Source organism: Perissodus microlepis, chromosome 7, assembly GCF_051167445.1.
Source record: "Perissodus microlepis isolate ML-2025 ecotype Zambia chromosome 7, ASM5116744v1, whole genome shotgun sequence".
NCBI lineage: Eukaryota > Metazoa > Chordata > Actinopteri > Cichliformes > Cichlidae > Perissodus > Perissodus microlepis.
Genome location: NC_140467.1, coordinates 29,351,222 through 29,494,198, shown reverse-complemented (window position 1 = coordinate 29,494,198; position 142,977 = coordinate 29,351,222). Strand labels below are relative to the sequence as shown.

The window sequence follows — 142,977 nt, the reverse complement described above, 5'->3', positions numbered from 1 at the left end:
TATCAAAAAACCAAGAGGTTTAATTTACAAGCAAATTAAAGGCACACAGGTTTTCTAATTATATGAATAATGAGAAATATGTTCTTCTTATTTTAGCCCTGCTGATTATTTCCAACTACACCCTCCTGCACTGTAGCCAGTCGTCCTTGTTCTACTCTGCAGTCTCTGTGAGCTCAGCACATGAACCAGCTCTCCACCTGTTGCAGGTTCTGGTTAGGGTGACGCTTTAAGTCCCAGCAGAGCAGAATAAAGAAGCCATTGCCAGCTGCAGTCCAGGAGGGTGGAGTTGGAGTCCATCTAAACATGGGATGAGAAACTGAAAGAAATGAAAAACTGTCATATCAGCAACCCAACCAGTGTTTCCCATTAATGTGAGTTTTTCATAGTAACATCTCTAACTGATCAGCTAACCCTATAGCAATAATGTGAGCTGTTAAAATTCTCTAAAAACCAAGAAAAAGTTCTCCTTTACGAGAGGCTACACTGGTGGATTCATTATGAAAGGAAAGGAGCCCCACAATTCACAACACACAGTGTTCTACACTTTATACTTACAAGCTGCTGATATGTTTCTGACCTACAACGACAGGCTGTTACACTTAGACCTAAATTCAATATGCTGCTGTAATAAAATCTGCTTCCTTGCAAGTTGTTGCTTTCTGAGAACAGCAAATATTTGTGAGTCTTAATAAAGGCAGTTGGTGCAGTGGGTCATCTCTCCAGGGAGACGGGAGAATATGAGTGGACAGGATGAGCAACTAATGTAACTATGACAAACATTTCCACTTTTAAAAGGCAACAAATGTCTACACTTGGAGGATGATCCTAAAGCATATCCACCATGATCCTTGCATGGGTCTTCAGTAAGGCTGTTACAGTGTAAAAACTAGAGCTGGCTAAGTAAACGATACAGGATCCTCTCAAAAAACAGTTATTACAGAGTGTCATACACATCCCTGATTATGTCGAGATTTCCCTCCAAAGGTGAGATTTACAGCTTGTTTAAACTTGTTCACTGGGCTGCTCCCACTAGTGACACCTTGATATGACGAGCACTGATGGTCTGATAGAAAGGAGCAGATGTACTCCTGAGAAGAAAGCTCAATGTTAACATGACCGTTGCTCACTGCAGGAATCCATCATGCTGTAAACATTACAGAGGAGTCTGTTTCAGGTATTTATTGAAGTCTCATTAAATGGACAAGCTGTCGCCTCGTTCTCTTTCGGCAGATTTGCAGACGTGGGTGAAAAAAATGACCGTACATGCCGGCGTTCAAGTTTGAAAATCCTGGGATTTCTTGGGCAATTTTTTCCAAACTAATGTCTGATTGTGTGAAGTGATTTTAGTGAAACTTCACTTTTGAATTGATTGAATACTTTTGTAGTATGCAGTATTTTTTGTAGATGCTTTGTGTGAGCTATTCTACTTGCTGTTATAGGTTTTGTTTGACATTTTGGCTGCTGCTACAGTATTTTATCAACTTTTGGGAAAAATAAAGCATGTCTCATAACCTATGAGTTACTGACTCAGAGAGTCAAGTCAGGTCAGTTCAAACTTTACCAGCATTCATTTTCGTGTATTTTTAAAGTTTCTATCTCTGCAGCAAGAGGAGCTGAAGCGACTACACGACAGTGAGCTAATTTACTCAGAATCTGATCGGTCTGAATGCCTGCAACAAGATCAGCTGCACTCACTCCTTGAATCGTCTTTGGATGATACACCCAGTCATACCAAAGCTTGGAAAATAACCATTTGTGTTCTAGGATATAAATGTCATGGATTTGAAGAAAACATTGCGCAACCATTTTTTCCCAAACCACAACATTTTCTAAACCTAACTCATTAGTTTTGATAACAAGTGACTTCTTATCAGTAATTAATGATACATTAACGATCACCTAAATTGAGTGTAAAAATCAGTCATGGAATGACCCGACTTGTGGTCTCTGGTGTGAGCAGTGAAATGATTGATTCGACTGAAATTAGGGCTGTTCCTGACATCTAATTTGTGTTTTGTAGCAGGAGAGAAACTAACACTAGGAAAACAATGAAAACTGGGCACATTCCAACAGAATGCGCTTAAACATCGGTCGTACAAATACTACGTGGGAATTTACGAGCCATTTGAAATCATTATTCACCTCCCTCAATAATTACTGTTTTAAATGTCACTGAAGAGTGGGAAACTTTGTATAATGTGTTACGCTGCTCACACGCAATGCTAAATTAATTTGCCGAGCGTTGCTAAGTACGGCTAGCACATGTAGCTCTCCTTCCTTGCATGCTTCCACGTGCCTTGTGGTTAATGTGGTTTTCATTTTGCTTCAGTTCTTATGTCAGCTTACTCTGACACCGCTGATGTCCTGCAAACCCGATCTGGTTGGTGCGGATGCCAAACTTTGCACATTTACATCCTCTTGTCAGAAAAAGGAGGGCCCTCCGTCTGTCAGAGCCCGGTTAGCGAAGGTTGGCTTTTATCAAAATAATTCACTTAACCAGCTGGCATTTCTGGCGCTGACCAGCAGGAGCAGCAAATTTAAAAGTCAAATTTGTCAAATATGTATGTGGACACGATGAAACTGGACAGATAAGATTTAATTTCATTAGATTAGAGTTTGAGGCTATTTCATGAACTGTGTTTAGGGTTGCCAGGTTGGGTTGACAGATGGGTTAAATATATAGATTTCTTGGAGATGGTTTTGAAATAGGAGAGAAAGCTGGGAAATATGAGAGTGCACGTGTAAGCAGAGGACCATGGATTTATTTATTTATTTTGTTGACAGCAGTTTGAGAGCGTTTTTAGAATATTTTATATTAAATATTAGAGATAAGTGCTGCACCTGTCTGAATGGATTGAAGTCTTTGTATTTTAATGTTTCATTTCTCCTCTCTGTGTATCTGGCTTTACTGTGTGGGTAAAACAATAGTGTGTATTCTATATATAACAAGTGTTGTTGGAGCTTTACCCCTTTCAGTTTTTAACCTCTTCTCCGAGTCCAGAAAGACAGAAACCTCTAGTCTGTTTCCACAAAAGGGCAACACATGGGTCTGAAAATATTTTTGCTGAAAAGAAACACAGTGGTTGAGTTTGAGTTACACGGAGAGACAAATAACCAACACAGTGACAAGCATCACTGTAATTCCTGAATCCTTTTCATGAATAAAAAAAGAAATTACAAAAACATCCCCTCTATCCTTTAACCTCAACAGTTCAGATGCAGTGTGTGTCATGTGGTGACGAAACTGACCACGAGGCGAGACGCTTGAGGAACTGATTCAGCTCAGGTCCACCGTCACCTCGACTCTTTGCTTCCTTATAATTTAATCAGAGCAGCATATTGGGAAATAAGAGAAAAAACCCTCAGAGTAGGAAAGAAACAGCAGTCAAGGTCATGCGTGAGGAAGATTTCACCACAGGAGAGGAGTGAAAACGTCAGATAGAAGTTAGTGTGATAATCACAGGCTGCACACAGGTGATTATCTGAGCTCAGGTGACTAACAGCAGCCCAGCACGATGAGTCTGAAGCTTACAAAGACAAACAGGCTAATGTGACATTGATGCAACTCTTAAAGTTAAATCAAGGGACAACAGGCGTCACTTGATGCTTAAGCTAATGCAAAAACAGCTTAAACATCATGAACATACTGGAACTTCTAAGACTTTGAATTGTTATCAGCTTTTATAGTATGTCTGGTCTGAGATGTTGAACCAGTAAGAGCAATCTGGTAGGCTCATATGGATGCATATTGTTATGATTATTTAGTGTCTGTAGCATCATTGTGTCCAGACTTTTCAGTCTGGAGGCAACACCTAAAACAAAGTTTTAAAATAAGTGGTAACTGTTTTATTTAACCCAGCCTACAATCTATTTCTCAACCTTGCTGAATAATGATCATATAAAACAAATTTTACATTCATTATTAATACTGGTAGAAAACATGTGAAGATTATGTGTATGACTTGAGCTTGGGTTTGCTCATTTCAGTTTAGTTTTTACTGCAAAAGTTTACTTTTTAAAATTTATTTTATTTAATCAGTTCCCAGTCTCAGTTTTAGTCTTTTTAATTCTTAATTTGTCTTAAATTATTTATTTTATGCAGGGGTTTTTGTCAAGAGAAGACATTTTAGTAAAGTCAGAATAGACATTACAGCCCGATCTCACGGCAACAAAACATGAAATGGTGACAAAAAAGCAACCTGTTTATTTGTGTTCATGGACACAAACGGTCACGTGTTTTCATGACAGTCAGTCCACGTGATGAGAACTGGTGTTCGGGGAAAAACAAAGCAAACAGAAAGATGAGAAAATTCATGACCAGAAACAAATCAGTAGATTCGAGACTTTGATTATTTCACAAGCTGTTGGGTAATTAAAGTAAAACAGCTTTGTGATGGCAGTTGAGAGTGAAATCTTTAAAAAAAAAAGTGCTTCAAAGCATCATCGGGCAGGTTGTGAATCCACATTTTACCAAATTCACAAAAGCTAGAACTACAGACATGTTTTATTTTATTTCAGTTATCCAAAATCATCTCAGCAAAAATATTTTTCCTAATCTCCTTTTTATCTTTATTTCCATCAAAAAGAGTGAAATTAGTTAGTTTTTAGATCAGTTTTAGCTTCCTTTACCTCCAACCTGCATAGGTGGAGTTTCTGTCCTTTATTAAAAGTGCAAAAAAAAAAAAAGTTCCAAATGACCACAACAGTAGCCTGAAGGTGCTTTATATCATAAGGTAAAGACTACATTAACTCACAGAATTAAAATAAAAATTAGAATAAAAATAAAAAAAATATTAAAAAGTAAAAAGCAAGCAGTTGGCGACAGTGGGAAAGATAAACTCATTTTTAACAGGAAGAAACCTCTGGGAGACCCAGGCTCAGGGAGGAACAGCCATCTGCTGTGATTGGTTGTGGATGAGGGGATGACATATGAGACCAGACAGATGAAAAAACATATTCAGGAACACAAAAAACCCCAGAGGAGCCAGAAAACTACAGATTATAAGATGTGACAGTTTTCACAAACTCATTTTGGTTTTCATTGCACAGCACGTAGTTTGAAACGATGACAGCCTAGTCCTGTCACATGTCATGTAACATTTGAGTGCTACGCCCACAAATACTTTTCCCTTTTTTAAACATATTCAATCCACACAAAAACACTAAAACATTGTCAAGAGCTTGCCAAAGCAACACATGCCATTGTAACCCTACCCAGATAGAAATGTTAGCTAGTCATAAGCCTTTTGTTTTTCAAAAGCTCTATTTTCAGTTCCTTTAAATCCTGTTTACATTTGGACAAAAGGAAAAATACACAAGAAAGGTTATACAAAATGCCCATATATGTGTGGACAGGGCTTAAGAGGTCATGCTAGATTAGCCTGAAACTGTCTAAACATGAAGAGGTGGCACGAGAGTGCGACGGCCATCTTCTACATTTATGCCCCAAACTGTTAAGATTGCACTGCCCTTCACATCTAGCTCTGGGCTTCAAAGAGAGTCTGGCCACCATTCACAGCATGAGTGGGTGGGGATGGATCTGACTGATAACATTATAAATCCCACCCTGAGAAAATATGTTCACAGCTCGTATGCCATGTGAACATATTTTGTTTCACTTTTGAGCAAGTGGGCATCGTTTTTTGAGTTTTGCATCTCCAGCTCCAGTATGAACCCACCACTTATTCCACTGTACGAGCTGGGAAAGCACTGGAATACATCAGCATTTCCATGCTTCCTCCCACCTACAGACATTTAACTCCTTCTTCCAGCCCTCGCCTCAATGCTCCTAAACAAAGCAAGGCGCCTTCCCCACTGTCATCGTTAGTTAGTGAGCAGCGTTTAGAAATCTGGACATCCCACTTTCTTTTACAGACAAAGCAGATGTTTCTAGAGCAACGTCACCTACTTCCAAGGTGCATAAAGAAGAGCATTATTCTAAAAAGGTATAGAAAACAGCCAACCTTACACATTCATGTGCATATCCACCTGTAATCCTCGATGTGATTGGTTGTTGTCTGTACATGTCCTATTTAAAATGCTGGCTGTAATCTGTTTTATAGCTGACTGATGAGGTCAGAAATGTGTTGGTCAAATGGGAAAGTTCTTACTACTGCAAGTTAACTTCCTCCACAGAACTCCAGCTAACATTCGAATGTTTCTCAAATCTGGCTGGGAAGCTTTCAACAACACAACACAAACACAACTCTGACTGTCTTTAGTCCAAAAACAACACAACACTTGAGCTGGAAGTGAACGTCAGCTCGAAAACATTACTTACGTCACTTTAGCTGCAGAAACCAGCAGAACCAGTAGACCTGCTTAATGTCACAATTTAATGAACCACACTGAGAATAAGTAAGTCCAACTTTAACAATGTGTCTTATTACATGTGATTAACCAACACAGTGGCACAAAGAGGTACAAAACCCAATACGTTTTCACTTTACAGACATTTCCATGCATGTGTAGTCATGCTGTTAAGACAAGATACAGGTCATTATTCCCAAAGGTCAGAAGATCCCTGTGTTACAGCAGCTGAAACATTAAACACAGCCTACAGCAAATAGAGTAGTTAAAAAAAAAACAAAAAAACACTATGACAAAACAAAATAGCTCCATGAGGTAAGAAAAACAGAGGAGCTGTTTGTAAAACAGCAAAAAAAAAAAAAAAGGAGCTTAAAAGATAAAAAATAAAAAACTTTGCGAATTAAAAAAAAAAAAGTATAAGAGTATAATAAAATAAAATGGGTCTATACTGTAAATTTGCTCAAAAAAGGGTGTCTGGACCCCAGACCTCTCTCTGCATCTCAGATCAAAAGCACAGTCACAGCTGGAAACTCCCAATCACACCCAACACAGCAGTTTATTATTATTATTATTATTATTATTATTATTATTACTATTATTAATGTTATTTGTGGCCAATGAAAATCACTGCCCTCTGCTGGACACACGACTTCCTAAACGACCTCCAGTGCAGTGTTCCTCCTTATTTATCATCCAACATGTTCACATTTTCCACAAACACTCCCAAATCCGATGGTAACGTAACTACTCAAACTCCATAACTACTTAACTATTTTAATTTTCTACCGCTTGTCACAGCTGCCCCCCTGCTTCTAATCTCAGCACTGTGCGGTGTGTTAGTCAAAAAGCTGGAAAAAAAAAAGATTTTTAAAATAGAATAAAGAAATATGAAGTGCGCAACAGTTCATTAAACCAGCTACAGCATTCAAACCCTGCTTACATGTTACAGTACATGTGACAGTAATGAATATAAATCCCAGTAAGCAGTGAAACAGGCGTCATATCACACCGAAGCTCGTTAATAGAAAGGTCAAACACCTTCATCCTCCTCAATGCTGTGTAAGCTATAATTTATAATAACAGGTAGTTTTCAGTACCGACACTCTGATCAGTCCTCTCCTCTCAGGACTTCATCAGGTGAAGTTCCGTCAACTTCAGACCGGGTGAAACCAGCGCGAGGCATCATTAACACTACCATCATCATCCTCCCCCTCCTCATCACCGTCCTAACCGACCGCGGCTCGGTGTCTCATCTAAAAAAGTCCAGCATGACGAGGCTGGGAGGCGATGAGAGCGGGAATAATGTCTGATAAAGGCTGATACTCACAGAGAGACAGGGAGAGCTGCTGAACCATCCGAGAGCAGAGAGACTGACTCAGAGAGAGAGCGAGGAAGAGCGGCTGAAGTCTCTCTCCATCACAAAGTGACTCACTCTGACGCTTTCTGCTCCTTATCTCTCCAACGCGCCTCTAATGAGCGCCTTTATTTATACACTGACATACTTCACACGGGGAACATATATATGTGATATATATGAGCCGCATAAAGGTTGAAAGCCGTGCCTCACAGGTTGGTAAATTAATGGACCCCCCGGAAAAAGAACCCCCCAAACCGGCTCTTCCTCTAACGTCCGCTTGAGGCTGACTCCCCCTCAATCAGTCTCTTACACTCCCTTACAACCTGATTCTGAGAGGGGTTTGGACTCCACTCTGACCTCACGCATGACCTTTCCTGGACAGTAATTTTGCTTTTTTATCCCCGACATTATCTCACACCTGTCACTTTCAATCTGTCATCTCACATAAGTAGGTGTACATGTTCACTTATGCAAAATTTGATATTTTCTACTTTTGAAAGACAAAAGAGGCTCAGCTGTGGAGGCTGGAGGGGTTGGTGGTGGAGTAAATTATTTGACCTTTTTGGTACATAAGAGACCCAAATTGTACAAGTCACAGATGTTTGTGCTTTATTTGATTCATGAATTCAGTTTGATGATTAATGATCCACAGTGTGGTGGCTTACAGGTACGCCTGATCCCAGGAGGAAATCAAACAAACTGAACATGGAAGCAGCTGAAAGTCGCTTTTATTAATAAAAATTACGTCGCTTGGTTAACTTTAGGCATTGAGGACTTGGTTATTCTGAGTCAATAAATTGATGTCTTCTTGCTTTTCCTACACACAATTTGCACGTATGACATAAAACTACACAAGTTATACACAACAAATTTGTGCTCACTGTCCTGAAGAATCTGTATAATTAGTTTCTGTGAAAAACAAAACTTTACTTGCTTTTTTGTGGACTGTAAGACTGGACTGTAATTACACATCCTTCTAACAACTGTGCAAAGAGTCTTTTTTTTTATCTGTTACTCATAACTCAGGCTTAGATACATCACACCCACTGATCGACCGGACCAGTCCCACAACTAAAAAGCAAATATTCACAAAAAAGTCATGAAAAGTAAACTATTGGTTTGTGTTTATGGATTTAAATTGTCAGGTTTCAGTGTAAGTCAACGGGACTGACTCATCCAGAAAGTTGTATATTTTAAAGCGTGTCACAAAGTGTCAGAGTGTCGTTGATGGTTAATTTATTTTTCTTACAGTTAAGTGGAAAAGTGAAAAACCTTAAGCTTTATTTTAACAGTTACTGAAAGATGTTTCAATGATCAGTAGTTCATGTAACAGTAAAAAGTGTGACAGCCAACCCCGGTCCATCCTATATTTATATATATCCCTGAAGTAGGCATTGTGTCCAGACGGATAGGGAATGTGTCGTCATGGCAGCCGTGAAAACAGATTCTTAAGGGAACTGGGAACAGTTACATTTTAACCCAAAAATAAGAAAGTTGTTTTTAGTGTCTCTACAAAGTAACTGATTTTAAATTAATAACTTAGTAAAGAACAATTCAAATGATTTGTGAAAATCTGTCAAATTTTAGAACCAAAACTGGGTCTGTGGTGCGAGCAGCAAAATGATTCCAACCTCCAAATAAGCGTTTTTCACTATTTAAAAGAGGAAAATATTTATTTTGTGTATGTGGCAATAAACAAGTGCATACATGATTGTGGTCAGGTTGAAAAAAATATGCCAAATACAGAGCAATACAAAAGTGGCCCAGACCAATAATCGAGTTTTGAAGAATTTTAAAGAACTCTCCACACTGCCGGGAACATCAGTCTGATGTAAAAGCACCAAATTACCTTGAAGTCGAGCGAGGTTACAGTACAGTGGATCCGACCTTAGTGAGAACAGATGCATCAATCAACAGACAGATTTAATTAAAAATACTATTAAATAATAGATGATAGATGAGTAATGATATGAGATCTGATCATGTTGTGATTTGAAACTGTTTCTGTTGATAAGTAAACATGATTGAGCCTCGCTGTATTCAGCCAACGGCCTAAAGACAAGCTGACAAATAACCACAGTGTGTGTGTGTGTGTGTGTGTGTGTGTGTGTGTGTGTGTGTGTGTGTGTGTGTGTATGTGTGTGTGTGTATGTGAGGACAGATCAGTGTGTTTTCCTTGGCAACCAAAGTAATTACTGTTCTTACCGTAGGTGGAGCAGCCAACACACACATACAAAATGTTCAATGCCTGTTCAGAAGATGATGAACTGAGTCTTCCTTCAGCTCAGGGAAGCGTGCTGGAGACCACAACACAAGCATTTAGATATCTGTAAAAAATAATTGTGAAAAAACTATTTGCCCCCAGCCTGATTTCTTAGTTTTCTTGTTATTTTAACCAACCTCTTTCAGTGCACCCCAGGGCAGCTGTGGCTACAATGTAGCTTGCCATCACCAGTGTGTGAATGTGTGTGTGAATGGGTGAATGACTGAATGTAGTGTAAAGCTCTTTGGGGTCCTTAGGGACTAGGTAAAGCGCTATACAAATACAGGCCATTTACCATTTAACCTGGCCCTGTGCGAAAGTCTTTACCCTCTTTGTAAAATCACTTTTTAGAAAGCTGAGTTCAAGTTCATTGGCCACACCTATTACTGCGAGACCTGCTGAGCCAAGAAATCACTTAAACAGAACCTGTCTGACAAAGTGAAGCAGGTTAAAAGATATCAAAAAGTAACATGACAGTTTCATTCTACTATCTAGAAACATCAAAGCCAATCTGGTCAGTCTGGAAAGTGTTACGAAGCCGTTTCTCAGGCTTGGGACTCCATTGAACCATGGTGAGAGCCATCATCTACACATGGAGAAAACCTGGAACAGTGATGAGCCTTCCCTTCTAGGAGCCTACCAACATAATACAAGAGCGCACCAGTGACTCATCCAGGAGGCCACAGGAGAACCCACAACAGCATCGAAAGAACTACTGACCTCACCTGTCTCAGATAAGTTCATGAGTCACCAATAAGACCGGGCAAAAATGGCCTCCATGGGAGAGTTTAAAGAGAAAGCCACTGCACTGCTGTCCAGAAAGAACACAGAGGCTCGTCTCACGTTTGCATCTTGATGATCCCCAAAACTTCTGGGAAAATATTCTGTGGTCTGACGAGATGAAAGCTGAACTGTTTTAAAGCTTAAAGTCCCGTTACAGTTGGCATCAAACCAACAGTGTTTCAACAGTCAAACATGGTGGTAGTAGTGTGATGCTCTGATCTACTTTATTGCTTCAGGTTGACTTCCTGTAGGTGATGTAACCATGAATTTTGCTTCCTACCAGAAAATCAAGAAGGCAAATATCTGACCGTCAGTTCCTGACCTGAAGCTCCAAGAACACTCAGGTTACGCAGCAGGACAATGATCCGAAACACATCATTCCACCTCTGAATGGCGGAAGAAGGTAAATACAAACAAACAGTATGTACCTGCTGGTCCTGATGTTCATCTTGGGGTTTGTTTTTGGCAGCAGCCCTGCAGTGAGTGGTGGTCTGGAGGTTCCACTATACATTACAACCACATCCATGGTCAAACACAAAGTTTGTTTGGGTAAAATAATTAATTTTAGCTAACTGATACCACATGAACAACATGCGGCAGTGACATTCCTCACAATTTAAAGTGACTTATATAAAAGTGAATTGAATTTGATTGAAACTTGAAAATAACCCTACAAAAGCAACCTTCTCATGCTTGTCTGCTTGATAGATTTGACTGCAGTGACAGAGACTAAAGCTAAAGACACTCCCTGTTTATTTTTATGCCAACATTATCGTTTTACTTTTTAAAAACATCTAGCAAGGCCTCCCAGCTTCAGAGTGATTTAGGAAAATTTTCACAACTTAACAAGCAGAGAAGGGATATAAACTTTTACCTCCAAGATGAGCTGTGGTTTCTATATATGACAGGCTCTCTAACTCTACACATGGCAGACTGAGGCACGACTGAACGTGCAGTAAATCTAGAAGGATGCAGATCATTTGACTTGCCTATGGGGTGTTTAAAAGATGTTGCAGTTACTTCCTGGAGCATCTGCTGGTCACGTAGTGATCAAAACCCTCACCAAAGTCGAGCTGTTACACTAAAAACAGGAAAAATTGTCCGCAGAGTGAAACAGATTTCCCTCAGAGGACAGTTGGCTGTTCAGGTCGAGTTCACTGGAATGCAACGAGGGGGAGAAAAAAAAACTCTGAAACATCTGAAAGCGATCAGCGAACATGACATCATCTGAGCAAACAGGCGTGATGACATCATACAGTGCAGGAGATCGGAGAGGAGACTGCAGGAGACGAGGGGGGGAAAGAGGAGGCTGGAAGGGTTAACTCCTCATATTTGAAATGACGTTGACTGTGAAACATCCAAAACAGAGAGTCCGTTTAATCCGCACATGTTTCAAATACAAAAGCATAACAAGTACATAAAAGCTCCAGGCTTCATTACTGTATGGAACAATGAGTGGAAAGATCTGCGCGGGGGACCTTTCAGCACTAACCATGGTGGCCAAAAGTTTATGGGTTCAAAAGTAACTGGACACGATCCAGTGGAGAAAAGAGCTGAGCTCACTGGTGGATTACAGATGACTGAGAGACTTGGACTGAGATGGAGGTGACAGCACAAGTGATGATAATGAGCCTCAAACACACAATACAAACAGTAACGTGTGTTAGTGTAAGCTGCAGCCACCAGGAATGACAAATGAAGGCAGTGTGGAAAAAACTGCTGTTCCTCCAACGTCCACTAGAGGCAGGCTCTAAAAGTGAGTCAGTCCCGTTTAAAAGTCTAATTTCACAGCCGAAATAAACACGTTTACAGAGAAAGGTTTGGCTATCTACAGACAGTTTGATCCTTCATAACTACATGTGGGGAATTTTTACTTAACATAGTTGTTTGAAAAATTAAAATTAAAATGTGGACTTAGCTGCTAGCTATTTCGCGTGTTCTAATTCCTGGAGATAAAATACTGCTGTTTTGTCAAATCATAAATAAAATGAATTGCTCTCAATTTAAAAATGTTTCAGTTTTTGTTGTTTTTTTATTTTTACAAAAACCATAATCTTTTCATCTAAACCAGGGGTGTGAAAATCATTTTACATCCTGGGCCACATACAGACCTGTTTCCTCTTCATGTGGCAAACCACTAAAACTGCTGCCTAAAGATTTATGAAAAACACACGCCCAGTTACTTAAAGTACATAAAGCAGTTTAAGAACACATCAAACACTGCTCAGTTTTTCTACCATATAAAAAAAAAGTTGCTGCAGTAAATCAAAGAAACCTGTTTGTGAAGCTCACCCTAAGAACAGACTGTGGGGACTGATTCTGTTCTAGAGCCAACCTCATGTGGACGATACAGGAACTGCAGGTGTTTCTCCAGTGTTTCATTTCTCATCTTGGTCAGAAATCACATGTATCCTCGCTGACTTGTTTTTGTTAGTTTTTTTTTCTGTCATTCCAGGAGGGCTGAGGACATGTAGGAGCACAAAAAGAAGGTTGAACTGTTTTTCTGTTTTTATCCATCAAATCCTTTTGTTATGCACAGTAAGTACAGCCAAGCAATTTGAGATTTCAGTGAGTTGAGTTTTTTTTTTCAACTAACAAGTCATCTGAAATGTGAAAGAGTGCCTGACTAAACTGCTGAAGTTAAAGCGATTCATGCCTCCGGCTGTTACTAAAGCATGTAGCTCATTTAAACAAAAGAATCTGTACATGCAGAAAGAGTAGAAGTACCTCAGAAATACAGCTAAGTGCAATTGCTGTGTAAATGTATACATTGCACTCCTAATGTGCGACAGTTCTGGTTGAAACAAACTAAAATAAAAATAAAATACATTTAGAGTGTATATGATACATATATTCTGAAATCTCTTGGTAAGTAAAGTACAAAAAAAAGAAGCTTAAGTTTGTTCTCTTGGTCTCATGCAATAGTCCTGATATACTCCCACATTGTCTTGTACCCATAGATTGGTATATGCTTTTCTTTTCGTCTGAATGTAATATAATTCCTTCCCTTCATAAACAGTCGGAAATGTACGTGTCCTGCAGAACTAGTCAAAATGTGCAAAAATATCTCAAACTGTGGAACAAGGAATAAAATGGAACAAAAATGTAGCACTTTCTCACATGAAGAGGGACACTTAGCCCCCCAAGTGAGAGCTCACCCTCATCACTAATGCTGCACTGGCTCCCTCTAGTGTTCATTACTCATTAAGACAACATCAGCGCAGGAGGTCACATGTTTTTCATGGTGCTTCACTGTCAGTTGGAGCTGTTTCTTTACAACTTTTCAAGTTTCGTTGGTTTACAGCATTGAATCAAAGGTTATTTCAGGGTTTTTATGAAAACAAATCAACAGAAGAGACCTCTCAGCAGCTACATGAAAGAAAGATGCTTAGTGGAGAGCAAAGCTCTCAGTCATCACTAGTGATGGGAGTTTTTATGTGTTTATGTGTTTGGTCACATGACTGCATCACATGACATGACTTCGCTGTCCACACTGCGATGCGGAAGCACCGTCTTCAAATGTATGCGTTTTCGAGAGCGTTATGAAAATACTGTGTTTTCCTTTGGGGAAAACACCGTCTCAGTGTGGATGGGAGGCCAAAATGGAGAACAAACGATGCGTTTTCAAACAAAAACACATTAGTGTGGACGTAGCCTCAGTCAGAGATGGCGAAAGATGGTGATATTCATGGTAAGTGTAAGTGTTAGGTCTGAGCTTGCAGGCCCCGCTGGTTCAGAGACTTATCACCCGTGAACAAAGCAAGACAAACAGAGTTCAACCGGTTTTTAACTTGCACGCAAGGGAAGCCTGGTTGGAATCAGGCTCTTGGAGCTGAAAGTTCCTCCAGCCAACCCCAAAGAACCAGTATTCCCTGCAGCCTTTATTCAGTGAACACACAAGCACCACCCATATGGCCATAAAAGGTTAAAACACTGCGTGTGTGCATACATGTGCGAGCACGTGTGTCTCTGTGTGTGACTTCCTGGTTACAACCGTTTTAACAACATCCCTGGTCATAAAAAGGGTCATCTCCCGCCACCCCTGTATACGGTTTAACCCCTTTAACGGTCCACCATATACAAGCATAGGTGAGCTCCTAAACGGCAGGGAGTGAACATCCCTTACTAGATAAGAAAACCAGAACCTTCAGATGGAATGTGCCTGCAGTTAAACTATTTAGCTATAACCTTCCCCACAACCCTACATGTGGGGGAGGAGAACAGAAGAATATCTAAACATGCAGTTTAAGGCAAGGTGTAAGGAGTGTAAAATCTTTCACAATCAGCTGTTTATCTTGTTGAAATCAGTCTGATAGAAACACAACGAGCAGCAGCACAGCTCAGATAATCCCACTCTGTAACTCTGTACATAAAATCTATTGGAGTTTATGATGTAGATTATTTTGGTTCTTTTTTGAGTCTTTGAGTCGATACACCTACTGAATCTCATGTTACCCCTGAATGTGATCACTTCTCTTTTAGGTGTGAGGGAAAGTTACCATTTAAAAGAAAAATCATTTGCTTGAGTTTACTACATGCATTAGAATAAGTTGAAATAAAGTTTGCATTTCCTTTTATTAATATGTTTTTATTGTTATACAGTATTAAAATGACACAAGGTTCAGTAAACTTGACAACAACAAAACCAAACAAAAAAAACCTCCAACTGGTAGAAATGTTCTCTGAAGCGACGTTTTACTTCTGATTTTGCACATAAACAAGTTGAAGAATTGTTGTTAATATGGACCTTTTACCGCTTGGCAACATATATGTTCTGCTTTGGCCTTCAAAGAGGTACACATGCTTACCATGAAGTCCACTAATTAACCCTTTGGGAGAACTTGTAGGAGTTTTACTGCTCTGCTGTTTCTGAGAACATTCGTTTCTTCTGTACTGACAAAGTGGTGACCCATCCACATGTGCCTGGCATGCAGTATCTTTCTATAGATCCCAGAGCTGTGTTGGTTGGAACAGTGTTTCAGCTGTATCTTTTGCGTTCTTAAAATATGTGGTAAAGGTGGCTCACAATTACCAGAAAGCATGAAGCCAAACAGATTACTCACTATTAGAAAGCTTGTTTATGACTATAATTATCACTTCTATAGAGATTCATACATGCATGATATATAGTGATCATACCCAGCATCCACCAGGTTAGGGCTGGGCAGTGAGTCTGAGACTTTATTGAAAGGAAACATCTTTTACACTTAAAATTATGCCTGTTTAGCGTGTGACTAAAGCAAAACCCAACCCTAACCCTAGTTGACTCAATGATGAACTGGTGGATGATGGATGAACTATACAGCAGTTAACGATGCCTGAAGTACTCACATAAGTTTTAAATGTGTTCACACATGCAGCAGCTACTTGGATGTCTTCTGTGGCAACAAAATGTACGTGGACGAATATGAAAGAGGACTGCCTGGTACATCCTCAGGATGAGTTGCGGTAAAGGTCTCTTCAGGGCTCTGAGGCTGGTATTCATGAAAGCTATCAATTATACGTATGCCCTGCTGGATCTGAAGATGTGGTTGTGACTGCTGGTCCTCACCCTGCACTGTCAGGTTATATGAAGGGTTAGGAAATACATCATTTCCTGGAAAAGACAGAACGCCTGGCTGAGATGTGAGGCCTGTAGTGGGTAAAGTAAGGCGTGGCTGGAGTTTCTTCAGAGGCTTATTGTAGTAACCTTTGGGAGTCTGAGAGAAGGAAAAAGAAGGCATGTAGTCCTGGCCAACAACAGGCCGTGGTGCACTAAAATACTCATGCAGCTCCGGAACATCCCAGACTTCCCTGTAGTGACTCTGATCAAAGTGAAGATGACGAACGGTATGTTCATCCTGAAAAATAGAGAAAATGACCTCACATTCACAGGAAAGACATCTGGATTATGATAGTGAAACCAATAAATAATTGATTGGTACAATAGAAGGATGTATAGATGTAGCATTAGTCAGCCAAACACTCCTTGAATGGCTCCAGAAGTGAGTCAGTACAAAGCATTTTAATTTGCTTGTTTATCACAAAAAGAAATGAATTTTGTGGTATTAAAAGGGGGGAAAAGACATTTTACTGACGCAAACATTTTAACTTGAGTTAAAGTCGTGTTTGGCACCAGAAACTAATTGGTTAGGTATTGTTAAGTGCCCCATCAAAGTTATCCTTTAATGCAGTGGTTCCCAAACTTTTTTTTGCTAGGCCCCCTTTGTTTTACAAGAAAAATGTTCGCCCCCCCCCCCTTCTCGCACGTGCACGCGCGCACGCACACATCCTCCAACCACACACACCCATATTTTGCTCCATTGTGGTTTATTTCACACCTCAAACATTTAGTAAACAATTAAGCAAATGCAAGTAATCTGCAATAAATTACAGGTAGTAATAAAATACACTACTAACTCTTTTACGCTACTTCGCACCTACACGGGTATTTTTGAAAACGCAGCTGTTTCGTCCACACGTAAACGGCGTTTCGAATCACCGAAAACTGAGATTTTTTAAAACTCATTTTTTTCCGTTTACATGTGGACGAGGAATACAGAGTTCATCACGCAACGTCAAAGGTATGTGCCCTTTTTCCACGTCACGCTGTGCGCACATTATTGTTTACATGAGATGAATTGCAGAATGGCAGATAGAGACAAAATACTGTCAATCTGACTATCTTCAGGTTTTCCACGCTTACATATAAACACGCAGTTACTGTCCCTCTATTTAGAAAGGCTGAGGCGTCGGGGTGTGATTATTTTATGTGTAGTTGTTTTTTTAATGTGTAATATTCAACATTGCTATCAATACATTTTTCAAAAAATGCCTCTCTGTGCACAATGGGTTTAAAAACATAAACAACTGTGGGATGCTGTTTGTCCGTGATTTGAAGAGCCCAGTGGTGCTCCTGACGAAGGGGAAACCAATTCTGCAGGGGAGACCTACCTCGGCACTTGTGCAGGTGAAACCAAAGGGCAGACATGCTTCACCATATTTTCTAGTCTTTGGCTTAGAATGAAGTTGGTTTGGAAACATATTCAGCTATGCTTCATCTCCTGCTTTGCGTTTCTGTGGGCGCCCCATGCTAGCAGTGTCCAAGCGTTTTGTCTCCCCCCCCCCTTTTCATACCCCCCCGCAATGGCTCTGCGCCCCCCCTAGGGGGCGGGCCCCACACTTTGGGAAGGTCTGCTTTAATGTGACAACTTACTGTTAGCCACTCAGTCAGCACTGGCTTCGGGATTGGAGGATAGACTTTGTGCTTGATGCTGTTGGGTTAAAAAATGAATATAAATAAATGGGGGGAAAATGAGAATGAGAAAAAGAGAGAGATTACAATGAAAATAAATGTGCATTGCTTACCGTGCCCAGTGTCTGTAGCAGATAATTGTGCTGACAGACAGAATAAGAAAAACTGCTCCCAGGGATATCAATATCAGCATTATCAGTTGATCAGCTGGTGAAAACAATGAATCACATCAAGTAAATCAAAGAAAATGACAAATGTTGACAGTCTTACTAAAGAAAATAGTCCGCATGGGGAAATAATTAACCCACCCGGGGGATTCAAGGTGACATTGATGGATGAATTACCACAAAGTCCAACTGCTGTTGATGCTGTCACCGTGAAGGTGTACATACGGATGTTCAGGTTCTTTGCAGTGAGGCTGGTGGCTTCAGGGTCATCTAAATCAACACAGAGTGACCGCCATTATTACAACATAAATACATGTTTACGATCATCGGGCAACACTGGAGACTTACTTCATTTATCCCAGTCACAAGCTAATCTTTGTGTGTGGAGAAACAAAACCAGGACTTTGTTATCAGTAGAGAAACTCAATAGTGTGATTAAGTGTGTCATCGTCCGAGTGCCAATCAATTTGTAAACAACACGTCGGCAACATGTTCAGGTTACTGTAAAGGGTGCAAAAAAATGGTGTCTAAGAATTTGGAAACTTTTGGGTGATTTGTGTGTGTCTGCAATCAATTCAAAAATAATTTTTTAATGAATTTTTGCATTCGCAATCATGTTTAGCCTAAATCTACAGGCTGAGACCACAAAAAAGGAGGCTTGTTTTGTTTTCTTTTTAGACTACCACAAGGGGGCATTATGTCCATTTGTTAAAACTTGTGTTATTAGCCATTTCCTGATGCAAATACTGGAAGAGGAAGGTCATCATATGCCAGGAGGTAAATACTAACAATGAATTAAACTTCAGCTAACAGAGCACCTATGAAAAAGTGCTGATCCTGTGCTTAATGTCCACACTGAAATCTTAGCTGGCCTGAGTGAGTATGCCTTCATACTGTACCTGTGCTCACGTTAAAAACATTCCCGCTCTTGTCCTGGTAGTAGAGAATATATCCATGGATGGAAGCAGTCTGCTTTTCCAGAGGTATGGGCTCCCAGGATACCTCAACAGCCGAGTCTTCCTGTTTGTATTTGAGTTTAAACAGCTCGCCTCCTATTTCTGGAAAGATGTGACATGCATAAAATACACTGCTGTTTGAACCATCACATTTTGTGAGAAATCACTGAATCAGTCTTACTGGTCTCTCTGATGTAGCCCTCTCTTCTCTGTAGTAGCACCGCAGCTCCCTCAGTGCAGGCGTATATGGACAGCAGGTATCTCCGACCATCTTCAAAGTTCTCTGGAACAACAAAAGGAGCTGTGCTGAAACAGATGCAAATATGATCTGCAACAGTTTTGTAGGCAAAGATGAGAACGTACTTGAAAAAATTGTGGTATGAGTTCTGTTGGGAGACACTTTCATCCACTCGAAGGAGCAATTACCGAAGACTGGACACCAGTCCACTATGTAGCCACAGCTGGCGTTAGGACTAACAGGCCAGGAGAGGAAGAAGCTACCATTGCTGCCAGTGATCCAGGAGGTCTTCACCTCGGATTTATCTGAAAAATGAGCCTCGTTAAAAAACAGTTTTACCTATGACTCTACATGAAAAATGAACATAGCAACTTTGAGATCATCCATTGTTTTTATGACCTGACTGAAGCAGAGTGTCCCACTCCAAGGACTCTTAGACTCTCAAACAAGGAGGTGCCCCCTTATGGGCATTAGAAAGAATGCAGTGCAGTTTTAGGGGATTTGGCTTCCCTTTTAAGATGAGGCCACAATTTCTATACTCTTCATGAATCACCATTTGTAAACTTATAATATATTACATTATTTGAGCAGGGAAATTAATTTGTCAAATTCTGCATTTGTTTTGAAAACCCTTTGCTTACAGGCAAATGCACTTTTAAGGCATTTGGCTTCCCTTCGCAGACCAATAAAATGTGTCCAAATGTATATACTCGCCATGACTTGGATATATAGAATATAAACACAACAATTACAAATTTGTATACTTATAATAGATATAATCTCAATCATGTGATCATGAAAACTGCTATTCCATTTCTGCATTAGTTTGGAAAACCCTTTGCTTACAGCCTTCTGCACAGATTAGATAAAATCAAACCTCTTCCCCAAATGGAAATCAAAGTGAGCTTATCTGTAATGTGTGGTGCTCTGTTAGCTTCATACCTAGATTACTATGGCGTTATTTTTGTGCCACTATTCTCAGTGCACGTAAAAAAATTTGAGCGCACGTAAAAAAAAAAATGCAGGTGCAAGTGTTGCATTTTGAGCAGAAATTTCTTTTGAGCGAAGAAAAGCTAAATTTGAGTGAACAAAATTCATTGCTGCGTGCAAAAAATAAATTTCAGTGTTTGCTATTATCCACATACACACAATAGCAGCCCCTCTCGCTCAGTTTTTGCATTTGCGCTCGCTCGCAATGTGTTGCTTGCGCTCTCAACATTTCTGCCAAATCACAGATTTGGATGCAAAAAAATCTGATTGACTGTTTTGGTCTCCAATCAGCTCGAAATGACGAAATGCAATATCCCAGAATCCATTTCGTCCAAAACTCAAACGAGGCAGTTGCGGAGGAACACAGAGTGGCGGAGTTTGAAATATTACTCTTTCAGGGTCACAAAATAAACTTTGAAGATATTTTCATGCGAGAATGGTGCTGTGTAAACTTCAAATATCTGCTCTATTTATAAAGACATCACATATTTGCATAAGTTCTCTAATGTTTTCGGAGATGCCTGTTGATAAATCGAGCAGATATTTGAAGTTTACACAGCACCATTCTCGCATGAAAATATCTTCAAAGTTTATTTTGTGACCCTGAAAGAGTAATATTTCAAACTCCGCCACTCTGTGTTCCTCCACCACTGCCTCGTTTGAGTTTTGGACAAAATGCATTCTGGGATATTGCATTTCGTCATCTCGAGCTGATTGGAGACCAAAACAGCCAATCAGATTTTTTTGCATCCAAGTCTGTGATTGGCTGGTTTTGTGGCACAAATATAACGGTGTACAGAAAGAGTTGAGCGCGCACGGGCAGAAATGTTGAGAGCGCAAGCAACACATTGCGAGCGAGCGCAAATACAAAAACTGAGCGAGAGGGGCTGCTATTGTGTGTGTGTGTGGATAATAGCAAAAACTGAAATAAATTTTTTGCACGCAGCAATGAATTTTGTTCACTCAAATTTAGCTTTTCTTCGCTCAAAATAAATTTCTGCTCAAAATGCAACACTTGCACCTGCAAATTTTTTTTACGTGCGCTCAAATTTTTTTTTTACGTGCGTTCAGAATAGTGGCACAAAAATAACGCCATAGATTACGGTGGGGGATGATGATGGTCGATGGTGATGAGCTGCCATTTATGTTTCTAGCCGTGACAGTGACCATGTACTCCTCACTGGGGTCCAGCGTGAGTGTAAGACTGTGATTGCTTCTGGACACGTTGGTTTGGTTTGACTGATTTTTGTCTTTGGTCTTTGCCCAGGACACTTTGTAGTCAAAGATTTCTCCATGGCTCTGATTGGTCAGTGGCACCTGTGGAGAAGTAACATCAAGACCTGAAATGGTAACAGTGTCCTCTGAAACATCACTTTCTAACTGTATAAGATGTTGCACTGATATTTTTTCAAATAGGTTTATTAAAGATATTTTTTATTGCATCAAGTTGTGAGGAAAAAAATGAATCCAACATGCAAGTACCAAAAGCTCTAGTTTTTCTAAAGACCACTTGAGGCTGTCTCCAAAAGTAAGTCAGTTTCCAGATTTAGACCTTACCAAGAGGCCTCATAAAAGCCTTGTAAAAGCAAACTTGGACTCACCTTCCAGGAGATTACAGTCTGGTCTTCCTTCACCTTCATCCACACGTCAAGAGCATCTGGAACTGTGGTGCAACCAGACAAACAACATCTGTTACATTCACACATTTTTAAAGTATTTTCTCTTAGAAAAAACAAAACAAAACAACAACTTACCATCACCCTTCGTGTGGATTTTGACACTGTTGCTCCAGTCACCCCATTTCCAGAAATGTTGTGATGTTCCACATCGGACCCTCACGTCATAGTCCCAGTGTGGTATCAAGTCCTTGATGACTGCAGTTGTGAGGCCAACTCCAATGTTTTCAGTCTGGTAAACCTACAAGGACAAGAATTATGTTAGCTGACTTCAGTGAAGACTTTTACTTTGAAAAGCCAATATGTAAACTTTCTTTTTTAATCTACTCACTATGGTATTAGAGTTTCCATCGCTGACATGTACTTGGCATGTGAGGTTGAGATTACTGTACTTCTTCACAGTCCAGCTCCATTTCAGACTGATGTTTCTGGGGTTCACAGTTGAAGCTGCCACTTCGTCTGGCGCGACCATGTGCACTGAAATAAGAGATCACAACAATCAGCTGATCTCTGATTAAAAATAGTAATTTTTCCCTCATTTTTTCCAAAGTTTTACCTCTTTTGGTCAGGTCCACCCTGTCATGGAGCTCGAGCTTTCCCAGAGGATTAGTGACTGTTAAGGTCCAGTTCCTCTCAGCAGCATCCAGCTCCACTTTTTGGAAGCATTTACCCAAATGTCCATTGATGCATGGGCTAAAATGTAAAAATATACACTGCTTAAATATTAACAACAACACAGAGGCACAAACATACAAAACAATATAAAATCAGGAATGGGGGAAAACAGTTTTTCACAAGTCTACTTAGCTGAAAGCAGAGCTGTTGTAGACCATTGCTATCAAGGTTAGCCAAAGTGCCAAAAATTGCACTTTGGCCATTTTTAACACATCAAGTTAACACATCAAGTTAAAGCTACTGTCAGCTATTCCCTTTTCACAAGAGGTTACCAGAGCAGGTACCCCTGTGTTTTGATTTGGAAGACTTTTATACTGGATGCCTTTCATACTGCAACTGAAGAGGAAATTTGTATCTCTTGCTGAAATCAAACCAGTGGCCTTTACACTATTTAAAAAAAACTGGCCTAAAGTTTTCAAAAATGACCTGTGGAACTGAATCTTTGGCTTGTCTTTATTTGTTGATGCATAAATGCATTATTGCTGTTTCTATTTATTATTATTTTTAAATTACAACTCACATTAAAAATGATTTTATCCAGAGAAGAAAATAAAAGCCTTTTGGGTGCATCTGACCATCATGTTGACAAAGGCTGATATCAAACCATTTCCAAAATAAGTCAAATTATCTGTTTTTATTATTGATTCATCTTTAATCTAAACACCAACTGCATACTGTAAGTTTGGGGACTCTGCTACAACAACATAAAACATTTTAATAGATGAAGTTAAATATTACAGTCATGTAATGACGTTTGTTGCTTAACTGCGTAACAGGCTTGTCAGATAATTTGAAACAAATTATAGAAATTAAACAAAGTCAAACATGAAAAATGAAAAAACCACTAAAGGCAGGTAGGTATCATTCAGATCTACAGATAAGATTAACACAAAAGAGGTTGGCACCTCGAGATTTATCATTTTTACTGTTTCTACTCTTCTGTATGTATGTTACTAACAAGTTGCAAAAATGTTTCAGGAGCAAGATTATAGCAGTGTGCAGTTATTAAATTATTAATTTTTATTTTAAAGAATCCTGATAGGTGTTTGATTCTCTTTGTGAATATTAATCACAGTGAGAATAAGGAAGAAATGCTTTAAAACACACACACACACACACACACACACACACACACACACACACACACACACACACACACACACACACACACACACACACACACACACGGTGAAGTCTGGTCAGTTTTAGAAAGACCATTCTCCCACACTCGGAAGTCTGGACTCTGTAGTGAACTTTCCCAGTATGAACTACGGGTACTTGATGTCGAGGAATGCCAGGGAGGTTTTTTTTTTCCAGTTTATATTTCAGTGCTTTCAAGGTTTAAATTTAGCAGTGAGCCATGATCTTCCGACCTCTGCTACATTTGAACAGGGGTTCCTTATAAAGTGCCGAGTGAATCAGTGAATCCTTTGAAGTTGTCAGATTACATTTTATTTACTTGTTTATAAGTAAACAAGTAAATTGCTTCCATAGTGAACCCTGTGGTTGTATTATACCTTCCATGAAGCTGGTATTTTCTTCTGACTATGGGAAGTTCCTCCATTTTCCTTCCTATATTCCAAAAACAATAGACAGATTCCAGATTCCGGGTTTCACACTGAAGATCACTGTCACCAGGGGGGTCTAAATTTATGGCAAATACCAAGAAAAAACCATAAGAACCAGCAATCTGTATTTAGAAGATAAATTTGAAAAAACAAAACAAAACCATCATCTCAACCTGCTGCTTCATACTTACAGCCAGCGTGAAAACTGGCTCCACTGATGTCTCCTTTGGTTGTTTCACATATTACATCACTCCAGTTTTCTGATTGTTGTTCCAGGTGAACAGTCAGGGCATGCACATGTTCACTGATCTTTTTTTCCATGCCTTTATACCCATTTACATACATTCTCCTGAAACCTTTTCCTTCTGGCACAATGCAGCAGAATGTGGCTCTGCTGCCTACTTCAAGTATTTTATCCTTTGGGAAAACTGATAATTCTGCTGGGCTTTGCATCCCTGCCAAACAACAACAATGAGGCATAATAAGCACAACTGTAAAATGTGTAAGAATTATGAAAATCTAAATGATTTGAATTCAACATTAACCAGGTAGTGTCTTTTGCATCCATGGGCTTGATTGGTTGTTGTATTGGGACCTGAGCCGGACTGAATGGCGAGCACACTGCGATGGTAAATGGGAAGTCCATTTCCAGGAATGAGTAGATCCTATCTGTGCAGGTGCCACAACAACTTCACCCTACAACATTATCATAAACACATTAGAGCAACAGCTTTTTGTTTGGAGGCTACAGAAGTGAGGATTATAGTTACCCACAATAATCTCTTACGTTGTGTACAGGTTTGTCTGCTATGAGAAGCTGCAGCTCGTACACGAGGCCATCTCGTATCACAGAGCAAGAAGGGTCATCTTCCCACTTTAACAGGAGTGTCTGATCGTTGTGGGCAAGAGTTACATTCTGAGGTCCACAACACAACACACCTAAAGGAGAAATTCCATGTTTAAAGTGGAACACTGAACAAGTCTTAAGCTTAAAAACAGAATTGTTGGGCTATTTGAACAGCAGTCAGTAAGGACACAGGATAGTGGTGCCAATAGTGTTACACTTTTCTCAGTACTGATGCTCTGTTAAAGCCTCTGGTTTCTAGTAATGTCACCTTTAGTGCTGTTACCTTTATCAGTGGCAATCCACTTCTTGGATCTGATACTACTGGTCATTTCCAAATCAAAACACTCCTTAAACTCATAAAATAAAACAAACACTGAGCCACCACTGCGAGTTAAAAGCCAGTGTGGCTTTTCTCCTGGGTGCTACAATAAAGTTTAACACCCTTAAAAATTACTGTACTGTATACAGTCCTTATATTCCCTGAAACAATATTTGCTCTTCTGTGAACCTAAAACTGGATCTAATATTTGAATCTGCAGCTACTTTTTTTTTTTTTACACTTTTTCTCTCAGATCAATCTTCTGATTTAACTTGACAAGACTGCTCAAAGACATTTTATATCTATTAAAGGACGGTACCACAGACCTTTATGGCAGGGTAATTAAACTACTACTTAAAAAGCAGTCACTTGACCCAGCTAATTATTATAGGCCATTTTCTTTTTCAGAAATTCTTGAAAAAGGTTGTTAAACAGCTAATAATTTATCTGCAAAGGAACAGTTTATATGAAGAGTTTCAGGTAGGATTTAGAATTCATCACAGTGCAGAAGCTGCTAGGCTACTGCTGACTGTAACATTTTATCACAGGGATTAGAGCACGCTGTAGGTATTACAGGTACTGCACTGCAGTGGTTTGAATTAGTGGTGTGCGGATCGATATTGAAATATCGATTCTTCTGATACCAGTCATTTATGTTCTAGAATCAATTCTCATATTAAAATATCTATATTTTAGTACTTTGGGGTAAATTTGTAGTTTTTCATTAACAGGAACAAAGTGGAAAGAAACTATATCATTCAGATCGTCTAAATTGGAAGGAACTATTTCCTCTTACGCCTTTCACAGTCATGTGCGAAACACAGCTGTATAAATGTGTCCAACAATGGCTGAGCATAAATGGAGTCATGTGTGGACGTATTTTACCTCCACAAACGGCTGAGGCGCGGTTTGCAATACATGCGGCAAGACAGTGACGTGTTGTGGCAACACCACTAACCTCGTCAAACACCTCAGAGTAAATCACATCAAAGAATATGACGAGCTTATGTTGAAGCGAACTGAAGAGGAGGAGAGGGACAGGTGCTGCTAGGGGAGACAGACGTCTCTCAGGGAGTCCTGAGAGACATCTGTCTCTCAACATGTTCAAATAGGGCACAACTTCAGGTTTTTTATTTCTACATGATAATTCTACATTATTAAGCAATAAGAAAAAGTAGTCTGATGTCCTGCAATCATTATGAAGTTATATTATTACAATTACATAATACAATTATATATTGTATTATGAAATACAATGAAACATTAAGTTTTTGTACAGAGTATCGGTATCGGATCAGTATCGTCGATACCACCCTGACTTTTACTTGGTATCGGATCAGGAAGGAAATCAGTGGTATCTCACATCACTAGTTTGAATCATATCTGTTTAACAGACTGCAGTCTGTTCGCGTAAATGGAAAGTCCTCTTCACACACTAATAATTATGGAGTTCCACAGGGTTCAGTGCTAGGACAAATTCTGTTTACATTATACATGCTTCCCTTATCATCAGAAGGCATAGCATACATTTTCACTGCAACTTTATCTGTCCATGAAGCCAGATAACACACACAAATTAGTTAAACTGCATGAATGTCTTAAATACATAAAGACCTGGATGGCCTCTAACTTTTTGCTTCTAAATTCAGATAAAGCTGAGGTTTTTGTACTTGGCCCTGAAAATATGGTAGCTAACCAGATGCTTGATCAGGATGGCATTACTTTGGCCTCCAGTAACACTGTGAGGAACCTTGGAGTTGGTTTTAACCAGGATATGTTTTGCAATGTGAATATTATAACACAAATATAACTAATTTGTAGGACTGCTTTATTCAATTTAGGCGATATCCCTAAAAATAGAAATATCCTGTCTCAGAGTGACGCTGAAAAACTAGTTCATGCATTAATTACTTCTAGGCTGGACTACTGTAATTCATTATTATCAGGCTTACTTGTGGTTCCTAGAATATAGGATGGGAGGAAGGGCCTTCAGTTTTCAGGCCCCTCTTCTATGGAACCAGCTTCCAGTTTGGATTCAGGAGATAAACATAATCTCTACTTTTAAGATTAGGCTTAAAACTTTATTTTTTACTAAAGCCTATAGTTAGGGCTGGATCAGGTGACCCTGAATTATCACCCAGTTATGCTGCAAGCTGCGGGACTTCCCATGATGCACTGAGTGTTTCTTCTTTAGACACTATGTGTTTATACACCACGGTACATTAAATGCAGTACTTATTATTGTGTAGCTCTCTTCCGTAGAATATGTTTGTCCTGTCTTTCTGCCCTAACCCCCAAAGGTTGGGGTCATTTGCCTTGTTCTGGCAGAGGTTTCGTCCTGACCAAAAGAGTTTTTTCTTTCCAGTGTCACCAAGTGCTTATTCATGAGGGAATTGGATTGGATTGAACTGAATATGAGTCTTTGTGGATCATCCATACACACTGATAACCTTCTTGTCCAAATGTGATCACTTCTGGTTTCAGCATGAACATGGTGATGGCCAAAATGCCGGAGTACAAAACTTGCTCTTATAGATTACATGGTGGCTCCATCAAACTTGTATCTGTGTCAGCTTGTTATGTGCTCACTGAAGTAGATTGACCTTAAGTAAATAGAAACATCTCTTAACTCTTAATATGCTAAGCAATCTGACATAGCAATGTAGAGTTTTCTGGTTCTGTGTCAAACATCCATTCCTGTGCATCTTTTTGTTTTTAAATTCTTTGTGGGAGGAACTCAGAGGGCACAGGAAGTGTAAAACTGGGCAATGACAGCTCTGCTCTACTTCTGCACTTAAGATGTTATGCAAGAGAAGATGGGGAATTAGCATGTGATTGCCTGCATTAAGTGTGAGGATAAAAAGCAAGATAAAAAGAAAAGCCATGATGCAATCATGTGATGTTGTACAATCAATACAGCTAACTGATACTCATGATAGCAGCACAGTGTTAGGATGATGTGTAACTGGACACAGAGCAAGTCATATTATTTATAAAACATTTTCATTAATAATTCTCTAAAATCCAGCCACAGCACAAACAAGGTCAAGAAGTTCACACAAACTAGTGAAAGTAATTACTAAATGATACCTCGGCTTTGTTCTTCAGCTCAGTGATGCTAGTTCAATGCAAACTGTGCATGATATCGATAACACTATTACTCAAAGCCAACCTATTTTCTTTGGAATTCCTGAGGAAAATGATGATGAGGCAAATAATATAGTTTACACACACATACAAAAATAGTTAAAGACAACATTTATAACACCCACTTATAATCAAATAATCTCAAATAACTCAATCAACGAGATGATGTAGACACACTCCAAAGTCCCTGAAAATGAGTTGCACCTCCACTGTTGCATGCTGATGTAAATTAAGCTTGACCAGTAAAAAAGACTCCACATAAAAATGATCTTGTATGCACAGGCAGCTGAAACACAGCATCTGAAATCAATATTTCTTGACTTTATTAAACATATCAGATACCTTTCATACCTGTAGATTATCAAAGGTAAGATGACGACATACTCACCGTTTTCTTGTCCATCTTGTGTACTTTTTCCGAAGAGTGAGAGCAATAACAACCATGCAATCATTATCATAATAATCGTGATGATCCTCTTGTGTAGAACTGTTTATTTCTTGACAGAAAAAACTGTCATGAATCAAGTCGAGTTGTTGTGATAGCTGTGGCAATAAACATCCGCTCGAAGGTGGTTGAAAAGCAGATTTCCAAGGCTTCTTTTATCAAAGCAAAGACATTTACACAAGGAAGTTCGGGTTCTGTTTGAAGACAGACACAGACAGCAGACAAATGTCACTGTTTGTGTCAGGTTACTTCCTGTAGCCTGCCTTCCTCCATAAACACAGTTTGGAAGTGCATTTGAGTTAGTAATGATTGTGAAATCCATGTGGATCCCACCACAGGAAATGGAGCAGCTGTGTTCTTGTAACTGTGACTCACAGCAGTGAGCTCAGACATGCTCTGAGGCTGTTTACATACCTGGAAGTCAATTACTATAAAAACATCATCCAGAGAGAGAATCAACACATCAAGGAAGGTATCATAAATTCAAGCTTTAAAATTTGGAAGTGTGTTCAATCACCACCAAATACACAATGAAGAATTTGAAGAAGTACTGCAAGTGAAAAACAAACAAACAAACAAAAACACTTCACTGTAAAATGATGATAAAGCCAGTATCTATCTATCTATCTATCTATCTATCTATCTATCTATCTATCTATCTATCTATCTATCTATCTATCTATCTATCTATCTATCTATCTATCTATCTATCTATCTATCTATCTAATGTAGAAAGTCCACTCCTAACTCAAAGTCACCAACAACTAAAAATAAATCAAAAATAAACAAACAAAAGATGCTGTTTTAAAGCATTTATTTTAACTCAGTTTCATTTTATATAGTGCCAAATCACAACAACAGCTGCCTCAGCCTCAACTATCATGTGACCCCCTTTGAGCAAGCGCTTTGGTGGCAGCGGGAAAGCAAAACTCCCTTTTAACAGAAACAGAAACCTCCAGCAGAACAAGGCTCAGTGAGGGGGAGGACAGGAAAAGGACGTGCTGTGGAAGAGAACCAGAGATTAATAATAACTAATGATTGAATACAGAGAGGTGTACAAACACAGTGAGTAATAAAGGTGACTGAAGAGGAAACTCTCAGTGCATCATGAGAATCCCACAGCAGCATAGATCTATTGCAGCGTAATTAATGGAGGGTTCAGGGTCACCTGATCCAGCCCTAAGCCATATAAGCTTTATAAAAAAAAGGGAAGTGTCAAGCCTAATCTTAAAAGTAGAGACGGTCTCTGTTTCCCGTCTCTATCCAGTTCAGGGAATTCAGGTGTTCCAATCACTTCCATACGTACAGGTGTATGAAATCAAGCATGTAGACTGCTTCTACAAACATTTGTCAAAGAATGGGTCGCTCTCAAGAGTTCAGTGAATTCCAGGGTGGTACCATGATCGGATGCCACCTGTGCAACAAGTCCAGTTGTTAAAATTTCCTCACTATTAAATTTTCCACTGTCTGCTCTTCGTGGGATTATAACAAAGTGGGAGTGATTGGGAACGACACACACAAATGATCCTTGCAAATGATATTTTTAGCTTGGCATGACTTGCAACGAGGGGGAATTCTGTGGAAAAACACCCGAGTCATGTGATTTATTTCACATTATCTCAATAAATTCTTCCTGTGTCAGTCATTTAAACCAGAGCATGGTTGAGGGCGTTGTTGCTTACACAGACCACAAAGAGAAAGTTCAGCCTTTCCTGTTCACACACTCACACACGCTTTCTAGAAATTCCCGATCAGGGAAAAATGCTGTCGGTCAGGATGTGAGATTACAGTTATGGTTGTGGTGGTGAACCCCACACACTTTGAAGATATGTCAGCTGTTGGGAAATGTTTTGCTTTTCTTATTTCCTGAAGAATATCCTGTAGAGTTCTCAGTGATCACAACAGTCTCCTCAGATTTCAGCATTTAAGACCCTTTAAGTTGGTTTTTGGAGTTACTCTTCTGTAGGATTTAGCTCATTTTTTTGACTTTATGAAAACTCAAGTCTCAGGTTGACTTCAGTTGATATGCAGATTGTGGTCATTTCTGTCACGGTTCTGGGTCATTTTGACCTAGCATTTTCTGTTTCTTATGTTTTGGAGTTTCTCTGTATTAGGATTTATGTCTGATTCTTTAGCTTTCCTGTTTTGATGAGTATTATAAATCGATGTTTCAGTTTGGTTCTGGTCATGAGTTTAGTTTGATGTTAATTCTTCTTTAAGTCTCAGTCATCTCTGGGTTCCATGTGTTATATTCTATAGTCTGCCTCTCAGTGTCAAGTCTGCGTCTTTGTGATTTGTTTCATGTTTTCTGTTTTATTTTGATAGTCCCAGTCTGATGTCAGTGTGTTCAGTTTTACTTCTCCCCTGTCTCGTTAGTCTAATTTCTCCCAGCTGTGTCTGCCTCCTGTTTCCCATTCCCTGATTACTCTCCAGTGTATATAAGCCCTGTGTTTTCCTTTGCTCTCTGTTGTTTAGTTAATGTCTGCTCACCCTTATTCTTGCTGTGTGTTCGGTTTGCTCGCTTGCCTGTTAGTTTACTTGTTTTCCCAGTTTAGTTAGTTTTCTGTTCTTCTTATTTTCCTGTAATAATCCGGGTATCTTCAGTTCACCTCTGCCTCCGCGAGTCCTGCCTTTGGGTTCAATCCTGCCTGCCTGCACAGCACACAGCCATGACAATTTCTTTACATTCTGATCGCTTCAGTTACACTGGGGAGGTTTTAAACATTTTAAACAAGATTATTTATCTAAAGTGCCCATAAAGGGATCATTAGCTGCTCATTCATAACACAAGATTATCTAAATGTTGTTACGCAAAAAAATTAAAGTTGCCCTGATTTCAAAACCAATGTGACAGACTTGAGGTATTGAGGTATACTAGGGGCTTAAACAGTGAATATTCAACAAGAAAGTTTTAAGAAAAAAGAACAAAAAGTCTGTGTGCTGAAAACCACCAAAATTCCAGTCAGAAACTGTACATTCACTGACGTGAGTAGAAAATTTGTACCAACAGATACATTTTATTAAATTTACCTTGAATGGTCATGTATAATAATCCCAAAACAAACATTCAGCTGACAGCTCCCTCTTGTGGTACTGAAGGGTATACAATGCCTTTTTACATGGCAAGACCAAGGTCTATTAAGTTCTCATTAGTGATCATGATAGACTACAGCTAGTAGTTTTGAAAGGGATTTGTTTAAAATTGGGACGATCTCTTAAAGTCCAGACTCATTTTTGGGGCCACTCTCGAGTGAGCACTGTAGGAGCTGTTGGCACTTCAGTGGTGGTTTTCTGCTTGTTTAGGTTGTACATCTTTTACCACCTATGTGGGTTTTGTGGAGACACTAATATGTGTAATTTCAGGAAGGGTAGAAACAAGTTTTTCTTTTTATGATGCACATCAAGTATAGCCAATTAAATTTCGACTTTAGGTTGTTTTTCTTTTTTGCCTTGTTATTTAAGATTTGCCCTCTGAGATCAGCTAACGAGTCATCGAAATGTGAAAAGGTGCCTCAACTACTCAGTTGTAGTTAGAGTAGATTGCGCTTGCAGCTCCTGATGATAAATCTACTGAAATAAAAGTCAATCAGGACATGCAGGAGGAGTAGAGGTACTGCAGAAATACACCAAAGTACAACTGCTGTGTAAATGCACTTGTATACTTTGCACCCCAGACATGTAATGTGTGACAGCTCATTATCATCAGTACTGCAGTGCTGGCTCCATCTAGTGTTCACTATTCATGCAAACATCACCACAGCAGATCATCATGGTGCCGTAATGTTTCTCTCTAAACCAAAACTCTTTGAAGGTAACCAGGCAAAATCAAATCACATTAAAACACTTGAAGCGTCTTGTTTTATTGGTTTACAGCATTGAATCAATCGTAATTTCTTGGTTCTTATAAACACAGATCAACAGCAAAGACCTCTCAAAGCTACATGGAACTATTCACATTTTTTCAATAAGGTAGGGCACTCATAAATACATAAAATACACATAAATCAGTTTGTCAGTTCTGAGATCCTCTATTGTTCATTTTCTCTTCGCTCCAACATGATCAGCTCAGTTTCTGTGGTGATGGCAGTCTGATTCAGACAACAGCACTAAATTGAAAATGCAAACAGCTGACATTTGTACAGAATTCACAGGATTCACATGAAAATAAATCAGGCTTTAGAAAGGCTTTTCTCAAATGTCTGAGTGGAATTTCTAGATACATTTTCTTTATTTACACCGTTGGCTTTTAATTGTCCAACAAACAAAATGAACAAAAAGCTAATTTTAGACTGTTCTAGAGGCCAAGTGGGGACCTCATGGAAATCTCTGGATGACAGGGAGAAATGTGTATTCACTGACAGGTTTCTGTAAAGCCAGATAGACAGCAGAGTGCTGCAGTCACCTGCGGTTTGCATTGAAGATACTGACTTGTCTAAAAACACATTTGCTCTACTCTTCAAAGTAAAAGTTACACAGTTGGAAATGTGTTGTTTGCAATGTAAGGCACAACTTTTACTTTGAAGGAAAAGAGTCAGTTTTTAGCATCACACTTTTCACAGTTTAACTCGAGCTCAGAGGGTAGTTATTGAGTGTCTGCAGGCAAGGCAGTATCTTCCATGCAAACTGCTGGCAACCTGCAATTGCAAGATTTTCGATGCAGCACTGTATAGCTTATCGTGACCAATTTCACCCTAGTAACTTCCATTAGTCACTCCAACCAGCCTGTAATGCAGACCAGGGATTCCATTACCATTACCTGTATTTTTATCAGTGTATGAGTGATTGCTATTTAGGGGGTTGATGTGTGTTAGCAGTCCTCAACTTTTCCTAGTTGCTTCCTCTGGGGTAAACCAATGTGCCACAATAGGGGAGTTTAGGTTAGGGTGTTTCCAATATACATCACTGAATAAAGCACAAATGTTGTTCAAGCTGTTATTGGAGTTTGTATATGTGTAAATATGTCTTCTTTGTATTATATTTTGGTTTGATATTTGTGTATGTCCTTCGACGCATATATTAAACAAATATGTAAGACTGCTTTCTTCCATTTACGCAACATCTCTAAAGTTAGATATATCCTGTCTCTTAGTGACGCTGAAAAACTAGTTCATGCATTTATTACTTCCAGGCTGGACTACTGTAATTCATTATTATCAGGATGTCCTAAAAACTTGCTGAAAAGACTTCAATTAATCCAAAATGCTGCAGCAAGAGTACTGACAGGGACTAGAAGGAGAGAGCATATTTCTCCTGTTTTGGCTTCCCTTCATTGGCTTCCTGTTAAATCGAGAATTGAATTCAAAATCCTGCTTCTCACATACAAGGTCTTAAATAATCAGGCCCCATCTTATCTTAATGACCTTGTAGTACCATATCACCCTATTAGAGCACTTCGCTCTCGCTCTGCAGGCCTACTTGTTGTTCCTAGAGTATTTAAAAGTAGAATGGGAGGCAGAGCCTTCAGTTTTCAGGCCCCTCTTCTGTGGAACCAGCTTCCAGTTTGGATTCGGGAGACAGAAACTATCTCTACTTTTAAGATTAGGCTTAAAACTTTCCTTTTTGCTAAAGCATATAGTTAGGGCTGGACCAGGTGACCCTGAATCCTCCCTTAGTTATGCTGCAATAGACGTAGGCTGCCGGGGATTCCCATGATGCATTGAGCTTTTCCTTTCCAGTCACCTTTCTCACTCACTGTGTGTTAACAGACCTCTCTGCATTGAATCATATCTGTTATTAACCTCTGTCTCTCTTCCACAGCATGTCTTTATCCTGTCTTTCTTCTCTCACCCCAACCGGTCGCAGCAGATGGCCGCCCCTCCCTGAGCCTGGTTCTGCCAGCGGTTTCTTCCTGTTAAAAGGGAGTTTTTCCCTCCCACTGTCGCCAAAGTGCTTGCTCATAGGGGGCCATATGATTGAGTTTTTCTCTGTACCTATGAAGCGCCTTGAGGCGACTTTTGTTGTGATTTGGGGCTATATAAATAAAATTGAATTGAATTGTATGTGGATGTGTATTTTTTTCATTTGTTTCTTACCCCAGATCTGGGTGGTCTCACGTGAAGCGAGTATAAAAGGAAGCCAGCTGCAGTTGAAGGTGTTGGTTAGTGTGTTGGTGTTACGTTTTATTCTAGCCTGCTGTCGTCTCTTTAAATCCACAACTGACCGCTGGCCAAAGTGACACAGCTGTAACCAGTAAGGAATCACATATTTTCCTCTTGTGAGAAATGGTTGACAGGTGATTTGAACGCACAACCTTCCTGCAACAAGGTGACAGTGCTAACTTGCACCACAACACCACCAATGTACAGAACTGAACTAAAATGTATTGCATGCTTTTAATTGAAGCTAAACATGAAAACAGTAGAGCTCCTTTGAACATCTAGCAGGTCACTGTGTGGATGAGGGCAGCTTGTGTTCTATGCAGTAGTTAAGGTCTCTTCAAGTACGTGTGCAAGGCTTAAATGTGTTCACGCATGCAGCCGCTATTTGGAAGTTTTCTGTGGTAACAAAATGTATGTGGACACACAGGAAATGGGACTGTCTGGTTCCTCCTCTAACTCAGTTGTGGTAAAGGTCTCTTCAGGACTCTGTGGCTGGCATTCACTATCAATTATAGGCATCCCCTCCTGGATCTCGGGATGTGATTGTGACTCCTGGTCCTCACCCTGTACTATCAGGTTATATGAAGGGTTAGGAAATACATCATTAATTGGAAAAGATGGCAAGCCTGGCTGAGATGTGAGGCCTGTAGTGGGTAAAGTAAGGCATGGCTGGAGTTTCTTCAGAGGCTTATTGTAGTAACCTTTGGGAGTCTGAGAGAAGGTAAAAGGCATGTAGTCCTGGCCAACAACAGGCTGTGGTGGTCTGAATTTATCATGTAGTTCAGGAACATCCAAGACCTCACTGTAGTGACTCTGATCAAAGGGAAGATGACGAACTGTATGTTCATCCTGAAAAACAGAGAAAATGACCTCACATTCACAGGAAAGACATCTGGATCCATATCGATTATGATGATGCACTATACAAGGAAACCAATAAATAACAGAATAGTACAAATGTGTAGTGGACATTATAGCATTAGCTAGCTAATGCTATAATGTCCAAAACACTTCAAATGGCTCTAAAAGTGAATCAGCAAAAAGTGAGTCAGTGTGCAAACATTTGAATACCCTGTTAATGCGCCCAACTCTACATCTGAAATATATCTGAGAGTTAAGTTGAACTTAAGTTTGGCACCAGAAACTAATTGGTTAGATTAGGGACCAAAAAAAACTTACCGGTAATGCCAGCCACTTTTCAGTCAGCACCGGCTTTGGGATTGGAGGACAGACTTTGTGCTTGATGCTGTTGGGAGAAAGAATGCATTAAAATAAATGCCGGACAATGATTGGAAGCAAAAGTGGACAATATTTCACAGAAAATGTATATGCATTGCTTACCGTGCCCAGTGTCTATAGCAGATAATTGTGCTGACAGACAGAACAAGAAAAACTGCTCCCAGGGATATCAATGTCAGCATTATCAGTTGATCAGCTGGTGAAAACAATGAATCACATCAAGTAAATCAAAGAAAATGACAAATGTTGACAGTCTTACTAAAGAAAATAGTCCATATGGGGAAATAATTAACCCACCCGGGGGATTCAAGGTGACATTGATGGATGAATTACCACAAAGTCCAACTGCTGTTGATGCTGTCACCGTAAAGGTGTACATACTGATGTTCAGGTTCTTTGCAGTGAGGCTGGTGGCTTCAGGATCATCTAAATCAACACAGAGTGACCGCCATTATTACAACATAAATACATGTTTACGATCATCGGGCAACACTGGAGACTTACTTTATTTATCTCAGTCACAAGCTAATCTTTGTGTGTGGAGAAACAAAACCAGGACTTTGTTATCAGAAGAGAAACTTAATAGTGTGATTAAAGGCCATTACACAACAAGTGCTTTGCAAGAAAACGGCACAAAATTCTAAATATTTCAGATGCGAATTCGTATTGTGTACATACACACAGAAAGCTTTGTGTTTTTCTGAAAAATATGTCCTTAAAAAAAAATCACACTGTAAAAGCAATCAAAACATGAAGTGATGATAGCTGGTCCTAAAACTTTGAACCAGAAAAAGAAGAAAAGATTCTGGTTTAAACCAGGAGGTTGTATCACAGCCGCATTTGAACATACTTAAGGATCACAGTGTGATATTTGTTTTGAGCTACAGCGCACTAAATGCAGTGGTCTAATTGGTCAGATCTGTGTCTTTGCATCCATAGAATCAGAAAAATGTTTCATGGTTCAAAAAAAGAAAAGCCATAAGTTCATTGAGCAAAATTACATTGTTGGTGTGAACAACTGTATTAAGAATAGGTAAACCTGAAAAATATTTATAACACACAAAATATTTGCACAACCTTTGCGCGTCCAGTGTGTAAAGGCTTTAAGTGTGCCGTCCTACTAGTGCCAGCGATACATTTATAAAGAAACTCAGCAAAATATTGTGTGCAATAAAGAACAAAAGGATTTGGCTAAGAACATAATTATTAAAACTTTTTTGTGTCAGACACTTCCCCCCCAATCTGATCTTTTCTGCAACCAAGTTAAACTGTTATAATTCTTAGTTAATTTATCCAATTGCAGTCATACTTTGCTTAAATCGACAGACTGACACCACAAAAAAGGGGGACTTGGTTTCTTTTAAACTTGCACCACAAGGGGGCATTATATAAGTCTATGTTCCATCCAAATACTCTTTCATTTCTCAAACTCAAACACATTTTGAGGCACCGCTGACAGTTAAACAGATGCTGGCAAGAATGTTCATGCTGAGGATCCTCGTAGGTGGAGAGAAAACTCATCGTATGGCAGGACGTAAACAGGAAGCTGATCCTATACTTAATGTCCACACTGAAATCTTAGCTGGCCTGAGTGAGTATGCCTTCATACTGTACCTGTGCTCACGTTAAAAACATTCCCGCTCTTGTCCTGGTAGTAGAGAATATATCCATGGATGGAAGCAGTCTGCTTTTCCAGAGGTATGGGCTCCCAGGATACCTCAACAGCCGAGTCTTCCTGTTTGTTTTTCAGTTTAAACAGCTTGCCTCCTATTTCTGGAAAGATGTGACATGCATAAAATACACTGCTGTTTGAACCATCACATTTTGTGAGAAATCACTGAATCAGTCTTACTGGTCTCTCTGATGTAGCCCTCTCTTCTCTGTAGTAGCACCGCAGCTCCCTCAGTGCAGGCGTATATGGACAGCAGGTATCTCCGACCATCTTCAAAGTTCTCTGGAACAACAAAAGGAGCTGTGCTGAAACAGATGCAAATATGATCTGCAACAGTTTTGTAGGCAAAGATGAGAACGTACTTGAAAAAATTGTGGTATGAGTTCTGTTGGGAGGCACTTTCATCCACTCGAAGGAGCAATTACCGAAGACTGGACACCAGTCCACTATGTAGCCACAGCTGGCGTAAGGACTATCAGGCCAGGACAGGAAGAAGCTACCATTGCTGCCACTGATCCAGGAGGTCTTCACCTCGGATGTATCTGAAAAATACTCTTTAAAATTAGATTTTACAACATACTCCACTTAAAAAAGGAAGAGGTTAAATCAGTATATATAGTTAAACCTTGAGAATTTTTCATGGGTTTTGAAAGCAGTTTAATGCACTTTTAAGGCATTTAGCTTCCCTTTGCAGACCAATAAAATGTGCAAAAATGTACATACTCATCATGACTTGGATATATAGAATATAAACACAACAATTACAAATTTGTATACTTATAATAGATATAATCTCAATCATGTGATCATGAAAACTGCTATTCCTTTTCTGCATTTGTTCAGAAAACCCTTTGCTTACAGCCTTCTGCACAGATTAGATAAAATCAAACCTCTTCCCCAAATGGAAATCAAAGTGAGCTTATCTGTAATGTGTGGTGCTCTGTTAGCTTCATACCTAGATTGCGGCGGGGGATGATGATGGTCGATGGTGATGAGCTGCCGTTTATGTTTCTAGCCGTGACAGTGACCATGTACTCCTCACTGGGGTCCAGCGTGAGTGTAAGACTGTGATTGCTTCTGGACACGTTGGTTTGGTTTGACTGATTTTTGTCTTTGGTCTTTGCCCAGGACACTTTGTAGTCAAAGATTTCTCCATGGCTCTGATTGGTCAGTGGCACCTGTGGAGAAGTAACACCAAGACCTAAAATGGTAACAGTGTCCTCTGAAACATCACTTTCTAACTGTATAAGATGTTGCACTGATATTTTTTTTCAAATAGATTTAATAAAGATATTTTTTTATTGCATCAAGTTGTGAGGAAAAAAATGAATTCAACATGCAAGTACCAAAAGCTCTAGTTTTTCTAAAGACCACTTGAGGCTGTCTCCAAAACAAAGTCAGTTTCCAGATTTAGACCTTACCAAGAGGCCTCATAAAAGCCTTGTAAGCCAACTTGGACTCACCTTCCAGGAGATTACAGTCTGGTCTTCCTTCACCTTCATCCACACGTCAAGAGCATCTGGAACTGTGGTGCAACCAGACAAACAACATCTGTTACATTCACACATTTTTAAAGTCTTTTCTCTTAAAAAAAAAACAAAAAAATACTTACCATCACCCTTTGTGCGGATTTTGACACTTTTGCTCCAGTCACCCCATTTCCAGAAATGCTGTGATGTTCCACATCGGACCCTCACGTCATAGTCCCAGTGTGGTATCAAGTCCTTGATGACTGCAGCTGTGAGGCCAACTCCAATGCTTTCAGTCTGGTAAACCTACAAGGACAAAAATTATGTTAGCTGACTTCAGTGAAGACTTTTACTTTGAAAAGCCAATACCTAAGGTTTCTTTTTAATCTACTCACTATGGTATTAGAGTTTCCATCACTGACATCTACTTGGCATGTGATGTTGAGATTACTGTACTTCTTCACAGTCCAGCTCCATTTCAGACTGATGTTTCTGGGGTTCACAGTTGAAGCTGCCACTTCGTCTGGCGCAACCATGTGCACTGAAATAAGAGATCACAACAATCAGCTGATCTCTGATTAAAAATAGTCATTTTTCCCTCATTTTGTCCAAAGTTTTACCTCTTTTGGTCAGGTCCACCCTGTCATGGAGCTCGAGCTTTCCCAGAGGATTAGTGACTGTTAAGGTCCAGTTCCTCTCAGCAGCATCCAGCTCCACTTTTTGCGAGCATTTACCCAATTGATGCATTGGTCCAATGTCGCATGGGCTAAAATGTAAAAATATACACTGCTTAAATATTAACAACAAAAAAAAATCGAAGAACCCAGCAGGACTGCTAATTTTTTATGGAAGCAAATAAAGGCCCTTTCTCTCACCAGCCTCCACCGGCAGATTTTGTGAGCATTTTCCCAATGCTGTAGTGCAAAAGCATAAGTAGCTTAAATCTTTACCACAAAGGCTTCTGTTGGCTTCTCTGTTTACCACAAAGTAAACACAAAGTATGATGCAGTACTTGATACTACTGTGCCTGAGCGTGGTATCCATTTAGCCCATTAGCTTTCATAGTGAGAGAAAAAGAAAAAGACAAACTAACCGATGTTTGTGCATTTTGGACTGTATATAACAAACATACTATAAACATAAGAGATTTTCAGTGGTCCCAACTGCGGCCATTCACATATTCCCGTCTACCTCACTACTCCAACAGAGGTTGCTTCATCAATTATTCAGAAAGGGAAAATGAAATGAAATCTAGTACAACAAAGACATTTATATGTAAAGCAGGGAGTGACTGTATAATAGCGCTGATTCATACTGCGCATTGTTATAGAAGAGTGAACCAACTGGAAGTTTATGGGAAAGAAATATTTTTCTGAAATCAGTAGTCAGATTACATTTTATTTACTTATTCTGACTAGCCTTTCTTTAGTCCCATACTGGAGCTCATTGTTACAACAGAGGTGTTGTGTATTTCCTTTTACCTTCCCTGGAGCAGGTATTTTCTTCTCACTTCTTCAACATCCTCTGTTTTCCTTGTTATATTCCAAAAACAATGGATGGATTCCAGATCCTGGGTTTCACACTGAAGACTACTGTCACTAGGGGGGTCTAAATTTAAGGGAAATTTCAAGAAAACAAAAAAGAAGAACCAGCATTTAATTACAAGGTACATTTGACAAAACCACAAACCGCCCTCAAATGCTACAGTGCAGTGAAAAAGTATTTGGCCTCATTGTGCCAAATTTAAATGTTTCAAATCATCAAACAAATGTTAACAATAGACAAAAAAAAAGAGTAAATACAAAATACAGTTTTTAAGTGATGGTTTTGTTTATTAAGACAAAATGCTATCAAAAGCTCCCTGGCCTGTGTTGTGTGTACAGTAATTCCTTTTTCTCAGTACTTTGTGTCATACTTACATCCAGCATGAAAACTGGCTCCGTTGAGGTCTCCTTTGGTTGTTTCACATTCTACATCCCTCCAGTTTTCTGATTGTTGGTCCAGGTGAACAGTCAGGGAGTGCACATGTTCACTGATCTTTGTAGTTGTTACATTAGTGCCTTTATAGTTGAGTAGATGTATTGTTTTAATACTTTCCCCATCTGGCACCATGCAGCAGAATGTGGCTGTGCTGCCCACCTCGAACATTTGTTTTTTTGGGAGAACCAGTATTTCACCCTGGTCTGAAGAAGCACAGTGATAAGAATAAATGAGACTGTAAAGTGTTTAAGAATGATGAAAAGAACAAATGAATTGAACTTAATATTAACCAGGTAGCGTCTTCTGCGTCCATGGGCTTGATTGGTTGTTGTATTGGGACCTGAGCCGGACTGAATGGCGAGCACACTGCAATGGTAAATGGGAAGTCCATTTCCAGGAATGAGTAGATCCTATCTGTGCAGGTGCCACAACAACTTCACCCTACAACATTATCATAAACAAATTATAGCAAGAGCTTTTTGTTTGGAGGCTACAGAAGTGAGGATTATAGTTACCCATAATAATCTCTTACTTTGTGTTCAGGTTTGTCTGCAATGAGAAGCTGCAGCTTGTACACAAGCCCATCTCGTATCGCAGAGCAAGAAGGGTCATCTTCCCACTTTAACAGGAAACTCTTGTAGTCAAAAGTCACATTCTGAGGTCCACAACGCAAAACACCTAAAGGAAGTGACCACAGGACATTTTATGGTTAAAGTGGAACACTGAGCAATTCCTGAGATAAAAAAGACATAGTTAGGCTGTCAGTGAGTACACAGACTCATACTGATATTTTGTTAATGGCCTCTGGTATATAGCAGACACAAACAGTATCATGAACAAGTATAGTATTATAGGCACGTCCATTATGTCTGCCAGATGGGGTGACTAGGACACTAAAACACTGAGGCTTAAAAATGCAGAGTCCAAAATCAGTGGTTAAATCGTGGTGCCTGTATCATTTTTTGGGAGGAGCTGAGAGTAAATATAAAAACAACTTACTAAGTAGACATTTGAAAGCTCTGCTCTATTTTTAGACTTGACTGATGAGGAATAGCAAGGGAACACTTTAGTTTCGGGGAATAACAGGTGATTTTCTGTACTGATTATGTTTTTTTAAAAAAAGCAAGATGAAAAAGAAAAAGCCACTGTGCAGTCATGTGATGCTGTACAGCTAACTGATGTGTGATTTAAGGGCAAAGATGATGCGCTGCTGGTTTGTAAAGTCTTTTTTCAAAGCCACTTTATCAAGTCATTGAACATATTTGTCCACACATGGATGTCTGCTATATATTTCTTAATAATACACTAATATTTTTCTCTACAAAGCTGAAACAGAGTTTTTGGGTTCTGTCAAGAGAATTAACCACACAGGAAGTGATATTATTTGTCAGATATTTGCATTTAAAATGCTCAAAAACTGACAGACAGGAACAAGAAATCCACACAAATTAGTGGAGGTAAAGAAGATAGCTTGCAGACTTGTCTGCACCAGTCTGCCAGTTACAATGACCTTGGTTCTGAAAAATTGCAAACTTTGAACATTTATGTGAAACAAATTTGAATTATCAATTTGATTCAGAATAGGAATTAAGAAAAAACTATCATTTATACACACGCAAAATGTTTAAAAAGAAATGATGCACATATTCTTTCACATCCACAAAGATGAGTTCTTGGGCCACCTATGACCACACCTCCACCCTCGCATGCTGTAACTTTATCTTGCTGACACGCACTATATTTGTTTGTTTTATGACCAGTAAGAATCTGCACATAAAAAATATCCTGTATACACAACTACAGCGTTTGCTGAAAATGGAGATTTCTTTACTAAAAATATCAGATACTTTCTGTACCTACAGATTGTCACAGAGGTTAGAGGATGACATACTCACCGTCTTCTTGTCCATCTTGTGTGCTTTCTCTGAAGAGTGAGAGCAATAACAACCATGTGATCATGATAATAATAATCCTGATAATCCTCGTTTAGAGCTGTTTGTTTATTTAGATAGAAAAAACCTTCAAGAATTCAGCCGAGTAGTTGCGGTGATAAACATCAGCTCGTCAGAGTGGTTGAAAAGCAGATTCCTGAGGCTTCTTTCATAGAAACAAAAGCATGTTCACGGGGAAGTTTGGGTTTTATTTGAAGAATCCGAGAACAAAGACTCAAACAGGGAAGAGTCACAGTGTTGGTGTCAGGTTACTCCCTGTAGCCTCCCTCCCTTCACATATACAATATGGAAATCCATTTGATTGTGAAATCCATGTGGACCCCACCACAGGAAATGGAGCATTATGTTCTCGTAAATGTGACTCACAGCAGCGAGCTCAGACATGCTCTGATGCTCCAGAAAAACATCGGTCGGGGAGAATCGGGCCTTAGATTCTGAAAAACATGATAATTCCAAACTTGGCATAATGACAGGACCTGCCGGCTCTGATTTTCAGACCAGTTATTGTAAAGTTAATTTAAAATTGATTCTTTGCTAAGTTCTCTGAACACTGGTTCATCCTTCTAGTTAAGTGTTTTTTTTTTTTTATGCATGAATGATTCATAGTTCAGTGTTAAGTGGTAAAACATTTCTCTGAAAACAGCCAGGTACGATGACTGGACTGAAAGTGAGAGCAAAAGCAGACAATGTCCAAAGGAAAATGCTAGAAGACCATGAAAAAGTCTGAAGAACTAATGGTTAAGCTCACTTGACCCTTTATACTGGTGCTGCAGTTGTGACATCACTTTTAGGGCACACTGCTTTTTATGAAGTTAATAACTCGGCACTCCAGCATCAAATCCAAATACTTCTGTGAGTTCTTGCACAAAGTAAATAAGCACCAAAAACCACATATTATTATTATTATTATTATTATTATTATTATTATTATTATTATTATTATTATTATTAATAATAACAACAACATGGCAGACAAAAAGGCTACTGCTGATGCTTTAAAATGTGGAGTCCAAAATGGTAGCTCTATTGTTTACATACAGTCTATAGTCAAAATTATGTCATTTTTATGATTAGCACCCTTGCTAACCCTGCAGCCAAAACATTTCATGTATCCATAAATAAGTAGGTGCCTATCAAAGAAAATTCCTGTTATTCCTGTTGAAAGCTCAACATGTACAAGTATGAGATTTCCATTAGTTTACTCCAATAACTGAAACAAAGAATTATTTATCTGCATAAAAACGGAAGACCATCAGCAAAGGAAACTGAGGCCATGAAGACCAGCATTAACACTACAGTTCTAGGGAAAAATAAATCTCATTAACATGTATGTACATGCACTTTGTCTCTTTTACATTAAATTGCACAGAAATTAGCAACACTAAATCCCTGACCTCCAAACTCATATTAAAAACAATTTTAATCCCATTTGTCAAAATTTTATGGTAGGTAATATGCAGAGGTGGCAAAAGTACAGACTTTCTTTACTTAAGTAGAAATAAACTGTGTTAAAAACACTCCAGTAAAAACGGAATTATTGAAGAAACTTCTTTACTTAAGTAAAAGTGAAAAAGTGCCTACTCTGAAATGTACTCAAAGAAAGTAAAAAGTAGCTCCTTAAAGGACAATTCTACTAACCATTTGTGTACAACTGAACCTTGTATAGTAATGTAACAGTAAAATGATATTTTAACATATCTAGAATAAAAAAAATCTTCTAATCTAAATTCTAATTCAAATCTGGTATGTAGGACACAAGGAAACAAATCATTTAAAAAATACCTACTTTCTGTTGCCTACATGGTAGAGGGTGACTTTGCCTCCATACCAAAACGGTCAAATGAGAACAGTCAGGGTTTACAGTAGGATTCAGCAGGTGGGGAACACTATGATCTCTGTAGTGGCTCAGCAAAGGGAACATATTGAGAAGTTAATAATTAAGTTAGAATTAAGCAAATTAAGCAAATTCTCTTCTACACTTGACGTAACCTAAATCTGACCATGAGTACCACAGCCACTGCACCAGTCCAACACAGAGCTTTACTGTGAGCTCACCACATTAATGCAAGCTAACCTGTTTATCTTTAAGAAAACTACACAGAATTTTCATGCTACGTTTCAATAAAACTGAGCAGAAACTTCACGGTGTGGGTTTCTATGCCTGAGCAGCTCTTGTAGGCCATCACTTTTGTACTTCAAAATCACTGCCTTAACAGTGAATTAACTTTTTTTTTTTGTTTGATTACATACTTACATTGCATGAGAGTTTATTCACAAGAGTGTAACAAAGATCCATAGATTATTTCTCTGCTGTTGGCTAACAGCAGCTAACAGATAAAAACAGCAGTTCTTTCTGACAAAAAAGTTCAGGATATTCTCAACAACTAACCTCAGTATTAATATCATCTGTCAGAAGTGAGTCTCACTAACTCATCATCAGCCCATCCAGTAAACAGTGGAATGACAGCCTACCCGGTCCAACAAAGAGCTTCACGGTGGATCAGGTCGGGAGCAATTTTGCTGTCTGAATTCACTAACTACAGATGAACACTGGCTAGTTTTGGGGGTAACTCTGGGATAAAAGTGTATAATACTGACAAATATTTAATTGACAAAGATCCAGTTTATTATTTAGTGCTGATATTATTCAGATATGTTAAAATATTGTGCATATACAAACAATACTGGAAATACACCACAGAAACACACACAGTATGAGCCTCCTCAGATTTCAGCATTTCAGACCATTAAAGTTGCTTTTTTTTCCTGTCAGTTTTAGCTGAAGTTTCATGGCCAGGGAGCAGCTGTGTACCTGTAATTGCACACACATGGGGGCATAGTGGCATGTGGCTAGCACTGATGGATCACAGTGGGTACTCTTGCATACGCCAGCTTCCTTCTACAGTTCAAAGGGTGGATCAGGTCGGGTTTAGTGGTTATTCTAAATGACCCGCAGGTGTGAATATGAGTGTTTATGGTTGTCTCTCTGTCTGTCTTAGCCCTTTGACAGACTGGCAACCTGTCCAGTGTGTGCACCGCCTCCCGCCCTATAGCAACTAGGATAGGCTCATGCCCCCCTATGACTTCGATAAGCAGAATAGGATGTATGGCTGTACACAGATGTTTTCAGATATGTGTTGCTGATCTTTAACTTTAAACATTTATTTTTAGCCGACATTTATTTGCTGCAACATCAAAGTGGTGTGACTACTTGACTTAGCTGTAGACTTCAGTTACTTGGTTTTAAACTTTGTTTTCTGTTAACACTAAAAGTGCCTTTAAAGGGGTATTTTGCTTACAACTTTTTTTTATTGGTGTGTTTCCAGGATTTTCTAAAAGGTGTTGAACAACAACAATGAAGTGTGGCCAGAGGACACTTAATGGGCATGCCAGCCTTTTATGATCTTGAGGAATAGTAGGGGCTCAAAAAATGAATATTTAGTCTGTTCATTAACAATATATCTGGCTCAGTTGTAAGAATGATTAATAAGAAGTTTGTGGGCTGAAAATCATTTAATGATATTTATCTCTAATGGTCATGAATAGAAACACCAAAACAATTTAAATTTCAGATGACAGTTTCCCTTTAGTGGCCTCAACTGAATGGGCTAAAATAAAACAACCATAACAAATGTAACCTCACGGGGCCGGCCGGGCAGACACAGGGAGCATCACATGTGATCGCCCAATAAGTGGTAAATGTAATTGTATACGGTACTGGTAAATGACACATTCCAGCATTTCCAGAAGGCACATGAAGGGCAACTAATTTTATTGAGATTGTTTTTCTTTGTTAGCCTTTTTATATACCCCCTGACAACAGCTAACAAGTGTTGGGTGCCTTAACTACTCTGCTGTAATTAAAGCAATTTGTGCCTTTAGCTATTGGTGATAAAATAAGTGAAAATAAAAGTGGAAAGAATCAGGACATGCACTAAGAGTAGAAGTAGCTCAGAAATACGCTTAATTATATCCTTATATAGTGTTTGATACACATGCATGTTGCGACCCAGCTCAAAAGCCGCAACATAAAAAAGGAGACAAATACCATAGTGTTAGTGAGAAGATGTTTTTTTTCTTAAAATGGTATACCAGGTTGGCTAAAATGGCTGGTGCCACCAAGGCAAAGACAAGTGAGCTCCCTGGAAGCTTGCCTCAGGTATCCTTTTATCCACACCTGACTAGGTGTGGCCAATTAGCACCAGCTGAACACATTGAGGAGATTAGGGGCTGCAGAGGGACGTAACAATGCAATCATCAACACAGCAGGTCACACAGTCTTTCTGGTGCTGTACTGTTTCTCTCCAAATGAACAGACTTTGAAGGTAACCAGACACAATCAAAGCATTAAAAAAACACTTCTTGTTTGAAGCTTCTTGTTTTATTGGTTTACAGCATTGATTCAAAGGTGATTTCTTGGTTCTTACAGACAGAGATCAACAGCAAAGACCTCTCAGCAGCTACATGAAATATTCACATTTTTTTAATAAGGTAGGACACACATAATCAATCGGTCGGTACTGAAGTCCTCTCTTCATTGTTCATTATTTATTTGCTTCAATATGATGAGTTGAGTTTCCGTGGTGATGGCACAGAGATTCAGACACGTCATTAAAGTAAAAATGCAAACAGCTGTAACTTGTACAGACTTTGCAGTCAGGGTTGCAGAGATTCAACACAGAAAAATAATTCAAGCTTTAGGGGGGCTTCTCTCAAATGTCTGACTCAGTGGAACGTCTAGATACATTTAAAGAAATTTTTAGAATTTCTTAGAGATCGGTTAGCAATGCCCTAGGAACATCTAGGAAAAACTATGTATTCACTGACAAAGGTCACTGAAGGTCACAAACCTAAATCAAGTGCAGGTTTTTGCAGTCTCTCATAATTTGCATGGAAGATGCTGAGCTGGCTGCAAACACTCACCATTTACTCTCTGAGTAAGTGCAACAGAAACAGAAAATGTTCCCTTATAAAGTAAAATGTTAAATGTGATGATCACATTAGTAAGACAAAGCCTTTACTTAGAAGGTGAAGAATCTCCATTTCCAGTTTGTGGCACACTTTTCACAGTTTCATTACAGTTCAGAGAGCAGTTAATAAGTTATTTCTAGACAAGTTCCATGCAAACTTCTGGCAACCTGCTAGTAACCAAAGCAGTTATCAGTGCAGCACTGTATACCCGTTTGTGACCAATTTCTTGTCAACTGACAGTCAGGGAGCACACATTTTTCCATAGCGACCAGTGGTTGTACTCTCTGATGTGTCCCTAGTATTGTGGGACAGAGCCCTTAAAAATTAAGTACCTTGAGGGATACAATGTCCCGTCATGAGAGCAGTGTTTCCAGAGTAAATTCAAATAATGCCCATATGGTGCCACTTGGACACCAACAAGAGAAACCTGTCCTTTTCATGTCTTAAAGAGAGCTTGATGTGAACCAGCCACAGGAATGACTGTACAGTAGTGTCCGAAACGAACAGACCCCAAAGGTTCAACAGCAGCATCTTAGAGCAGTGTTTTTCAAACTCGCCATTCATACTGTATGTGTCACTGATGTGGTGACAAACAAAATAAATTTGCAGGGCACAAAATCTTTGAAAACCACTAATGCTCTGGTCCACTAACATAATTGGCTAACAACAAACAACTAGGATTATAATTCAGGTGTGAGTGTGTGAGCATCTAAACAGAAAAACTTTAATGCCAAAATGTACTCCTAGGATCTCATTTGAAAGGAAACATCTTCTATTTTCTGAAAATGTGCCTGTTTGTGTGAATGAAACTAAACTCACACCTAACCTTAGCTGAGTTGCTGATGACCTGGTGGATGAAGCTAACCAACTATGCAGTAGTTAACGATGCATAAAGTGCCTGAATTAGGCTTAAATGTGTTCACATATGCAGCAGCTAGTTGGATGTCTTCTGTGGTAGCAAAATGTATGTGGACACACAGGATATGGGACTGTTTGGGTACTCCTCTAACTCAGTTGTGGTAAAGGTCTCATCAGGACTCTGAGGCTGGTATCCACTAAAGCTTCTGATGAAAGGTATTCCCTCATGGACCTCGGGCCCTGATTTGAATTCCCGGTCCACACTTTGCAATACCAGGTTGTACGATGGGTTGTACGACGGATTAGGAAATACGCCATTGATTGGAGAAGATGGCAAGCCTGGCTGAGATGTGAGGCCTGTAGTGGGTAAAGTGAGGCATGGCTGGGATTTCTTCAGAGGCTTATTGTAGTAACCTTTGGGAGTCTGAGAGAAGGTAAAAGGCTTGTAGTCCTGGTCAACAACAGACTGTGGTGGTCTGAATTGATCATGCAGCTTAGGAATATCCAAGACCTCACTGTAGTGACTCTGATCAAAATGAAGACGATGACTCGTATGTTCATCCTGGAAAAACAGAGAAAATGACATCACATTCACAGGAAAGATATCTTGGTGCTTAGAGATTAGGATAATGCACTATACAAGGAAATCAACAAATAACTGAATAGTAGAATATCCTGATGTATAGATGCATCATTAGCTGGCCAATGCTACATGATATAGTACTGGCTATCTCAACTTACTGGTAATGTCAGCCACTGGTCGGTCAGCACTGGCTTTGGGATTGGAGGATAGACTTTGTGCTTGATGCTGTTGGGTCAAAGAATGCATCAAAATCTAAACAAAAACAATGATTGGAAGCAAAAGTGGCAAATTTCACAGAAAATAAATGTGCATTGCTTACCGTGCCCAGTGTCTGTAGCAGATAATTGTGCTGACAGACAGAATAAGAAAAACTGCTCCCAGGGATATCAATATCAGCATTATCAGTTGATCAGCTGGTGAAAACAATGAACCGCATCAAGTAAATCAAAGAAAATGACAAATGTTGACAGTCTTACTAAAGAAAATAGTCCATATGGGGAAATAATTAACCTACCCGGGGGATTCAAGGTGACATTGATGGATGAATTACCACAAAGTCCAAATGCTGTTGATGCTGTCACCGTGAAGGTGTACGTACGGATGTTCAGGTTCTTTGCAGTGAGGCTGGTGGCTTCAGGATCATCTAAATCAACACAGAGTGACCGCCATTATTACAACATAAATACATGTTTACGATCATCGGGCAACACTGGAGACTTACTTCATTTATCTCAGTCACAAGCTAATCTTTGTGTGTGGAGAAACAAAACCAGGACTTTGTTATCAGTAGAGAAACTTAATAGTGTGATTAAGTGTGTCATCGTCCGAGTGACAATCAATTTGTAAACAACACGTCGGCAACATGTTTCAGTTAACACCTTAATACTACAAAAGATGCAAGAAAAAACTTCATGTACAGCAAATCAGTTGAAGACGTAATTTTTGACATTTTTTAGTATAAAAGACTTTCAAACGAATCTGATATTTTCTGCCACCAATTTGAAAAGTTATAGCCCTTAATATTTCATCCAATTACAACCATAAAACAGGCATGGTTTCTTTTACGTTTGTGCCACAAGAGGTTGTTATTTCCATTTGTTAGATCTGGCATTATTAACAGTTTCTAAGTCCAAGATAGTGGAAAAAAGTGGGATCGTGGTCAAATTAACCCAATAAAATCATCACATGCCAGGAGGTAAACACTAACGATGGATTAAAATCAGCTAACAGAGCACCTATGAAAAAGTGCTGATCCTTTGACTTCTAACCTGGCGCATCAATTGATTCATTTCAAAACCATACACAGAACATACATTACACCCTATAGGAGGTTCCAGATGAAACTACAGGCTACGTATCACTGTCACATCTGCAATGATTCGTCACCAGGCACGTTTTTGCACATGTTTTGGGACTGTCCTGTTGTATCCAATTTTTGGGTCTTCGTGAACTCTGTGTTATCTGAGGTGCTGGACGTTTTTTATATTCCCAATCCTGGTCTTTGTCTCCTTAATGATACCTCTGAAATCTCCTTAAAACAAATACAATGCAAAATGTTGTTCGCTGGATTCACATCCGCAAAGAAGACTGTTACAAAGCAATGGTTCAGTCCTGACATTTGTATGGAATCATTCTGGATACGATGTCTTATCCGTGTTATTAATTTTGAACATACCACAGCAAAATTGAATAAAGCTCGACCCACGACTGTTGAAGCTTGGAAAATCTTCTCATCCAAAGTTATCTCCTTGAACAGGCACTAACTGTTTTTGACTGTGTTTTTGTGTTTTTTCTTTGCTGTCCCTATGCCTTGTGACCAATGTTTGCTTTGCTACTGCAATTTACAGTTGTGCTGTATATGTCTGTACCCCCCCTCCCCCAACCCCGTTTTAAATCAATAAAATGTTGATCACAAAAAAAAAAAAAAAAAAAAGTGCTGATCCTATACTTAATGTCCACACTGAAATCTTAGCTGGCCTGAGTGAGTATGCCTTCATACTGTACCTGTGCTCACGTTAAAAACATTCCCGCTCTTGTCCTGGTAGTAGAGAATATATCCATGGATGGAAGCAGTCTGCTTTTCCAGAGGTATGGGCTCCCAGGATACCTCAACAGCCGAGTCTTCCTGTTTGTTTTTCAGTTTAAACAGCTTGCCTCCTATTTCTGGAAAGATGTGACATGCATAAAATACACTGCTGTTTGAACCATCACATTTTGTGAGAAATCACTGAATCAGTCTTACTGGTCTCTCTGATGTAGCCCTCTCTTCTCTGTAGTAGCACCGCAGCTCCCTCAGTGCAGGCGTATATGGACAGCAGGTATCTCCGACCATCTTCAAAGTTCTCTGGAACAACAAAAGGAGCTGTGCTGAAACAGATGCAAATATGATCTGCAACCGTTTTGTAGGCAAAGATGAGAACGTACTTGAAAAAATTGTGGTATGAGTTCTCTTGGGAGGCACTTTCATCCACTCGAAGGAGCAATTACCGAAGATTGGACACCAGTCCACTATGTAGCCACAGCTTGCGTTAAGACTATCAGGCCAGGACAGGAAGAAGCTACCATTGCTGCCACTGATCCAGGAGGTCTTCACCTCGGATGTATCTGAAAAATACTCTTTAAAATTAGATTTTACAACATACTCCACTTAAAAAAGGAAGAGGTTAAATCAGTATATATAGTTAAACCTTGAGAATTTTTCATGGGTTTTGAAAGCAGTTTAATGCACTTTTAAGGCATTTGGCTTTCCTTTGCAGACCAATAAAATGTGCAAAAATGTACATACTCATCATGACTTGGATATATAGAATATAAACACAACAATTACAAATTTGTATACTTATAATAGATATAATCTCAATCATGTGATCATGAAAACTGCTATTCCTTTTCTGCATTTGTTCAGAAAACCCTTTGCTTACAGCCTTCTGCACAGATTAGATAAAATCAAACCTCTTCCCCAAATGGAAATCAAAGTGAGCTTATCTGTAATGTGTGGTGCTCTGTTAGCTTCATACCTAGATTGCAGCGGGGGATGATGATGGTCGATGGTGATGAGCTGCCGTTTATGTTTCTAGCCGTGACAGTGACCATGTACTCCTCACTGGGGTCCAGCGTGAGTGTAAGACTGTGATTGCTTCTGGACACGTTGGTTTGGTGTGACTGATTTTTGTCTTTGGTCTTTGCCCAGGACACTTTGTAGTCAAAGATTTCTCCATGGCTCTGATTGGTCAGTGGCACCTGTGGAGAAGTAACACCAAGATCTGAAATGGTAACAGTGTCCTCTGAAACATCACTTTCTAACTGTATAAGATGTTGCACTGATATTTTTTTTTTTCAAATAGATTTAATAAAGATGTTTTTTTATTGCATCAAGTTGTGAGGAAAAAAATGAATCCAACATGCAAGTACCAAAAGCTCTAGTTTTTCTAAAGACCACTTGAGGCTGTCTCCAAAACAAAGTCAGTTTCCAGATTTAGACCTTACCAAGAGGCCTCATAAAAGCCTTGTAAAAGACAACTTGGACTCACCTTCCAGGAGATTACAGTCTGGTCTTCCTTCACCTTCATCCACACGTCAAGAGCATCTGGAACTGTGGTGCAACCAGACAAACAACATCTGTTACATTCACACATTTTTAAAGTCTTTTCTCTTAAAATATTTTTTATTTTAAGATTAAAATAAAATCTTAAAATAAAAAATACTTACCATCACCCTTTGTGCGGATTTTGACACTTTTGCTCCAGTCACCCCATTTCCAGAAATGCTGTGATGTTCCACATCGGACCCTCACGTCATAGTCCCAGTGTGGTATCAAGTCCTTGATGACTGCAGCTGTGAGGCCAACTCCAATGCTTTCAGTCTGGTAAACCTACAAGGACAAAAATTATGTTAGCTGACTTCAGTGAAGACTTTTACTTTGAAAAGCCAATACCTAAGGTTTCTTTTTAATCTACTCACTATGGTATTAGAGTTTCCATCACTGACATCTACTTGGCATGTGATGTTGAGATTACTGTACTTCTTCACAGTCCAGCTCCATTTCAGACTGATGTTTCTGGGGTTCACAGTTGAAGCTGCCACTTCGTCTGGCGCAACCATGTGCACTGAAATAAGAGATCACAACAATCAGCTGATCTTAAAGATTAAAAATAGCCATTTTAACCTCTTTTTTTAAGCTTTACCTCTTTTGGTCAGGTCCGCGTTGTCATGGATCTCGAGCTTTCCCAGCCGATTAGTTACTGTTAAGGTCCAGTTCCTCTCAGCTGCATCCACCTTCACTTTTTGCGAGCATTTACCTGAACGTCCATTGATGCATGAGCTAAAATGTAAAAAATATACACCGCTATTACTAAATATTTACAACTAAATAAATACAGAGGCTAGCAGGACTACAAATTCACTAGGAAGCAAAGTAAGAGTACATTTTAAATTTGTCATTGACTGAACTCCTTATTGCTTAATCAATAATGTTTGGTGCTTTAAAGTTTAGTCTATAGATCCCAAAATGTTTTTGCTTTGATGGTCTTTTAAATCAGAGCATTTCTCTCAACTGCTTGAAACTACTTTTATAAATATTCAGGTTTTTGGGTTTTTTAAGAACTCTGGTGACGAGGTGTACTGTGTGCAGTTTTCACTGCAAATCATATAAAGTGAAATAAAAGAAGAATAGCCCTGAAAACAACTCCAGTGTGATTTCATCAAGGACGTTCTCTTTGTAACTCACTTTGACTTTTGACCTATATGGCATTACATACTGTGAGAAGCATAACTACTGTTTATTCCATAATTAATCAATTTGTTTTTTGGACCATGTTAATTCTGGGCACTTTATTTTAGTTTTCAAATAATGTGTTAACCATCTCTGCGTGTGTGTGTGTGGCTTATGCTTGGATATGCATGGATTTTACAAAGGAGAGTGGGGCACTTTAAAAGGGAATGTTTTGACAAGGCCTGATATGTTGTAGATTTTCACTCTAACTAACTAACTCTAACTAAAAGTAGTAAACAGGGCAGCCTGTCTGTCTGTGATAGCACTGGAGTCTGCATGCTCTCGCAGTAGAGCACTTTGCTTTCTGACTATTATTTTTTCAGTTTTTTTTCCCCCCAATAAATCATCCTGCAACTGAAGTTGCATAGCAAGTGCTAATTTTTGTAACTTCTGACTACAGATCATCGAGATCGTCTAAAAGTACGGTTCATCAACTTTTTGTTCTTCTGAATCTGAAACGGTCTGCAGTGGTTTTTAACAAAGTGTCCAGTGAGGTGTCTTATTTATAAGATTCACACCCTCAGATGCTTCCATACAGGAGACTGTAGATATATTAGGGGTGGTTGGGTCTTATTATACCTTCCTTGGAGCTGATATTTTCTTTCCATTGCAGGATGTTCGTTTGCTGCCCTTCCTACGTTCCAAAAACAATCGATTGATTCCAGATCCCGGGTTTCACACTTAAGATCATTGTCATCAGGAGGGTCTAAGTTTGTGGCAAATACCAGGAAAAACAGAAAAACCAGCATTTATTTACAAGATCAATTTGAGAAACCACAATCTCAAATGCTACATCATACTTACAGCTGGCATGAAAACTGGCTCCGCTGATGTTTCCTTTGGTTGTTTCACATTCTACATCACTCCAGTTTTCTGATTCTTGGTCCAGGTGAACAGTCAGGGAGTGCACATGTTCACTGATCTTTGTAGTCATTACATTAGTGCCTTTGTAGTCATATAGAAACATTGTTTTAATACTTTCCCCGTCTGGCACCATGCAGCAGAATGTGGCTGTGCTGCCCACCTCCAATATTTGGTCTCTTGGGAGAACCAGTATTTCACCCTGGTCTGAAGAAGCACAGTGATAAGAATAAACAAGACTGTAAAGTGTTTAAGAATCAAAAAAGATCAAATGATTTGAACTTAATATTAACCAGGTAGCGTCTTCTGCATCCATGGGCTTGATTGGTTGTTGTATTGGGACCTGAGCCGGACTGAATGGCGAGCACACTGCGATGGTAAATGGGAAGTCCATTTCCAGGAATGAGTAGATCCTATCTGTGCAGGTGCCACAACAACTTCACCCTACAACATTATCATAAACACATTAGAGGAACAGCTTTTTGTTTGGAGGCAACAGAAGTGAGGATTATAGTTACCCATAATAATCTCTTACATTGTGTTCAGGTTTGTCTGCAATGAGAAGCTGCAGTTCGTACACGAGCCCATCTCGTATCACAGAGCAAGAAGGGTCATCTTCCCACTTTAACAGGAAACTGTTGTAGTCAAGAGTCACATTCTGAGGTCCACAACGCAAAACACCTAAAGGAAGTGACCACAGGACATTTTATGGTTAAAGTGAACTGAACAATTCTTCACAGTCATTGTTGGGCTATTTGAACAGCAGTCAGTGAGGACACAGCCAGTGGTGCCAATAGTGTTGTCACTGCCTGAGCATCAAATACTGATGTTTTGTTAAAGATTTTGTTAAAAACTGTTGCCAAAAATGGAGTTCATCTATTCTTCATTTGAGACATCCTTAAAAGGTGAGTCAATTCCCATAGATGTGTCACCCTGTTCAAAATGCCCAGCTTCACAGCAAAACATGTTTACAGCCTCATACAATTTTTTTTTTTTTTTGCGCTTGGTAACAAATTTCACTCGTGCAGCAACTGTTTAAGTTGTATTAAGACTCCTTATTATACGTTTCAGGCCCATTTTGACTAACAAATGGGTCCAAATATGACACTAGTTCTCTCTTGCCTCAGCTAATTCAAGTAGATTTATCTGTTCTCCGTGCTGAGGGTCAACCTGCTTTCATCTGTGAAAAGAACAGGTTGTCAGAATGTCCATCACTGGCAATCTATGGCAGATGCCACTCGGACGTGACGATGGATAACCACCCTAATGAAGTCAGTTTCTGATTGTTTGGTCAGAAAGATTCACTGCCTCTCTTCCTTACTCCCACTCATCTCTGCTATCATCCACTCTTCTCTCACCACCGGTATCGTTCCCTCCTTACTCAAGATTGCGTCAGTCACTCCCATACTGAAAAAACCTTCTTTAGACCCTAACAACTTTAACAACCTCCGTCCGATTTCTAATCTAATAAGTAGTTGCAGTTCAACTTCATTCACACTTGGTTAATATATAACATCTACAAGAGATTTTAATCTGGTTTTCGTTCATGTCACAGTACAGAAACTGCTTTACTTAAAGTCACTAATGATCTTCTAATCGGAGCAGACTCTGGTCATTCTCATCCTTTTAGATCTGAGCTCAGCCTTCGACACCATCTTTCACTCTGTCCTTATAAGCAGACTTTCCTCTCTCGGCATCTCTGACACACAGATATGATTGAACCCCTGGTTTCAATCATATCTCCTTGACCGCTCCCAGTTTATTCAACTGAAATCATTCCGCTCTCGTCTATTCCCGGTCACTTCTGGTGTACCCTAAGGTTCAGTCTTAGGCCCTCTTCTCTTCATAATATACATCCTCCCTCTAGGTACCATTTTCCGCAAATTTGATCTTCACTTTCACTGTTTTGCTGATGACACCCAGTTACATCTCTCCTGCAGACCTGATTCCTCCCTCCCACCTTCTTCCCTTACAGAATGTCTATCCGAATTAAAATTCTGGTTTAGCTCTAATTTTCTAAAGCTCAATGAGGATAAAACTGAAATCCTCCTTATTGGCACCAAATCCAACCTTTTGAAGGCGAACCATTTCTCACTCACCATTGATAACTCCACAGTTTTCCCTTCTCCTCAGGTTAAGAGCTTTGGTGTCATCCTAGACAGTTCACTTTCCTACAAATCTCACATCAGTAATCTCACCCGTTCTGCCTATTTCCATCTACGCAACATTAACAGATTACTTCCTTCTCCTTCCCACACAGTCTACGTCCATTCTTGTCCACGGTCTTGTTACCTCCCGTATTGACTACTGCAATTCTCTTTTGCATGGCCTCCCACAAAAATCCCTCCATAAGCTTCAACTGGTTCACAACTCTGCTGCTCGCATTATCACCAGAACCCCGTCCTACCAGCACATCACCCCTGTTCTTCAGGAACTTCACTTCTTCTGCTCACCTTCAAGGCCATTCATAACCTTGCACCTCCTTACCTTTCTGACCTGTTAAGCACTACCTTTCCTGCCCGCTCACTTCGACCTTCTTCTGTCCAGCTTTCTGTGCCTTCTTTCCGCCTCACCGCCATGGGAAGCAGAGCTTTTAGCTGCTCTGCTCCCAGGCTGTGGAACTCTACCCCCAGATATAAGAAACACTGGTTCTCTCCCCCAGTTTAAATCTCAACTCAAAACCCATCAGTTCAAATCTGCATATTCACTGTGAACCCACTGTTTGTTAATTTTATCCTGTGCATTTGTTTTATTGTTCTTCATTGTGTCATTGTTATATTATGTGTTTTTATCTATTGTACAGTGTCCTTGGGTGTCTTGAAAGGCGCTTTAAAAATAAAATTTATTATTATTATTATTATTATTATTATTATTATTATTATTATTATTATTATTATTATTATTACAGCAGTGGCATGCTGGAGGTCATTTTGTGGAGCTCTGGCAGAGCTCATCCTTGCAGAAAGAAACAGATACAGGTCCTGCTGCTGGGCCCTGTCCAGCTGTCTTACCTGTCTCCTGGAATTTCCCCAAACCTTTCTGATTCCAAGATATTTCCTTTTTTTTTTTTTTTTTTTTTTGGGGGGGGGTCACCATTGGTCCAGCCACAAACTACATGTTTCATTTCCTTTATGCTCCCTTCATAAATACTTAGATCAAATATTGCAGCCTACCCTGTCTAATAATACTGTTTAATACATTCCACATACTTTTAATACGTTTCTATTATTCTGTAATATTTTATTATACATCTTTGTAATTTTTTATATATTTTTGTTTCCTTTCTTCTGTATTGTTCTATTATAATTTGCCTGTAAACAACATTTACATTTCACCTGTAAAAGCCACTCTTCTGTCAGTGATCAATTTTATGTTCTGTCACCCACCCATCGCTCTTTTTTTAAAAAAAAATCACAAGTTTTCTGGGGGAACCTCAGAGGGCACAAATAGTTTAAAAGCCAGTTCACTAACTGGCCACTTGAGAGCTCTTCTCTATTTTTACACAATGACTGTTGAGAAAGTTGGAAGGAAGCATTTAAGAAGTTTTGCAAGGGAAGATGGGAAGTTAGAAGCTGACTGTCTGCATAAAGTATGTGGACATAAAGCAAGACAAAAAGGAAATCAATCATGCATTATTGTAGATGTTGAAGACATAGAGCTAACTGTTGGGTTTCAGCCATCATAGCAGCAGAGCTTCAGGGGCAAACATCATAACCACTGCCATGATGCTGGTTTGTGAAGTCTTGCTTCAAAGACAGTTCATCTAGTCATCAACCTCTTGGTTTTTCAAAGTGGCCATATTTGGGCACACATGGACGTCTAGAATTTAGGTACTGTTCAATTACACCCACAGAAAAATGTATAATTTCTCAGATATTTGCATTAAAAACAAACTGGGTCAAGAAATCCACACAAATTAGCGGCAGTAAAGCCTAGCAGGTAGTTCACAGTCAAAATAGCCATACTTCTAATAAGGCAAAGTGTAATCAAATTTAAACAGGTGGTTAGCAATTAGCAGCTAATGCTCACTGAAATCTGTAGTGTGTGGAAAGCATGATCCCCTGACACGCCTTGTGTTTGTTATATGAACAGGAAAAACTGCACATAAAAATATCCTGCATGCACACCTGAGAGCATTTACTCATTGGAGCAGCTGAAACACGACATCTTCAATCAAGATTGCTTTACATTCAGATACTTTTCATACCTGCAGACTATCATGGGTTAGACGATGAAATACTCACTGTTTTCTTGTCTATCTTGTGTGCTCGTTGTGGAGAGTGACAGCAGTAACAACCATGCGATCATGATAATCCTTCCGTGTTTATTTCTTTGTAGAAAAAAAACTTCATGGATTGAGTCAAATGGTTGCCATAGCTCTGGTGATAAACATTTACAAATGGTTGTAAAGCAGGTTCCTGAGGCTTCCTTTATAGAAACAAAAAACTTTCACACACAAAACACTTTTTTGAGTTTTATTTGAAGACTCTGAAGAAAAAAGTCACTGTGTCAGTGTCAGATAACTCCCTGGAGTCGCTCTCCCTTCTCATGTAAGCTTTGGAAAATCATTTCAGTTCATGATTGTGAAATCCATGTGAGCTCCAGTACAGGAAACAGAGCAGTCGCGTTCTCGTAACTGTGACTCACAGCAGCGAGGTCAGACATTCCTCACTTGCTCTAAGATTGTTTTCAGACTTGAAACTGACTTTTTAGAAAAACACTAGTCAGAGAGAGAGAATCGGCCATCAGACTAAGGAAAACACTTGTTATCAGTGGTTCAGAACAGAAGCAGGGAGGTTTTTTAGGTAAACAAAAACAACACGCCCCAGATTAAATCTCTTAAACAGAGGCTTCTCAGATCTTGGTTAAGGATGAGATTTCTGTCAGTTCACCTATCAGTCAGTATGCTGCAGTTTTTCCAGTAATGAAAGGGAGGAACAGGAAGAAAGGAATACAAGGAAAATTGAAGATAAGGAAGCACAATAAGTGCTACATTAAGCAATACTTCTTATTAAGAGGCTGTTACAAGCTTTTATGTACTCCTTTTGTTTGGCTTTCCTCCAACTCATCCCCTGACAGCAGTAAAACTGACTCCCCTTCCCCAATTCTGAGTAAAATCCTTTCTGCCTCACCCTGCCCTCTGCTTCCTGGAGTGTGGACATTGGTTGAACATGTCACTTGGAGCCAGTAAATATGGACAGTAAATAAAAGTGTTGGGATGTGCCTGGGATGAGCTCTTAACAGTACAGTAGGACTCACATAGACTGCATAAATGGTGCTTCAGGTTTTTTCAGTCTTATTGTCACATGTGTATGAAATCAAATCACCTAGCCACGTAGTTTGCCTTCACAGACATTTGTGAAAGAGCTCACTGAACTGGTCTAATATAGGATGCTACTGTTGCAACATGTCAGTTTCCTCCCTGTTGAATACTAAGTAGTATGTGGTGTTACTGCAAAGCAGAAGCATTTATGAACCACAGGAAGTTGCTGAAGTGCCTGAAAATCACCAATGCTCTGCTTACTCAGTGACTGCAGAGCTGCAAAACTTGCTGACATTAACATCAGCACAGAAACCCGGAGCCAGGGGCTTCATGGCATGAGTTTCCACGGTCAAGCAACTCCTTCAGGTGGTCAGGCACTTAATTTCTTCCATTCATCCATCCTTTCCTGCTTATCCAATTCAGGGTCGTGGCTTTAATGTTCCGTATACAGAAAATGACTGGAAGAAGACACTATGAATACATAAAACATTTAATTAAATAAGGGAGAATAAAACCATAAATCATTCAATAAAATTTAATTTTGTGATTTTTTTTTTTGTCTCTAATATGGTAATAATAAGATAATAACACAACAAAAACTGCTGTTTACACACATACACACACTTCTTAGTCCATGCACAAAGCCACTTTTTAGTTGTCATGAGTGACTGTGAGAAGGAAAATTACCCGAGTCAGTTATCTAATGAAATTCCTCCTTTATCAGTCATTTGAACCAGATCGTAATGACAGGCTTAGTTTTGTTTTCATACAAAGACAACAAAGAAAGGGTTCAGTCTTTCCTTTTCCCACTAAACATCTAAAGAATTCCCTCCACTCCCTGTTTCCACTGAATTTTCATTTCGGAACCACACAGCACTCCAGAAATTCCAGAGAAGGCAAGTGAGTATGTGAGTTTATAATTGCAGTGTTGACTTTAAACTGAGCTACAAGCTGATCTGCAGCTGCACTGAGAGCCGCACTGAGTCACTGGTTTTACTAGACGTGTATTTAGCCACGTCTTCATGTGTGATGTCAGCCGTTGGGAATTTTTTCTTTCTTGTTATCTCCTGTCCACAGAATTATGAAAACACAACAGTCCTATTCTAAGGTGTTCTCACCAATGACACACAGCTTCAAACAGTTTTCTCAGATTTAAGAACATTAAGTTGCTTTTTGTAGTTATCCTTCTGTAAGACTGTGTACACAGATATTGTCGGGCATGTCCTTTTAAATTATTACATTTATTTTTTTGTCACATATACTTACTCCACCATCATGTGGTACAAATTAATACAATTCAGTTGATAAACAGATGTTTTTTTAAAAAAATTCTTAACAGAATAATTTACCAAAAGTGACTTTAAATGGTGCCTTTGCTGCTCATTTACAGCTCTTTTGGGGGGGACGTTTCCAGGATTTTTTACTTGGTGTTTCAGAGAAACAATAAAGTTTGGCCAGAGAATTGAGTGGACAACCACTGGGTGTGACAGAGTTTCATGACCTTGAGGCATACTGTGGGCTCAAAATATGAATATTTATTCTGGACAGCACAGTGACGCAGTGGTTAGCACTGTTGCCTTACAGCAAGAAGGTCCTGAGTTTGACTCCTCCATCTGGGCAGGGCCTTTCTGTGTGGAGTTTGCTGGAGCTTCCTCCCATAGTCCATGCAGTTAGTGGGGTTAGATTGCCTTAGATTTATGCAAAAAATTAAGGGCTCAAAAGTCTGTTAGACTGGACTTTTTTGAAACACAAATATTTAGAAAAGCGTTTGATATATGGAGCTAAAGAAATTTAGGAATCATTATATATGTCTAAATTTTGGATCATAAATTCGTTTTGCAAATCAGAGACGCTTAAGCAGAAAATGTTCTGAAAAGCCGTAAATGAGCCCTTAAAAAATTCTCCAACTTTCCCTTGAACATCTTTATCTAGAATTAGTAGATTCAACCATTAAGTTTCACACAGTTAAAACTTGGACAGAGTTGGGTAATCCCAAATATACGTCAGCACTTATTTTGGTATTTTGGAATAAGTCAGGCCAACAATAAGCTTCAGGAGTAACTTTCCCCAATCAACCCTACTGAAAACTATGTGATCCAGTCTTTATCCAGGAAACCAGTCAAATTAAATGAACTTCATCAGTTCTGCCAAGAAGGTCAAATCCAGCCAGAATTTTACCAGAAGCGTGCTGATGGCAACTAAAAGCATGTGGTTGAGGAAGGAACTTGCTAATGGACAGTTAAACTAATATTAGTAGGAGGGGCTGAAAGGGTGTCTCAACTACTCTGCTGGAGTCAAAGTAGTCTGTAGCTGTTGCTGATAAATCTAATATAATTAAAAGCACAACGAATCAGGACATGCAGGAGAAGTAGAAACGCCTCAAGAAGTACACCTAAGTATAATAGCTGTGTAAATGTACTTTACACTCCTAGCATGCAACGTGTGACAGCTCATCATTGATGCAGAGCTGGCTCCCTCTAGCGTTCATTACTCATGCCAAAATCAACACCGCAGGTCACACAGTCTTCATGGTGCTTTACTGTTTCTCTGGAAACCAACAACCAAGTTTCTGGCAGTAACCAGACACAATCAAAGCATCACATAAAACACTTTGGAAGTTTATTGTTTTATTGGTTTACAGCATTGAATCAAAGGTAAGTTCTTGGTTCTTATAAACACAGATCAAAGGAAAATACCTCTCATCAAATTTTTCACTAACATAGGCTAAACATTAATGATCAGTCAGTCGGTTCTAAGATCTTCACTCTGGTGTGCAATACTTGTTCAATTCAATTCAGTTTTATTTACTAAGCACCAAATCACAACAACAGTCGCCTCAATGCACTTTATAATGTAAGGCAGACCCTACAATAATACAGAGAAAAGCCCAACAATCATATGACCCCCTATGAGCAAGCACTTTGGCGACAGTGGGAAGGAAAAACTCCCTTTTAACAGGAAGAAACTTCCAGCAGAACCAGGCTCAGGGAGGGGCGGGGCCATCTGCTGCGACCGGTTGGGGTGAGAGAAGGAAGACAGGATAAGACATGCTGTGGAAGCTCCAACATGACCAGTTTAGTTTCTGTAGTAATGGCAGAGCCAGTCTGACACACGAACTGAAATCAGCTGATCATAGTGAGAGTGCAAGAACCAATAAACAAGATCGATAGGCAGGCAAACTAGTGATTCCAAGGAATCGTCAGTACTGGATCCAATTCCCATTGCTACGGTTGACTGTAGTTTCCATGGAAAATTCTCTGTAAACACTTTCCATTTAGTTTCCGAGTAAGGGCACTAAAACCGTAAACACAGAAGATTCCTTTCAGAGTAAAAGCTGCATCGTTTAAATGTGTTGGTTGCAATGGTAAGGCAAAGCTTTTACTTTGAAGGTGAACACTACCAGTTTCTGGTTTCTGTCACACTCTTCACAATTTCACAACTGCTCGAAGAGGAGTTATCAAGTGTTTTTTAGAGACCTGCTAGTAACCAAAGCACTACATCAGTTTCAAACTAGCGACTTCCAGAGCCCATTTAAAGCCAGTCAGGAAACACACATTTTTACATGGCAACCAGTGGTTGCCAGATGGTCTCTGACGAGTCTCTAGGGTTGGGCAACTGAGGTGTTAGAAAATAAGGTAACTTGAGGGATACGTTTTGTCATAGGAGCAGTAACCTTTCCTCTTTGTGTCCTAAAGAGAGGCAGGAATGACTGGACAGTAGTCTGTGTAATGAACAGACCACGAAGGTACAACAGTGTCTTAGAGGAGTGGTTTTCAAACATGAAGGGATTCAAATCTCATAGAAAAAATAATATTTTACCAAATTTTTCCTTTTCTGTGTGGATAATACGTAGGGCTTGCATGATTTTAAAAAAAAAAAGAGAGAGAGGCCTCTGTCTGCAGAGATGCAGTAGAATAATAAAGTATGAATAGTTTGAGGAAGGGGGAAAATCATGTGAAACTATGGCTCATGTGAAACTGTGGGGATAGACAACATAGGAAGAGAGGCGCCAGAATGTGTCCATATGTATCTGCACTGTGACCGCTTTCTGACCTGGCCTTAAGCAGGAAACAGGGAAATAAACAGGGCAATGTGACATTTTTCATTTCTGAGAATAGCAGGAATGTGGAGCCAGGATATATGTAGGTAAGAGACAAGACAGCTGCACATACCAATGGCCATAGGATAGTGTGTATGGATTCAGTGATTATAGTCACATGTGGGGGTCAGGTCAAAGGTGTTCTAAATGTATTGTGGGCTTAGAGTATAAATGTAACAGACTGAAGGAGCGTCCTTCAGATCTGCAGGAGCACTGTGCACATCTCCCCATGCGCATGTGTGAATAAGGAGGAACATGGGAAGTGAAGTATTCTGTCTCGTGTCTTACCAGGTCAGAATCAAAGGATTGGAAGCAACAGCTGGTCGCAACAGTCTGTTTAACCACGTACAACCTTTTGATTTTGCACCTAAACAAATAAAAGAATGGGTGCTAATGTATACCTTTTACAGGTTTTGAACAAGTATGTGCCTCTTTGGTCCTCAGAAGGTACAAATCAATTCAGTTCAGAATCAGAAACCTTTATTGTCATTAAGCATCAGCTGTTAGAAGCAGCTCTTGGTAGCAGCATTTATAATACATAACAATAAAACCAATAAATAGGTAACAATAAAAACAAATTTAAAGAATACAAACTATCTAATCAATAAATTCAATTTTATTTATATGCAGCCAAATCAGAACAGCTGCCTCAAGGCCCAGTACATTGTAAGGTAAAGACCCTGCAGTAATAAGAGAACCCCAACAATCAGACAACCCCCTTTGAGCAACAATGGAAATAAAACACTCCCTTTTAACAGGAAGAAACCTCCAGCAGAACCAGGTTCAAGGAGGGGCAATCATCTGTCACAATCTGTTGGGGTGAGGATAGGAAGACAGCTCAAAGACATGCTGTGAAAGAGAGCCAGTGACTGGCTCATGTGACTGAAGCAAAACCCAGCCCTAACCCTTGCCGAAGACGATAATGAAGTTGACTAACTATGTTGTAGTTCAGGGGTGGGCAATTCCAGGCCCCGAGGGCCAGTGTCCTGCAGGTTTTAGATCTCACCTTGGGTCAGCACACCTGAATCACGATTAGTTCGTTACCAGGCCTCTGGAGAACTGCAGGAGCTAATTTAGCCATTTAAATCAGCTGTGTTGGTTCAAGGACACATCTAAAACCTGCAGGGACGCCGGCCCTCGAGGCCTGGAGTTGCCCACCCCTGTTGTAGTTAATAATGTCTAAAGTTCCTGTGTAAAGTTTAAATGTGTTCACACATCCAGCAGCTATGCAGATGTCTTGGTGTTAATAAAATGTATGTGGACACACAGGAAATGGGACTGTGTGGTTACTCCTCTGTGGGTAAAGTGGGGCATGGCCGGGGTTTCTGCAGAAGCCTATTGTAGTCATCTTTGGAAGATGGAGAGAAGGTACAACACATCAGGTCCTGGCTACCAACAGGCTCTAGTGTACAGAAATTATCATGCAGTTCAGGAACATCCATGACCTCGCTGTAGTGACTCTGACCAAAGTGATGATGATCAAACACATGTTCATTCTGAAAAACAGAGAAAATGACCTCATGATAATGCAATATACAAGGAAACTAATAAAGAACTGAGTAGTACAGTTGTGTGGAGTATAGGGGTAGCATTAAGCAGCCAGACAGAAAGTAATTTATTGCACTCCTCGTTGCGTCCATAAACTGACCTGAAACACACAAGAAATATCAACTAACAAAAGAAACAACAGTTCCCCGACAGATATCCCGATTCTCTTACAGATATGTCAATATGGGGTCACTAAAATTAATATTGAATCGGTGTGTGACGTTGCCTAAACAAAGCTGGATTCTGTAGTTTGTGGTTCCCTCCCAAATCGGACCACAACTGACATGTTTAGCCGAATGCTCTCTTTGTGCTTGATGCTGTTGGGTGATAGAATGCATGAAAATAAATGCCAAACAAAGATTTGGAGACAAAAGAGGCAAATGTGCACTGCTTACCACACCCGGTGTCTGTAGCAGAGGATTGTGCAGATGGACAGAATAATAAAAAGTGCTCCCAGGGCTATCAAGGTCAGCACTGTCAAGTAAGCTGGTGAAAATAATGAAACGCATCGAGTAAATCAAAGAAAATGATAAATGTTGACAGTCTAATTAAAGAAAATAGTCTTCAAGATGAAAAAAGTAACCTACTCGATGGATTCAAGGTAACGGTGTTGGATGAAACTGCTGTTTGTGCGTTTACCATGAAGGTGTACGAACTGATGTTCAGGTTCTTTTCAATCAGGCTGGTAGCTCCAAGACCGACTGTATCAAGACAGAGTGACCACCAATATTACAACATAAACACATCTTTATGATCTTCAGGCAACCAGCTAATCTTTCTGTGTAGAGAAACAAAATCAGGAGTCAAACCTTGCGGATTAAATATTTTTCTTCTAGAAATGTTCATAATCAATCAAAAGATAGATTGCTGTGTTTTTTGACTCCAGTGGGACCATGATTTACAAAATGAGCACCACATTTACTTCAGTAAGAGACTTTAATCAATCAACTGAGACCAAAAGCTCATCAGGTAAATGTTTACTGAAGTCAGATCAGTTGAGAAGCAGCAACTTTTTCTTACTTTCATATGACCTGACTTTACTCAGACTGTATAAAAGATTGGACTCATCTGTATCTCATCATGCAGTTTTATTTAAAACCCTATGATTTTTAAAGAAAATACTTACCATCACCCTTCGTGCAGATATTGACACTTTTGCTCCAGTCACCCCATTTCCAGAAATGCTGTGCTGTTCCACATCGGACCCTGACAACATAGTTCCAGTGTGGTATCAAGTCCCTGATAACTGCAGCTGTGAGGCCAACTCCAAAGTTTTCAGTCTGGAAACATTGCAAAGAAAGGAATTATGTTAGCTGACTTCAGTGGAGACTTTTACTTTGAAAAGCCAATACCTTAGCCTCCTTTTTAATCTACTCACTTTGGTATTAGACTTTCCATCACTGACATCTACTTGGCACGTGATGTTGAGATTACTGTATTTCTGCACAGTCCAGCTCCATTTCAGACTGATGTTTCTGGGGTTCACAGTTGAAGCTGCCACTTCGTCTGGCGCGACCATGTGCACTAAAACAAAAGATCACAACAATCAGCTGATCTTAAGGATTAAAAATAATCATTTTAACCAAATTTTATTCAAAGCTTTACCTCTTCTGGTCAGGTTTGCCTTGTCATGGATCTCGAGCTTTCCCAGCCGATTAGTTACTGTTAAGGTCCAGTTCCTCTCAGCTGCATCCACCTTCACTTTTTGCGAGCATTTACCTGAACGTCCATTGATGCATGAGCTAAAATGTAAAAAATATACACCGCTATTACTAAATATTTACAACTAAATAAATACAGAGGCTAGCAGGACTACAAATTCACTAGGAAGCAAAGTAAGAGTACATTTTAAATTTGTCATTGACTGAACTCCTTATTGCTTAATCAATAATGTTTGGTGCTTTAAAGTTTAGTCTATAGATCCCAAAATGTTTTTGCTTTGATGGTCTTTTAAATCAGAGCATTTCTCTCAACTGCTTGAAACTACTTTTATAAATATTCAGGTTTTTGGGTTTTTTAAGAACTCTGGTGACGAGGTGTACTGTGTGCAGTTTTCACTGCAAATCATATAAAGTGAAATTAAAGAAGAATAGCCCTGAAAACAACTCCAGTGTGATTTCATCAAGGACGTTCTCTTTGTAACTCACTTTGACTTTTGACCTATATGGCATTACATACTGTGAGAAGCATAACAACTGTTTATTCCATAATTAATCAATTTGTTTTTTGGACCATGTTAATTCTGGGCACTTTATTTTAGTTTTCAAATAATGTGTTAACCATCTCTGCGTGTGTGTGTGTGGCTTATGCTTGGATATGCATGGATTTTACAAAGGAGAGTGGGGCACTTTAAAAGGGAATGTTTTGACAAGGCCTGATATGTTGTAGATTTTCACTCTAACTAACTAACTCTAACTAAAAGTAGCAAACAGGGCAGCCTGTCTGTCTGTGATAGCACTGGAGTCTGCATGCTCTCGCAGTAGAGCACTTTGCTTTCTGACTATTATTTTTTCAGGTTTTTTTTCCCCCAATAAATCATCCTGCAACTGAAGTTGCATAGCAAGTGCTAATTTTTGTAACTTCTGACTACAGATCATCGAGATCGTCTAAAAGTACGGTTCATCAACTTTTTGTTCTTCTGAATCTGAAACGGTCTGCAGTGGTTTTTAACAAGATGTCCAGTGAGGTGTCTTATTTATAAGATTCACACCCTCAGATGCTTCCATACAGGAGACTGTAGATATATTAGGGGTGGTTGGGTCTTATTATACCTTCCTTGGAGCTGATATGTTCTTTCCATTGCAGGATGTTCGTTTGCTGCCCTTCCTACGTTCCAAAAACAATCGATTGATTCCAGATCCCGGGTTTCACACTTAAGATCATTGTCATCAGGAGGGTCTAAGTTTGTGGCAAATACCAGGAAAAACAGAAAAACCAGCATTTATTTACAAGATCAATTGAGAAACCACAATCTCAAATGCTACATCATACTTACAGCTGGCATGAAAACTGGCTCCGCTGATGTTTCCTTTGGTTGTTTCACATTCTACATCACTCCAGTTTTCTGATTCTTGGTCCAGGTGAACAGTCAGGGAGTGCACATGTTCACTGATCTTTGTAGTCATTACATTAGTGCCTTTGTAGTCATATAGAAACATTGTTTTAATACTTTCCCCGTCTGGCACCATGCAGCAGAATGTGGCTGTGCTGCCCACCTCCAATATTTGGTCTCTTGGGAGAACCAGTATTTCACCCTGGTCTGAAGAAGCACAGTGATAAGAATAAACAAGACTGTAAAGTGTTTAAGAATCAAAAAAGATCAAATGATTTGAACTTAATATTAACCAGGTAGCGTCTTCTGCATCCATGGGCTTGATTGGTTGTTGTATTGGGACCTGAGCCGGACTGAATGGCGAGCACACTGCGATGGTAAATGGGAAGTCCATTTCCAGGAATGAGTAGATCCTATCTGTGCAGGTGCCACAACAACTTCACCCTACAACATTATCATAAACACATTAGAGGAACAGCTTTTTGTTTGGAGGCAACAGAAGTGAGGATTATAGTTACCCATAATAATCTCTTACATTGTGTTCAGGTTTGTCTGCAATGAGAAGCTGCAGTTCGTACACGAGCCCATCTCGTATCACAGAGCAAGAAGGGTCATCTTCCCACTTTAACAGGAAACTGTTGTAGTCAAGAGTCACATTCTGAGGTCCACAACGCAAAACACCTAAAGGAAGTGACCACAGGACATTTTATGGTTAAAGTGAACTGAACAATTCTTCACAGTCATCGTTGGGCTATTTGAACAGCAGTCAGTGAGGACACAGCCAGTGGTGCCAATAGTGTCGTCACTGCCCGGGCATCAAATACTGATGTTTTGTTAAAGACTGTCATATCTATCTGTGCTGGTGGATGAATGAACCTACTATAGCAATCCACTTCTTAGAGCTGATGTCATTAGACATTTTCAGGTTCAAACACTACTTCAGTTCTCGAATTCAAACAATGAGCCACCAACAAAAAATTGGATATCGTATTTGAAGTGCATGTTGTGTTAGCCAGTGTTGAGCATCAAGCTATGAGGCAGAAAATTGTGGTGATCCTGTCATGTGTAATGTCCTGTAATGTAGTTATACCCATCAACTCCCAACTATCCAACTTTAGAGCAGAAATAAACATGTTTACAACCTGATACAAAAGAGTTTTGGCCTCTGTAAACCCCTGTAATAAACAAAATAAAATCAGTTTACATTTGAGAAAAAATACATTGTTAAAGCAGGCACTGGTGTACAAAGTTATCACAGCATTTCCAAAGGTCAAAACTGGAATGAGATGTATCATTAAAAAATAGAGGAGAGAGAGACACTGCAGCACAAGTCTGCCAGAGGCAGGAAGTAAAAGATTTCAAAGACTCAGAGAAAGACCAAGAAAAGCTTCTCTTCTGCAGAGAGACCTTCAAGCCAGACATAAGTATGCTAAGGACACGTGGAGAAAATTACGCATAATAGAAGTATGTCCATTAGTAGATACAACGAAACAAGATCTCTTTGGCTAAATTCAATTCAATTATATTCAGTTTTATTTGTACAACGCCAAATCACAACAACAGTCGCCTCAAGGTGCTTTATATTGTAAGGTAGACCCTACAATAGTACATACAGAGAAAAACCCAGACTGTTTGGGGTGAGAGAAGGAAGACAGGATAAAGACATGCTGTGGAAGAGAGCCAGAGATTAATAACAAGTCTGATTCAATGCAGAGAGGTCTATTAACACATATTGAGTGAGCAAGGTGACTGAAGAAGAAATATGCAATGTATCATGGGAATCCCCGGCAGCCTACGTCTACTGCAGCATAACTAAGGGAGGATAGGGTCACCTGGTCCAGCCCTAACTATATGATTTAGCAAAAAGGAAAGTTTTAAGCCTAATCTTAAAAGTAAAGATAGCGTCTGTCTCCCGAATGCAAACTGGAAGCTGGTTCCACAGAAGAGGGGCCTGAAAACTGAAGGCTCTCCCTCCCATTCTACTTTTAAATACACTAGGAACAACATGTAAGCCTGCAGTGCGAGAGCGAAGGGCCTGATTATTTAAGACCTTGTATGTGAGGAGCAGGATTTTGAATTCAATTCTGGATTTAACAGGAAGCCAATGAAGGGAAGCCAAAACAGGAGAAATATGCTCTCTCTTTCTAGTCCCTGTCAGTACTCTTGCTGCAGCATTTTGGATTAACTGAAGGCTTTTCAGGGAGTTTTTAGGACATCCTGTTAATAATGAATTACAGTAGTCCAGCCTGGAAGTAATAAATGCATGAACTAGTTTTTCAGCGTCACTCTGAGACAGAATATTTCTCATTTTAGAGATGTTGCGCAAAAGAAATGCTGCTTATGTTTGGAGAAAGAAGAAGGGGGTTACAGCTCAAGAACACTGTCCTTCTCATACAAAAAAGACTCCCATGAAGATATCTAAAGATTAAAAGCAAAAAAGCTAAGAAAAAAAAATCCATCAAGCAAGTCTTGATGCAAGCTTACTCTTCCAGGTAAGGAAATCCCAAAAAGTTGATTTTGTTTATCTGGATTGAAGCCCGAAGAAGTCACTTGGATGAGTAATGAAATATTTCTCCCACTGAAACGCTACGTCCAGATGAACAGGATCAACTTTTTGGGAATCCCACTGTAAAGTTGTGAGGTGAACTGAAGATGTGACCATTTGTGTCCATAATAATAATAATAATAATAATAATAATAATAATAATAATAATAATAATATCCTAGAATTTTGCTCAAAAAAGCTGAAGCAGACTTCATGGAGCCTGTTAGTAAAATTAGCCACACAGCATTTTATATTTTTTGTCAGATATTTGAGTTACAAAAAACCCCCAAACCCACCAACAAGAGGTCCACAATTATCAAAGCTAAAGACCAACAGATAGCTCGCAATGAGGTCTGTGCCCATCTGCTAGTCAAAACGACGTTGAAAATGCAAACTTTAAACCTTTATAAAACATTTAAATGGGTTGGTTATAAAAAATGAATTATCAATTAAAAAATCACCCCCTGGGGTGGAAATTACACAAAGGGGAAATTACAGACACTACTTATGCCTTGATTCTGCATCTCAGTGGCTAATGCTCCCTGAAAACTCTGGTGAGTGCAAAGTCAACATAACCTGGAGCTCCACTGCATGTCTTTGGCTTTTAGCATACATAGTAAAGATTATTTGTGCAAACTCAGGTGTATACACAACTAAGAGCTGAAATCTGAAATCTTCTTTACTAAAAATATCCAATCCTTTTCATACCTGAAGACTATTACAGAGGACGACATACTTACCCTCCCCTTGTCCATCTTGCGTGCTTTGTCCGAAGAGTGAAAACAGTAGCAACCATGTGATCATGATCTTCTTCCTTTGTAGACTGAGGCAATGAGCATCAGCTAACAGGTGGCTGAAAAGCATATGAAGCAAGGTTCAGGTTTTCTTTGAAGAATCAGTGCGCAAAATATCAGAGAGAAGAAGAAAGTTAGTGTCAGGTTACTCTGTGGAGCTGTGCTCCATTCACACGCTCACTCTGCAGATCCATTTATATAGTAATGACTGTGAGAGCCAGGTGGACCACACACAGGAAGAGGAGCAGCTGTGTGTTCTCATAACTAGGACTCAGCTGCCAGTTGGGACACGCCTCACCCACTCTGCTGCTTTTACTTGGAACTGACCTTTTAGAAAAACATCAGTCAGAGGGAGTGAATCAGAGCCAACAAACAGATTCAATCCAAACTTCCTCATCGGATTCATCCCTCCATTACACCTGCTGGAACTAGTGTTCAGTACAGTTCTTGTGCAGTGTGGCATACCTCATCCTCTTCTACCCATTTCCTTCATAAAGAATGGCTTCTTGAAAGCCACCCTTCCACTGAAACCATTTCTGATGAGTCTTCTCTTCAGTGAACAGCAGATGAATCAGCTGAAGGGGCAGGTGCACCTCTCAGGTGTTTGCTGGATTTTTTCCCCCCTAGTTCTTAAGGACATGACTTTCAGATTCTGGTCACCTGCTGTAGATAGCTTTGAGGTCTGTCACTTCTTCTGTTATCCACCACGAGACAAGATCTTGCTTGGAGTCCAAGACTGAGTGTGATTGATGGTCATTTGTAGGAGATGAAACTTTTATGTTATGTGTGTTTTTCTGGATTTTTGTTGATATTCTGTTTCTCTCCTTTAAAATTGGAGGCAGTTAATTTCTTTGTGTGTGAGCAAACTTACAAATTAAGCAGAGGATCAAATAATTATTTCACCCAGTGTACACACACACAGACACGCACACTTCTCAGTCCATACAAAGAGCCCTTCTAAGGTCTGAGTGACTGTGAGGGCGAAATCTGTGGAAAATGATGTGTTGTATGATGATGTATTTCTCATAATCTAATCTCTACTTTTCCAGTCATTTAAAAAGATTAATTATCTTTACACAGATTACAAAGAGGCTCTTCAGTCATGACTAACAGAAGAATTCCTTCCACTTCCCGCTTTCCACTGTGTTTTGGCAGCAAGTGACGGTTTAGAAATTTCAGAGAAATTCAAGCATGACAGTCAGAATGTGAGTTTGCAGTTTCCCTGTGAGTGTTTGGTTTTAGGGATGGGGGCAAGGTGGACAAAGAACAGGGTCTGAATGAACCAGAGCTGAACTTCAGCTCCAGCATGAGCCGCACTGAGTCATTGGTTTACTCAAAGTCTTTTCATGTTTAATCCACTGTAATGTTTCGTCTGCTGGGAAATGTCACCTTCTGACTACAGCAATATAAAAACACAAGTGTCCTGCACAGTTCCCACCAGTCACACACGGCAGGAGGCTCCTCTGATTTCTGCATTTAAGAACCTTAAAGGTACTTATTGTAGTTGTGGTTGAGTTAAACTGAGTTTATTGACTCCAGAGGAGCCAAATTCGTGCTCATTTTATGCTTCATCTTTGGCCAAAAATTTGCTTCACGCCGTGTCCTGGAAACCCATCAGGAGCAGCTGTTTGATTCCGTTCGTGGGTGGCCGGTGCTTTTTGGTCAGCATGATTTGAAAGAATAATCATAGGTCACATATTAAATGTTCATGTCATACTAAATGTCCAGTTGGAATAACGTTGGACTCTTTCTCATCCCATTTGTTGTTAGTGGCAAATATTTGGGGCTTTCCAGTGTGACTGTATTCACATGGGCAACACGAGGCCAAGCTTTGCTTCACATTTGGTGTAACACATCAGACTGTTCATGCTTTCATGCTTACTGCATCACGGTATGGTACGGCAGCTGCACCAAAGCAGATAGAGTGAGGCTTCAGAGTGTGGTCAAGACAGCACAAAAGATCATCGGCTGCCCTCTCCCCTCCCTGATGGACATTTATTCCTCCCGCTGCCTCACCAGAGCAGCAAACATTATCAAGGACAGCTCCCACCCTGGCTTCAACATGTTCAGCCTGCTTCCCTCAGGGAAGCGCTACAGGTGCATCAACACAAAAACCCACAGACTAAAAAACAGTTTCTTCCCCAAAGCGATAACCACCCTGAACTCACACATGCACAGATAACACAGCCCCCCCACTTCCCACTTCCTCTATGGACCACCACTGTGCAATACCAATTCTATGTGCAACAACTCAACTGTATATACATAACACTATTTATTACATATTACTTACGGCTTGTATATTGTACATTTTATATATATATATATATGTTTTTCCCTATGTTAATACTGTCCATATGTACATAGCGCTGCAGAACTGTACCCCCCCCCCAGCATGTTTACACTGAGTAGGAGATGCTCTGTATCTCATTGTACAACTGTATAGTGACAATAAAGGCATTCTATTCTATTCTATTCTATTCTATGCTTTCATGCTTATGTAGCTTTGGTTAAAGTGTTTTTTTTCCCCTAGTGCTAACCAAATTATTCACCATCACCGTCACATCATAAAAAGGGCTTGTTATATATTTTCCAACAGCAATTTTAGCACAGGGGAACTCCAGGCCTCGAGGGCCGGTGTCCTGCAGGACATGTCTTGAAGTTCTCCAGAGGCCTGGTAATGAACTAATTATTTAATTCAGGTGGGTTAACCCAGGGTGATATCTAAAACCTGCAGGACACCGGCCCTTGAGGCCTGGAGTTCCCCCACCCCTGTTTTAGCAGATTATGAGTCTACCTTCTGACTGTGGAGCCCATTTGAATTCGGTAAATATTATCACCTTCACAGGACCAAGTTGCTGCCATGTGATTGGCTGATTTGTGTTAAACAACTTAACTGGTATACCTAATGAAGTGGCTGTGAGTGTCCATGAACCATGGTGCTAAGAGAAAAAACAAAAACAAAAAACAAACAAAAAAAACCCCACATGTTACCATAAGAATAAAATAAAGAAAAATATACAAGAAACAAGTGCTTTGAACAATATTCATTTAATCATTCTTTTAACTTTGTATTTTTCACATTCACATTACATCGTTCCCATCGTTTAAACTGGCCAACAAAATTCTGTTAGTCAAATGTGAACACACAACCTCATTTAGACTCCAGTAAACATGTTTTAGTGTAATCTTAAAGCCTAATCTTTAAGTGCTGCAGAACAAAGCAACATTACGTTAACATATGGCCTTAAACCCAGTTAAGGCCATTCGTGATCTACGATTTTGGTGAACTTTTAGACTCTAGTCAAAAGACAAGTTCACACAGTGTGGGAAAAGTCATCAAGAAGAGAAGGCAGAGCAGAGCAGGGTTGCAAAATGGCTTGCAGCTGTTACCGATTTCCAACAATGTGGTCTCTGGTGGGCTTGATCTAAACCTCTCTGGTTATGTTTTAAACTATGAAATAGTCCAAACATGTTATTTTCTAAAACTTTCTCCTATTTTTACAAGTTCAAGACTAAAAAAAGTAATAAAAACATTTTCACCCTGTGCAGCTTTGTGCATTACACAATGATGGAAGTCTAAGGCACACAAGTACAAACCAGACTGCTAGCTACAGATAAATATTCTTATCAGACAACGAGCAGTCTTCATTAATGATTTTTTTTTTTAAAGTACAGAAAATAATCTGTGTGATCAAGTTTTTTTTTTTGTTTTTTTTTTTTTAAAGATTCAAAGAGTTTTGACTTGTTGGTTTTCAGTCTGATCAGGTGATCATGTGATGGTGAAATATCCAGTCAAAACCACCAAACAGTTAAATTTTCATGCTGTAAACATGTGCTTCACTCATTCTGTGATTTTTTTATTTTATTTTATTTATTTTTTAGTAACATCATAACATCATTAGAAATGTAGAGGACAGCAGCTCTCACTGATTCAGTCTCATTTAAAGTGCATGATAAATCAAACAAATCGTCTGTCTCACTGCAGCATTTGTTTCATCTCCGGAAACGTTCTGTTGGAGCCTCACAGTTTGGCTCTCGGCGCTTGCTCCAGCAGTGTCCTCATGTCCAGCAGCGCGTCCACCACGGCCTGAGCCAGCTGTGCTGCGGCAGTTTCTTTGCAGCTATTGAAAGCAGACACGGCAAAGTTGATGTGGTCGTTCATGGGGTTGTAGCACACACCGTACCCGTTGGGGACAACAGGGCCAAAGCACATGACGCAGTCGGTCTGGGATGGGACCTTTTTGAAGATATAAGAAGTAGAGGTTAGCTTGCAGGACGTTTAGATGTTTCAACTCATCTGGAGTTTGTGTTGCTCAAGTTACATAAAAAGAATTACATATACATGAAAATGCCAAGGTCGCAGGGTCACATTTTCTACTTGCATGTGTTGCTTCAGAATATTGTTGTATACCTGACTGGTAGACAGTCGGTAGTGTAAGGCTTTAGTGTAGGCGGCGCCTTTCAAGACATCAGGGACAGAGAGGTTCTCTTCGATGGCCTGCATCTTCAGACCCAGCAGGTGTCTGTCGATGGCCTGACCACTGACTGCCTATGAAGGAGAGACAGAGCAAAAGCAATGATTTTTTTTTCCAGTGGATTCATTAAATATTCAGGTCCCTTCACTTTCTGCACCCATGCTGTAGATGTGAGGCTAGAGTCACCTCTACTGTCACTGCAGAGATGTGCTCATTGCTGGACCTTTTACAGTCACAGTGCTGTGAGCACTCACCATGTTAGTGTATGACCTGTGAGCCTTTACAGCCTTCTCCATGAGATCCACTTTCTCAGAGTTCTGTGTAAACAGGAAGAAGATGGGAAAATCAAACTTGCATTAAACTTGACTCATATTCATTTAACGAGTCTAGTTTAATAAAACCTGAATTTAAACAAGCCATTAAATCAAATAAAAACATATATTCCTGGCCGCTGCATGATCAGTTTGGTGGCCGACCTGTTTGCTGGGATCGTCAAAGGCTCTGACGAAGGCGGCTGAGGCACGTGAAGCGGATCGTATCGTATCTGTACGACCGAGTCTGAACATCCGCAGGGAGGCGCTTTCATATGTGGCACAGCACTGCTGGTACATCCTGCAAGGAGAGAGGAGAGGATATTTTACCTCCAGGAACAAAAATGAGGAATTAAACTGCTCTGATGTTCATTCACAGCTCATAAATTTAAAAAAAAAAAAAAAAAAAAAAAAGATCTTTGATGGTTCCAGTCTGAGCAGAGGATGGCACCATTTCAGTACTTCAGAAGACATCATAGTTAATTTAATTAAGATTTACATAAGAATTTATATTAAATTCATATAAGAACGAAACTAAATAAAGATGACACTTGTAATCCTACCGATTACAGCAGTTTACAGAAGCATCCCAAAATCATCTCTCTGCTGAGAGATGCTTAAGAGGATCTTGCAGGACCATTTAAAATATATATATATATTTTTTCACATAACCTGGGTTTAGCTGCACTGAGATGATAAAGAGGGCTAGAAGTCACACAGAGGAATAACAGGGAAAGTCTTGTAAATTTTTAAATTAAAAGCCCCTACACAGACAGAGCAATGGCTCATATGATGTCCAACCTAGGGCTGGGTATCGTCACTGATTTCTAGAATCGATTCGTTTCCAATTCACAAGGTCCCGAATCCACGATTCGATTCAATTCAATTTGATTTGAATCTGGGAAATTTTGACAGTCAGAAATATTATAATTCAGATCAGTACATTTACATATTTTTGTATCTATAAAAAGGAAGCTGACACACGCAAGACTTTATCAAAGGTGTGAGTGTCAAAGTAGCTGAAGATAAAACACAGAAAAACATGAAGGTTGGGGATGGGATTTTATAAAAATATTCTGCAGTACATCAAAAATGAAAGAAAACCATTAATCAACATATGAACATTACCTCTGACATTACAGCGGTTTTATTAGAGACACGGCTGCATAATTTTAAAAAGTTTACATTTGTAGCGTAGTTTGGATCTTCTTTTGCTGCTGGTTCGGTCAATATTGTTTGGAGAGAGATAAAACTAACAGCTTTATGATCAGCGCAAAAAGGGCGTGGACACAAAGCGCCGACAGATCAGAATCAGCAAGCTGTCGGCTTTCAGCCCCGACCGTCAGCTGAGAAAGGCGACATCTCACTGATTCTGATCCGTCGGCGGGTCCGCGCTGTGTGTTTACGTCTTTGTGCAGAATCCATGTACCCGCTCTCATTTACTGTCTTAGCTGTTTGGTGGTTGTTGAAATTTTGTGATCTTTCACCTGAGATTCTGGCATTTCGGGAAAAATAAATTTATATTAAAAAAATCGATTCAGGATTTTAATGAATCGATTTCACGTTATCCAAGCCAGAATCGATTTTAATCGATAAATCGATTATAAAAACCCACCCCTAGTCCAACCTCTGTGCTACAGTTAGAAAGCCAGGCACTAACACCAACCAGCGCCTCACCTGTAGTAGGCCAGCTGCAGCGCCATCTGGATGAAGGCATCGGGACTCATCTTGTGGGCTTTTGGGAAGTTTTTTCCAAAGTGTCCGAAAACCATCACCCTCATGTCCAGGTCCTGGGCTAGTCTGTAAGGGAAAGATGTCACATTTACACTGACTGTTAACACATATGTCAGCAAGTTTGGACAACATTGTTGTACCAGAGTATTTAGACTATGATTTTCAATATCATCACATTAAGATGTTCTTCTTTCCTTTACATAAGGAGATGATATATTTCCATTTGCATTGTTGTGTGCTGCACAAAACCCCCACCAGAGGGCAGTATGTACTTGTAAACAATCTGCTGAGCTCAGCGAGCTGTGAAACTGGCCACAAAGCATATTAAAGCGGCAGTATATTTAGCTTTGTCCTACCGATACAGATAAGCTAGGTCACACAGATTAAGCTTGAAGAAAACTTTGAATAAAGAGGGTAAAGCTTCTAACTGGATTCATTTTTAGTCCCCCAGAAAAAAAACAAGTTAAGAAAATCAAAGAAAAAAAAAAAAAAAAAAAAAAAAAAAAAAAATCACAACCCATAAGTTAGCTTTTTCATATTCACATGTCAGTACTGAACAAGGTTATCTCTTTATGTTTGTTTTACACACAACTGCTCAAATCTATATCAAATTATAGCTGGGTTAACACAAATACTGTCCTGAAAAAATAAAATATTGCCCAAACATGATACCCATCCCAAAAGCTGCCCTCACGTGTTCATGCTGTTCTTGGCCTCCTCGATGTCTTTCTTGATATCCGGCGTGATGTGGAAGTCTAATTTCCGCGGCATGGGTAAAGGCACCATGGGAGACCGCACCATCTCAGGCTTCCTCCTGTTAACACAAAGAGAAAACAAAACATACACAGAATCAGTGTTTACACCAGAAAAAGAAATCTGAATGAGTGGATGAGATGGAAATTGAGCTGCAGAGAGCAACTGAAACAAATGTAGTGCTTTCAAACATGTCCAATCACGCTGTGGTGAACATTCCCATGCCAGAGGCTCTAAAGGGTTCCTCTATGAAAATAAACTGAAGATAATCTGTGACCTACTTACGTGTACTCTACAACGTGGTCGATCAGGGCTACGATGGGGGGACCTTCAGCCGGAGCGTGCTCGTAGTTTGCTCCACACGCCCCATCCTCTCCAACAATGAACTGGAAGAGAGAATGAATGAATGAATGAATATCTTTATTCGAGCAACCAAATAATAATAAAGTTATTGTAATGTACAATTGTGATATACAATTACACACACAATAAAAAAACAAAAACAAAAAAAAAACAAGTTTAGCTCGAAAAGGAGTGGGATGAAGACAAGCTTTTTAACTTCCACCCCTACAATCTTATCTGAGTTTTAAATTTTGTAGTTACGCAGTACATTTAAATATTTGTGACATACAATTACAATTATAAAATTATCACATTGTCATAATTACAACATACAGTAGTGTAAATATTAAGCATCAGTAATACAGTCTTTGTTACCACCGTTGAGTATCACAGTCATCACCATCATGGTCATTACATCCTCTCCATATATTATTTATATTTTAGCTATGAAAATATCAATGAAGTTTGCTTCCATTGTATAGTAGTAACTTTATCAATTTTACTTTTGAGAATTAATTCTGGTCTACTGTTTCCTAATAATGGAGATAGCAGTAATAACAACAGCATAAGACAATATCAACAGTGTCCATTTCAACTCTACAAGATAATTGTTTATATAAGTATTTGTTGTTAACATTCTATATATAAACAAGGAAGAAAGAAAGAGAAAGAGAGATAGAAAAAAAAAATCATTCAAGGAATATATTGTTATTTACAATCCTGGATAAACAATCACACACTCGATTCCTCTTTGTACCTTGACAATATACATTTTTTGTACCTCAATTTAAACAGATGAATATTTGGACATTGCTTGAGCTCTACATCCAATCTGTTCCAAAGTTTCACTCCACACACAGACACACACAAACTTTTCCTGGTGGTTCTAACTATCTGCCTTTTAAAGTTACTACATCCCCTCAAATTATAACCTCCTTCTTTATGTGTAAAGAGCTTTTGGATATTTTCTGGCAGTATACCCTTATTTGCCTTATATAGTAGAAGAAAAAACAGTTAAGGAAAACACTGCACGTTTTCTCTATTGCTGAGGGATTTAACGGCCTTATTATATTATTATTACAGTAACCACAGTTCCAGTTTATCAAACATCAAAGCCCACTGAAGAGAGACCAAACCACCAGGGTGAGGAAACCAGGCCTTGCTGCAGGAGACAGGTTCAGAAACATCAAATGTCTTGATGCATGAAAACATGCATCACCTCATCATGTTTTTCAGCTAAAACTGTCCTGCAGTCTAAGATACAGCCACCTTCCTTCAGTTAAACTTGTTGTTTGTTAAGAGTTTGAGGGATTTAAAGGCTCTTCTGTAATACTGATGTTTCTCTTACAACACTTCAAGCTGAATTTAGGCTGAGTGAGAGAGAAACATCTGCATGTACAGACACCTTGGCGTGCAGGCTGTCTAATGAGGTTGTTGCTGTCTTTTGTGATCACTGTTGTATGCACGTGCAAGTCACCTGCAGCGTCTTGTCGAACCAGCGGTTGCCACTGTTCCACTGGCTGCCGCCTCCGTGCAGCATCTGGATGGCGGCACAGCTGCGGTAAAGCTCATTAGACACCCGAGGCATCGCTCCATCCAGACACAGTGTGAAGATGCTCCTCTGGATAGCCAGCACCGACTCTTTGTTGGTTTTATCTGCACACACAAAGCAAAAAGTGACTAAACTGCTCCACAGACTCACAGCTCTCATAACACAGTCAGCGTCCTGTTGGCTCACCTTTGATGAGGTTGAGGTAGGCTTTGCCCCACGAGTCTCGGTGCTGCGTGGTGAGGATGCCGACAGGCTCCGAGTTGGAGTTTGTTGAGGCACTGCAGATCCTCTCCAGCTGGACGCAGAGCTGATCTGCAGTCAGCGGAGTTCCGTCGCTGTTGTACACGTCCAGCACAAAGAACTGGATCCAAGTGGAAGAAAGAGGTTAAGTCAGAAATCAGTCTGCCAGATGCAGATGCAACAAAAGCTAGTGTCCAGACCTGTGTCTAACACATTCTTTGAATAGTTCCTGATTTAAATTAGGAAGCAAAAGTGCTAGAGTGGTAACTTTGGGGGATTTGTTAGTCTTTCTACTAGGGTGACATACAAACATTCATCCATCACAAGTGATTAATATACTGATTTGTTTCTTAAAAACAAGCCCAGTCAAAGTTTTTTTTTTTTTTTTATGAATCAAAAATGCAAAAGATGAAGGAAATGATCCTGAAACTAGAAGAGCGCTCAGTTCCTCCTTTTATATGAATCACAAAAGGTTTATGTCTGTGGGTATAGATCTGCAAACCTATATAAATATTACTACTTTGGAAGAATGTATTAGGCGGTAATGCTAACTGCAGGCTAATAGCCTGGAACAAACCCTGGAATACTGTATGGCATTAGCTGAATATCGCCCCCTAATGATGGATGCAGTGAAGAAGAAAAAAACAAAAGGTCCCAGCGTTTAAAACTCTCAGCCTTAAAATTAATTACTAACAACAGCAAGCAGCTAGACTCTATTAATAAATAGGATGGCTGACTGTTTATGATTTGTGCTTTTCTATTGTTTCTAAAATGTGTAAAGCAGTGCCAGGACTGCCAAAGGCCATGCTCGCTCAGAGGTGCTAACTACAAAGCAAGTTTAACATATCCAGGATCACTTTACTTATCTAGTTTCATTTATTATCGCCAATCAGGATAGGTGATAAAGAAATACATCACTGATCAATCAAGCTATGAGTGTGTTCACTCAAAATCTTAAAATCTGAAGCAGAGAAAATACATTGCCTATGCATTTTGATATTTCAGCCCCGGTGGTTTTAGATTAGATTAGATAAAACTTTATTAATCCCTCAAGTAGGTTCCTCCGGGAAATCCTTCTTTTTTTTAAAGAGCAAGTAAAAATTATATATATATATTTAAAAAAAAAAAAAAGAATTCAAACTAATAACTACAGCGGTCCCTTGCTATAACGCTGTTCACCTTTCGTGGCCTCACTGTTTCGCTGATTTTTTTGTGTGCAATTTTGACTCTGAAGTGCTGTACTGTATGTTTGTAAGTTTTCTCCCCAACAAACGCAACAATGTCGACGAACCGTTTTGCACCGTCAAAGGCACCTGTGGTAGCACACAAAAGGCAGCGGAAGATGCTAACCATCGCACAAAAAGTTGGACTTCTGAACATGTTATTATATGTTACATCTGTTATTTCAAACATAGTCTGCCGGCCTGTTTCCTTGTCCAAAACACCACACAGGTTTCACGTGGCTGCTCCGTTCAGACCCATGAAAGTGCCGAGTGTACTCTGGAAAACTCGAGTTTACCGTGTTTGCTGATCTCTAACGTCAGGCTGCAGAAGGCGAGCTGCTCACCTGGAAGTTGTGCACTACGGTGATGTGTTTGGGGGGTCGTGAGCTCTTGGCGTGGTTCACCACCGAGTCTCTCTTCAGACCAGGGATCCGGCATGATGACAGCACCTCGTAGTACTGATTCATGCAGAGAGGCTTCCCTCCCAGGTACTCGACCGGAAGAGTTTCACTGAAAGAAAAATATTCTATCATTTACTGCATGCTTCGGTTTGACTGATTAAAACGTATTCAGGATCATGTGATCTCATTAAAATGTAGAATTTTATCCCTGCTGAACATAACTGAATAAAAACCAGATTCTAAAATAAGTACTCACTTATCAATCATTGTCTTAAAGTCCAAAACGCCTGCTATCAGTTTAGCTGCAAACCTGAAGACAGATAGACAGAGATTAATATAATCTATCGAGTTTCAGTAACAGGAGCCCAGAGATTCACAGGGTATGCCAAAGAAAATGCTGAAAAAACATGAAACTTTGACAAGGAAAAAAAAAAAAAAAAAAGAAAGGAAAGGAGTAAAGGAAAAGAAAGATGAAATAAAAAGAAGGAAAAAAATAGGGGAAAGGGAGGGAGAGGAAATGAGGAAGTGAGAGTGAGAACAAAAAGGAAATGAAGGAGAAAAAAGTAGACGAAAGAGTAGAAGAAGAAGAAGATGCAAGCTTATGAGTGGAAGGAAGGAAGAAAGAAAGAAAGAAAGAAAGAAAGAAAGAAAGAAAGAAAGAAAGGGAGGGAGGGAGGAAGATCCAAAGCACCTCAAATACACATCAAACCTCTGAACACCAAACCTGTCAGCTGGAGTGGAAGGTCTGATCTTTTATTTACTTCAATGACTGAACTGAATGTGTTTATGATGGACACATGGATTCAGACCTAACCCTAAACACCACGTGTTCAGTGGTGTTCACATTTTAGTCTAAAAACATGACATTTAGTCAAAATCAATTTATTTGTTGCATCTTTTTTTTTTTTCTTTCAAAAAGCCAAAAAAAATGATGGACAAAATTAATTTGGTCCAACCAGATCCTGTAAAAACAAACAATTCAGTCATCATCAGGGAAATCAAGGTGCATGACTTTATACTACAGGGAAAGAGACACCGAAAACCTGTTTGGGATTCAGAGCATTAAAGAGACTCTGACATTTGGAAGAAGCTGCATGTGATCACCTTATTTGTCCTTTCTTATCACTGAAGTTCATGCGAGGCAAAACCAACCCAGGACTTGAATGGACGACCACAGGCAAACGATAGTCGAGGTAAGCCACCTGAACCCACCACTGTGACAGCTACAGAGAGACAAACACACAGATAGGCACTGAGTGGATCACACATCAAGAAGAAGGACACAAAATAACTTTGTTATCAGATTTTCCTTTAAAGAAGAAATATTAGATCAGTTTACAGAAAGACCCCTTAGCCTCTCCCTCACCAACAACAAAAACTAAGATGAGGCAGGACGTCTGACATCAACACTGCATAAAAAAGGTTGAGAAGAAACTGCTCTAGACAGTCAGTTTTTTTCTACTCTTAGGTCTGTGTGATGTCATACAGGAATATCATTAATATGGTCAACTCAGGCACAGAAGTCACACCCTCCTGTTCTTTGAGAGGGGTCAGCCAATCAGAAGAAAGTTGGCTGTGAGGAGTGTGAGGAAGTGAAATCTGACTTATTTCACACAGAGGAAGAATTAAAAGCCCAAAGTAAGAAAAAGGGGTATTATTTTGAACTGAAATTCAAACAAAGCTACTCTAGCAGAGTCCAAAAATGAGAGTATGGAGGTGGAAATAAGCACCATAAGTCTAGTTTAATATATTTAAAGGACCAGAGTGCCAAAAACAAGGTCCCCTTTTTGAGCTCACCCAGTTCTCAGTTTTGGATGCCCTCTTCTCCAGACCCCTCTGCAGCCTCTCTCCAAGCCCTCCGGCTCGCTGAAACTCCTCCAGCAGCCCTTTGGTGTGCTTCAGCTCGTCTGCCTCCACAATGGGCTCTAGGGCGGCAAGGTATCGCTCACAGGTCTGCTGCAAAGTGGGGACAGGCAGGCATGGCAGCCCCTTCTGGTGGGTGAAGTATCGGCCAGCGACTCGAGTGGCTGATACCGGTTTGACCAAGAAACTGGTCTTCACAAAACCACAGGGCTTCATCATCCCCACCTTTAACAGAGAAATAAGAGAAAAGACATTAAGACAAAAGGTTTGACTGCCACAGCGGACCATCAGCCACTCCCACAGCACATCTCACCACCTCTTGCTGTCCTCATTCATGTCCTGCACCATCCTCCCATACTTCCCTGCCACTCCTGACTTCCTCATGCACTATAACATTTCCTCTCTTGGCACCCTATCATATGCTTTCTCTAGATCCACTTCTCCATAAACACTGTCAAAACAAACCTCACATCTACAGTGCTCTTTTCTTGGCATGAAGTCACCCTCCTGCTTGCTGATCCTCAACTCTCTCCTTAACCCAGCTTCAACAACCTTTTCCCATAACTTCATGGTATGGCTCACCAGCTTTATACCTCTGTAGTTATTACAGCTTTGCATATTAGTTTCATGGGGAAAACTAACATCACAGGATAATGAGCAGAGGGTCAACAGCAAACCCACAAAACCAGATTATGATTCAACCAAAGAGTATTTAATGTGTTTAAAAGGTGTGCACACATGCTAATCTCATCGGTTTATTGTATTTATGTTGTAGCATCTGCTTTTAATCCAACTTACACAGGCTTGGACTACATTAAAGGTATCTTTAAAGCTGCAGTCACGCTGGTGTTCAACTGTCTTTGAGCTAAATTCACCTTTCACCCACTTCTGTAATTGCCGGTGCGTTAAATATTAGCCACAGCTAGCAGCTAACAAACAGAATTTTCCGCCTAGTAGCAGCAGCGAGCTAATTAACTTACTCTAGCTCAGAAAAAAACTGAGTCTCGGGTGAATTAATTAACGTGGCTGTCATTAATTCTGTCAGAGTGTGAAAGCTGAACTCGGGGGGTGGGGGGACACAAACAAACCAAGTCAGTCCGCTAAAGCTGCCGTTACTCACCACAGATCTGCTGCAAATGCCCCACATTCTGCAGTCGGAGGCAGAAACGCCCACAAAAACACAGAGAGCAGTCCAATGAAGCACAGAGTCCGGCCAGCACGATCTTACTCAGCTTTATTTATTTTTTTATCCGTCTGGCGGGCGGTGCTGTAGCCTGACTGTACAGCCTCTCTGCAGCTGCTCAGTGCTTTATCTGCTAAAGTTACTCAGCTGGAAAAGAGCCGGGGTGACCGGCTGCCCCAGATGCCATAAATAAGTGGCAGAGTGGCAGTTATGCGCACTTATAAGTACAAATTCGATGTAACCTCTTAGTTTCTCGTTTTACTCCACTATAAGAAAGCATTAAATGTACTTTAAGATAAAAGTTTGATTTTCAGCAATTTGAGAAATCTTGGGGTGCCACTCAGTATGCGAACATGTGGGGGCAGTACTGAGCGATGAGTAATGAGTCTGCCGGGAAAACACACCACGAAGAAGACTGTCGGGCTCGCCATGGCGGAAACAGAGCAGCAGTCAGGTAAAGCTCGGCTTGATGCTCGTGCTCGGCGTCAGCAGTGTGTCGTGTGTTGTTTATTTGACGCTTTCAAGGCAGTGACCTTTAGAAACGAGGCTTTAGGGTTTGATTTAAGGGCTGTTAGATGAACCTGGAAGCCAAGAGCTGTCCACACTCACTGACTGCAGGTTCTCCACCTGGGCTGGTTGTATTTGAACTCTGTGGCGCAAATACGGTGATGTTAGCAGACTTTAGCACAGTCTGACAGAGACACAGTCTCCTTACCTGGCTGTGTGTGAGGTGTCAGCTTGCACACAGTGAGTAAAAAGTACTCAGTACTTTCTGGCTGCTGACCGGAGTCAGCACATTGATTAGTGTCGTCTTTAAAGGGGACCTCGATTCCTGTGCTTGAATAAAGTTGTTGAAAACACACCGGAAAGATTATTAAATTACTTTACTAATACTAGGTATTGAATGTCGGTGAACAGGCATATCCTTTCAAGCAGAGAAAAAGCTCTGCAGATGCAGTGTTTGCTTTCAGAGTATTGATGGAGAAGGTCAGAAGGAGCTTCACTGTGTCTTTGGATTTAGAGAAAGCTTATGATAATAGGGCGCTAAGAGAGGAACCATGGTACTGCTGGGTTGAAGGCAGGTTTACATCAGCGGTCGTCTTTGAGCTTATTTGCAATTCAATTCAATTTTATTTATATAGCACCAAATCACAACAAAAGTCGCCTCAAGGCGCTTCATAGATACAGAGAAAAACCCAACAATCATATGACCCCCTATGAGCAAGCACTTAGGCGACAGTGGGAAGGAAAAGCTCCCTTTTAACAGGAAGAAACCTCTGGCAGAACCAGGCTCAGGGAGGGGCGGGGCCATCTGCTGTGACCGGTTGGGGTGAGAGAAGGAAGACAGGATAAAAGACATGCTGTGGAAGAGAGACAGAGGTTAATAACAGATATGATTCAATGCAGAGAGGTCTATTAACACATAGTGAGTGAGAAAGGTGCCTGGAAAGGAAAAACTCAATGCATCATGGGAATCCCCGGCAGCCTACGTCTATTGCAGCATAACTAAGGGAGGATTCAGGGTCACCTGGTCCAGCCCTAACTATATGCTTTAGCAAAAAGGAAAGTTTTAAGCCTAATCTTAAAAGTAGAGATAGTGTCTGTCTCCCGAATCCAAACTGGAAGCTGGTTCCACAGAAGAGGGGCCTGAAAACTGAAGGCTCTGCCTCCCATTCTACTTTTAAATACTCTAGGAACAACAAGTAGGCCTGCAGAGCGAGAGCGAAGTGCTCTAATAGGGTGATATGGTACTACAAGGTCATTAAGATAAGATGGGGTCTGATTATTTAAGACCTGATGTTGATGCACAGGTCTCTGTGGACTATAATGTTTGCAGGTGCAGGAGGGTCTGGAGAGAAGAGGAAGAATACATGTGTGTGAATAGGAGGGGCAGGTGTAACGGTGATGCTGCAAGGAATAGAAGTAGTGAAGATGGATGAGTTTAAATACCTGGTTGTCAACCATACAAAGCACCAGACAACACTGAAGAGAGGTTGGAGACTGGTGTCGGAGATTTGTGATAGAAGGGTAGCAAAAAGAGTGAAAGTAAATATTAACAAGATAGTAGTAAGACCTGCTGTGATGTATGGTTAGGAGATGGTGACGATGACAAAAAAGAACAGGAGGCTGAGGTAGAGGTGGCAGAGATGAAGATGTTCAGATTTTGATTGGGGTTGACCAGAATGAACAGGTTCAGAAAGGAGAACATCAGAGGGACCGATCAGGTTTAACGTGTGGGAGACAAAGGATGTTAAACATGGAAGGAAAAGAAGCAGACCACAGAGAAGATTCGTGGATCAAACGAAGGAGGACGTGCAGAGGGTTGGTGTGACAGACGAGGATTCAATGGAGGCAGATGATCAGCTGTGGCAATCCCTAAAGGGAGCAGCTGAAACAGCATTAACCACAGACTGTATATAAAAGATTAATGTAACAACTGTGATGTCACCCACTAGTTCAAAAATCTGTTTTTGATGCTTTTTGGCTGTCACCAAACATGAGTGAGAAAGCGATTGATTTTTGACTCTAAATGGCAATAACATTTACTAAATAAACTTCATGTTTGTTTTGGTAACTGAGTCCATAACATCATCGGGAAAGTGTTTACTCAGATCATAAATCAAGACTGAAGTAGGCTTATTTTCTCATAAACAGCTATACAGTCTAATCTTTGCAACCTGGAGCCACCCCCTGCTGGACATTACAGGGAGTGCAGGTTTAAATCTCAGACTGTATAGAAAAGATGGAAACACCCACTGGTTTTTGACTCAGCCTCATTGTTATTCGCCCCCATTTTAGGTTTTTGAGGCCAAAGTGACCATATTAGGACAAGAGGGTGAAATTAGATGTTGACTCTAGGGGACTGGCTTGCTTATGGAGCCTCTAGTGGACATTAGAGGAACTGTAGCTTTTGGTGCATCACTTATCAGCTCGAGTGGTTGAAGTTTAGTTAAGAGCAGTGTGCAGCCGGAGCTTTTGGCTCATGGGGATTACTTATTTATGCACTGATGTCATGAAAATTCTCTGTACTGAATTATTTTTTAGGATCCACTCCTGAAGATGAAGCCCCTGAGGAGGGGGCCAGCTTCACCTTTATGGTGCCCAAGAAAGAAATCAGCATGGTGCCTGACATGGGAAAGTGGAAGCGCTCTCAGGTTGGTTCCTCCCTGTGGGCGTGTGCACGCGTCTTCTTCGAGAGTTGTCTGTCATATTGAACGTGATATAACCATCGACTATGAAGGAAAAGTGTGGCTGTGAGTCGTTTCTGGAGGCTTTCGGCTGTCACATGGTGAAATTGGTGACAAAGATGGTGCTGTAGAGGGCACTCCACCAGAAACCGCCTTCTGATTGTTTTGGTTGCTACCAGGTTGCCTCTGTTGCCTGTAATTTGTGAGGAAGATGTCATCTGCAACAAACTTGTTAGCAAGTATTCAGTGATTTTCCAGTTTTGGTCGCCTCCTTGGTTACTTTGCCGGCACTGAGGGCGCAAGCACTCGCCACTCAGACAAAACCTTCACATGAGTTCTGATATAGGAGGAGAAGATCTCAAAATTGGAAGCAAAGGAGTTTTCCCAGAGTGTTTGAAGAGAAGTCCTCCTCATGAAAAAATATCGGCAGCTGTGGCAATCTGCTAGCAACCAGATCCATCACAAGGTGGTTTCCCTAATAGGTCAAGGAGCACATGTTTTTTTTCCCCAATGACATGGTCGCTGGTGGGGGGCCCTACTGACTGACTTTAGTAATCAATTCCCCAAACTTCAGCAAATACTCAATAAACCTGTTAGAGGATACTAATTTTTCCTTGCCACCAGTGGTTGCCAGTAGAGCAGGGCGATATGACCAAAAATATTTATCACAATATACATTTGAAAATTTGTGATAATGATATAACTGACGATATAATTGACACTAGACAAAATACTTTAAAACTCCACAACTTTATTAGTGCAAAAAACCCCATCAATGTATTTTCACTTAAACAAGCAGCTGTTTTTTATGTGCATTAAAGTTGTGCAAATTCCTTGCTGACAGTTTAACCAAAAGGTTGTGTATGGGAAATGAATTACTGCTGTACCATGTGTGAAACAAAAAATAAATAAATCAAAGGCATTTCCAGTGGAAACTGGCCGACATATCCTCAGCATAACCTTGTATACTATCCACAAAACTTAAAAAGAGGTTATACACACACACAATACGGTAATATTATGTTGAAGCACAGTACGTATCACTCCGCGAGGCTCCTGACTATGGTAGCCGTAATGCTCCGACAATCCATCAAGCGGTGCAGGTTTGTAGCTTAGCAAAGTTGTACTAAAACATTTGACAGATTTTCGAGCGCCGTGTACGACATAAAATCGTTTCGAGGTCAGTAAACACAACCAGAATTCATACATAAGGCACACGGGATTATAAGGGCACTGTCGATTTTCAGAAAAATCGAAGGATTGATTTTAAGTGTGCCGTATTTTCCAAAAAACACGGTAATAACGACGGCCCGCTAGCATGCTCTACCAAAAATAGTGTTTTGTTGTGTATCTGACAGATGAAAGCCAAACCAGTTCCACACCACTGAAGTTGCAGCATTTTTACAAACCAATTCTGCTTCATCCGTTTCATTTAACGATCCACTTTTGCTCTTCTCATTCTGCGTCGCCGCCATGTGCGTATGTAAACATAGGCACTGCGCATGCGCGTTTTACCCATATTCTATCGCGATATTTCATTTTCCTATCGTTGCCCAAAATTACACCGGTATTACCGTGAACGGTATGATATAGCCCAGCCCTAGTTGCCAGATGGTTGCAGACTGTTCTCTAGGCTTGTGTGACTGACCTTACGTTGTCACCTTGTTTGTCACATTGCCAAAATGGAGGACATGTTAACATCAAATGTATGTATGCCATACTGCTGGAACACTGGTCTGATGTGTGTTTTTAACTTGCCTCTCTGCTTTCAGGCCTATGCTGACTACATAGGCTTTATTCTGACGCTGAACGAAGGTGTGAAGGGAAAGAAGCTCACGTGTGAATATAAAGTGTCTGAGGTACGTGATCTGCTGGTTTTTGTATACTAAACCAGCAGATCTGCTGCGTAGCAAGAGAAACGCAGCAGAGCATCAGCTGTAATTTAACGCCTGTCAGGTTAAACTTTGTCTGTAGAGAATATTTGGTGCATTTTAAAAAGCCAAGCTGATAGTTTGGTGATGTTAACCAGAAAATGTGGCCTCGTGCATGTGTCACATATAAGCACACTACAAGTAAGAGCAACAAAAATGAAGAAAGCATTAAAATAAAGAATTTCGATTTTAGAGAAACCAACAGGCTTGAGCTGGTTTGTTATCTGCCCCGACTCACGATGGTCCTGCTGCAGTCACTGCCTTGTTACTTTTCCCAGACGGTGGAGAAGCTCATGGATCTTCTGGGAACTCTGGACCGATGGATAAATGAGACGCCTCCCGTCGACCAGCCGTCACGCTTCGGAAATAAGGCGTACAGAACCTGGTTCGCCAAACTAGATCAGGTCGGTACGCTCACACATGTTCTAACACACATCCATGCACATGGGCTGTGGCTAGCAGTTAATTTATTTGTATGTTTTGTTTGTAGGAAGCAGAGGCGCTGGTGTCGGTGGTCCTCCCTGCTGATAAACGTGCAGCAGCTCCAGAGATTGCCGTCTATCTGAAAGAGTCTGTGGGAAACTCCACCAGGATAGACTACGGCACAGGTAACAGTGCTCTATGTCACTCGAGTTATCAGTTAGCTTTGATTGGTTATGTTGCTACCGGATCTTTCTTTCCTCCACAAATCAAAACAAAGTTGTTGCTCCACCTGAACGTGTTGCAGCTGTTGTTGTTGTTCTTTAGTAGTTTTGCATCGTCTCATCAGTGCTGGCCCAAAGCATTGCTCTGGTCTACAGCAGCAGTAAAACTCAGACCTGGTGCTGTAGTCAGATGCCGAAAAGTGATCTCAGCGGTGCGTTTGAGTGCAGCTCACACACTTTGCAGACTAATCCTGCAGCTGTTTAATGTTCGTTTGTCTCTTCAGGTCATGAAGCAGCTTTCGCAGCGTTCCTCTGCTGTCTCTGTAAGGTTGGAGCACTCAGGGTGGATGATCAGCTCGCTATCGTCTTTAAGGTGTTCAACAGGTGAGCTGTCACACTAAACTGCAGTATGCTGTTAATGCAATGGTAAATGTTCAGGTTTAAAAATCTGATTTTGTTACAAATGAACTGAACTGCTCTCCAAACAAACTTTAATTTACCAAAAAGCACTGCTCCCTGTTTATTAGTGGTGCAACGGATCACGGTTGATCCATAATCCAAACCGATCCCACTCCACTGTTCGGCACGCACGTGATCCGAAGATTTGAAAAAGAAGAAAAAAAAGTATGCATATGGTGCGCGTGGTGGGTCTGTCAAGCGATAGTTATGGTCAGCGCTAGCGGTCCAAGTGGAGGAGCAGAGGAGTTTGCGGTATTTAAGCAGCCCTTTGCTGCCCAGTCCGACCGGGCTAAAGCTATTACAAAGGCTATTGGGTGTTTAGCTGCAGACGGGAGGCCGTATTCAGTTGTGCAAAACAAGGGGTTTAAACTATGATGAACGTGCTTGAGCCACGTTATGATATGTCGTTGCGCGTCAACTTTAGTGGCAAGATTGTTCCAAGCATGTATGAGCAGGAAAAGTTTAAAGTTATGGCTGAACTGTCCCAGGCATCTGTTGCTCTAACTACTACAAATGGGTGGACCTCCAGGGCAACGGAAAGCTCCGTGACCGCTCATAATGAGCGGTATGTATTGTTGTAGGGTCTACCTTACAATATAAAGCACCTTGAGGCGACTGTTGTTGTGATTTGGCGCTTTATAAATAAAATTGAACTGAATTGAATTGAATGGTAGATACAAAGACTGTACTGCCCTATATTATATCATTTTTAATTTTTTTTAATAATTGCGTGGAATGAGTCTTGAGTTTAATGTTTTTAACAGGCAGAAAATACTTCAATAAGTAAATAAGTAAATGTTAAATTTTTGTCTTTTTTCTTTTTTTGCTGATCCGAAAATTGATCCGATCCGAACTGTGAGATTTTTGATCCGTTACACCACTGTTTATTATACTCCCTACGCACTTCTCTTCTTTTTTTTTTTTTTAACTCTCCTTGCTTTTATTACACTCTCCATAGTTTTTGCTCTCTTTCTAATAACATTATTTCTGACGTTATTACAGACCTGTGCCAGAATGAAACAGTCGCTGCTGAGACTGATCCCTACTACATGCACGTGAACATTGTCCTGATTGTGTTTTCAGGTATCTCGAAGTGATGCGGAAACTGCAGAAGACCTACAGAATGGAGCCGGCTGGGAGTCAGGGTGTCTGGGGGCTGGATGACTTCCAGTTTCTCCCCTTCATCTGGGGCAGCTCCCAGTTTATAGGTAAGAGCCATCAGGTGTTTTTGTGGAGGGAAGCACATGAGATTTCCTCTACATCTTTAGACCAGTCTGCTTGTTAAGTCTAAACTGAGCACTCCTTCATTTCCTCCATTTCCAAAAAAAAAAAATCCGTTAAAGTAATCAATTCGTTCAGCTCATTCATGATTATTTACAAGCTGAGATAGAAGTGAGAAGAAATTTTTCATCTAAGGATGACATAACTGGTGGCTTCGAGGGAAGAAGCTACCTGATCCATGTACCTTATTCCAGGAAAGGTGTCTTTTCTCCTGTGGAACTCAACATATGATGCAAACCTCAAAGATTATAACTTATTGGCCACCACTAGAGGGAACTGTGAGGTGCCTCATAGATGCTCTACATTAGGACAAACTGCGGTGTCAGTAAAAGGAAATAAATACTCAAACAGTTTTCCAGTGGCAATAAAGGAGCGGTCTATTATTCCCACATTTAAGACTCAGCTGAAACCTTGTACCTTTGACCATCTTACTTCTATCTGATGGGTTTTTTGTCTTATTTGATTGGTGTAATGTTTTTATGTGAGATGACAGATGTAAATTAGCAGTTTTAGTTGATGTCAATTAGATAAAGAGAAAAGAAAATAATCCTCAATTTTGGTGTCAGAGTGTCTCATTGAGGTTGGCTGAGTGGGCAGCTGTTGTCATAAGGTCTTTGTATTTTCATTCGTTTTTATTTGCTTTATGTGGGTTTGCTCATTTCTGTTCACTTTTAGCATAAAAGTATTATGTTTTAGTGTCATTTTTAAGTTTCATGGATAGTTTTGCTTGTTATGGTGACGATGGCAGTATTTGTCAGATTGTAAGATTTAAGAAGTTCAGGACAACACAGTATGAGCAAATTTCTCAAACCTAAGCTGAACTATACATATAGGTGTGTGTGTACACACACACACACACATAATATATATATATATATATATATATATATATATACACCCACACGTACACACACACGTACACACACACACACGTACACACACTTATTTATTTATTTATTTATTTTTATTTTCTACATTTTGAAAATGTGAAGGCTTTTTAAGTTTGCATACATGTCGTGTAGTGACTGTCCCTGTACACTAGGGGTCCTCAGTCCATTATCGATCAGAGGCAGACATACCAGCCTAACTGCAGCTGCTAACAGTAAACATATTATATCTGGGTCAGTGCGTGAAAAATCAGTGACTCCCACATGAATCAGCAGATTTTTTTCATGTACAGTAACTTTATTTAATGAAGCAGTTTTACCCTCATACTATAAATATTCTCACAGTTACATGCCTTCAAAGTGTACATATGCAAGTTGAAATTTGGTACTTTTTAATTATTTTACCACGACTGTGCTCTCATAACCCCCAACTACATTAAACTTTAAAAAAAAAATAAAAACCAACAAAAAAAAAAAACACCACTCATAACCCAGTTTAAAAATAATGCAAACACATGCAAGACTTGCATTATTTACTTCAACGCGTGAAGGTTGAAGCTCACTTTAATATCAAAGCCTGATTCTATAAACGCAGGCAATGATTTTAAGTGTAAATAAAAATCGCATAAACCCCTATTTTATTCAAATTAGAACACAGAAAACACTTCAGGTGTTTGAGAAAACTGACATTTTTAAGAAAAATAGGAGCTTATTTGGAATTTGATGGTAGCAACATGGCTCAAAGGTTTATCGGAAGCAAAGTTGGGCAGAAGATGATGCAAAACACTGCATCTACTAACTGAAACAGATTAAAAAAAAAATGTTTCTCTCGCTCTGTTCAAAAGCCTGCACCTCTGATGGTATGTGGGTTCATCATCAGTGGAAAGGCACCATCAATGCTGAAAGGTATATACAAGCTTTAGAGCATCATATGCACCATCCAGACATCTTTTTCAGGAAGGGCCTTCCATATTTCAGCAGGATGCTACTAAACATTTCCAGTTCCATATTTTTGTACTTGGACTCTTTTATTGTAGCTTTGCATGATCATCAGTTTAAAATAATCCTTCTTTATCTTATCCTGGACCTTGAAGCAGCCCTTCAAGTCACCCTTTGTCTGTATAACAAATTGGTACCTCCTCCGAGTTTAAGCCCACCTTTATTCTGATTGGCTGTCCCTCGTAAAAAGAAGTGGGTGGGCCTTCTGTGCCTGAAATGAATATGAAATTAAGAAGGGAAGTAGCCTTTTTTTCCCCTCTTTTCTTTAAAACCACTTAAAATGAACTAAAACTGCTGTACTTCAGGTGCATAGTGACACGCATTGTTGAGCATGTGCACTTACGGTCCAAATCTCCTCCTCAGATCACCCAACCCTGGAGCCTCGGCACTTTGTCGACGAGCGGGTGGTGAACGAGCACCATCAGGACTACATGTTTCTAGAGTGCATCAAGTTCATCAATGAGGTGGGGAAATCAAACTCCAGCAAACGTCCACCTGTGTCATTTTACTCACCTGGGTGACCCACTGGTTAGAGGAAATATTAACAGCCTGAGGTCCTCTAGGTTGTGCCCCACAAAATTTAATTTTAGGTTATTTTACTTCAGTTTGTTTGGCCTCATTTGGTACTAGGGCTGCCACGATTAGTCGACTAGTGACGATTACGTCGACTATTAAAATCGTCGACGACTAATTTAATAGTTGACGCGTCGTTTGACGCTTTGTAAGATCCCGAAAGACGCAGGAATAAGTGGTAGTATTTAAGAGTGTAATAACGGACTGAAACAGAAGATGGCAGCACTGCATGTCCTGGGATACCAGCTGCTGTTAAACCCCGAAGAAGAAGAAGCAGTGTCCGGTTTCATAGCTGTGTCCAAATTTAGCGGCCGCATCCTTTGGATGCCGCATTTGTAGGCCAATTACGTTACAGCGACACGATGAAGCCTGTCCAAATTTCGAAGACTCCCCCAAACGTGGCCGAAAAATGCGTCCTTCGTTTCCCCAGATTTGAAGAATGGGTCGGGTGTATCCTTCGTGGCCCAACCTATCTTAGAGTTCATAAAGCGGCCCAGCCAATTCCAGTTTTCAACAATGGCGGCAGCTACTTAGTTTTAATGTTACTCTTATTATTCTTTCTGGGTCACAAAATAAACGTTTAACATATTTTCAGGCGAGAATGTAGCTGTGTAAACTTCAAACATCTGCTCAGTTTATCAAGACATCACATATTTGCAAAAGTGCTCCGACGTTTTCGGAGATTTCTCTTACCCACCTGCTCAATAGCTAGAGGGTTCAAGGCTCACTAGAGCCGGCGAGAACCGTGATCTCCCGGCACATTATTTTCAAACCCCCTACTCAAGTTAAACATGATATATAAGTCACTCAGATAATTTAAAAATGTAATTGTTTGGCTTTTTTCAGTGTTTTATTTGTTCCTCAGTAAATTGGTTTGGCTGAGATTAAAGTTATAGTTTTTACACAGCTGAATAAACGTCAAACAGAGAACTAATTAAACAGAAGTGTGAAATGGTCCAGTGTCCTGTTAAATTTTACATAGAAAGAACAGACGGCCGAGTTTATTAAACTCCACCGAGACAATCTGCAAATTTCATTAAAAGTTTAATAAACTATCATCTTGTCTTTATTTTCAGTTAGCACATACCTTAAACACTTCAAGCTGTAAGCTAATGATAGTTATATAAGAGGAGACGCATGCTTGTGCAATAAGCTGTACGTTTTACGCCCAATGGATGCATGATCTGATTAGTCGACTATCAAAATAATCGTTTGTGGCAGCCCTATTTGGTACAACCTTGTTTTGTTAACCTGCTTCAGTTCAACGTTTTTTGGGATGTGTTTATTTATTGGGACATATTTTTATGACCCATCCTACACCCCTGTTAAAACTAAATGTTATTACTTTTAAACAGGGTTATATGACAGATCATAATTTTCTTTCTTTTCTTTTCTGGTTGCCTGACTATATTTAGAGGTACTGCACAGGAATTTCTACTCCTCTCTTGTAACAGAAATAAAGCAAAGTTTGAATATTTGCCTCCCACAGCAAATAGGGGGAAGACTCCAACCAACAGCTGGTATCAAATTACGGAAACATGTTTTCAGAACTTACCATTACAAACAGTTTAGTTCACTTTTCTCTCTCAATCTAAAAGCCTCGACTCTGAGCTCCAGCTCCTCCATTTCTGATTGTTGCCTGATGGGAAATATTTTAACTTACAAAATTGTTTGAATTGAGGTCAGTTAATTTCATAGCATCAACTTTGTGTATAATCTTGCCATGCAAGATAGAAATTGTGGTCAATATGATAGCTGCATGATGTAAGTCTCCTGATCAACCACATCCTAACGATTCTGGAGGCTGTTTGAGAAAACAGAATTTAATGTCACGTTCAAGAAACCAGTTTGAGGTCCTTTAACATTTGTTTCATGGTGTGTTATGCTTGTGGTAGCGGGTATCTTAGGATGGCTAACACGGTGGTCAAAATTTCCAATTTCGTGTTGATCAGGCACCATTTTTCATTTTCTGTTGTCCAGTTTCGGTGAGCCTGTGCAGGTCTTACCTGCCATGAGTGGCGTAGGAGTGGTGTGGCCTTCTGCTGCTTTAGCCCATCTGCTTCATGTTATGCATTCAGATGATCTTCTGCACACCTTGGTTGTAATGAGTGGTTATTTGAGTTAGCTGCCTTTCAGTCACTTTTCCTGCTCATTCTGATGCTCGGTTTGAACTTCAGCAGGTCGTCTTCAGCATGTCTGCCTGCTTAAATGCACAGACTTGGTGCCATGTGATTGGCTGATTCGGTTAACGACCATCTGAGCAGGTGTGCCTAATAAATTGACCAGTGAATTCATATTCTATACTGTTAGCAGTGTACAACTAAGCATTTTAGATGTAACATATGTTTGTAGATGTATTGTCTTCATAAAGCTTTGACATAAACAGTTGACTACACCGTCCTGTAGATACACACATGTGTTTTGAAGCAGTTTGTCTGCATTCAATCCGATTTTATTTTCATGAATAGGAGCAGCTGAAAAAACCCTTTAATCACATTTAAGCTGGTTTAACAGAAGAGTCATATTGTTTATTTTGTTTTTGTGATTGTGATTTATTTCAGATCAAACGCAATAAAAAGCTAAAAAATAAGCAAAAACCTTTTAAGAGGGAAAGAAACATTGGAAAACTAGTGTTTCAAGAATTGGCCTTTTTGTAGATGTAGAGGTTAAGCGAGCCTGTAAATGACCTTTGTTAGCAGGACGTCAGCTCCCAGCTTTTATTTTTGTTTCTTCACCTTCACTGTTTGGCTCAACAGTCTCCTCGCTCTGCATCACAATAGGACGTGGGTTTGTCCACGTGTGCGCTGCTGCCATCTAATGGACAGCACGACCACTGTAAATGCATTTAAAATTTTTATAAACCACTTCATCAGAGGGGGTTTAATCTCATTTCTGATTGGTATACAATCTGTGTGTGTCGTGAGACATTGCATGTAGATTTAGCTGTTAGAAGTAAATAGTTGGACCACAGATGAATGTGGTTTTGTCCAGGAAAAGGAAGATGAAGAGGGAGGAGGAGGGAGAAAGGAGGCAGATGGATTTTGTTGGGAACGTGCCAGAGCAGGAACCGTTTGCTTTGTTTGGGGTTTTTGGAGGAAAAGGAGGGGAGGGAAGTAGATGAGGGCGTCGGTGGAGCGACTACATCCTTTTCCTCCTTCCCCTCCTCTTCTCCTTCCCTCTCCTCCCTGACCTCTCCCTCCTCCTCTTCCTCCTCCTCTTCCTCACGGTCATGAAAGGATGCTGCCGCTGTGTCCGTGGAGCTCGTCAGCTGGCTCACAGCTTGTTTTTTCAAGCTTTTGTTTTCTTCTTTATCACTTTTCTTCAACTTTGGTTAGTTTTTATGTGAAACTTAAAGCAGGTAGTGCGTTGATTAGATACTAGCCCACACAACAAGCACGAGGCTGATTCTGTATGTTTGTGGCTGTCTTTGGTTGTTTGTCAAAGTTGTATTAAAGCAACAGATCTTCCTCTGTGGAAACTACCAGAATATTCCCATTAAAATATGTATTGTGTCTCAGTGTTAAAAAGGTTTTGAGATTGAGGGGAAAAAAAGAAAGTCTTTCCAGCCGCACCACACTTACCTCAGCAACACCATAGCATGTCATTGCAAAGGAAGAATAAATGTTTTCTTCTGTATGATGGCATCACACAGGCACAGATAAAAAAAAAAAAAAAATCAAACAATTTCACCCACCAAAACTGGAGCTCAGACTTCTTGTATGGTCTGTTAGTGCGAATCTCCAAAGATGCCAACACCACAAACACAAACTGATCGAGAAATTCAACTCAGGGGCTCCAGTTAGCTGAAGTGAAACAGACTAAGAGACAATCCATACGTTTTTAGACAATGGCGCAATTTTTCTAGTTTTGCCTGTGTGCACCACCACAGTGGTTTATAAACCAAGCAGTCCAAATGTGATTGAAGTGTAGACTTTAATTGAGGAGCTCTAACACAAGTATTACATCCTTATTATTGTAGGTTCTTTGCCTTACAGTATAAAGCAGCTTTAGGCGACTGTTGTTGTCTGTTTGGTGCTATATAAATAAAATAAAATTGAGTTGAATCGGCAGCACATGGACGTAACTTCACTGTCTGAAAAAGGAAGTCCCTGCCGAAATACTTAAAACCTGCATTCAGTCTGAAGGCCACCAGACGGTAGTTGATACAGATACTCTTCCTTTTGAAAAGTAATTGGACAGTTCACCAGGAAATAGTGTCATAATTGAATTAAGCAGATTAAAGATCTGAAGCTGATTTCAACTGAACTGGTAGCTTTTCGCATGAACTTTCAATATGAGGTCCAAGAAGATGTTGATGGAAGTGAGGGAGGCCCATCATTGGGCTGTGAAACCAAAACAAACCTGTCAGAGAGGAAGAAGAAACTCTAGCTGTGGCCATATCAACAGTCTGGTACACTTAAAAATAAGGAAAGCACCAACCAGCTCAGCAACATCAAAAACCCTGAAAGATCACAAGATGATTTAAAGCGGATGATCACAGAATCGTTTTCATTGTTAGTAAAAACAACTTCACAGCATCTACCAAGTCAAGTTTGGTATCGAAGAGGTCAGCGTCTACACTCGAGAGACACCCTAATAATGAGTGTAAACCCAAGGTTTACAACAAAGAGCAAACCACCGGTTATACTCAAGAACAGGAAGTTAATGTTGAACCTTCAAAATATGCCCAGAAACCAATGAGAGAAGTCACAGTGTCTTTATCCACCTTTGTTTTGAAGTTGCACCATTATGCGGGTCAAAAACTTTTATTTTGAAAGGAAATATTCAGTAAAACCCTTCAAAATAAACACTTTCCATTAGATTTAAGACAGGATTAGCTTGGGATTGCCTGTGTGTCCATAAAATAATGCAAGGTTTCTTTCCAGCTTACTCTTTGTGTCTATAAATACACTTTAAACACACTTTGTTTTTCTTTGTAAACAGTCTCAGATACACACGATAACACACATCTTCAGCGCCCTTTCCTTTCTTGGATGTGTTACTGGCCTAATTCAGTCTCGACTGCCGGCGTGTTTGTCCTCATTTGTTTACTGTTGCCTGTAAGCATACACTCCACTCCATACCCGAGGATTTTCCTCCCATTCACACACATGTGGATACTTCAGACTCTCTTTTTTTTTTCATTTAAACACAAGGCTCTAGTGTGTGTGAGAGAGAGTGTGTGTGTGTGTGTGTGTGTGTGTGTGTGTGTGTGTGTGTGTGTGTGTGTGTGTGTGTGTGTGTGTGCGTCCTAAACATGAGTCACTTCCTTCCCCACATGCTCTTGTGAATCACTCCTTCCTCCAGGGAATACGGGCTGTCTCCACCCCCTCCTCTATGCCCTTCCCCCCCCCCATGTGTTCTCATGCGAGGCCCTGGAAAGTGTCTGGAGCTGTGTGAGGAGCCGGGGGTTGGATGAGGGGGATGGAAAGAAGGGAAAAAAAAAAAAAGAAAAAAAGGAGGGGGTTGTTAGATTGATTCCCCTCAGGGTCTGGGTTTGGGTTCCTCAGCCCTCCTGGGAGAAAATGGTTGTTGATCGTTGATGTGCCTCACTTTTTAATTTATGCATTTAGAAATTCATACATTTGTTTTTGTTTGTGTGTTTCTGAGCTTATGCAGAATGTATTAATTTTGAGGTGATTGCTGGATGAACAATCAGCCTTTTGTTCTTTTTAACATTCATCAAATCACTAAAAGCCCCATAATCAATGTAGCAATAATTATTATTATTAAAAAAAGCTTGTAATCAGAAGCTTTCTGCATGTCTTTATTGTTAAAAGTGTGACTGAAAGCTCATTATTCATTCGTGTAACAGAGAGACATAAAAGTTAACTGTGAAATGAAAACTAATTATATTATGATTTTTATATCATGTAATGTTTTTTATCATAGCTGAAAAGGAACAATCCACCTGTTAAGTGATGACATATCAGCCCTGTTTCCGGCTCATTCCCAGCCTCTTTGGCTTCTTTTTAGCACCGTTTATGTGCAGCACATCTTTAAGTTCAGTTTTTAATAATTCACAGTGTAGTTACAAATCATGGGTTTGCAGTGTTTTGGTCAACAAAATGTTGGAAATCAGGAAATCATGGCAAATAGAAACTGTGGGCTCTCAGCCTGCCAGCCGTTGGTCAGTTTCTTGTAGTAGCCCCCTCTCGTTTGGAGTTTTTTGGAGTCTTTTTCACAGGCCTCAAATCTTTGGTTCTAGATTAGGCTTTGGCACAGACTTGAAAATGAGGATTAAACAAATTGTGTAAATTGGATCTGGCAGAAAACCTACCAAATGGTATCACTCCATTCCTTAGGTGCCTGCTCTGGTTTGCATCTCTGTGTAGAACGATTCATCATGCAGCAAGATAACGTGCTCAACCACACCTCCCAGCTTGACTCAAAAATGACTCAAAGACCAAAGAAGACCAAGTGGTTGTCACGCTTCCTCTCAAGTCCCATGACCTTGACCCTGCTGGACCCTAATCGAGACTGATATCACAGGAGCTTTAGGATCTTCCGTGGAGTCCAAACAACTCGAGTGGTGCTGCCATTGAAGCTAAAGCGAGAGAAACAAAAACTCACAGATTCAACCTTTGACTGCTGATATTTGTTAAGATGATACCATTTATAATGAAACAGTTTGTTGTCATGTTTTGGACTCCACAGTTTCGATCTTAAACCAGCATTTTATGAATTCAAACATTATCTTCATGTTTCTCTGCATGGAATTAAGAAAGGAGGGTGACAGCTTAAAAAAAGTCTCATGAAACCCTGATTAGAGGTTAATCAGTTATTTATAATTGCAAAACAGTTTCTCTTCCAACTCTGAAATGTCACATTTGAAACTCTAATTACTAACCTTTTGGTGCTAGTAGTGGATCACATGACTGTGTGTCGTGGAAGAAGCAGAGCATTGGCACCTGACCCTGCAGTTGTTTGTGTCTTTCAGCTCATTGTTTTGGTTGAAAGGTTTGCAGCGTAGTCTTTACAGCTTTATCAGCTGCTGATTTTCAGCCAATAAACATTTGTTAACTGATGTCTTATCACCTGTTGAAGTTGTGTGCGCTTTTACTCATCTGATCGGAATCTTTCGTACCTTAAACAGCTAATCACATGTCGTTGGTTCTATACATCCAATCAGAACAGTTCTTCATTAGAAATGGAAAGTATAATTTTCTATTTGGCGTCAAGAGATTGCACCAGTTTCTTTAAGGTGGAAGTTCAGCTAATTTGAGCTTTTTCTTCTTCTTTTTTTTCTCCCTAGCTCGATCCTTTGTTCATAGCTTGCCACTCTTTAGAATGCTGTCAGTAGCTTCACGTGACTGCCAACCATAGACTGTCTGCAAAAGGTGGACATGACCCTTTGGTTTCTGGAATCCATGTTTTGGAGCCTTGGTGTTAGCATTTTGGCAACCTTGTTGTTTGCGTCTTTGTGTTTAGAGCCAAAACTGACTGTAGTTAGATGAGATGGTGACATGCTAAGATATTAGCTAACTTAAGACTTTTAAACTTGAATTATTTGATCTTTTTCACCTCATTGTTTACATATTTATTGTCAGTAAAGGACTGTAGGTCCAGTTTAGTGACTCCCAGCACATGATATGATATCATCATCAAGCACTTTTCTACACCTTAATACATTCTGTCTAACATTCACACTCTGGAAAACTTCAGTATTTTGCCCAAGGATACTTTGGTACGCAAGGGATCGAACCACAAACCTGATTAATAGATGACCTGCTCTGCCTCCTTAGCTACAGCCATACAAAGTGTTCCTCCAACTTCATAATGAGTGTTGTTCCTAGATCGTTAATGGAACTGACCAATCACCTTTCTTTTGACATTGCTTCAAAATGGCCACACCCCCAACAACCCCTGTGGTTTCAAAGATGTGCCATCATCTGGTCAAAGTGATTGAACACTCACCAAAGCCTCTTACGCCAGTCTGTTTGTACCATACACATCATGTTTTGTCCCTATCTCGCCTTTACAGGTCTATAAATAATTTTGGGCAAATTTTGACTTTTTAGTCTTTTAAGGTTTGCAGGAGTTTACACATTTAGAGTTTTCACTGTGTAAAAGAAAAGAAGTAATGGCCGTGGAAACCTTTCCTACCAAGTAAATGGGTTATATTTGGAATCCTCTGCATCTGATTCAGTTTAAAATGGCCAAAGCTCCATCAGTGGAGAAACTCTAGCCTTATAAAAGCTACCTTTACCACCCACAGGGGGGCTGTTTGAAGCTCTAAGACAGATTTTGGAGTAAAAAGGTTGAAATACTATCCTTTAAAAAAGTATTTAGGCATTGCGATGAAGTGGATTAAGGAGATGTAGAATTTAAACTGTGTCTCTCTTTGTGTGCAGATGAAGACGGGTCCGTTTGCTGAACACTCCAACCAGCTGTGGAACATCAGTGCTGTTCCCTCCTGGTCCAAAGTCAACCAGGGCCTGATCAGAATGTACAAAGCTGAGGTACGCCTGCTCCCATAATTTTCCAAACTAAGTAAAAGAACAATTTGTAGGAAAGCGAATAAGCAATTAAAAAAGCTCATAATGCCACATCAAACATCTGGACAAAATACAAACTAATACTAGAGTTGCTATAACCTGTAACCTGTCTCCAATAGAGAAGTTGGGCAATGCTTTGTTTTGTTTTTTCAGGGGTGATGTTATCAAAGTTAGGGGTGCCAAAAGGGTCTAAACTCGTCAATCCATGTAAAGCACTTTACTTCATTTATTCTAGTGTGTTTGTACCACTCATACCTGACTTTGTATACTGCAAAGGGAGCTGTATCTCTCAGGTGGACCAGTTTATGTGAAATGGATGGTGTGACAGGTATACTGCAGGGTATATTCCTCCAGTTTAAAGTCTTCACTGTGGAAGCAGAATTAACTGCTGTGTGGTGTTGGACTGAAAATCTGCAGCCATGCTAACGGATCACATCTGCTGTTTCAATTTTTTCCACATTTTGAATCCTAATTGTAACACATTCATAAACGCAGTCGCAGTAATTTTGGTTGTAATAAAGCAATAATACACAAACTAGCTCTCAAACATCTTAGGTTGCCTGTCAATACATTTAACCCCACAGCAGCCATATTATTGGTGAAAATAGTGGGTACACACCTTATAATGCTTTTTAAATAAGTGAATTGTAAAAAAATATATAACTGTATAGTTATTAGGAAAGATGGAAATAAGCTATAAAGATCTAAAGTGTTTTTTGCAGCAGACTGTAAAAATGTTTATTTCTGGTGTGCAGTCGGACATTTTAAAATGGGAGTCTATGGGTACGGACTCGCTGTGGGAGCCTCAAGTAGATTTTAGAGGAACTGCAGCCGCCACGTTTGTTTCTTCCCAAGTGGGATCTTTCTGAATGTGTGGTCTTCCAAACTAAAAGTCACGGCTGATTTCTTGAAAGATTTAAGTGACGTCTGAAGCTCTTTTCTTTTCTCCTGCTGCACTGCTGTAGCTTTTGTGGTTTCGTGAACCCAGTTAGGCAACACGCAGTCAAAAAACTGAAATGCACACACAAAAAAACCATTGTTGTGTAAACTGGATTTCTTGTAATTCTTCACCCGGACTCAGGAAACAGCGTTTTCTTGTTTACGTGACATTTAAAAAGTCAGGTTAACGCCGACTGAGACCAGAAAATGCCCAGACTGGCTGTGCTTTTAGGGAGCAGAGGAGCGAGGCAGGAAAGGGTTAAGAGAGAATGGAATTACGTGTGTGTGTGTGTGTGTGTGTGTGTGTGTTTGTGTGTGTGTGTGGGCGGTTGGGGGGGTTGTCTAAGCCCGTTCTCCCCGCCTGCATGCCCACATCCTGTGTTTTCCAGAGCAGCCTGTGAGTCTTCCCAAAGAGCTGAGGGGCCAAGCTGTCTGCCTTCCCCTCCTCCTCCTCTGCCGTTCCCTTCATTAAATCCTCCCCTCCCTCTGTCCCGACCTTCCTCCGAGCCTGGAGCAACCATCAGCAGACTTGCATTCCTCTCTCCCTTTTCCTGGCCCCACACAGGGTTTCGAGCAGAGAGCCGGAGTAGACCTAGAAAGAGCCGAATTCACCATTTTCAGTCTGAGAGGAGTTCATTCTGGGGCCTCGCTGGCTGTTTTGAAGCATCTGAATTTGTGAAATAAAACACAAACACAGGGAAAACAATGCTAGAGGGACTAGAGGAGTGTGTATTGTAATAGTTTAAATAAAGAAACTGCCAGGATCCCAGTTGCCAGTGATTTTTAGCCCTTTTACAAGTGACATATTTATTTTTCTCCATAATCTTCTGAAATCAGGCAAAAAATTAAGTCTGGAAGGTAGAAAACACTTTAAAAAACACAGGCTATACTTTTTGTTAGATCACAGTGAGTGTGTAATTTGCTAAAAGAGGTACTTTCAAGTCAAACTGAAGGAAGGTCATGCATTTGCTGAGGACTGTTTCCTGAAGGTGATGTTAAAGAGCAACTATTCTACCTTTGCTGTCACATTGATATTAAAATAGGCTACTCAGACACTCGTTTTCACCCAGTGGACCTCTATGCTGTCACAGAGAGAGGAGGTTGCCCATATACCCTTATATGGGCAACTTGAGCACAAAAGACCCAGGCCCGTCTGATTACTAGGACCAGCCAATAAAAAGCTAAAATGGCTAAATGCTACCACTCACTGTTCAAAAATGAGTCCACAATAAAAAGATGGCTGTATTGGTGTATGTGATGCTAAAAATGGAAATTCCAGCAATGCTCACACAGCGCCCACGTGCTAGTCAAAGCCGCTGTGCCCTGAAACATACGTAACTTTAAGCCTTAATGAAATGTAAACAGGTAAGTTATTTTAAAAAATCCACCCCCTGTACATTTATGACAGGGTAAACTATCCATAGAGGCCAAAACTCTTTTATTTCTGCTGTAAAGTTGTCCCTTTTAACATGGGAGTCTATGGGGACTGAGTGACCAGTAAAGCCAGCCTCTGGTGGATGTTAGAGGAACTGCAGCCTTTGGCACTTGATGTTTCAGGTCTGGAGTTTAGTGCCTGGGTTATTATAAAGCGATCAGGGTGCTGTTAAATTGCTCTCTGATTAAATTAGACGGTGGGTGGGTGAGTAAGCGACTCTGGCGAGTGTTCTTGAGCAGCGGTGCGGCTCGCTGATGTGTTTTTAATCGTTCCTGGAGGACAGCGGAGCTCTGTGAAGATTGGGAAAAGAAACGTAAACAGCCCTTGATAGCAGGAAAAATAGAAGTTATCACCACATAAAATGGTCAGCAGTTAATTAGAGAACAAAATGAACCACTGTAGGTTAACTGCTGTGATGGTTTATCAAAGTAACTTCTCAGTAGCGTTAATTGCATGTGTGTTATTGTCCTGCTAACAGTCTGTGACAGATAACCTACACAGGCTTTTAATGCTGTGTGTGAAGAGTTGGGCTGTGATCAATGACCGTTTGATGCTTTTACAAGTTAAACAGTGATTGAATATCTGTTTAGACAAAAGGTCTGTGAGGCGTGTTTTTCCACCCCAGTTCTGCCCACATGATCATGACCGATAGTGTCACGGCACAGACAGCCCGAACGCTCCTCCCATCCCCCCCACCGCCGCTCCCCCCCCAAAAAAAACAGGTCCATGTGTGCACACAAAGAGCCTCCTCTGGGCTCCTCTGCAACTGTTCTGAACGGAGTCGGCGTGAAAGACCGGTGGAAAGGGTTCAGGTTCAGGTCGGTGCGAGCCACTTGCTGTGGCTGGTCTGTGTGTATGTGTATATATATATGTGTGTATGTGTGTATGTATGTATATATATATATATATATATATATATATATATATATATATATATATATATATATATATATATAAAAAAGGGGTGCAACGATACACAAAATTCACGGTTCGGTTCGATACTTTGGTGTCACGGTTCGATATTTTTTTCGATACAAAAAAAATGTTCATGCCTTTTTAATTTGTCATTTATTAAAATTATAAATATATATTTTAACTCAAAAGTACAGTTTTTAAATTTAATGTTGCTGAAACAAAAAAGTAATAAAAATAAATAAATATATCTCAGGGCTCGCAAAATTTCAAAATCCCTGGTAGCCCTTCGGGCAGGGACTCTTCAGTTTTTGGTAGCCCAAAATAAATTTAAGTAGCCCGAATAAAAAAGAGCAATTTTTTGATTGATGTTTTGTTTCCTGTTTTGTTTCCTTTACAATATTATACTTTAATGTATAATATTGTAAAGGAAACAAAACATTAATCAAAAAATTGTTGAAAAACAAATTACAACATTGTATAAAAATTACAATCATCAACTCAAATACTTGGTTCTAATTGAACAGAAATTTCTATGAACTTGTAAGAACTGTGTAGGACATGAATCAGTCTGTGTCAGATCCTGAATTTGAAATTTCCACTGAAGTCACGGGTAAGAGGCAAGTGGAACCAAGATCGAGGCCATTTACTTTTTGAAGTTTGCAAAGACTGCTAAATTTTGCCAGTGGTAGTTCACTCTTTGCAACATAGTACGCTGTTTTAAACTGATTTTTAGGTTTATTTTTAGTTTGCAATTGGTGTTTGTTCTGGGAAAGATATTGCAGACTGAGCAATAATGCATTTCTTGCATTTCTCATGGGTTCTAATGGGGGCCTTTCTTAAAATGACTGGTCCCAGTAACAAAGGCACTTGTCGACTCAGAAATCGAGGGAAAACCAACAACACACCCGGCAGAACATTATGTTATTATTCCGCACCACATCTCTGTGCGTTCATCATTTGTTTGAAGCCTGCTCACCTCCTGCAACCACTTTTCCGAGAATACGCGCTTCTTTTGTGGTTCGGACTCCTTCTGACATTTCTTTGGAGGTGGAGGAAAACCAAAGCAATTGCTTAAAGGAGTTTGCTTCTTCGACATCTTTAAGAGTTCTAAACAAATGTCTGTCCTCCTCCAGAAAATCTTATGTACGCAAACACGCGTTGCAACTTCTTATCTTGTGCGTGTTTTTTATTTTGACAGCAAATGCGCACCTGCGGACCACTTATGTGCAGCCCTGGTTATTATTTAGCTTGTCATATTGCAGCCACAGAAATTTTTGTCCATGAAACCATAAAGCTGCACTTTCTTTTTGCCTTATACAGGGAGTGCAGAATTATTAGGCAAGTTGTATTTTTGAGGAATAATTTTATTATTGAACAACAACCATGTTCTCAATGAACCCACAAAACTCATTAATATCAAAGCTGAATGTTTTTGGAAGTAGTTTTTAGTTTGTTTTTAGTTTTAGCTATTTTAGGGGGATATCTGTGTGTGCAGGTGACTATTACTGTGCATAATTATTAGGCAACTTAACAAAAAACAAATATATACCCATTTCAATGATTTATTTTTACCTATGAAACAAATATAACATCTCCACATTCACAAATATACATTTCTGACATTCAAAAACAAAACAAAAACAAATCAGCGACCAATATAGCCACCTTTCTTTGCAAGGACACTCAAAAGCCTGCCATCCATGGATTCTGTCAGTGTTTTGATCTGTTCACCATCAACATTGCGTGCAGCAGCAACCACAGCCTCCCAGACACTGTTCAGAGAGGTGTACTGTTTTCCCTCCTTGTAAATCTCACATTTGATGATGGACCACAGGTTCTCAATGGGGTTCAGATCAGGTGAACAAGGAGGCCATGTCATTAGTTTTTCTTCTTTTATACCCTTTCTTGCCAGCCACGCTGTGGAGTACTTGGACGCGTGTGATGGAGCATTGTCCTGCATGAAAATCATGTTTTTCTTGAAGGATGCAGACTTCTTCCTGTACCACTGCTTGAAGAAGGTGTCTTCCAGAAACTGGCAGTGGGACTGGGAGTTGAGCTTGACTCCATCCTCAACCCGAAAAGGCCCCACAAGCTCATCTTTGATGATACCAGCCCAAACCAGTACTCCACCTCCACCTTGCTGGCGTCTGAGTCGGACTGGAGCTCTCTGCCCTTTACCAATCCAGCCACGGGCCCATCCATCTGGCCCATCAAGACTCACTCTCATTTCATCAGTCCATAAAACCTTAGAAAAATCAGTCTTGAGATATTTCTTGGCCCAGTCTTGACGTTTCAGCTTGTGTGTCTTGTTCAGTGGTGGTCGTCTTTCAGCCTTTCTTACCTTGGCCATGTCTCTGAGTATTGCACACCTTGTGCTTTTGGGCACTCCAGTGATGTTGCAGCTCTGAAATATGGCCAAACTGGTGGCAAGTGGCATCTTGGCAACTGCACGCTTGACTTTTCTCAGTTCATGGGCAGTTATTTTGCACCTTGGTTTTTCTTCGCGCTTCTTGCGACCCTGTTGACTATTTTGAATGAAACGCTTGATTGTTCGATGATCACGCTTCAGAAGCTTTGCAATTTTGAGATTGCTGCATCCCTCTGCAAGATATCTCACTATTTTTGACTTTTCTGAGCCTGTCAAGTCCTTCTTTTGACCCATTTTGCCAAAGGAAAGGACGTTGCCTAATAAGTTCAAAGTTCAAAGTTTATTCGCCACATGCAGTGAAATGAATTATGCACACCTGATATACGGTGTTGATGTCATTAGACCACACCCCTTCTCATTACAGAGATGCACATCACCTAATATGCTTAATTGGTAGTAGGCTTTCGAGCCTATACAGCTTGGAGTAAGACAACATGCATGCAGAGGATGGTGTGGACAAAATACTCATTTGCCTAATAATTCTGCACTCCCTGTAGTCTGATTTGTCATAACTTTTCCGTTTTGTGGTAAGCTTTTCTTTGGCTGTCACTTCTTCACCCTGACCTGTCTTATTTGGCTCAGCAGAACTAAAATATATATCCTGCTGCTTTTACACATGCACTCGATAACGCTCAGCGATTCTCTGCGCGATCAACCTCTCACATGTTTAAGCTTGCTGCGGGAGATTTCACTTGTCATGTTTGCATAGTAAGCTAACGATTGATAAGACGATGTCAGAGGAATTGGTGCGCAAATTATCGTCACTCACCAATCAGTACTGTCGCTCTCTATACACAGTTTGCGCGATTGCAAAGTGAAAGCAAAAAACAAGCGCAAATTCAATATCAAACGCGATTTCAATATGTCACATATTGACAGTGGCTCACCGATGCCAATGACATAATTACCCAGCTACATTTCCGAAAGAATGCAAAAGCATTGACATATATTTTTCCTTCCTACGATAGCCCGACGGGCAGGGCAGAGATAGATTTTGGTAGCCCGACTGGAAAAATCGGTAGCCCCGGGACGTCGGGCTAGCGATTTTGCGAGCCCTGTATCTGATTGAGGAATCACTCATCTTTGGAAAAGAGAGTTTATTACAGAGAAATGGCTCTTTCCAAAATAAAAGCTATACTATACGCTTCTTCTGGGCTATATTCTCAGCAGCATATTAAACATATCAGGTCCCCATAAGGAGAATCATGTGCTAACGGCTGTCTAAATGACTCGGGTAAAGTTTGTAGCATGCGTGCTTGTTGTTTTTGTCTGCTTCCACTTGTCTTTGCACTAGGATGATGTCGGCGTAAATGTGCAGTCATATTCGTCATGTTCCCACTAGTGCTGTCAGCGTTAATCTGAAATGACGTTAACGCCACAACACGGCAAATCTCCGTTAACGAGCTACTGTGCGTGCGGCTGGACGGCCAACACGTTAACGAGCAAACTGTGCTAACGCAGTAGTTCCCACCCATGTAATTGAGCATTGCGTGGCACATCCGACATACTGTTTTACTTTTGTCCATGACGCGCTTACCTTCAGGGTCATACTTCACATGAAAACCAAAATAGTTCCAAAGGCCAGATCTGAATGAGGGTGGGGGAGGTTCAATTTGCCATGTTGCAACGAGCTTAGCTTCTGTCTTGCTAGCTTGCGCTGCGCTCAGTGGATCTGCGCTTGACAGTGCAGCCTAGGCGGAGTAGTCGAACGCAGATCCACTGAGCTCTCAACACAGACAGCATCGTCAGAAGAAAAGTTGATCAAATAAATTAAAAATTTTGTATTTTTTTTTTTAAACTTTATTTAACAAACAATGAGTATACATTAAAAATTTTGTATTGTTCGATACATATGCGTACCGAACCGAAAGCACTGTATCGAACGGTTCAATATCGATACGAGTATTGTTGCACCCCTAGTATTTACATATACATGTATGTGTGTTTCAATTTATTAATTCAGTATTTTTGCTCAAACTGTTGAATTAAAGCTGAAACTCTGGACTTTAGTTTCCTCTTGCGTGTATTTTAAGTCTATTTTGGTGCAATACAGGAGAAACTGCTCTGTCACAGTCTGTTATGATCTCTCATTTCCTGAGTATCTTCCCTTTCCACATACCTCCTTTGTTTCCCTCTGTGATCCCTCCTTGTTTACTTCCTGTTTTATTTTGAAGGTTAGTTTCAAATGTTGGTGGTTTTCTTTACTTGTTTCTGTTTTACTTTTTCTTTTTTTTTTTTACTTCTGTTTTTGTTCCTGCTTTTCCCTTTTGAGTTTACCTGTGCCTTATTATCTCTTTTTATATCAATTTTTTTGCCCCCTTTTTATTTACATCTATGTCTGCTACTTCTAGTGTTGTTGTAAATCTAAACACTGTTTCAAATTAGCTAAAAAATGGCAGTCAGCCACTTTATTACATAGTTCTCTATTTCTGATATCTGCTGACATTAATTTTACAAGTTTTTGGTCCTCACGTGGTTCATATTTCCTTTACATTTCTCTACATTTCAGTTAGCCATTTTACTTTTTTATTTTATTACATCTGTTTGCTGACTCTTGTTTCTCTTCCCCTTAACCTGTTATATACATCTTTGTCTTAGTTTCTCAAATATATTTTGTATATTTTCTTCCCACAGTAGTTCCACTTATGATATTATCTTGAGTTCACCTGGACCTTATTATCCCCTTTTAGATTATTTGTTTTCATTTACGTCTGCCCTACGATTCATCTACACTTTTGTTCTTTTGTTGTTTCAGCTGTCACAAAAATTGTTCAAATGGACAAATTTAGATACTTTTGATATTATATTTCAGATCACAGTTAGCTTGCTACTTCTCTGAAGCAAACTGAGATATTAAGTATTTTTCCTGCCTGTTTTCCCTTTGTTTTCAGTGTTTGGAAAAGTTCCCCGTGATCCAGCACTTCAAGTTCGGTAGCTTGCTGTCCATCCAGCCGGCAAAGCCTTGACTCTCATGCGAGGAAACGCGATGGAAAAGACCAAAATCCCAACTCGTTGGAACCTGCAGTTTCCCTTCCTCTGGCGTCCTCACGTGCAAATCCGACAGTAGCAAAAGACAACCACATGTAGTGTGACACCTCATCCCCTCATGGGCACGCGTGTGGTCATGAAAGCTTGCAGATATCCATAACTTTAATGCAAAGGTGGAAGAAGAGCTTTGTGAATCTGGAGCATCGCATTTTTGTCATGTTATTTAAGTGATGGATAGAGTTTGAGGGACTTTTGTTTTGTTATCAGGTTTGCTCATTGGTGCTTTATATTTAAATTTGACACTGGAGTGGATAAAAATATGACTTCTTCATAATCTTCTGCCATGGTTCCATCTTCGGTTTTACTGCTTTTTCAACCAAATGTTTGCATTTGTTTTCTTTTTTGCAGATGTACCAATAATTAAATTTCCCATTTTGTCCAAACATCTCATTCATAATTTGACATGAAAAATGTACTCTATATTTTATACTTTAAGAAATGTATTGTGGGAAAAGTAACGGATTAGATTTGACTGTCTTTGCATGAAAGCTTTCTTTTTCATTAGTTTTCTGTCCCTCGCAGTCACCGTCAGTAGTGTAAACCGGTGTCTTCTTCCAATCCCGGCCCAGTCTGAATCCATTTATTTCATCTGACATCAGCTCCAATAGTAAATACTGTAAATTGACAAACCATGAATAAATTCCTGTGGTTGTTCTGTGCAGCTTTTTCCTGAAAACGCTCACCACAAACAAAAGATTTATGATTTCTCTCTCCTGCTTTACATTTTACGTGTTCTAAAGCCGTTTTAATTTAATAAAAGAGAAGCTATTTTTGTGACCCCCCAAAACATGATTTCATACATTTCACCTCTCCGTGCACTTGATTTGTCTTCATATTTTCAGTGTAACATTAAAGCCACTATATAAAGTCCTGTGCACAAGTCTTGAGCCACCCTTCATTTCTTAATTTTTTTGGGGGAAAGTATGAAATGCATTTATTGAAACGTGCAAACACCCTGAACTCTCTTAATCAAGCTGCCCATAATTGCACTAGGTAATCTTCAGAAATAGTTCTTTTTCAAGGACATTCCAAGGTCTTTGTTGGATGCTGGCTGACACTTTCTGTGACTATGATCCCGCCCTACCTCTGCAAAGGTCTGTGCTCTGAGGAGATCAGTCAATGACTGATCATTTCCCACTGTGTTTTTCAGTCAACGTATGCTTTTGCTGCATTGGCAGTGTGTTTGGGAGCACTGTCATGCTGACAAACGAAGGTGCTGCCAATCAGATGCTTTCCAGGTGGTATTACATCAAAATCTGACTGTACTTGTCTGCTATCAATTTTGACAAGCTCTCCAACAACATTGGCTGAAATGCAGTCCAGACCATGACAGAGCCTCCGCTGTGTTTTACAGATGGCTGTAGTTACTCACTGTTGTACTTCAGTGCATACTGACGGTGATTTGAACCAAAACTGTGAAATTTGGATTCATCACTCCATCAGACCGGTTTTCACTGATTTTCAGTCCAGTTATTATGTGATGTGGCTCATATCTCATATCTCAGCCCTGTCTCCCTTTCTCAGTAATGGCTTCTTGATGGCCATTCTTCCACTGGGACCATTTCTGACGAGGGTTCAGTGAATGGTAGATGGATCAACTGAAGCTCCAGCCTTGTTGATGAAAAAATACTATTTTATACTGCCAGAACCAGAAGTTATAGAGTACGGTGGGTTCAAGGGACGTGTTATTAGACGATGAGGTCGACAGACACAGGTGTGTAGAACGCAGACCTACCCCACATGTATGCAGGTGCTTTTGGAACCTAAATGCTGAGAGGTACGTCTCAGGAGCAAGAAATGTTTTTCATTTTTTCATTGCTACATCTTTTTTTTAGTTTTTTAGTTTTATGTCTGCTTTCACTCGTTTTAATCTCTTTTATTTCCCCTCATTTAGTTGTTGAAGTTGACGTTTTCAATAATAAATTTTATTAAAAAGTGGCTTTCAAAACACCCAAGGACACTGTACAGAGCAAATACTCCAGGCATAAAAACAGGAAATAAACACAATAATAAAAGAAAGTTTAAGAGCATGGAGAAGTTATATAGAGTAGGCTATGTTGAGCAGGTGGGTTTGGAGGGTGGACTTAAAAAAAACTTTTTCCAGCTAGTTTTATAACTTCTTGTTTCAGGTGTTCTTTCAGTTGCTTCTCTGTGGTCACTTTGCATCTTTTTGTCATTTATTGCTTTTTTTTTAGATTTTGTTTTCTGGCTTTTTGCTGTTGACTTTATCTTTGTAATCATTTTTTGTGTGTTTGGAATGATTTTACCCTTCATCTCAGTAATTTTAAATGTTTTTGTGATTATTTTATGTTAATTTTTTATTGTTTTGTGTCTCCCTTCATTAGTTTATGTCAGTTTGCTGTCATTTGCTCATCATACAGCTTTGTGGATCTTTTAATCTCTTTTTAGTCATTTCTGCATCTGTTTGGGTCTTTTTTGTCGTCTTTGTAGTTGGTTTGCTCCATTTGATGTGTCTACAATTGTTTCAGATTGGGATGTTTTCATTTGAATCTCTGTTCATGTCTGTTTTGGTAGTTTTATATCTCTTTCGATTCTTTTATCCCTGTCGCATCATTTTGCATCTCCTTGTAGTCGTTTTACTTCCCTTAAAACATCTCGTCATCTATTGCTCCACTTCACTCCTTTCTTTGCCTGTTTTTATTTGTGTCTCTTCAGGAGAGTGCACATCTTCACAGACACTACACATCTCATTATGACCATCATATGTCAATTTTGGGGTGTTTTTACATCTTTTTTGTCATCATTTTATATCTAAATTGTTTATCTTACATTTTTGTGGTGATTTCAGCGTCTTCAGTGTCATTTAATATCTCTTTAGAGTCATTTTGTCTTCTCTGTGCAGTGATTTATTATTGTCTCTTTCATTTCCAGCTATTTTATGTCTCTGAGATTCTTCTTAAACCTCATCTCAGTGATTTGACTTCTCTCTGTGGATACTTTATGTCTGCTTCTTGTTCATTTATGTTTTTCTCCAGCTGTTTGTCATCTGTGTTTTTGTGGTTCGATGTCTTTTTTTGTAATTTTAAATCTCACTGAGATCTTTTTTTTTTCTCTTATATCATTTCATATCTTATTTTAGTTGTTTTATGCCTGTGCTTGTTTTCCTTCCCAGTGGTTTTTATGTGTCTTTGCAGTATTTTTAGCTTTATGTCATGTCAGTCATTCTTTGCATCTCTGTGTTTGTCATTTTGTAGTTTTATTTTTGTAGTTTTCTGTTTCTTTCTGGTTGTTTTATCCTTCTCGCTTCAATTTTTTTAAAAAACTGTAGTTAATTTCTGATAATTGTTTTTTGTTTATTGTGTCTTTTCAGACTTTCTTTGTCTCTTTGCAGTTGTTTTCCCTCATTTTGCAGCTGTCTTTGTGGATTATTTCGCATCACTTCTCAGTCATCCGAGGCTATTTTTTTGGCTATTTTCTTTTTCTTCGTGGTTGTCTTCTGGCTCTTTTTCTTTTGTATCTCTGAATTGTTTTACTCCTCATCTGCGTCATCATTTAACATCTCTCTGTAGTCATTTTCGTGAATTTTAGTCTTGGTTTAGTTTTTTTTACATGTCCTTTCACTTCTTTGATGTCTCTGCTTTTGAACATTTTACATCTTTGTGGACTTTTTTTTTTGTAGTTATTTTACACCTCTTTTTATTCTTTGTTTTGGCTGTTATCAGTCACCGTGGTACTTTTACATTTGATTATTTTCTGTTCCGAGACATTTGAATCAAACGAGTGTTTCTCCCATCTGCGGAGAGAGGCCGAGTCTCGCTGACTCAGATATTGACTTCTCGTACAGTGCGAGTCATAAAGCAGGAGGAGTGAGAGGTCACAAATTCTCTTAAATCGCTCGTTCACGTGACCGAAGGCGCGGTCTGCTGGTGCGAGCGGTTCCTGTGTGAGTTTTACGCGTCCTGCTTGTGACCCAGAGATGAACTGAGCAGTGAGGCAGATGGATTCTGAAACGAGGGGGAAAAGTGTTGAATATTGCATGAGTCGGTCTACTTTACACTGCTCCTTCATGCAGGCGAAGATTTTTAGTTTTCAGATGTGGCTATCAGGAGTAAAAGAGAGCTCTGACAACTGTGAAGGTCCTTTATTTGAGAAAAGTGGGAAAAAAAGCAAAGTCCTGGAAATCCCCTGACTTCCAGGACTGCAGAGCTGAGAGTAAAACACGACAAGTCTAAAGGCGAAGCAGCGGCTTCAGACTAAATGCTGTTCAACCAGAAAAGCAGCTCTCCTTTCACATTTGTTCAACTGCCGTAAGCTAAAAGCTCCACACATGAGTCAGTGTAGTATGACAAGCCCTGCTCCCTGACTCACAGTCATAAACTCCCTCTAACTCACGAGTCCCAGGTCTTTGTGTTGACTTAGTTTGAGAACTTTAGGTGCTAGAGAAAGGTTCAGGACTTTTTGAGATTATAGTTCTGAACATTTCTCAGATTTCTCCCCAGCGTTACGACCTCTGCATACAGCAGGGGTATATTTCCAATTGAAGTAAGACTTTGGGCATTCCTCTGTCTTTAGACTCTCAAGTATCTACAGTCTGAGGTGTGAGGGTTATTTTTATATGTGTTGATCACTACATAGAAGTATCTTGCTACGTAGTACAGGCCTCTGATCAGAGTGTAAACACAGTCAACAAAGGGGCTGAATGTTCCCGGAACTTTTGGAGAACATCTGCAACTGATGCAACATCGTAGAGCTGGCCTGGGATGACGTGAAGAGGTGGAAGAAATGTGCCAAGTTTTCCTACATTCTCAGAAAAAAACAGTCCGTTGTACAACAACAACAACAACAACAACCTGGTTTGGTTTTTATTTGCTCTTCTTTATTAGACTCGTATTTGAAAATCTGCCCTTTCATCTGTCTCTTCAGGTTCTCAGTAAATTTTGTCCCTCCCTGGTGGGGCTAAGAACTAAAGCCCCAAAAATAAATGTGTGGTAAAGAGTGATGTTTGTGTGGGACACTGAAGATTTGAGAAGAAATCAGTGTTCTCTTGACACTTTATTAGGTTCGTCAGGCTTCAGAAGATGGTACGCTGTGGTCATGGACATGGTCAGCAACAATACTCAGGCAGGCTGCGGGGTTTCAATGATGCTCAGTCATTAGTGAGAAGTCCAAAGTATGCCACACCATTACTCATCAGACCAGACAACATTTTTTCAGTCTTTTGTTGTCCAGTGTTTTGTGAGCCTCTGTGAATCATAGACTCAGTTTTCTGTTTTTAAAGGACCAGTGTGGTCCTCTGCTGCCAGAACAAGGTTTGACATATTGCACTTTGAGAGATGGTCTTCTGCATACCTTAGTTGTCATGACTGGTTATTCAATTCAATTCAATTCAATTTTATTTATATAGCGCCAAATCACAACAAAAGTCGCCTCAAGGCGCTTCATAGATACAGAGAAAGACCCAACAATCATATGACCCCCTATGAGCAAGCACTTTGGCGACAGTGGGAAGGAAAAACTCCCTTTTAACAGGAAGAAACCTCCGGCAGAACCAGGCTCAGGGAGGGGCGGGGCCATCTGCAGCGACCGGTTGGGGTGAGAGAAGGAAGACAGGATAAAAGACATGCTGTGGAAGAGAGACAGAGGTTAATAACAGATATGATTCCATGCAGAGAGGTCTATTAATACATAGTGAGTGAATCTAAGTTATCTAAGTTATTGCTGCCTTATTGCAGCCAGCTACGCAAGATGTTCCAGATGTCCTTCTCCCCAGCCACACTTTCCAATTTCTGCTGGAGGATCCCAACGTATTTCCAGACAGAGATGAGATATATAATCTCTCCACTGGGTTCAGGGTCTATCTCAGTTAGGTGTGCCCAGAAAACCTCTGGAGGCATCCTAACCACCTCAACTGGCTCCTTTCGACATGTAAAATCGACAGATAAAGAGTGATTCAGGAAATCCCAGTGAAGATTCAGAGCTCAAGAATCTCACCCACAAGTGACAAACTGGGGCCCTCTCCTGACTGAGGCCTTTGACATTTTATTAAAAAGTCCAACTTTACAGCAGAAATAACCATTTTTACAGCCTGCTACAGAAACAGCTTTGCAGTCGCTTTGCCCATCCTTTATATACAGTCTATGTGAAAAAGGTCATACGTGCCAGTATAACCCAGAGTTTTAAGCATGTTAATAAACTCTGTGCCTGGCCCTCTCCCAGTGGGGCAGACATAGAAAGTATGGCCCTTACTGAAAATGATTTATAGCAATAATACTGAGCTGCCTGACTTTTGTACTGAAACATGAACTGCTCCACAGAAAAAAGCCACCATTTAAAAAAAAGAAAGAAAGAAAGAAAAGAAAAGAAAAGCCAGGCATACACTCCCCTGTTTGTTCCTGTTAGCAGCCTGAACACGTTGCTCAACACCGCATGTGGTCTGTTAAACCAACCTTCTGTTCTCTGCTCGTGGGTTTGTGAACAAACTGATACTCTTACTGTTGTTTTACACTCACACATGTAGAGACAGAGAAATTTCATGAATCCAGAGAGATGTTTGCCTATTTTCTGTCGTCTTTAGGTGAAGCATCAGAATTATTTTACCTGGAAACACGGAGAGCTTTATGAACCACTGTCTCAATTGATCGTTCAGAAGTTTAAGTGCAGCTTGGTGAATTCTTTTGGAGCAGAAATGTGAAGCAAAGAAAGGCTGGATTTCATGGCCTCATTAGGAGGAATGTTTGGAATGGGACAGCTGCATCGACCCGTTCTGACATGTTTGGGCTTGAAATGTGGTCGAGCATGGAGGCAGTTTCTGAAATGGGATGCAGCTGCAGACTTAAGGTGGGGTAGAGTGGCGGTGGAAAGAAACCAAATATTCAAGTAACCTATTGTTCTTAATTTTAAAGCCTTTGTTTTCCAGTTTGAATCGTCTCTCTAATTCCACTGCACTGCAAAGTGAAATATTTCGCTTTTATTCAGCTTTCTAGTTTGTAATAATTTAGAAAAAAAATCTGAATTTTAATGGACAGTAACTTTATTCTTCCACTTGTGGACATAAATTAATTAATTCTATGTGTCAGAAATGTGTCGATGAGCTAATAATGTTGGTGTGATTACATTTTAATAATACATGTATTCTAATAACATTTGTGGGTTATACTCATTTCTAGTATGTATGTCATATTTAATGATTTGTTACTTACTTTTTTTATCCATATAATACAAATCAATACAATACAATACAGTTTTATTTATATAGCATATTGAAAAAGCCAAAGGCACACCAAAGGGCTTCACAATAATGCAGAGAATCAAAACAACAAAATAAAGTGCAAGATGCATATTTCTGCACATAAGTGCATTAATAAATCAACTGTTAATTCCACTTCTGAGATTTCTCTCTTGCAAACAGGAAAAAAAAACGTAATTTTTTTAGTTTCAATTATTTTGTCATTTATACCAGCAATTTCTGTAATCTTTTTGTAAATGTATGCATTTTTGTGTCATTTTTAATGTATTTTGCTTATTTACATCTAATGTTATGTACATGTCCTTTATTTTTATATATACTTTATTTATTTTTTTCTTATTTCTGTTATGGGTACTTTATGTAACATCAAGTAGCTTTTAAACCACTTTACCATAACTGTGTCTTTATAAAGTTTTGATTGGATAAAACTGTCATTTTTAAATGATGTCACAACCTGGTTTTTAGTGTAGAATAACATCCAGCAGACTATCTGACACTGAAACGAGGACGTGACCTGTTTGTTTTTGTTTTAATGTCAAAATGTGACTCTCTCATCAATATGCATCATTAAGTATGTACAGGAGGTGTGGTCTGCTTTTTCATTCTAATTTATGATAATGAGGGTGGGGTCCAGTTGTCTTACAGTGAATGCAAAACAAAGTGGTCCACCCTGGTATGTAAATACAGGGGTGGTCTGTATGTAAATACAGACATGGTTGATTTATTTATTTTTAATTTCTCAATATGTAGGTAAGAGGGTATCGCTCTGTTTACTTTTTTAATATAAATATTTAACTGGCCATTGATTATTTTGATGACAGAAAAGTTCTTTTATTTACTTCTTTTTTAAAAAGTCCCCTGAAAAAAACCACTGTGATGACACCCATTCACCTCCTATATTTGAGTGGAGACAAAAGTCTCAGAAAACATCCCCAAACCTTAACAAATAAATCACAACGCTTTATTAAACACATTAGGCTGGTTTAAGCCATTATTATCCAATATATTCCAGTTGATTCATGTAAACAAGCAAATATCCTCAAACATATAAGTTAGTCATGGAGTTCTGCAGGGTTTTGTACTGGGACCTATAATTTTTGTGTTAGGTATGCTTCCCTTTGGCAATATTATCAGAAAACATAGATTTTCATTGCTTTTCAGATGATACCCAGACTCAAATAATTTAGTTAACTACAGATGTTATATGAGACACAAAGGCCAATGACATTAAGTTTTCTACTCCTAATGTTAGACAAAATTGAGGTAACTGTATTTAGAAACATGGTGACTCAACACATGCTTTAGATGCTACTACTGTGAAATCAAAATGAAACAGTGCATTCAAAAGGTTTTATAGGTGCATAAATCCTATAACATGCTACAACATGCTACAGTAGCAATGCTACTGTACCAAGGCAGATTGCTCAATTCCTGATGCTGTAGGAGGAGTTTGCTGACAAACAAATAAACAGGTTTGACATATTATAGTTAGATCAGTAAGCCGGCTTTCATTCGTCTGCACAATATCGATAAAATGCCTAACATTAGAAACAAGATGTCTCAGAGTGGTGCTAAAAAACAAATTCATGCATTTGTTAGTTTTTGGCTGGACTACTTTAATCCTTTATTAACAGGTCGTTCTAAAAACTAATTGAAAAAGCCTTCAGTTGATTCAGAATGCTGCACTGTGAGCACTAACAGGGACAAGAATGAAAGCTCCTTCATTCGCTCCCTGTTAAATCCAGAATTGAATTTAGAATCCTTCTGGTTGGATGCAAAGTCAAGCCTCGTGTCCAAAACATTTTATCCCCATGCTCTTAGACTGCAGGTTTACTTGTGCTTCATAGAGCTTCTAAAAGCAGAATGGGAGGCATAGCCTTTAGTTGTCAGACTACTCTTCTGTGCAACCAGCTTGGAAGTGTTTTTTGGATAAAGTTTATAGTTATTGTGTTATGCTTCATCTATAAAGTGCTTGTGAAATAGGACTGCTACATCATACTGGTCCAGTCTTTTACCTTTTCCTTTTATGCTGCTACAAACCCAAGGTAATGATTATCTATGATCCTTCACTCTCTGTGGATTTATACCTTTTTAAGCGTGCATCTTTTTCCCCCTCTTACCTTTGTTTTCTGCATGTGTCTCCAGCTGGTTCCTGATCTGTTGTTACTGGTCCTCCACTAGTTTACCCAGTGTTTTATTGTCTGTTGTGTGTCTGTTCTCTTCTTTGCTCTCTTTGCTCTCCCCTCACCACCCCCAACCAGTGGCGGCAGATGGCCGACCTCCCTGAGCCTGGACCTGCTGGAGGTTCCTTCCTTTTAAAAGGGTCTTTTTTCTCTTTCCCCCCTCCCTCCTTGTTGTAATCAGGTTTTCTTCTAACCCAGGTGTAGGAACTATGAAAGGCACAACTTTCTATGAAAAGACACAAAAATATCTGATTTGTATAATGAAAGTGACAATTATTAAGATTGCTAACATATGTAAAAACTTAAAATAATAATGGTGACTACTCTGGACCATTATTTGTTGCATTTATATACACCATTTATATAACCAACAATGCAAATGCAAGATTGGCATTTAGATGCTTCTGGGACTGGCTACTTATGCAGAAAGGCAAATCTGGGGTAGACTGGACAACGTACAATTGAGGTATAAGAAATAAAATTCAAAACTGCTGTTGGTGAAACTTTAAATGTTGCCATGGCACCAGTTCCATATCCTTGAACAAAAGTTTCACAATTTAGAATCGCCAAGGTCTAGATAAAAATGACTGAACATTGAAGTCGATCCCGTTAAATCTGAAGGGAGAGTTTTTATAAGACTTGAAAGTGGCAGACTTCTTGTTGGGTTTGTAGCTTCAAGAGTTCTGCGCAGACAGTCTGGCAGTCATCAAGAAAAACTCACCTGCCAGACTAAGGAAGCTGGTGTATATATCAGCCAAAAGATGGCCAAAGTGATGTTCATCTACATGCCAACCCACTCAGTGATTCAGAGGAATGCTGAAGAACTCGACTCGACCTGACTAGCAGTCAGGAAAACATCAAGCCAAGACTTAACAAAGCCAGAGGTGTGGCTCTATAACATCTGGAAGTCAAAACAATATGCTCAAGCTCTGAAACGGCACCATTGCGCCAAGACTACCATACAAGTCAAACTGTTTGATCAAAACTGCCTTCTACAGCTGTCTTAGAAGGCTCTACAAGCTAAAAAAGAGATCTCTGGCAACAACCTTTGGAAGATGAAAAGCTGCAACTCGAAATTAAGATAACATGGCTAAGGTTGCTCAGATTCATTTTGAGGATTCCCAGTGAAAGAGCTCCAAAAGCTGCCTTTAGACGGACTGCTGTTGGAAAGCTTTAAGAAGAGGTTTAAGATAACCTGAATGAGGACAATGATGTCAGAGTAAAATGAGATGGTGCTTTCATGGGGTGAAGCAAGTGCCAAACCCCAAGAACACATCCAGTGGAGGAAACGTAAATGTTTGCACCAATCTTTTTACATAGAAATGGTGATACACAGGGTTATTAAAGTTAACTAAAAGTAGTTGCGGAAAATATTTTATATTCAGTTAAAATAAAAATTAAAACTGACTAAAAAAAATTCGTGAACTTTGGGAAACTAAAATAAAATAAAATATAGAGAAAAAGTTCTTAGTTTTAGCATTTGTCAGTTCAGTGAAATCTGTCATCACAGCTTGCCTGATGAGGCTTTAACAGATGCGTTTAGTTAGACTTCGATGTCTACGAGACCTCGAGTGAACTGATTTTGAAAAGTTAGTTGTACTTACCGTCACTTATTTCTCCAAAATATTGCATCAAGCATGTGCCATTAATAATGAAAAAAGACTAAGACCAAACTTCAAACAACAAAAACTAAACTGAAATGAGCAAACCTGCTCTGGAAAACTGCTGTAAAAGTGCTCCATGATGGCTGCTGTTGTGAATCGGTGCTATAAAATGGGAATAAATCCTAAATTTACCAAAGCCATAATAGTCAGAGCAGAAACCGATTAGAGTTCAGCTCACTTTGTCTGATCCTGATCCAGATCCTGGTCTGCATCAGATCCTGGTGACAAAAACCCTCCCTGACCTCCCTTCCCCCTCCCATCACACAACCTGTCTGACCTGTGTGGTCACTGCTGCCCCCTCCTCCCAGCACACCTATTCCCTACAGTCCACCTCCCCCCCCCCCCCCCCCCCTTTCACCCCTTCTGCTGTCACATGTGGCCTCCTCCCCCCTCTGCAAACCCCCAACACATCAAACCCCTTCTCCTGACAAAGCCTCCCTCCCCCCTCAGTGCTGCCTCTGTTATCTTCCCCCTCCTCCTCCTTCTCATCCCCCTTCTTCTTCTTCTTCTTTCTCCAGCACCCCCACACAACAACAACAACAACAACAACAACAACCCCACATCACCCCCTGACACCTGGTATTGTCCTTTCCGGAGAACCAGGTGACCAGAAAAATTGTGAGATTAGTGAAATATTTGCTATTTTTTTATTGTGCATACGTCCTGATTTGATCTGGATAGCTGTTTAATTTGCTTCATAATCAGATTCTTTAAGAGTGCTAAATGTCTTACTACTGAATAATATTAGCAGATAAAACCAAAATGCATGAAATAACTTTATTTAAACATTTGACTTTGCTTGTGTGTATGTGTGTGCATTAGTGTGTGTGTGTGCATGGGTGTCAGTCTTTCCCACTCCAGATGGAGGAGCTGTGCATACACCAGAAAACAAAAGCACCATCTACACAGCAGTGAGAGGTCTGAGCCATGAGACGTTTCTGGTATTGCTTCATGTTTTTTATTGTGTTTTGAATCGTGGTTCAGAGCAGTAGGCAGACATTTTCTGTAAATAAATCCCCCTGCTTCCAATTTCCGCATAATTACACAATGCATTATCCACATTGCCTCATCACTTCAATTACAGCCTACCTACTGCAAGTTATTATGGGTAGCGGCGGCTGGAAAAAGCCTGCAGAGCTGGAGGAGCAGCAGCAGTAAGCGATGGATGTGATGTGCTGGGGAAGAGCGATGCCTCACTCTGATGTAAGGGAGAAGAAAAACCCAAAAAACGAGCCAGCCAGGAAGAGGAGGAGGTGGAAAAAGAGGAGGAGGAGGGTGTTGAGGTCTGAGTGATGGAGGGAGGGTCAGCCCGAGGTGGCTCTGCTCTGCATACACAGCCCCGCTGATATCTTCATTCATTGATTTTAAAGAACACCACCAAGTGGCACAGAGCAGAGATAACAGGGCTCAAAGTTGTTGTTTTTTTTTCTGGAGGAGGAATTTGCAGGCTGAGATGTGAAGTGTGAGCTATGTCGCATATGGTAGAAGCGGTGCATCATGGGAGCAGGAGGCTAAATAGATAGCCGTTTAGCTCACAGAGTGTCTGATGATTCATTACTGATGACAAATTGGAGAAAAATGAAGAAATGTATTATAATCTAAGAAAACAGTGTTGTGCCTTTGCAATGGCCAATGCATACTGTATGTACAACCTCCTCCAAAAGCCTGAATTTTACTGTTCTTAGTTGTTATATTATGTTTAGTGGATTTAATACTATTTAATCTAATGAAAAGAATACATATAATATATTAGCTTCATCGATTAAGATTGATATATGGTCATAAAGAAGAAAAACAGAGTATTTTATATTGTTAACACTCAGGCTAGGAGATGAAATTGACTTAAATCGTGTTAAAAATGATTCTAACCTAAATCAGTCATGAATTTTATAAGGAGTTAGGTTGCTATTAAACTGCCAAAAAGCTCAGTTTACCAGAAACGCAGAGTAAAATCTAGTTTAGCTTTTTCTGAAATACACCAAATAACACTTATAGAGTTCAGTAAGTAATGTTATATCTAGTTTTCTAATCTCTAATCATCTGTTTAATCCATTTAAAAGCTATATTTTAAATTATTAGCCTGTCATTTTTTGAGAGATAATAAATAAGACTAGATATTTTTTTCTGGGATTTATAATCTCTTGTTATAACTTATTAGTCTATGTATAGCCAGCAGGTAGTTAGCTTAGCTTATCTTAGCCTAACCTAGCTTAGCTCTGCATAAAGAATCAGTGCAAGACAATGGCTGTGCTTATTTAAAGGTACTCACTCATTTGTTTTATTATTATTATTACTACTATTTTATTTGGATCTTTTTATTTAAAAGCCAGTACCATATATAAAGTGATTAGCTTTCACTGGCCATGTTGTGGTCGTCACGTTGGTGTGTATGTAGCTTAAGCTGAGAAAACTTTAAATCTGAATTCTTCTACTTTTGAATGGTTTTCATATCTCTCCTATTATTTGGTAGTTCATGGTCTCTGCTTGCTGTTTTGCCAGACTGGTATTTATGCTGCACTTTTCTATTTGACCACTCAAAATGATTTCTTACAACCAGAGCGATGCAGTGGGGGAAACTCGGGGTTCGGTGTCTTGACCAACTTGAGGAATTGGAGATCAACCCACTAACTTTCTGACCCACAGCCTCATCCTGTGTGGACGCCTCTTTATGGCTCTGTAATGTTTGTTTGTCACATTGGTCGCCATAGTGCTGTTGTACCATTTATTCCAGCGCTGATGTCACAAGTAGTTGTTTCAGCATTCTCCTGAACAATCAGCCTCTACGCTCAGACAAAACCTCCACATCAGCACTGGTGTAGGAATAGATGAAGTCTCTAATCTGTGCATCTCTGACCTTTTGTAGTGTTATATCATTAAAATGGCACTATAAACTGTCACGATTGTACTCTTGTGTCTTCAACCCAGCTTTGTCGGCAATGGCAACCACACAAGATTAGAAAAATTCAGAGGTGTACCACCAACTGGCCGAAGTGACTCCAACGGATGTGACATCACTTCTGTCATACAGGCCGAGAATGAGAATGGTGAGTATAAATGAACTAATGGGCTACGTGGGATATGAGTGGAAAATGGTTCTTTATTGAAACTTTTTGCAACCTTTTGGAGGAAATATGCAGTGCTGCTGCTGACCTGACTTTAATTTCCAGTTACCCTCGTGTTTTTCGCCTAACATGCAAAAGATCCCAGATTTGATGACAAAAATAATGATCGTCATTTTTATTTCAACTGATGTAAAGTATTTCTTGTCTTGTATGTTATCTTATGCCTCTCTGTGAGGGAAACAGCTAACCTGGCTTTATCGCCCAGTGGTTGAAGCACGTCCCCAACCTCATCAGGAGCCAAAGATATGATTGCACTCCCCAACTTCACTAATTCAAACAATTATCAATACTAACAACAACAAAGGGATACTGAGTTGATAGTGAAATAACAATCATCAGGATTATTTTAACCCTACAGAAGTCATTTTAATGGAACTCAACGTCACTCTGTACTTTTCTACCAGTCATTCACGCCCCTGTCCTGCAGTGGTCCTAATAGGTCTCCCCAGGGGGGGCCACCCCACAGCTTGAGAGCCACTGGTCTAATGGTAAACCTACTAAATAACTCGCTATAGTACTGCTTTCATGTTTATGTGAAAGCATGTGCAAAAGTGTGATTAGCTGTGAGTGTATATAAATCCAGATTTGAATAACTGACAGACCTTTGAATGTGACACAGTAACACACATAACTGTAGCCTCAGACCAGCACACTGGTATCTGTTGCTGTGTTGTTGTTGTTCCTACAACACTGTAATGTTGCTCCAGGAAGTGTTGTTGCAACTGACCAAACACGCTGCTGTGATGTCATCGGTTTGCAATTCAGGAGGTGGGGGGAAAACACCGGAAAAGTACTGAAGAGTGGCTCAGGCAGTGGCGAGAGCAGCACAGAGAGGAACATGGCGAATAAAAGGGGTCAAACCCAGGACTTTCACCTGGTAAAACCGGGCTCAGTGTCCCCCATGCAAAACCAAAATCAATCCTCAGCCGTTGTGTTTTTTGACAGACTATTTTGCTCTTGTGCTCAGCGGCAGTTTGGTTGAGTGTCGATGACTAAACCTGTTGGTTAGGTCTGAGAAAAGATCATGGCTTGATGTTAAAATTTACCCTTTTGGTGCTGGAAAGCCCCTCTGATGGCAAACGGCGGATTTCAGCTCAGCGCAACTTTAACGCCTGTGCATCAAAGTGTGTCATTAATAATGTAGTGTGAGTCTGTGTGTGTGCATGATTATCAGGCTGCATCCCAGCACCTCATGTGGCAGTCAAACACAAGCTTTAAGGTTTTCATTTTTTATTAAGATTATAAATTTTAACAAATATTTTCTTGAACAGTTTTACCCGGTGATATACAATTTATTAAGCACAAAAATACAAGAATAACAACAAAATATGTAGAGAATGGCTGAATACTCTCTTTATTTTGGTACACATAGTGCTCATAAAGCTAACGCATGGATTCTCAGGTTATGGCTAAAAACATGAGCTTGCCTTTTTAAAACAAAAGGACTAAAAATCAATCATTCTCTTTTATTTATGTACTTTTTGTGTATTTTTGTACAAAGTGAAACTCACAAAACCAAAGCTGGAATCATGAATTGCTGTGAAAGGCTTTGAGCAACAACCATGATTAAGAAAACAATGTCAGACTGTCAGAAATGAGCCGGACTGTTTACTACCACACGCTGGAAGGGAGGTGGGAGCGGAGGTGCAGAGACGACCACGTGGAATAAAGTGTTGGCACTCCATCAAGCGATATGAGCTGCTTCAGAGTCCGTGTACCTTCAAGAGTGTTTTCTGGGGAGTGAGTTCTCGAACGTGGTGCTTCACAGGACGACAAAGCTGTTGGGAGTGTGCAAGATCAGTTTGAGAGTTTCAGGACGGGAGAGGACGGCAGACACATTCAGTCACTTCCAATAATGGACTTTCTGTTTATGACAATAGCTAGCAGTAGTGTGCATTGGATTTAAGGCAACGGATCCATTTCTGTCAGATTTTATGAAAAGCCTGCACATGACACCAACAACTCTCCCGCCTCTCCCTGTCAAAGAACTATTATCATTAAATTGCTCATTTAATAAATAGCTTTTCTTCTTTTTCTTTTTTTCCTTGCAAAAATAAAGTCGATTTAGACACTGTAAGGGGAGAGTGGGCTCAGCTGGAACGCCTCCATTTCCTCCAATTAGAAGCATTGCTATTGATTTGTAAGACACAAGTGTGCTTTGAGGTACAATTCAGTTGGAGTTGTTGATTTATTTAGCACATGGGATTTTATTATGGCTGACACTGGAAAAGGCGGGCAGGAAGGGGCAGCTGGAACACACAAACTTAAAACTGGAAACTTTCTTTGCCCAATTCTGAAGAAAGGGGAGTACAAGCTGACCCCTAAATGTCCCCATAAGGGCCCAAATTTCTGTAACCTAGTTTCCACAAAATAAGAGGCTAAATTTGCAAAACTGTTAGGGAAAAGTGACAGCTGTAGTTAAGAAACCTGCTTTTAGCAGCATTGCTGTGAATACAAGCGCTAAAACTGACCCCCTGTTTACCACTTGTGTCTCATGATAAGTTTCCCGCTCCTGTGACCATGCCATGTTACTGAAGGTGCAAAAACGTCCACATTTCTGCAGAGTTTCTCTCACTTTCTGCTAGAATGTTGCGATTCTGTAAACTTTCTGGGACCTCAGAACGTTTAAAGTTTGAAGCAAACTGACCCCCCCACCCCCTCATCACCACACAGGAGCTGGACGCATCACACAGTCCCGCTCCAGCTGAGCCCGCTCTCCCCTCCCCAAAACAAAAAGTGTTCCATTCAAAACGCGACGATGGCTCGGGTCCACGCTCCGAGGCTGGCTAGGGCTTGCTTGCTACAGATCTGCTCCAAGTCCGCCTGCCTGCTCAGCAGCCCCGAAAACCCCGAGCCGAAGATGGAGATCAGATTGGAGATGTTGGAAGTGTCCGTATAGTCCGGGGCAGAGTAGGAGCAGTCCTCGCGTTTGGCCCGTTTGCGAGCCGCCGTGAAGTCCGGCGCTTCCTCCGCGTCCGACGCGCAGCAGCCGAACTCCACCTTCCGCTTCTTGGCTGGGGACTGCGCGCTCTGGCCGCACTGGAGCGCGTCGCAGCAGCAGTCCTGGTGGAGGTAGCCGTTCTCCACCGTGGTCACCACATGCGTGTCCAGGTCCAACACCGTGGTCTTGTTGCAGTGCGCGCTGCTGTTTGCGGGACACTGCTCGCAGAGCGGCGCGGGGGGCGCCTCCATGCAGCAGCTGCGGTAATAGGAGGGCTCCGGCTCTTTGCAGCCGTCCTCCAGCAGGGAGCAGCCGGCCACAGTACCCGCCGCCCGGCAATGCGCCGCGCCTCTGTGGCACGGAGAGCCGCACGCGCTCGCCTCCTCTGCGCAGCAAGCAGCCCGCGCCTGCTCCTCGTCCTCCGCGTCCTCCGCCTCCAGATCCAGCGGGTTGAGCTCCTGGATCTCGTTGCAGACAGTCATCACCTCCTCGTACTGCTGCATCCTGTAGATCTCCGCGTACTTCTCTTTGATGTAGACCTGCCTGGCGTTCCTCAGCACGTAGGAGACCAGCAGGTTTTTGTGCAGCTTGATTCCTCCTCTCTGCGTCCTGGAGTTGTGGATCTTCATTAAGGAAATGGAGATCAGGCTCTGCGCGTCCACGGCGCACTCCATGGTGCTGATCATTGCTCCGTTCCCCCGGTCAGCCTCCAGCTCCTCTCCGGGAGAGAGAAAGCGGCTCTCAGCTATCTCAGCGGGGCTCGTTTGGTTCCAGGAGAAAGGTTCAAGTGAGCTCTGTGGAGACACATTGGACACAAAGATCCGCCTCCCTCTGAAAGCCAGCAATCATTTGCAGATGCCCTGAAACCAGAATGTATATATAGCCTAGAAACAGCGCCCGCCCACTTCTGCGGGAGTCAATCAGCCGCCTGGGATCTGCTGAGTGACAAGCAGGAGCTCTGGAAATATGTCGCACTCGACCAATCAGCTTCAGGCGGTTCCTCTGTACTATTCAAATTCCACCCAGGCTGTCTACCAGGAATGTCCTCATTTCAGCTGCCTGTAGCTGCAACTCCGAAAACCAGCCAGTCTCTGAGTGAAAGACTTCCACACAGGTTTAAAAGTAAAGAAACTTCTTTATTTTGACGTCTGGATCAAGTAGCTGAAGAAATAAATATTAAGTTTGTTCCCTGCATTATACTGCAGGGAACAAACTGCTTTATAATGGAAAATAGGAAAAAAAAAAAAAAGAAAAAAAAAGAAAAAGGGTACAATTATAAAAGCAAAAATACAGGTAGGTCAAATCTGTGACAGAAAAATGACAACAAAACTGTGCTTTCTTACATATTTATACATATGAAACATATATATATATATGTATATATGGGGTTGCGGGTTTCACTGATGAGGAAATGCTCAGTTTGGCTTTTTAACACAACAGATGCAAATTCTGCATATTCAGAAAAAATGAAGCAGGAAAGCCTGCTTCATTCAGTTGATTCACAAACATCCATCCACGATGAATAATGATAAGTAATTATAGTCTTCATAAATCCATAAAACACCATGCTTTCATTACTTTCTTTTAAATCAAAGAAATATTCCCATAGACTGAACATAAAAGATGGACATATGCACTGTGACATCATCCACAAATTATTTGTTTTCTGGAGCCAGAAGTGACCATATTTGGATGGAGGTCTAAGTTACCAGCTAATGCTAGACTGCTTATTGTAAATGTGCAATATACAAAAACAGATATCTGCTAATTAATGGATGGACTGATAGGAAAATTAACCATGCGGTCAACTAACCACATTTATTCCATTAAAAATCTCTAAAAGCACAAACATGGTCCAGCTCAGGGACTCCAACTGGCTGGGGTGAATCCAAGCAGACTTTTCTTCTGCTGTAAAATTAGACTTTTTAACTTGGTAGTGTGGACATTAGAGGAACTGCAGCTTTTTCTGCTTCATTTTTCAGCTTGAAGACTGTTGAGTTGTTTAGATTATCCAGGTAGGGATGCTGTTCTCTCTAGACTGTTGGGTGGAGGCGGAAATTAGTGATGAACCTTTTTTATTGTTATATAAGTCTCCACTTGTTCCACATAAATGTGGAAATTTGCACTTTTCGAGTCTTTGTCAGTCTCCTGTTACGATATCAGTCAGAATATACAGATATCTGACTGATATCAGTATAGCCTGGTTTCTCTGACTCGTTGGGCAGAAATCAAGCTGTGGTCAACTGCAGGAATATTTCATTTTGCACACAGTTAAATGAAGGCAGGAGTTTTCACAGGCAATAATAATAAGACTGTTAGATATTTGTGGCCCGCAGGGACTGGAAGAAGATCTGCAGTGTGTTTGTGTTGCAAACTGAAAGCGCACAGTTGGGTTTAGTCATTATGAGTAGGCAGACAAAAGAGCACAACACAGGCTTCTGCAGTAATCACGTACTATTTCATGTCTGACTCAAGCTTGTCCTGTACAAGAATTTCTATTTTATGGATGCAGTAAAAGCACATAAGCAGAAAGCAGTGCTGCTGAAAACTGGCGCAGAAATACTTGATGGCCACTAGATGGTGGCTCCACAAACTCTCCCAGCTGCACAGGAGTCCTGTCAAAAAGCCCCAGCATCTTTCTGTAATTAGACAGCCAGCGCTTCGTCGTGTTTGCTGCTCTTTCTAGTGGAAATTTGAGACTGATTGTGCACTGAGGCTTAAAGAGAAGTATGCTTTGGTACTGGTTGGTGGATTGATCGCTTGCTGAACCTATCACAGTAAACAGGAGTGGATTAAATTTAGCTTTGGAAAAACCCTTGACACTCTTGGACAAAATCAGAACATAACAAAAATTGGCCTCCCTGATTGTTTGGACCTCTAGAATGTGCTCAAACATGGCCCAATTCAAAAGGCAGTGAAAAGAGAGAAAACCCACACTGCTCATGTATGAGCACATTGTGCAGGAAACCAGCCTTGCAGGGGCCCCTACAGATTAATTATAGGTTCAAAAGCTTGCCATGTGAGTGCAATAACCTGTGTTGAACCTGTAGAGGCCAGTGCAGCACTAGTTTTCTGCCCTGTGTGATTAGTGTTTTGTTACTCTTTCCAAATCCCCCCTCTGAGGTGGGACGGCGCTTCCACACAGCCCACCGAGTGCAACCAGATATTTATTCTCACGGCAGAAGGCTCAGAAAGCTCAGAAAGCTCCTCCTGGATGAGCCCAGGACCATGCTGAGGGATGGCTGCTTGTAATGTTCTCTGTGAATGATGAATGCAGAGTGTGACACACACACACACACACACACACACACACACACACACACACACACACACACACACACACGTAGACTCTCATCTCTTCTTCCAGAGGAGGTAGCTGTTTGCAAAGAGGAGCTCGCCCCAGAGGGTCTGCAGCCCTGACACAGAAAAGGTTTTCTTCAGTTTAGTATAAAAACACGAATATCTGCAAAAATAAAGGCTTGATGGAAGAGCTACAGATTCAACATAAGAAGCATGCGAGGCACATTTGTCTAACGAGGACAGCTCAGGCATGTTTTTTCTTTTTTTAAATCTGCGAACGATGGCCCTGAATACAAATTTAATGACAGCTAAAGAAAAGGACTGAATATGAAATAACATGGTTTCACAAGGCGTTCAGTGTGAGAGTCCTGAGTTATGAGTCTGCCATCGGACCAAGAGAGGACATCTGGACCACCAGGGAACTCCATACTCACTTTATCCAAGTGGAAGCTCTGTGAAACACTAAGCTGTAATATAATTCAAACCATAAAGACCATTCTGCTAATTTCAACCGCAGTTTGTCTTATGAAGGGCCCAGAAACCCATTCCCTCACTATTTAAGCCAACTTTCTTCTGATTGGTTGCCCTTCTTAATCACAAAATTTGAGGTAGGTGGGGCTTCTGTTCTGTGCTTACTGTTGCTGCCCGATCTGTACAAAGAAAAATGAACTCAGTGCACTGTCTTATCCCTACTCTTTGTTTTAGCCAGCACAGGGCAATTCCTTTGGCCGAAGAAGTGTAATGGAGAAACAGGCTTCAGCTCATTTGCTATAAACTCAGTAAACACTTTCCTTCCTGATGAATGTATCCATTTTAATCTCAATTCTCATTGGCTAATGTCTTGTCAATCCTGGGTTTCTCAGTCAGATCAAGCCTTTGCTTGTTTTTTCACCTGTGTGAAACAAAGTTTCTAAGATTTCCATATTAGGGTTATCCTCATTATAGGGCTGAGTTTTAATAGCAGTCTAGACATGGCCAAGCTTTTGTCTCAGAGGGATTATCTGTACAAACACTGACCTCATTATCTGAAACATTGGTTATATTTAATATGAACAGTCACCACTGGAACAGGAGATATAGTACAAGAAGTAAGCAAATGCAGAATAGATCCATTTTAAATGGAACAAAAAAGTCCCACCCTGTTCTCACTCTCATGAAGTCTAATCAAAGCTGCGGATAATCTGCTAGTGTCTCACAAACATACATGGTAACTGAACTGAATGAATGTGTTTTAACCCGAACCAAGCATAAATTATGTAGCCACACCTTAAAACCATAGGCCGTAAACGCACGGATGTAGCTTCTGTTCTCTCTAATGGCCAGCAGGGGGCGACACCTGTGGTTGCAGTAAGAAATTCAAGCTGTTATTTGAATTTGTTATTTGAGATTTTGATTTATTGATGGTGATTTCTTTCTTTTTTTCTGTTTCAGAAACTAGCTTCCATAGTAAACATCTTCCTGGTGAGTTTGTGGTCTCCCATCGCAAAAATCATCAGAAAAATTAAACAGTTTGGGTCAAATACACGAGAAGGTTACTATCTGCCTTAAGACATTTTAAAAAAGTAACAGTGTTTATTAATAAACCTGTTTTTAGCATTTTTGGGGGGATACGTGAGGACTACTGCTGCTGCTCAGCAAAGACTTACTGGAATATTTACCACATCCACATAAGGTCTGCATATCCTTTATGTACTCTGACCTCATTATTGGAGAATTTGTTTAAACACTGCCGTATACGTGACAGGAAAGAAGGAAAAGCAGTAAGGGTGTCCTTTAACAAAATTTCTACAACATTAGGAAAATGAAGCTAGAATTTGTGCCTGTTTCGATCAAAAGAAGTCAAAATGCTGATTATTTCCACATGCTACAGCTACACTACTGAAATACCTCCGAGCTGATTTAAACCAGCCTGATTAGTCATCATATGCTAACAGACCTTCAAACACTCACTCTTCTTCTTTCACATCAAAAACTCAATCTCTGCTGCTCCGTGCTTCAGATATTCAGTGTTCTATGCACAGAGCATGGGTGGAGGTTTTGTTTGAGCAATCTGTGCCTGTACTTCATCGAATAGTAATGGAAAACCTTTATTTACGCAAAGGTATGTCTAACATCAAGCATCAGGTCACATTTTAATGCTATATCTATGTGCTAGGATAGACTATGTTAAGGATTATGGACATTATTAATCACTTTCCAATCACTCATTAAACATTAAACCTATATACATACCCACGACTCAGTGATTCCAGATGTGAGAGATGTTCTGTACAGATTTGATAGTTAAATCACGTAACTTTTGTGCTTTCTGCTTCTGGGGGAGGTAACCTGTTTAAATACATGTGTCACCTGTTCAGTTTAAGGATATAATTTTCCTTACTGGATTTCATTATTGTAGGTTTGTTTCTTAAATCTGTGCATTAAAGATACTTTCAGTAACTTTAAGGAATCCTGTTCATCTCAACTCTGTTACTATTCCTGATGGAAAACAAGAAAGACAGGTCACAATATCTTCATTATAAAACCTTATGATAATAATGACAGGAAAAAGGACCAAATCCCAGAGGAAGCACTTCCGTGTTTCCTTCGTGTTTTTCTTGGGCAAATATGACAGACCAAGCAGTCAGGTACAATAGTGGAGGTGCAAATAGTACAGTTCAAATTTTAATTAATTAGTAAAATTATACCTAATGTCTAAAACATTATAAAGGAGTCTAGCTACTCAAAAGAGCCAGATATAAATGGGGCCAGCAAGTTTCTCTTGTTAATGAGTTGTTGACTCTCAGTGGGATTACCTATATATATATATATGTTAAATAAAAAATAATAATAAAATAAAACTAAACATTAAGCCAGCTAAAAAAAAATAGCTAACCAAAACAGGGGACATTTCCAAAAATAATAATACTTAATAAAGGTGAAAAAAACAAAATATACCAAATTTACAACTTTTCTTGGTAAAATTTAACCAAAGATTATAAACACACCAAAATTACATAGATATCAAAGTAAGCAATTTTAAGAACTAATAGTCTAAAAAATCCACAAAAATGATCTTAACCAAAAAGTGAAGCTTTATACTAGCAAAATATTATAAATGCAAAAGGCAGGAAATGCAGATACAATAACTAAAATTACCAATTTTGAGTTACCTGTCTGCTGCTTTACCTCACTACACAGAAACTCTATCCCCCCTATGATTTCACAGCAGATGGTTTGGTCCATTTGTTTGGCCTCTGTACTTCTACAACCAGCTCCACCCTCAGCCTCCTCTTTTGTTCAAACAGGAAGAAGTAGAGCAGCAGATCGGTAAATCAAAAATGGTAATCTTATGTCAAACTATGGCAAAAACCTTGTAAAAGAAATATTCACGCCATCATTAAGAGTACAGTGTTTTGTTGTAAAATGTACTGGAGCAAATTAACCAAATTAATTAAACTGAACTTTGTAACTCTGTCTCTGGTGAATATGGACTTAAAAATCAGAGACTGTGAATCCACAATCTCTCCAGACTGAAATGCAGACTGGGGAAGCTGGAAATCGAACCACTAATCTTCAGAATAATTTGCTTAGAAGCATATTTAAATTTAATCACTAAGTGAAATGTCCCACTTTACCACCGTAATGGTGCCAGCAACATTACACTTTGGTGAAAAAGTTTCATTTCGAAAATGTTATCAACCTGTATGCAAGTCTTTATGGATCCATTTATAAGAAAAAGAGATATTAAATCTCTCAGCTGGCCTTCGTGTGCCGCCATGAGCTGGAGAAGATAATCAAGGAGAGAGGGAGGTCTGGGCTTCACTTATTACACTGCTACTCCCACAACCCAAATCCAGATTAGCAACAGACGATGGACAGATGGATGTCCCACCTTACCACAACATTCACAATCATTTGTAAGAAAAAAGGTAGCAAATGAAATTTAAAATACTCTCCACACTTTTATTTAACTGTTCAAAAGAAAGAAAAAAACATCACACTAGTTTCACTGGACAAACTACCTGACTCTAAAGAGTCCCACATTACCCACCTTATTACAATGCAAAAAATTGGCCATAAAAGTAAAATATGGGGGCCAGATGACGTGTTGATGTTACTTTTTCTGTTTTTATAACTTAGTTTAATTGTAAACGTGTCATAATGAAAAATTATTGAACTGAACAATTTTGGCATAATTAGGTTTTAGTGAAAGTGCCTTCCCTGTGATTTACTTAAGAATAGCAAACAACTGTCCTACTTTACCAACAAAAGAGTCCTACCCAATCACAACATTCACTTATGAAAGGGGGGGGGCAACAGAATTAATGTCAGTATGATCAAATCAAAATGTTGAAGGGATACTGTTGAAAAAACAAACAAACAAAAATGTCCCAGTTAATTTTTTCTATTCAGCTGGCACATGCTTAACATGATCTCACTGTTAGAGGGGAAGAAAACAGACATTATTGTAATATTCATCTGTTTCTTTAATGTACATTTCCACTGTTTGAACCTCTCTCATAATCTAGGGACATTTGTTCTTCAGTTCTCAGTAAGCTAGTGCTGCTTTTGTTCTAATTAGGATGCAGCACAACCTCCAAGTTCATACTAGTATATACAGTTCATACGTACAGCTTCTTTTCACAGTACCCTAAAGCACACATGGAAGTCATATGAATATGTTCGCACTAGAAGTGCAGCTTTCATTGCACTACCAAGCTGCCTTCTCTCTCCACATTCTTCCATTATAATGCGGTCTCTTTCTATTTTCAGTCTGTCCTCGTTGTATCTGCACTCCCCCCTGCTCACAGCCGTCCTCCCGCCCTCGCCCATCTCCTCCGTTTATGTTCTCCCCTCATCTTTTCAGCCTCGCTGCTCGATACTCTCTGGCTCCTTTTACCACTCCTCTGCGTGCTCTTTTATTTTCTCTCCCCTCTGTTTCTTCCCCAGCATGTTTATTTCTCTCCCGGTGAAGGAATGCAGCACTGCAGCACAGTTGCAGGTGTCAGCAGAGTGGATGGAGTTTTCTCTCAGTTTCCTTTGCATGCACGGTCAGCACTGGAGACCATTTCACAAGTATCCGTCTCTGCAGCTCCTGCCACAGTTCTGCATCCATACCCACAGTTATTACTACCATGCCTCTCCTCTCGCTTCCTCATTTCTGTCTCTTCTACCTTGCACCTAATTACTGCACTTCTACGCAACGCTCAGTCTGGCTTTCTCTGTGTTTGCAGCTGATCTTTGAGAAATTAGATTTCACCAATGTATTCCAAAGGAGAAGGCAATAAACTGTGAAAATGGAGTAGGATGATTTATTGATGAAGACTTGCGTCATTGTTTCCCACAATGAAGTTTGGGAGGGACCCAGTTCTTTACGTCTATCATCACAGAAAACCTATCTGATTGGATTTTAATGAAGCTTTGGAGAGTGATATCTGTCTATGATCAGCCTTGGGCTGCATCACATGCAATATATGGCGCTGTACTGTATGGAAAATTTTCTATTTTGTGTACCACTATAAGTCAGTGCCACTTAATCATAGATGGCATTTTTATTGTTTCCTTGCCAATTAAAGTAAAATCAATAAAATACTTTAAGGGTTGGACCTCACCTCTAACCATGCAGGGCCTTTATAAGTGCATGGAGACAGTTTTTAGATATCAGAAAATATAATTAAATGAAAATAAAGTCAACATTTCATTGTACTAAATAATCCATGTTTAATTATATGCTGATCCAATGAACATTATGGTCATAGGCATTACAGCTAAGTCCTTCAAAGTGCAGTTCTCCTTTTGCCTCTTTAATTCTTCATGGCACAGATTCAACACAATGCAGGAAATGTCCCTCCGAGATTTTGGTCCATATTGATATGACAGCATCACATAGTTACAGCAGATTTGTTGGCTGCACATCAATGAAGTGAATCTCCTGATGTGCATCCAAAAGGTGCTCTGTTAGATTGAGATCTGGAGACTGTGGAGGTCAACTGAGCACAGAAACTAAGATGGCTTGAGTTTTGTGACATGGCGCGTTGTCCTGATGGGAGCAGTCTTCATAGACATGGACATGGTCAGCGACAATACTCAGGTAGTCTGCAGCATTTAAACAATGCTCAATTGGTGATAAGGGGCCCAAAGTGTGCTGAGACAATATCCTCCACATCATTACACATCCATGAACAGCTTGAACTGTGTTATTTTAGGGTCTTTACCTTACAACAATAAAGCACATTGAGGCAACTGTTGTTGTGATTTGGTGCTATATAAATAAAATGGAACTGAATTAAACTAGAAGGTAGGATGGATCCATGTTTTATTGTTGTTGGCACCAAATTCTGACCCTACTGTATGAATGTCAGGAAAGTCATGACCACATCATCGGTTTTCCAGTCTTTTATTTTCCACTTTTGATGAACCCTTTTGAATAGTGTTATAGAAATAACTTAAGTGTTATAACCCTTACAAAAGAAAAACTCTGAAAATCTGATTTTTTTATTCCTCTTTGTTTGCTTGCTTTATTTGGGAAGGGTTTGTTTTTTGTTTTTTTCATTATACTGTCACTAATTTTCCAGTTACCCCACAGTGTTGGTTCATCTTTTTTGAAACTCCTCTTTCTTTGAGCGCTGTGGTTTTGAATCAGCTCCGATAGCAGCTGGATTTGTGGAGACAAATGGGGGAAACTGTGGCAGCTGCATTTTTGCACCAGTTGAAGTCACTTTATTGATTTCTGGGTGAGTCCAGGCAAAAGAGTGTTTCAGTAGTCGAACTGAGATGGTGTCAATCAATTTCTGTGCAAGATGCTGTCTGACTTTAGCAATATTCTTAGATGGAACAATGCGATCTCAGTGACAAAGTCAATGTGCTTTGTAAAAGTTGGGATCCACCGAGACACCCTCTGACCACTTCGAATCAAGTCTGCTTTTCTTTCTTTAATTCTGCACCTGTTAGTACGACTTACAGGTGAAAGCACTCACATCTGAATACAGCCAGGTGTGACATTAGGTGAAGTCAAGAGACAACAGATTTGAACATTTTGACCCACGGAGACAAAATTCTTGTTACAAATATTTTTTTTTAAGATATCTGAGGACAAAGTCAGGCACTTTCACTAGATATGACTAGAATCAGTAGAATTCTGCATACCCGAGCATAAGTTGGAAGCGGTGGACATGGGTCCAGATCAGGGATACTCTGGTGGAGTATTCTTCTGGTGTGAACGCTGCAAGAAACTCTTAACACGTGTGCTTCCCTGCATAACAAATGCAGTAACAAGAGCGAACAATCCATTACTACCTTAGAAGTACTACTACCTGGTCTAGATTTTAGCGTTGATTTGTTGTATAATAGATTTGTTATATTTGTTGTCAATTGTTCTTGTGCACCGAGCATATCAAATATGGAACCAACCATAAGGGTCATAATCTTCTGTTCCCGATTTCCTGTCTCATATCTTCTGTTCCAGAGGTAGATGGTCAGGTCATGGTCATGGTTTTCTTATCCTCCTGTGTTGACCTACCTCTTTAATCTAATTCACCACCTTATGCTCTCTCTTACTCTTCTTTCAGTGTGTGCATAGGTGTGTTTGTTGTAAATTTGCTCATGTTTTCCAGAGGCAAGGCCGATGTGATGATTATTTGCCAGCTACTTAAGGCTGAAGAAATCCCTCAGTTGTCACCAGATCATTGCACTTAGCATGGTTGTGTAATTCGGCTCCTCATGCTCTGTCTCTTTGATTTAGTCACTAGACCTGTTTTAGCCCCGAACTAACCTTACTCTCTTTTATGCAGACACTTTGTGTGGAAGTTACCAGTTAATTCCAAAAAATACCATCTCACTATCAAGTCCTGTCAAACTCTGTGACCTCAATAAACCCATTAAGTCCTTACTCCTGTACCTTGTGCTTGGGCCCAGCTCCAGTTCAGTTCCTTGAGACTGCTACAGTAGGTGGTCTTGTTCTCTATGGATAGTTTGGCCCTTTATAATTACTCTACAGGGGTGAATTTTATCATTCATTCAATTGGATACTGGTAAAGCTCAAAGTTAATGTGCACAGATACCTGCTAGGTGTCTGCTGAATTTAACCTCAGCTAACTGGAGTCCCTGAACTTGACCTTTGGACCTTGTCTGTGCAGCTGGAGCATTTTTAATGTAACTAGCTAAAAAATAATATGACTGCTGTGCAGATAATTATCTTAATAAACTATTTAAAAGCACGTGCTTCCGTTGTAGTGAGTGAAATTCTAAGCATTACCTGTAACTTAGCATTATTCTGTCTCTGTGTGATGCACCAACACAGATTATGTTGTATTTTTTTATACACGTACAATGGCAAAAAAGTATAATCTATTCTATTCTATTATGGATGCAGCTTGCTAACCAAGTTAACTAATACTAACTCAAAACTTTGTGCGCCACCGTCTCCACCGTAAAGAATGTGGTAAGCTAGACAAAATGCTAAGACTTAAGTTTGAAAATGGATGACATTGCAGTCTACACTGACTAACAGCATGGAAGCCTAACGCATACTGTTTACGAAGGGCA

The 142,977-nt window shown here is 40.0% G+C and overlaps 8 protein-coding genes and 1 long non-coding RNA gene across 12 annotated transcripts in view; 2 read left to right on the top strand and 7 right to left on the bottom strand.

Annotated features, from left to right (window-relative positions):
• The window catches only part of june (JunE proto-oncogene, AP-1 transcription factor subunit), a 14,278-nt gene extending 6,377 nt beyond the window's left edge, over positions 1–7,901 (bottom strand). Inside the window, exons 1-2 of one of the 4 annotated variants that reach the window (XM_084934564.1) lie at positions 7,637–7,901; positions 3,250–3,314 (exon numbers count right to left, since the gene is read on the bottom strand). The gene's annotated coding sequence lies outside the window, so the exon portion shown is untranslated. The other 3 variants (XM_084934562.1, XM_084934560.1, XM_084934561.1) reach the window with 3 other exon arrangements.
• A 7,378-nt stretch (positions 7,902–15,279) lies between these two features.
• LOC146383352 (leukemia inhibitory factor receptor-like) lies at positions 15,280–29,313 on the bottom strand. The gene is made up of 17 exons (XM_084934559.1): positions 28,918–29,313; positions 25,004–25,155; positions 24,762–24,912; positions 24,408–24,671; positions 24,166–24,292; positions 22,530–22,666; positions 22,305–22,450; positions 22,052–22,214; positions 21,899–21,960; positions 21,401–21,614; positions 19,433–19,612; positions 19,251–19,352; positions 19,013–19,171; positions 18,255–18,383; positions 18,060–18,153; positions 17,908–17,965; positions 15,280–16,552 (listed from the first exon to the last, which is right to left on the bottom strand). The coding sequence occupies exons 1-17, from the start codon at positions 28,985–28,987 to the stop codon at positions 16,076–16,078; spliced, it is 2,685 nt and encodes an 894-aa protein (XP_084790685.1). The 5' UTR covers positions 28,988–29,313; the 3' UTR covers positions 15,280–16,075.
• A 3,321-nt stretch (positions 29,314–32,634) lies between these two features.
• On the bottom strand, positions 32,635–43,613 carry LOC146383351 (leukemia inhibitory factor receptor-like). Its single transcript, XM_084934558.1, has 17 exons — positions 43,328–43,613; positions 41,965–42,110; positions 41,723–41,873; positions 41,372–41,635; positions 40,934–41,060; positions 40,073–40,218; positions 39,848–39,993; positions 39,596–39,758; positions 39,447–39,508; positions 38,939–39,161; positions 38,346–38,525; positions 38,164–38,265; positions 37,926–38,084; positions 36,609–36,737; positions 36,414–36,507; positions 36,252–36,318; positions 32,635–35,921 (listed from the first exon to the last, which is right to left on the bottom strand). Exons 1-17 carry the CDS (start codon positions 43,389–43,391, stop codon positions 35,454–35,456), a joined length of 2,691 nt encoding a protein of 896 aa, XP_084790684.1. The 5' UTR covers positions 43,392–43,613; the 3' UTR covers positions 32,635–35,453.
• Positions 43,614–47,489: 3,876 nt separating this feature from the next.
• LOC146383350 (leukemia inhibitory factor receptor-like) lies at positions 47,490–60,081 on the bottom strand. The gene is made up of 17 exons (XM_084934556.1): positions 59,673–60,081; positions 55,964–56,109; positions 55,722–55,872; positions 55,372–55,635; positions 55,147–55,273; positions 53,981–54,117; positions 53,757–53,902; positions 53,505–53,667; positions 53,327–53,388; positions 52,814–53,036; positions 52,221–52,400; positions 52,039–52,140; positions 51,801–51,959; positions 50,311–50,439; positions 50,116–50,209; positions 49,955–50,021; positions 47,490–49,775 (listed from the first exon to the last, which is right to left on the bottom strand). The coding sequence occupies exons 1-17, from the start codon at positions 59,734–59,736 to the stop codon at positions 49,290–49,292; spliced, it is 2,700 nt and encodes an 899-aa protein (XP_084790682.1). The 5' UTR covers positions 59,737–60,081; the 3' UTR covers positions 47,490–49,289.
• Positions 60,082–65,253: 5,172 nt separating this feature from the next.
• LOC146383349 (leukemia inhibitory factor receptor-like) lies at positions 65,254–72,886 on the bottom strand. The gene is made up of 11 exons (XM_084934557.1): positions 72,676–72,886; positions 69,926–70,071; positions 69,684–69,834; positions 69,334–69,597; positions 69,110–69,236; positions 67,944–68,080; positions 67,717–67,862; positions 67,465–67,618; positions 66,926–67,039; positions 66,734–66,824; positions 65,254–66,286 (listed from the first exon to the last, which is right to left on the bottom strand). Coding segments are annotated over exons 1-11 (1,455 nt in total). The 5' UTR covers positions 72,800–72,886; the 3' UTR covers positions 65,254–66,285.
• A 2,875-nt stretch (positions 72,887–75,761) lies between these two features.
• On the bottom strand, positions 75,762–87,105 carry crata (carnitine O-acetyltransferase a). The gene is made up of 14 exons (XM_084934553.1): positions 86,747–87,105; positions 85,561–85,851; positions 84,868–84,986; positions 84,020–84,073; positions 83,707–83,872; positions 82,086–82,260; positions 81,825–82,003; positions 80,291–80,391; positions 79,947–80,066; positions 79,196–79,318; positions 77,684–77,819; positions 77,462–77,524; positions 77,144–77,281; positions 75,762–76,969 (listed from the first exon to the last, which is right to left on the bottom strand). Exons 1-14 carry the CDS (start codon positions 86,771–86,773, stop codon positions 76,754–76,756), a joined length of 1,908 nt encoding a protein of 635 aa, XP_084790679.1. The 5' UTR covers positions 86,774–87,105; the 3' UTR covers positions 75,762–76,753.
• A 52-nt stretch (positions 87,106–87,157) lies between these two features.
• ptpa (protein phosphatase 2 phosphatase activator) lies at positions 87,158–114,689 on the top strand. The gene is made up of 10 exons (XM_084934555.1): positions 87,158–87,263; positions 89,855–89,964; positions 91,770–91,856; positions 92,207–92,332; positions 92,419–92,536; positions 92,857–92,956; positions 94,115–94,239; positions 96,562–96,662; positions 105,126–105,233; positions 113,878–114,689. Exons 1-10 carry the CDS (start codon positions 87,191–87,193, stop codon positions 113,950–113,952), a joined length of 1,023 nt encoding a protein of 340 aa, XP_084790681.1. The 5' UTR covers positions 87,158–87,190; the 3' UTR covers positions 113,953–114,689.
• A 3,024-nt stretch (positions 114,690–117,713) lies between these two features.
• On the top strand, positions 117,714–126,315 carry LOC146383346 (uncharacterized). Its single transcript, XR_014800743.1, has 3 exons — positions 117,714–120,832; positions 125,607–125,706; positions 125,911–126,315. It is a non-coding gene; the product is annotated as an uncharacterized LOC146383346 (long non-coding RNA).
• Positions 126,316–129,423: 3,108 nt separating this feature from the next.
• On the bottom strand, positions 129,424–132,020 carry ier5l (immediate early response 5-like). The gene has a single exon (XM_084934552.1). The coding sequence runs from the start codon at positions 131,835–131,837 to the stop codon at positions 130,956–130,958; it is 882 nt and encodes a 293-aa protein (XP_084790678.1). The 5' UTR covers positions 131,838–132,020; the 3' UTR covers positions 129,424–130,955.
• Between the last annotated feature and the right edge of the window lie 10,957 nt (positions 132,021–142,977).

Excerpts from the sequence above, each read along its gene's own strand:
- LOC146383352 (XM_084934559.1), bottom strand. The coding sequence starts at position 28,987 with ATGATAATGATTGCATGGTTGTTATTGCTCTCACTCTTCGGAAAAAGT. Across the intron at positions 22,667-24,165 it reads AAATACCAGCTTCATGGAAG|CCCATGCATCAATGGACATT; the intron begins GTATAATACAAC and ends TTTACATTTTAG. Across the intron at positions 18,154-18,254 it reads TGTCACCTTGAATCCCCCGG|CTGATCAACTGATAATGCTG; the intron begins GTGGGTTAATTA and ends TGTTTTCACCAG.
- LOC146383351 (XM_084934558.1), bottom strand. The coding sequence starts at position 43,391 with ATGATCACATGGTTGTTATTGCTCTCACTCTTCAGAGAAAGCACACAA. Across the intron at positions 41,061-41,371 it reads AGCCAGTTTTCATGCTGGAT|ACCCCCCTAGTGACAGTAGT; the intron begins GTAAGTATGACA and ends CCTTAAATTTAG. Across the intron at positions 36,319-36,413 it reads TGCTATAGACACTGGGCACG|CATCAAGCACAAAGTCTGTC; the intron begins GTAAGCAATGCA and ends TTCTCCCAACAG.
- LOC146383350 (XM_084934556.1), bottom strand. The coding sequence starts at position 59,736 with ATGATCGCATGGTTGTTACTGCTGTCACTCTCCACAACGAGCACACAA. Across the intron at positions 50,440-51,800 it reads TGTTTTTAACGTGAGCACAG|ATGATCCTGAAGCCACCAGC; the intron begins GTACAGTATGAA and ends GTGTTGATTTAG. Across the intron at positions 49,776-49,954 it reads ACCAGTGGCTGACATTACCA|GATGAACATACGAGTCATCG; the intron begins GTAAGTTGAGAT and ends CTGTTTTTCCAG.
- LOC146383349 (XM_084934557.1), bottom strand. The coding sequence starts at position 72,799 with ATGCTTTTCAGCCACCTGTTAGCTGATGCTCATTGCCTCAGTCTACAA. Across the intron at positions 69,598-69,683 it reads GATGCAGAAGACGCTACCTG|ACCAGGGTGAAATACTGGTT; the intron begins GTTAATATTAAG and ends GTGCTTCTTCAG. Across the intron at positions 69,237-69,333 it reads AGCCAGTTTTCATGCCAGCT|ACCCTCCTGATGACAATGAT; the intron begins GTAAGTATGATG and ends CCACAAACTTAG.
- crata (XM_084934553.1), bottom strand. The coding sequence starts at position 86,773 with ATGTGGGGCATTTGCAGCAGATCTGTG. Across the intron at positions 83,873-84,019 it reads TTTAAGACAATGATTGATAA|TGAAACTCTTCCGGTCGAGT; the intron begins GTGAGTACTTAT and ends TTTTTCTTTCAG. Across the intron at positions 79,319-79,946 it reads GCCAAGAACAGCATGAACAC|ACTAGCCCAGGACCTGGACA; the intron begins GTGAGGGCAGCT and ends TTTCCCTTACAG.
- ptpa (XM_084934555.1), top strand. The coding sequence starts at position 87,191 with ATGAGTCTGCCGGGAAAACACACCACGAAGAAGACTGTCGGGCTCGCC. Across the intron at positions 92,333-92,418 it reads GGTTCGCCAAACTAGATCAG|GAAGCAGAGGCGCTGGTGTC; the intron begins GTCGGTACGCTC and ends TTTTGTTTGTAG. Across the intron at positions 92,537-92,856 it reads CAGGATAGACTACGGCACAG|GTCATGAAGCAGCTTTCGCA; the intron begins GTAACAGTGCTC and ends TTGTCTCTTCAG.
- ier5l (XM_084934552.1), bottom strand. The coding sequence starts at position 131,837 with ATGATCAGCACCATGGAGTGCGCCGTGGACGCGCAGAGCCTGATCTCC.